This window comes from Schistocerca gregaria, chromosome 3 (assembly GCF_023897955.1).
Source record: "Schistocerca gregaria isolate iqSchGreg1 chromosome 3, iqSchGreg1.2, whole genome shotgun sequence".
In the NCBI taxonomy this organism is placed as follows: Eukaryota; Metazoa; Arthropoda; class Insecta; order Orthoptera; family Acrididae; genus Schistocerca; species Schistocerca gregaria.
In genome coordinates, this window is record NC_064922.1 from 713715779 (window position 1) to 713832167 (window position 116389).

Genomic DNA, 116389 nt, shown 5'->3' on the forward strand with positions numbered 1-116389 from the left:
TTAAAACACAATGCGTTACAGGATTACAATGAGATTTCAACAGAAGAAGAGTTTATTCTCGACTAACTAATAAAATTCTTCTTACATATTAAAATTATCTTCTTTTGCAATAATAGAGCGAGGCTTACACAATTTCATATGAGTAACAGACCAACGCAGTTGCAATTGCAACACTCCCGAAACACTCTATTATTAAAGGAAAAAAATAGAGGAAAATTCAGGTCAATAACATATGAAAAGCTCGTGCTGGGTATAAAAATTAGCCTGTGGTTCCTAAATTTCTGTTATTAGAAATCCATACTAATACTTATTTCGCCAATTGTCGACAGGCCTTAAAATAATTACACTATTTCATTGGATAAATCTGTTGGTACTCGTTTATCACAGCAGATAAAAAGTATTTGCTTGTTAACTATATGGAAAAATACTCTCCACTTTGCTTGGTATTATTTCATAAATAATTATTTTGATATCTTGAACAATATACGAGTTACGAGGAACGTTACGAATATTACATTTAGACTCTACCATTTGCACACGCTACCGAAAGTGTGTGCACTATATTCAATCCATTTTCTCGAGACTGGAGATAGATATAGATCTCGTCTCATGAGTAAGCAGAGATTCAATATGTTATCTACAAAGAAATGTATGACCAGCAAACCATTCGATTTTTGCACAGTAACTTGCTTAAAATTGAAATATCACAATAATAACAACCATTAACGAAATGATGGGTAATTCGCCATGCAGCTGACGAATGAGGCTAAGAGATAAGGAGAATCGAATATTTTTAGCGAGTAGTTCCTTTAAAATCATTTGAGAAAGGTTGTAGTGTAGTCAGTGTGTATGCATCTCCATTCGCTCAGTGTAGTGGCTGCGAGGAGATAATGTTTTCTACACAACAGACGAAGCACACAGCTCAGTAGCCGACAGAAAATCGTGGTGGCCGCCCGTTCGAACACAGTGATAGACTCGCCCAGCTCTGAGAACGAGAAATCTTTTCTACGTGGGGCAAGGTTGCATTGCGTGAGTTCTACAAGTTCCGTGTGGCACATATTGTCATAAAATAAAGTAAGCAAATGTGAGTTTTTGCTAGTGAGGGACCCATTGAATTCATTTCTAGCAACATTTTTATTGGTTTTATGACACAGATATTACAAGAGGTGTGGACACTATACCATGAGAGAATCATGTGATAACATGTTGCTCTGTTGTAGAAATCGGTGGTGGCTTAGGCTTCCAGCTCCAGTAACGACGGCCTCGTCCAAAGACTGCAGCATCCTTCAGGGTCTCCGGCAGCCTTTGCAGAGCTGATTCTGGCAAGAATGACACGGAAACGGCTGCCAGTAAATTGAGTGCCGAGAGGATGGCAAAAGGCAGCCGTTCATCTACAGATCCAGCCTGCAACAAATTAGTTACTACTGCTCATGTTGAATTTGTGATCGGCGGAACCAAAGTATTCTCATAGATTTGAACCAAATTATCATCAGTAAAATTTCAAAGTTCATGAAATGTAGTCAGATATGGGAATGACGACAGTGAAAATTTGTTCCACACCGGCAGTCGAACCCGGATTGCCCTCTTTACATTACGATCGCATTAACCGCTTTGGCTAGCTGTCCCCGACTCACGGCCAGAGCCCAATTTTCAAATGTAGTCGTCTCTCAATCACAGCCTGTACTACACACATTATGTAATTGCCGTATAGGATTGGACATTTTTATACAAAATCGCTGCCTGATTTCGGCGAATAAATACGATGTTGCAATGCCTGTGTTGTTAAGGAGAACGATTTATGCATGTCCGAAGCAACAGACACTGCGGTGACTACAGCCGTTATTAAATGCATGAAATGTATTCGCAGGTGCGAATACGAGCAAGCATAAGCTATATAAGGGAATGCCGACAGTGAAAATTTATGCCGGACCTGGACTCGAACATGGATTTCCCATTGTTAAAAGTTGATTTGCTCATATAGCTGAAGGAATACTATTTTATTACATCTATAATTCTCATCTATGTATGAGTAAAGCACAAGATTACGCAGCCTCTACAGGCGAAGAAAAGATTGTTTATCTAGCACTGCTACAGTGAGTGTATTCCACTGCACAGACAAATTATAAGAACATGTGGAACAAGATGCTGCACAAGAATACTGATGAATGGATGGATAGTTTGGACAAGTACTCAAGAGGTTCTGATTGTAACCGAGTAGTAAACTATTTTAAGGCAACTTGACTAGAAGACACAACATAACGATCCATGGAATAGTTACTGAGGTAGCAGAGGGAAGTCTGTAAGGGATCAAAGTAAAAATTGAAGAAAGAGATCTATCCTCAATTATAGTAAGCAGATTCGAAATTATATAGGTTGCTGCAGCTATGCAGAGATGAAGAGACTTGCACAGCTCGAAGCAAACCCGTCTTGAGAGTGAAGAGTACAACGACAATAACAAACACAACAACAACACATTCCATTTATCATAACGTGAACTGTCCGTCGGTTCGAAACCGGTAACGGCGCTATTTAAATAAATAAATAGCACTGTAAAAAGTGGTTGGTTGCTGTTATCTTCCATGTAACAGTCAACCGACATTCCCAGCCAAAATTATCTTCAAAAATAGAAGATCTATTTCGAAGATGCCGAATTTGTGCAGTTGAATTTGAATGTTCGCAAAATTCGTACATTTTATCTTTCTATTCCTCTCTACTAAAACAACTTATTGGATAGGTGCTTAGCCTGAACAATGAAGAATTTTTTTCTCTGCTCTCCAAAGTATTCTCCAGTTGCATGTCTATTCGCCCACTCACTTCTCTGGAGTAGTCGTCTGCCCTTGTCGTCTGTGGCCTTTGTGTGTTTGAGTTGCCTCGGCGTCGGTTTTGGGTAGCGCAATTTTGCCATGCACATTATACTTTAACCACTGCGGCAGCCGAACTGTTTCCAAACTTAACCGTTTCCCAAATGCTTCCATCCTTGGCTCGAAATCCAATGATCATGCCCTTTTGGATGTCAGATACGTCGCTTCGTTTCCTCTTTACGACGACTACAGCACTGTTTCCCATGTCCCCCGATACTCTTAATGTGATCTCCACTGCTAGTGCTGCCAGAACTTGAAATGCAATGTTATGTGGCTAGGGCCCCCCGTCAGGTAGAACGGCCGCTTGGTGCAAGTTTTTTCACTTGACGCCACTTCGGCGACTTACATGTCGATGAGGGTGAAATGATGATGAAGAGGACACATACACCCAGTCCACGAGTGGAGAAAATCTCCGACCCGGTAGGGAATTGAATCGAACCGGGCCCCTAGCATGGTATCGTGCGGCGCTGACCACTCGCCTATGGAGGCGGAAAGCTATTTCACGAAGACCTCTAACATAGGCGGTGGTCACATTAATGTGACTGGACTTTGTGATTATCATCACTAAGGGGTGCGACTGACCCTGAAATATCTACTGAGAGTGCTGTTCGACAGGACTCCTCCATGTCAACTGCCACTGAGCCACTAGTCAGAGTGATGAATGGGAAACTTAAGAGATTTGATATGTAGTGGAGCATAATAAAATGTACACCATATCCAGTAGACTTGGCTGTCATCATACGATGGGAGCAGGATCTTCAGGAAGTCCATAACTCTATACAAAAATAAGCCAAATCGCAGAAAAACTAGCCTAATACCGATAGAGAGATGATTCAAAACAGACGAAAACACTCCATTCACAGTATATGAGGACATTAAACTGCTAGGAATAACGGTTAGTAACTGCGCTGTAAAATCGATGGCGGGCAACTGGAAGAAACTTTTGTCCATGACGAGAAGCTATCTACAACACAAGAATGAAGGAGAACGGAATTTGATACCGATGGTATGTTTTGTCAACACGAAAATATTTTCAAAAATATGATACGTCGGGCAATTAATCTTTGAGGTAGAAAGCGTAGCTAGGAAAATAACAGCTGCAGTAGCCTGTTATATATGGAAGGATGGATTCTTAAATGCGGGCTTAAATGTCATAGTCCTTCCACCAAAAAACGTGGGTTAACACATGTTCAAACAAGCTTAGGGCATCTTTGATAATGAGAATCATACAGCAGTGCCACAAATACTGGGCAGTGCGTTTAGTGGAGCTACAAAAACAAATTTGGTGGAAAAACACCACAACCGAGTCTTATCAGGATACGTCTGCTAGAACAACAAGAGAGCACATGGCACTAATATTAGTGGTACAACCAGACTAAAACTACTACCCCGCCACCAAGGAAAACACCTAGACTTGGTCAGTTGGCCGTACCAAGAATTATTTGACCAGTAATTCATCGCCAGACGGCTTTCGTGCCTTCATTAGAACATGTGGTGCGTTTTTTACGGATTAGTTGTCCTAAAATATATATAATACATAATTATAAGCACGTCACACACACTTGGTTGCGTTACAAATTTGCATTGGCATGTGGCTCACGTGAAATGTTGGTTTGGAGTACTTGTTTTCATACTTTTCGTCCAGCAGACGACGTTCGTAGTTTTCGCCACATTACCATCATTGCACACATAAACTTGTATAATTGAGCGTTTCAGATTTGTCACTGAATACATTTCAACCACATTTCTACCGTTGTACACGTAAATTTGTATCACTGAGCACTTGATATTTGTCACAGAACATATTTCCAATATGCATCGCATGGTTTGACAGTTACAAAGTGTTTACAAACATATGAGTGTCAAAGATGCTATGATATATTCTAAAGAATTTGTTTTAAATAAAAGGGAACACTAATTATTGGACCTGTGCGCATGGAAACGCTATGGATGGACTGACAAGGAAACTAAAAGGTGGATGGCGTAGGTCATTTGGCCAGATGAACCAGTGTCTCCTAAACGACCGTCCAATGAATGTCGCTGTGTATGGGCCTATGCAACAGGCACCTGGTTCAAGCTCCCACGCAGACTGCAATTCTTCAACGACGAAGACTGGAATATACACCCTAATACCGCAACTGGATGTCCACTAGGTGGCTACAGGTGGCCTTTCCACGTGAATCACGTTTTATGTCCCATTGGCCATACGGCCATTGGCATGCGTGTCGTGAAACGTCTGAAAGCAAACACCCTGCAACAATCCTCGGCTGGGTCCGGGCCACAGGAAGGAGCGTCGTTGTCTGGAGAAAGTCTTCGTGGCTTACCGTTGGAGATCTCGTCATTCTGGAAGCCACAATGGATCAACACAAGTATGAATCAGTCCTGGGGGACAATGTCCACCCCTACATGCATTTTGTTTTTCCTCGGTACGATGGCATCCACCAGATGAACAATACAACATGTCACAGAGCTTGCAGTGTACGTGCGTAGTTCGAAAAGCAAACACAAAACTACCGCGAATGAGCGCTTTGTGAGTCTAAACATGAAATCTAAAGAGAATATCAAAGGAACAAACATGTGTTTTCACGCCAGGTAGCCCGGAAATTCAAATTCTGTTGTGAACAGAAGGCTTTAAAGTCGCTAAATGTAAATAATAAATAGATATTAAAATACGGACAAGTTTCTTAAATAGCTATTTGTATCACCTGTAAGCTGCTCATGTACGGCATAATGATTTCCCACGATATTACAGTAATCTCTAATTTCTCCAGAAATCTAGTTCCTTTCCTTTATCTTATACATGTATGCAAAAAAGCATGATACTCATCAATTCGCAACATACGGTGGAAAGTTTAATGAATAAGCGCATGCCTTTCAGTGAGGACCTTAAATGCTAAGATATAAAGGACTACCGCAGGAAAAAAATGTCGAATTTATTGAACTTTTAGTATTCGTTCTCAAATACAATTGTTTTACGCTGAAGAATAAATTATGTGTACTAAAAGACGGACTGCCTACAGGTTCCAGTACTTTACAAAACCATAGCAAATAGTTTCACTAATCGTCTTGCAAGAGCATTCTCAATAACTAGCAACAGCCTGTGGATAATATATTGTGCTGGCAATGCGCTGATTCTGATTGATGGATTGGAAAAAGAAGTTCCCAAAGTTCTAAGTAAATTTAATGGCTCACACGTAAAAACTGAATCCACTTTAGAATTGGAGAAGGATGGTGAACCATAATTTCTCGATCTTAATATTATGAAACAAGATGGTAGGCATGCCTTCAAAGTATTTAGAAAACCGACAACAACGGGTATGTTGATACACAGTAAATTGTGCCATACGAATAGCCAATAACTTTTTGCCTTTCGCTAATGGACAGAGCTCCTAAAGGGCTAATGAATGAGCAAGAGAGAATGACTGAGGTTAACATCATAAAAGAGCTAGCCATATCTAATGGTTACTATAAAAACATCTTTAATAAATCAATACTCAAGAAATAGCTGATGAATGTAAAGGAGAATGGCAATCGGAATGCTAAGAGAGTCACAATTCCATACTTAGGTAACATTTCTCAAAATTTCAAATGTTTTAAAGTCGATGCCGTATTTAAGAGCAACAATACTGTGCAATTTAAGCTACGAACTAATTTAAGACATGAAATCGACAAACACAAGGTGACGTTAACTACAAAATTCAGCTTAACACCTGAAACGCGAGCTGCTGAGGCCAAAGTGGTAGTAGGTCCTTTAACTTAGAATAAAAGGAACGTAAGGACGCAACTCCAACAAGAAAAAATCATGGCCATCCCATGTCATGAATTGCCGAGGAGCTCACAATTTTCCATATACAGGGTGTTACAAAAAGGTACGGCCAAACCTTCAGGAAACATTCCCCACACACAAAGAAAGAAAATACACTCCTGGAAATGGAAAAAAACAACACATTGACACCGGTGTGTCAGACCCACCATACTTGCTCCGGACACTGCGAGAGGGCTGTACAAGCAATGATCACACGCACGGCACAGCGGACACACCAGGAACCGCGGTGTTGGCCGTCGAATGGCGCTAGCTGCGCAGCATTTGTGCACCGCCGCCGTCAGTGTCAGCCAGTTTGCCGTGGCATACGGAGCTCCATCGCAGTCTTTAACACTGGTAGCATGCTGCGACAGCGTGGACGTGAACCGTATGTGCAGTTGACGGACTTTGAGCGAGGGCGTATAGTGGGCATGCGGGAGGCCAGGTGGACGTACCGCCGAATTGCTCAACACGTGGGGCGTGAGGTCTCCACAGTACATCGATGTTGACGCTAGTGGTCGGCGGAAGGTGCACGTGCCCGTCGACCTGGGACCGGACCGCAGCGACACACGGATGCACGCCAAGACCGTAGGATCCTACGCAGTGCCGTAGGGGACCGCACCGCCACTTCCCAGCAAATTAGGGACACTGCTGCTCCTGGGGTATCGGCGAGGACCATTCGCAACCGTCTCCATGAAGCTGGGCTACGGTCCCGCACACCGTTAGGCCGTCTTCCGCTCACGCCCCAAGATCGTGCAGCCCGCCTCCAGTGGTGTCGCGACAGGCGTGAATGGAGGGACGAATGGAGACGTGTCGTCTTCAGCGATGAGAGTCGCTTCTGCCTTGGTGCCAATGATGGTCGTATGCGTGTTTGGCGCCGTGCAGGTGAGCGCCACAATCAGGACTGCATACGACCGAGGCACACAGGGCCAACACTCGGCATCATATTGTGGGGAGCGATCTCCTACACTGGCCGTACACCTCTGGTGATCGTCGAGGGGACACTGAATAGTGCACGGTACATCCAAACCGTCATCGAACCCATCGTTCTACCATTCCTAGACCGGCAAGGGAACTTGCTGTTCCAACAGGACAATGCACGTCCGTATGTATCCCGTGCCACCCAACGTGCTGTAGAAGGTGTAAGTCAACTACCCTGGCCAGCAAGATCTCCGGATCTGTCCCCCATTGAGCATGTTTGGGACTGGATGAAGCGTCGTCTCACGCGGTCTGCACGTCCAGCACGAACGCTGGTCCAACTGAGGCGCCAGGTGGAAATGGCATGGCAAGCCGTTCAACAGGACTACATCCAGCATCTCTACGATCGTCTCCATGGGAGAATAGCAGCCTGCATTGCTGCGAAAGGTGGATATACACTGTGCTAGTGCCGACATTGTGCATGCTCTGTTGCCTGTGTCTATGTGCCTGTGGTTCTGTCAGTGTGATCATGTGATGTATCTGTCCCCAGGAATGTGTCAATAAAGTTTCCCCTTCCTGGGACAATGAATTCACGGTGTTCTTATTTCAATTTCCAGGAGTGTATGTTATGTGGACATGTGTCCGGGAACGCTTACTTTCCGTGTTAGAACTCATTTTATTACTTCTCTTCAAATCACATTAATCATGGAATGGAAACACACAGCAACAGAACGTACGAGCGTGACTTCAAACACTTTGTTACAGGAAATGTTCAAAATGTCCTCCGTTAGCGAGTATACATGCATCCACCCTCCGTCCCATGGAATCCCTGATGCGCTGATGCAGCCCTCGGGAATGGCGTATTGTATCACAGCCGTCCACAATACGAGCACGAAGATTCTCTACATTTGGTACCGGGGTTGCGCAGACAAGAGCTTTCAAATGCCCCCATAAATGAAAGTCAAGAGGGTTGAGGAGAGCGTGGAGGCCACGGAATTGGTCCGCTCTTACCAATCCATTTGTCACCGAATCAGTTGTTGAGAAGCATACAAACTGTTGTGGTTGCCAGGAGAGCCAACACCGTGTTACTAAAGGAGGCCGAAATGCACGTGTTTTAGCTCACGCAGGCTGGCGTGAGGTCTGGAACATGACAAGGGAATTAGAATTGAGAAAAACGGACGTAGCTGGTAGAATACTTAACTTTAATCCATTAATGATGAACGTCGCTCTTGACGATACATGGTTTACAATATCAATAGTACTGATAATGGCGCCTTGCTAGGTCGTAGCAAATAACGTAGCTGAAGGCTATGCTAACTATCGTCTCGGCAAATGAGAGCGTAGAAGTCTGTGAACCATCGCTAGCAAAGTCGGCTGTACAACTGGGTCGAGTGCTAGGAAGTCTCTCTAGACCTGCCGTGTGGCGGCGCTTGGTATGCAATCACTGACAGTGGCGACACGCGGGTCCGACGTATACTAGCGGACCGCGGCCGATTTAAAGGCTACCACCTAGCAAGTGTGGTGTCTGGCGGTGACACCACCCGAACACTTCGACTGAAATGTGCAGGAGCTCCATCGTGCATGAACCACATGTTGTGTCGTACTTGTAAAGGTACATGTTCTAGCAGCGCAGGTAGAGTATCCATTGATAGTAGGTGAAAGAACATGGAGCCCGATCAAGACATCACCAACAATGCCTGCCCAAACGTTCACAGAAAATCTGTGTTGATGACGTGACTGTACAATTGCGTGCGGTTTCTCGTCAACCCACACATGTTGATTGTGAAAATTTACAATTTGATTACGTTGGAATGAAGCCTCATCCGTAAAGAGAACATTTGCACTGTAATGAGGATTGACACATTGTTGGATGAACCGTTCGCAGAAGTGTACCCGTGGAGGCCAATCAGCTGCTGATAGTGCCTGCACACGCTGTACATGGTACGAAAACAATTGGTTCTCCTGTAGCACTCTCCATACAGTGACGTAGTCAACGTTACCTTGTACAGCAGCAACTTCTCTGACGCTGACATTAGGGTTATCGTCAACTGCACGAAGAATTGCCTCGTCCATTGCAGGTGTCCTCGTCGTTCTAGGTCTTCCCCAGTCGCAAGTCATAGACTGGAATATTCCGTGCTCCCTAAGACGCCGATCAATTGCTTCAAACGTCTTCCTGTCGGGACATCTTCGTTCTGGAAATCTGTCTCGATGCAAACGTACCGCGCCACGGCTATTGCCCCGTGCTAATCCATACATCAAATGAGCATCTGCCAACTCCGCATTTGCAAACAGTGCACTGACTGCAAAACCACGTTCGTGATGAACACTAACCTGTTGATGCTACGTACTGATGTGCTTGATGCTAGTACACAAGCTCCGAAGTCAGCATAACCTTCCTTCAATTGGGCCAACTGGCGGAGAATCGACGAGGTACATGCTGACGAAACTAAAATGAGCTATAACATGGAAATTACGCGTTTCCGGACACATGTCCGCATAACATATTTTCTTTATTTGTGTGTGAGGAATTTTTCTTGAAGGTTTGGCCGTACCTTTTTGTAACACCCTGTATAAGATAACGGCATGAAGCTGGATCTGTTACAACAATTAGAGATTACTATTCATAGAGTGCGAAAACACAATGCCCTAAACGAACAGCTTACAGATGACACAAATAACTTTTTCATAAACTCTTCACATCTTTTTTAATATCTGTTTATTATTCAGAGGCTTCACAGCTTTCTGTTCATGACAGGATTTGAATTTCCGGACTACCTAGCATAGTTACACAACTTTGTTACTTAGGTATTCTCTTTGGATTTCATGTTTACATTTACGAATGCTCACTCGTGGTAATTCCGTGTTTGTCAACGGAATGTGACTTCAAGAAGGTATACGGGACACTTACGTATATAGCTGCTATTGTGGCGGTGCCAGTACCAAGGACAACATTTGGAATTCCATTTTCATCTATCAGTTGACGATTGTATGCAAGTACTTCTTAAAAGGACACGACTACAAAGGAAGTTGCCACGTTATTTTATTATTGTTTTTCTTCCTTTTTATGTATTACATTGGTCAGTTTTAGAAATTCTTGAACGACTATTCTGTGTTTGAGTTTAGGATGCTGTGTTGTTCTCTATGCCACTAACGTACTGCGAAATTTGCTCTAAACTGTAGTACCGTTTCATATGACTCAATTACCAAAGGTGTGTTTGGGTGAAACTGTAGCTATGAAAAATAACCGAAATTAGTAGATTTCCTGACAGGGTTATTCTAGGAATTTATTAATCTATTCGTTCAATGAATAGAGTAATTCGTATCTTCGTATCCTTGTAATCGCACTTTTCAGTTAAAAAAATACCTTCTTGTGTGTCGGGGAGAAATGTTAGGAGCGTTACTCACTATTCATTACGCGATAATTGCTCTGCCTCTCCTTTATTCCCTTGATCTGAGCGACATTCACTTGCTCTGCGAATAACATGTTCAGTACTTCACATCTACCAAGCCATTTACTCTCACCAAGGTGACTCGCCAAGTACTACTTTCACGCCTTGCACAAAGCATATTAACTGACTAGCGCTGTGAAAAATTGACACAATGCCTCATGATCTTCACTTGCCTGGCCGGCTGCCCTCAACCATACATGTATATGGGGAACGGCTAATGCTCGCATGTAACCATCTGCAGGCCACTTTAGTTTTTATAGGAATCCGTACATGTTTACTAAACATATGTTGCACCGTACCAAACCACTGGCGTCTGTAAACGGAGAAGATGGGTGGTGGAGGCGGGTTGATACAAGGACCACTTTCCCCCTCCTGACATCAGGGTACAGACCTTTTATTTATAACAATTTTCACAAATTTCTATTAGCGGATCAACTGAACTGAAGGATAACAACGCTGAGCCTGACGGGAAATACTGTAACTTTAACAATCACTGTAATTATTCCCTTGAATTTACCTGTTTCTCACACCGTTCACGGGAAATTATGCACATTCCTTTCTGTCGAAATAGTGTCCTCAGTCTTTTCTCTGTCACTCCCTCTTACAGCTCTTATCGAACTATACATTGCACAAAGAATCCACAAGAATAGTTTCCTGTAGACGAAGAAAATCCGACATAACTTGCTGTCTTTATATTCAGCACCGACCATTATATTCAACACCTACCATTTCTGTCCTGTACCGTTAATGGTGACGGGAAATGCTGTCTTTATGTTAACAGAAGGAAAAAAGGTGTGGCTAATTCCAAACAAAGCAGTAACTCCCCGTACAAAGGGTTGAGAGCATCCACGAAAGATTGTGTTATGCGTCTGGTGGAACAGCGACTGTGTGGTGTACTACTAACTGCTTCCCCGAGGTTCAGCCATCACTCTTAACATATATCGTCAACAACTGAGACGTCTTTCCGACGCAGTCCAAGAACAACGACCAGGAAGACTGCGTGAAGTGACGCTACTTCACCATAACGCCCTCCCACATTTTGCTAGATTGACAAAAATCACTATACAGGAGTTAGGATGGGAAGTCATTCCGTACCCACCTTATTCACCTGACCTCGCTTCCTCAAATTTCCTGCTTTACCGCTCTCTATGGAACAAAGTTCAATGGATTTCCTTTCCGAATAAAAATGCGCTACGAAGATGGCTCGACGAGTTTCTAGCCTCAAAACCACATTGTGTCTATATTTGCAGAATCGAAAAGTTACCCCAGCGTTGCAGACTTTTGTAAACTGCAAAGGAGAATATTTTTTCGATGACTGAAGTCTCTATTTCTCTTATCTGTTGTGTTTATTAAACTGTGGAAAAAAACACTGTGAACTTATGCACCAACCTAGTAATTTCAGTGTCAGCCTATTATTATTGGAATGTAATAAATTGTTTGTGAATATTTTCTACTTCTCATTCATAACTCATTGATTACCACCCTGTATACAATTATACGACGACACAATTTCAGAACGTTGAATACAAATAGTAGCATCCATATGCATGTTAGGAGGGTGAGTCAAATGAAAACCTTAAATTTGTAATAAGAAAGCCAAATTTCTCGCCGTTATCCTGTGAGTTGGTTAGCGTGCTACAAACAGAGTGCAGAATGGCCTGTAGGTGTCAGCATAGCGCATATGCACACATACCGTAGCAGTATCAGTATAAAGATGGCCACCCGATTTGCGACTTGCACCAGGGAAGAACAGCAATCTGTTATTCGGTTTTTGCGTGTGAAGGTGTGAAACGTATTGAAATTCATCGACGAATGAAGGTTCAGCGAGTCTACGAGTGCAGTAGGAACTTCGCAAATGGTGTGACTTCAGTGGAAGATGCTCCTCGTCCAGGTCAGGCACAACGAGTTGTGACTCCACAGAACAATGCAGCAGTTGAAGCCATAGTGAAGGTAAGCCGCCGAGTGACACTGAATGACACTGCAGCATGTTTACAGATGACTGCGTGTTGTGTGATGTCCTTAGGTTAGTTAGGTTTAAGTAGTTGTAAGTTCTAGGGGACTGATGACCATAGATGTAAAGTCCCATAGTGCTCAGAGCCATTTGAACCATTTGAACCATGTTTACAGATTACTCATGGGTCAGCACACCACATTGTGCATGAGGGGCTCTAGTTTCACAAAGTGTCTCTAAGATGGGTGCCACGGCAGCGGACTACTGAAATGAGACAACAACGCGTTGCTCCTTGTGAAGAACTTCTTCGGCGCTTTGAATGAGAAGGTGATGGCTTCCTTGCAATAATCGTTATGTGGACGAAATCTGGGTTCACTTCCACCAACCGGAAACGAAGAGAGTGAGCAAGGAATGGCGCCATTCTACAACACCAGAACCAAAGAAGTTTCGAACAGAACCATCAGGAGCGAAGGTTATGCCTACTCTCTATTGGGACGAAAAAGGCGCCATTTTGGAGCATTACATGACTAGAGGTACGACTGTTACCAGTGCATCATATACAGATCTCCTAAAAAATCATCTGCGGCGTGCAATCAAATCAAAGCGACGTGGATTGCTGTCAGCATGTGTCCTTTTGCAACATGACAATGCAAGGCCCCACATTGCGCGTACAACAGTTGAAACAATCACAGACCTGCAGTTTGGGTGTCTTCCTCATCCACCATACTCACCAGATCTTGCCCCAAGTGATTTCCATGTGTTTGGGCCACTCGAAGCTGGAATGGGAGGAAAGAAGTTCCGTTGTGATGAAGAGGTAAGCCACGCGGTGCATGAGTGGTTGCGCGGACTACCAAATGAATATTTTTCTAAGGGAATTTATGCACTTTGTAATCGCTGGAGGACTTGCATTGAGCGTGGGGGAGATTATATTGAAAAGTGATACAGCTTTGTACCAATTCTGCACAATAAATAATATATAAAAAGTATTTAACGTTTTCGTTTGACTCACCCTCGTAATAGTATAAAAATCGCACACACTAATTAAATATGCATACCGTTTGGGTATTCAGGTAATCTACCTTAAAAGTGCTAAGCAGACAATTCTCAGTCCAATGAGATATAGCTTCCTTTGTATACCTCTGGCCAAAAATAATCTTCGCAACACGACATAACTGAATCAGCTATATCAAAAATGGTAAATCTACAAATTTTCCCCACCCCATCCTTGCATAAATTTCTGTGGATACCACAGTACCAACGTTTGCAAGCGTCAGGATAACTTTGCTTGTTTCAGCCGCAGCGCAAAAGCTGCACAGCTCATAACGTACCTTGAAGACTATGTACGGAAGGAGGGAGAGAAAGATGGCAGCCATCGACCATTCGAGGCTGGCAGTAATCTGCCGGAGGCACGTGGGGTGCACTTCCGCGCTCTGCAGGTGTGCTAAGCCACCACTCGCAGTTGTGAAGAACTGCATCACAAAGGCCACCGCCGTCAGGGCGATGCCGGAAGTACCCGCTGAAACAGAAAAGTATCCTATGATACATCTTTCCTCTACTATAACGATAACAAAAGGTAGTTGATTACTGTGAAGTATCGGAACGTCATCCTTAGCAGCCTAAACATTCAACAATGAACAGAGATTTTAAATATTTCCTATATGCATTGCAAGAATGTTGTAACACGCAGAACGAAAAGTTTATTATAGTAGGACTTTTGTTTAATTGCTTATCATAGTCCACTTTCTAGATGAAAACAATGGACCGTTAGATACAGAATTATAAGTGCATGAATTTTCACAATAACCTATTTATTTTCGTTCTCTCTATCCATGTCTTTTTTCTTTTTTTTTTGTCTTGAGTCAAGCTCACATTGCCCATAACAATCATGTACTTTTTCTCCTTTATATTTTTTTCTACTACTACCACTCTAGTATTTAGATGGCTACCAGTCGTTTTCCTTTAGTACCTCTGTCCACCTTCAGGTGGGTCCTCCTTTGTTGTGACAGAAAGAGCCATAGACTTTCGTAACTTAAATTATCTTGAGTAATTTATAGTTGTCATTATACCTACTGCTATTTCTACAGCACAAGCTACCACTTCTGCAACAAACAATGTAACTACTTTCGTTACCAAAATAAAACTACCACTACCTACATTTTTATTTATTGTTATTATTTATTCGAATAACCCTTTTAAATCGTAGGATAAGTCAACTTTGATTTTGCTTTGTGTTTAATTTTCGTTGCTTCCAAACTTCTTTCATCCTTCGAGGGGCCGGCCGCTGTGGCCGAACGATTATAGGCGCTTCAACCCGGAACCACCCGGCTGCTACGGTCGCAGGTTCGATTCCTGCCTCTGGCATGGATGTGTGTGTTGTCCTTAGGTTAGTTAGGTTTAAGGAGTTCTAAGTCTAGGGGACTGATGACCTCCGATATTAAGTCCCATAGAGCTTGGAGCCTTTGAGGGAGTTGTTCATTTTCTTCCCAGCCCCTCTTTCTTCTTTTTGCAGACGTCTTTCTTTCCTTGAATCCTTTCTTTTGTGTTGCTTCTCTGAAAATTATCGTGTTATCTCTTATGCTCATTCTAAGTCGTGTGTTTTCATATCTTTGTCAATTTCGGTGAACCATGTAGATTTGGATTTGTAGAGCTTTCATAAGTATAATATTTGCTTGGTTAGTCTGTTATTATCCATTCTGTATATGTAGCCTTAAAACTGTAGTCTTCTTTCCCTCGTTATATCGGTTAGCTTTTACATTTTCAAATAGAGCTCTCTGACTGATCTTAAATTGTATTCAACATTACTAATACTTCTAGATATTTAGCATAGAGGTTCTTTCAACTTTATCTACTTTACAAGATCCCCAAATCTTCTTAGTTTAAATGTGCTGTATGCAATGTTTCAAGCATTACCAACCTTTGATAGTGTCTTAATTTTGTATTCTAGTACATGTTCTTTGTCATCTGGAATGCCGATTCCATTTTAAACGCTCTATTTTCTACGGATATCTTTTCCTCTGTGTTGCTTGTGATCCCCTCTCCTAGACATTGTTTTTTAGAAATAGGGTTGTTATGAATTTGGAGATTTGGAAGGGCTCCTTTGACATTAGTCATGAAATGAATTTTTCCAAATGATATTTGTGGCCCTATTTTGTCCTCTTGTTTCTGTTATTCTGTGAGCTGTTCTTTGACACTACGTAGTGACTCAGTAAATAATGCCATGTCGTCTGCAAAAGCTAGACAAGCTAAGGTAATTTTCTTTGGTTTTTTCCATAGATGAACATACTTAGTATTGATGGATTTTTTCCATTGTCTCATTCCTAGTGCTCATTTAAAAGTGCAAGTTTTACTAAAGATTTTATTTCAAAAGGTTTTGACGATTGCATCATAAATTTTGCTATTGATATTGTGTTTGTTAAAGTTCCTTTAACTCTTTCTGGTGTTTTACTGTCTAATCCTAATTCCTTTAAATGTTGATTACTGCATTTCTACCAGTTGATTCATATGCTTGTTTAAAATCGACAAAATCATCAAGTACTTCAAGTTTTTGAATTTCCTGATTTCTATTATGTTTTTTGAGTTAGTATTTGCTGTGCACAAGACCTTTTCTTTCTAAATCCTGCTTGATACTCTCCTGGTTGTGGTTCTAGCATTCCTTCAGTTCTCTTTAAAAGTGCCATAGGAAAGACCTTACACGTCACTGGTAATAGGGAAGGCCCTCTATAATTGTTAGGATCAGTTTTATTTCCTTTTTTATGTGGTTGATGTATTAATAACCATTCTGATTGTAAGTTATTTGTTGTCCTTATTTCATTAATTATTTCTGATAGACACAGACTAATGATGAGCACACTGGTATCGCATTCGGGAGGACGACGGTTCAATCCCACGTCCGGCCATCCTGATTTAGGTTTTCCGTAAATCGCTTCAGCCAAATGCCGTGATGGTTCCTTTCAAAGTGCATGGCTGACTTCCTTCTCCATCCTTCCCTAACCCGATGGGACCGATGACCTCGCTGTTTGGTCCCTTTCCCCAAAAACCAACCAGCCAGACTAATGATGTGTCTAGAGTGTTTCCACAATTCAGCAACTATATTATCTTCTCCTGATGCTTCGTTATTTTTATGTAGTTTTATGATTTCTGTGATTTCCTGTATTGTTGCTGGCTTTCAGTTCGGTTGCAGTTGAATTGCATTATTAAAATGAAATTATTGGTGGTGCGCAGTTGTACGTTCTTCGAAGGAATCTGCAAGTATTCTGCAGTTCTCTGTGTTATTATACGCAGTCTTTTGTGTTCTTGGATTTATGAAGAGTAAACTTGGTGGTTACTATTTTTAATGCTTTATAAAATTTTCACGTGTAGTTATGCATAAAATATTACGTTCGTTGAACTTTTATGTGTTGTACTCCGATCTTCTTGAAACACTTTGATGCATGTTTCCTTGCTTCTATAAATTTTGTTCTGTTCTTATAATTTTCATTTGTGTTCTTGATATTCCGAGTTCGTTGTCTCTTTATAATTAACTTATCACAGTCACCATTCCACAAAGCATGTTCCCATTTCTCTTTAAAGACATAGTTCCTTTTGTAGTGCCAATAAAATTTTTTTGAACATTTACCCAACATCTAGGTAGTATTTTTTTAAACTGTATTGTGTAATAATTTTCCCTCGCTAACCTCTGCATGTCAAACTCTCTGGGTTCTTATCGATTCCTTTTCCAAATTATGGTCTAGCCTTGGATTTAATGACAGATACTTAGGTAGTGATCTGAATTAACCGGCGCTCTTGGGAACTTTTATTCTGAGTACTTCAATTACAGAACGTCCAGTTACAGCAACTTGATCGAGTTTTTTTCACCACAAATTGGAGTTATTATATCGACGTGGTTTGTTTACTACAAAGTTTTTTGAGAAATGCAGATTTCACTAGTATGTTATGCTGCATGCATAGGTTTAAGTGTTTTTCTCCATTTACGTTTGATCTTTTAGGTGCATAGAATTGTCTCTCTGCAAACGTTCTTTGACAATATGTGCATTAATGTCTCCAAGTACCAATACTGTGTTTTTGGATAGAATGTCATCTAGAGTGTTTGATACATTTTGCCAAAAAATTTATGTTTGCTATTTCTGTGTTCTGTTTTTCTCATTTGTTGGCGTTTGTTTATTTAACATAGTGTAAACTTAGGGGAAGTGGCAACAAAACGACTATTCACGTTGGTGTGTAGAATATATGAGTCTGGTGACATACCATCTGACTTTCGAAAAGCATCATCCACACAATTCCGAAGACGGCAAGAGCTGACAAGTGCGAGAATTATCGCACAATCAGCTAACAGCTCATGCATCGAAGCTGCTTACAAGAATAATATACAGAAGAATGGAAAAGAAAATTGAGAATGCGCTAGGTGACGATAAGTTTGGCTTTAGGAAAAGTAAAGGCACAAGAGAGGCAATTCTGACGTTACGGCTAATAATGGAAGCAAGGCTAAAGAAAAATCAAGACACGTTCATAGGATTTGTCGACCTGGAAAAAGCGTTCGACAATATAAAATGGTGCAAGCTGTTCAAGATTCTGAAAAAAGTTGGGGTAAGCTATAGGGAGAGACGGGTCATATACAATATGTACAACAACCAAGAGGGAATAATAAGAGTGAACGATCAAGAACAAAGTGCTCGTATTAAGAAGGGAGTAAAAAAAGGCTGTAGCCTTTCGCCCCTACTCTTCAATCTGTACATCGAGGAAGCAATGATGGAAATAAAAGAAAGGTTCAGGAGTGGAATTAAAATACAAGGTGAAAGGATATCAATGATTCGATTCTCTGATGACATTGCTATCCTGAGTGAAAGTGAAGAAGAATTAAATGATCTGCTGAACGGAATGAACAGTCTAATGAGTACACAGTATGGTTTGAGAGTAAATCGGAGAAAGACGAAGGTCGTGAGAAGTAGTAGAAATGAGAACAGCGAGAAACTTAACATGAGGATTGATGGTTACGAAGTCAATGAAGTTAAGGAATTCTGCTACCTAGGCAGTAAAATAACCAATGACGGACGGAGCAAGGAGGACATCAAAAGCAGACTCGCTATGGCAAAAAAGGCATTTCTGGCCAAGAGAAGTCTACTAATATCAAATACCGGCCTTAATTTGAGGAAGAAATTTCTGAGGATGTACGTCTGGAGTACAGCATTGTATGGTAGTGAAACATGGACTGTGGGAAAACCGGAACAGAAGAGAATCGAAGCATTTGAGATGTGGTGCTATAGACGATTGTTTAAAATTGGGTGGACTGATAAGGTAAGGAATGAGGAGGTTCTACGCAGAATCGGACAGGAAAGGAATATGTGGAAAACACTGATAAGGAGAAGGGACAGGATGATAGGACATCTGCTAAGACATGAGGGAATGACTTCCATGGTACTAGAGGGAGCTGTAGAGGGTAAAAACTGTAGAGGAAGACAGAGATTGGAATACGTCAAGCAAATAATTGAGGACGTAGGTTGCAAGTGCTACTCTGAGATGAAGATATTAGCACAGGAGAGGAATTCGTGGCGGGCCGCATCAAACCAGTCAGTAGACTGATGACACACACAAAAAAAAACTTAGTTTGATGATCTAAATGTTAGTCTTTCATTGACTAATTTAAACTGTGTTATTGAGTTTAATATGCTTATGTTTACAATGAAACCTGTTACAAATAAGGGTATTTTGTTCATAATTCTTTTCCCTGGTTTTTCCTGAAGTATCTTGAATCCTTGTGAATGGAATGGGTGTTCATCTGTAAGTCTTGTTTCTTGCAATACTGTTATCATTATATTTTTTCGTTTAGAAAGTTTATTGAAGTTTTAAGTTTTCTGTTTTTATCTGTGAATTTACGTTAGAAGAGACTAGGTAATTTATGTTTCTTTGTTTGATTTTGACGGTTTGTTGTCTAAAGCAGATTTCAGAATTCTCTGAATCGGTCTTTGCCCAATGTGGTAGGCCCCCGGGTTGCGAATGCCTATATCTCGTTTACTTGGAAACGGAAGACTGGTTGCTCCCTGGGGTAAAATCTCTTACAAATAGCATCTATATTGTTGTTTGCCTGTTGAGTTAGGATAACAAGTCCCCTAAAGATGTAACTCATGGTAGTTAACTCTGAGGAATATGTTTTCAACAGAAGCTCTGATGAACAGACGCTTACCACTTTTCCGTTTGTTTCAAGTCACACGTATTATGGATTTTTTCCATGTGTTGATTCTTCTAATAGTTTTGTCGTTCCAAGATCCGTTCTTCCCGCCTTCACTCTCATTGAAGTCTTCACTGTAACTCTGGCACGGAGCCCTCAGAGGGTGATACCATCCGGCCCAGGTCAGCCCCGGTATTTTTACGAGGCTGTTATTTCTTCTTATTTATTTATTTTCAGCAAATGCTAACACTAATGAAAATTATGTTACTAATACTAATAGTGGTACTAATACTAATATTTCGGTATTTCTACTCTGATAGCAAACAATCACTATTTCTCTTTGTTGTAGTCTGAGATGGACACGCATACACACATTCAATTTAGGACTATCGAAATGTCTGGTTTCTCTCAACGTTGCGTTCCAGATCGGCCACCCAGTCGGGTCCAGTAATATTTTGCAGGCTCAAGATAGCTTAGCGACGCATCAGACCGTATCACTTATATTTCACTGATTACTCTCAGTCTTCTGGCGTACATTTGTTACCAGCTCCCTCATAGTAGGACTGTAGCTATTGCTACAGTCAGTAGCTATCGTTCTCAGATCAAAAATGGCTCTGAGCACTATGGGGCTTAACTGCTGAGGTCATCAATCCCCTAGAACTTAGAACTACTTAAACCTAACTAACCTAAGGACATCACACACATCCATGCCCGAGGCAGGATTCGAACCTGCGACCGTAGCGGTCGCGCGGTTCCAGATTGTAGCGCCTAGAACCGCTCGGCCACTCGGCCGGCTATCGTCCTCAGTGTCAGTGTCTTTAGTGGCTCCTGTGATATGAATGCGGAGTCTATATCCTCACTTTTAAAATAATTGTAATACAGTACAAAATCACATTTGGAAGCAAGAGTATGAAACCGGTAGAGACTTATAGAAATGAAGTCATTTGTCTCTGAGTCGCAGGTTGAGAATGCCCCCCCCCCCCCCCCCCCGCCCCCACCGTACCCCATCTGCAGCCTGTACCAATAATGAAAGGAAAATATAGCTAAGCTTAAATTTTTTGTAGATATCTATATGATTAGAGATTCAGAACAAGAGGTTCTTTCATGAGGTGAAGGACTTGTTGCTCAGTACCCTTATCCCATTCAGATTAAATTCATTCCTTGAATTGTAGTGGTAAAAAGGACGAACACCACTACTGAGTAACTGATACGTAAATTTTCGTGATGTAAGGGCTCATTACTGCTGTTATGAGGACACTATTTGATTTTCCTAGCCAACATTTGACGCTCAGCATTGCATTGTTTAGTGACACACAGGGTGAAGCGAAATTCGCGCACTCGGCGTTCGCAGCGCGACTCCTCACATGCTAGCGGTAAAAAAATGTCTCTACCAAAATTTCGTCTGGCGAATACATCCAGCAGAAAAAGGACGTTAAAGAGTGGCAATCTGGCAAATCTGTAACCACATGTACGGTAACTACCTCTGTCAGCAAATGTTCATCGTGCTCTACATTTGGGGCTGTGGATTGAGGTTTGGGTTAGCATGCAGGAGGCCGAGGGTTCGATTCTGTGTTGGGGGTGTACGTTTTTTATTTTCTGATTTCATTCTGACGTTTCATACTGTAATATACAGCGTTTCATAGGCCACATATATCATAAATTTACAACTTTTGTAACGCTGCACATAACAAATACGTGGTTAGACAAATAAGAAATCGACAGTTGAAACAAATGGTCTGTTATAGGACAAAATAACTGCAAAAACAACATGAATTTCGGGATGCTTAAGACGATAGCACAGTACAATAACACAAAATCTACTTGTCATTTATACTACATGTAATATGAGCTCTCAAATGTCACAAATTAGCAACCAGTGACAATAGTAATGTCCATATTAATGACCACATGACCTTCAAAACAGATTACGTTGTCCCTAGAACAACAGATGTCAAGAGATTTCCCTCCACTTCCAAACATTGTGCAAACCGCTGGATCATACAGCTCTGGACCCTTCGCAGCATAGCTGCATCCGCAGTAATAAGAGCAGCATGAACACGCGCTACCAATTCTTCCACATTCGTCGGCGGAGTAGAGTACACGTACTCCTTCAGGTGTCCCCACAGGAAGAAATCTAGGAGATTTAGGTCAGGTGAAAACGGTAGCCATGCAACTGGACCTCCACGTCCAAGCCACTTCCCTGTCCCAGTACTGTCGCACATCAATGGAGGTGCACCATCATATGACAACAATATCCTCTGCCGAACATGTAGTGGAACATCTTCCCCTCACGAGTGAATACTGCTTCATCCAACCATGTTACGGTGCTCACGAAGTCATCGTTTGCTTCCTGTTGTTGTTGGAACTATTCACAGAATTGCATCCGCTGATGACGATTTGCAGGATGCAGATGTTGCGTGAAAGCATAACGATAGGGGTGCAGCCCATGCCCGTGCAGCACGTTAGCTACCGTGCGTTGCGAGACACCCAGCTGCCTTGCTACACACCGAGCGAGGTGGCGCAGTGGTTAGCCCACTGGACTCGCATTCGGGAGGACGACGGTTCAATCCCGCGTCCGGCCATCCTGATTTAGGTTTTCCGTGATTTCCGTAAATCGCAACAGGCAAATGCCGGGATGGTTCCTTTGAGTGGGCACGGCCGACTTCCTTTCCCGACCTTCCCTAATCCGATGAGACCGATGACCTCGCTGTTTGATCTCTTCCCCCAAACAACCCAACCCAATCCTTCCTATGCTACGTGTACTCCGTTGGGATTCTTAATGTGTGATCTCCAGAATAGCTTCCTCAGTAGCTGGAGTATGACGAGTCCGTGGACGACCTCTGTCACGCAATGGTGGAAGGAGAGAACCTGACTCCCGAAGGCGCAGCTTCAGACAACGAAACACATTTTTATCTGGATGGCGTCGACGAGGGTAATTATCAGCATATTCACGCGCGGGAACATCAGCCCGGTTATCAGATGCATAGAGGCCCAGAAACATACCCACAAATTCGTCGCTTGTGTATGCCATACGTCTGCCACAATGTTTAGAGGTTTGCAATAAGAAAATTCAATACGTGTACACATGTACACTGGAGTCTGTCAAGGGCGCATTACGCCGCTCGCTTCTACTCCCTGTCCACTGGAAAGCGCATAAAGTGAAAATACGGCGTCAGTTCTGCACGCTGTTCCACTTAACCCGTATTAGACGTCTGACAGGTATTGTGCTGCATGATTCATCCCGACACCGTTAATTGTGAAATGTTCGGTTTCGAATTACACTGTTTCCCTGACGGTAACAGACGTGATATATTCACAATACCATCGATATAACAATAATAATAATAATAATAATAATAATAATAATGCATTGATATACGTACTGAACAGCATGCAGTTACCAGACTCAATGTTGAAATAATTAGTGGGACCATGGTGATAACACATACAATTAGTAACCGAGCCTGACCACTATTAGCAAAGCACATTGCTAGTGGTACTGGTAACGTAAGGCCCTAACGAAGTGTAATGGACCTGAACAAGGCAAGAATAATAGTTGCTACTAATCTATGGGACCATTGGAGGAGGGTACAAAGAAAACAGGTTTCGCATCTAGTAGATGAAGCTGATAAATTCACTCCCATGACGTAGAAAGGGCTTATTTCAAAGCTGACCAGTCTTCCATTTCTACGATTGTAGTGTGTAAGTGCAAATGTTTTCTAGAGGATTCGCTGCCATCGCTGTTGATGATTAAGATGCCTGATACCCTCTCACCTCATGTACATTTACCAAATAAAAAGGAAACGCCTCGAACCCAGGGTCGAATCAAGTACCTCCTGCAGGCTAACTCAGAACTCTACCCACTGACCAACTGTACGACACAGCGAATCTGTCCTGACAGAGGTAGTTACCATACATGTGGTAAGTGTTGCCAGACTGCCACTCTTTAACGTCCTTTTTATTCCGGATGTAACCGCCGGACAAAATTTTGTGAAAGACATTTTTTTGTTGCTGACATGTGAGGAGTCGCGGTGCCAAGCACGAGTGCGTGAATTTGTCTCCACCCTGTATAGTTTCATCAGGGATCACAGACATAGCATACAATAGGATGTCTCATAGAAACAAGATTCTCCTTACATCTGTGAACTGTTGTACTAGCTACCTTGGTACTGATGCACCATGTTACACACCGGGCGACATGTAGCAGAGCTCATAACCTGAGCACGCATTCGGGAGGATAGCGGTCAACTCCCCGTTCGACCATCCAGATTAGGGTTTTCCGTTGGTCCCTAAAATTCCTAAAATCACTCGAGTGGGTGCCGGAATGATTCATTTGAAACGTGCACAGCGGGTACCCTTCCAAGTACCTCCATAGTCCAGAGCTTGTGCCCTACCTATAATGGCCCGGTCGTCAACGGCAAACTAAACATTAAATTTCCTTCCTTCGTCACTCTACAGAACTAAGAAGACTATCCTAAATTGAGAACGTACCGCTGCCGAAATACGAAATAATTTTTAAAATTTCTTTATACCTGCGAAATACGTATTCAAAGAAAGAATAATAACGATTAACTTCCTACTGACGACGACGACTTCTGTCTACAAATTCGGAATATAAATGGATTGGGGAGGGAACTGTCATTCCATTTTCAAAGGAATCCACCGTAAGTGGCAGGGAAATGAAGGGAAATCTAAGCCTTGTTGGTCAGAATTCTCATCAGGGCATTCGGCGTAGCTGTTACATAACCATTGACGTTTTTCTGTAACATTACAGAGAGTTGTGACTTTGGGAGATGAGACAATTATGAGATTAAATTGTAACCATTGCATTTGTCATACAACAAAAGAATGAACTCTTAGAAACAGTATCACTATCCGCCCCATCTCACGTGTCACAAAAGTCCACAGTCCTGTATCATTTGTTCAGAAGGAAGAGTCACTTTCACCCACACTTATTTATAATCAAGTTCATAAAACTCGAAATTCAGCTCATGAAAGACTGACTGACAATTATAAGCCGAGATTAGCTCATTATATCTCATAAATTTGCTATCACCATTGAGTAATAAACATGGTGTATTTTTACAACGTTTTTGCTGCTGATATAATGTAACTTCCTATCACGTAATATTATCGGATTTCAGTCGGCCTAATATGATACCAGGATTTATAAAGTTAATGAATAAAGTGGTGATAGCCATTTCAACATAGTAGACTTTAACCACCAGGTTGTCTCATAAAAGACAGCACTCTTAGATCTCCACTGACTTAAGGCGTCCAATAGAATATTCTGGCTCAAATGGCTCTGAGCTCTATGGGACTTAACTTCTGAGGTCATCAGTCCGGAATATTCTGGAATCCCTGTGTCACGACACTGGGTCAGTATCAATGCGTAATACAAAGGGACATCATTAGCTAAAGGCTTTTAAAAGCCCACCTGAAAATGTCTGAATGGATGTAAGCCGAACAGTTGTGACAATATGTTCAAGTCATCGTTGTGCGAGCCCGAAACCTTATGGAATACTCACTATGCGGGAAACTTCAAGAATAATATATATCGAAATGTTGCATATCAGGATGAAGAGTAACGCTTCCGAATTTATGTGAAAACTCTGAAGGATTTTAAATAAACCAAACTTCACTAACGTTCTACATCTACGTTCTACATATTTATCCTTTACTTATACATACTTGTTTCTTAACATAGCCACCCTGGCGAAGAACTACCCAACGAGGGGATTAATTTTTAACACTGTCAGCGTAGAATGTTTCACTTTGTTGACGGAGACAAAACCTCACCTCTGCTTGCGCGCTTCATCACTATCAAAGTGAAGTCCTCGAATGCGTTTTTTAAGTTTTGGAAATAGGATGGGCCAAGTCGGCACTGTATAGAGGATGATCAATAACTGCACTGCGAACCCAAGGACTCGGATTGTTGCAGCGCTTGTGCGTCGTCAGGCATTCTCATATTGAGGGAGATGGTGCTCAGGGCGAGGACGGATTCTTACTACTGTTAAACACTCGATTACAGCACGCTGTTCCTCATCCATGGAAGTAGTTACGTTACACACCGCAATATTCCACATTACAAACTGAGAACAAATGTAGCTGAACTGAAGGCACGCACTGCGCAACGCATTCTCAACGCCATCTCTGAGAAACTTTGATGTGTTGTGGAACATGGTGTTTCTAGATTTAAATTTATGGCGGAAAACAGTGGACAGTGTACTGAACATATACCATGACAGTTATAAACCGATGTCATTGTAGGTTTTATAGGGTTCTTGGCCATAAGACAATTATAAACCCATGTCATTGTTACTTTTTATGCGGGTTTTGGCCTCAGGAAATTTAAAACAGATTTCATTGTTCCAGTGATTGGTTGAGAAGGGTATCTCAAACCAGTGTATTCCCTCCTGAGGTAAGCCGGACTTAGCAATAGACACTGCATGTAATATTCAAAAATATACCACTGGCCATTAAAATTGCTACACCAAGGAGAAATGCAGATGATTACATTTTCACGCAATTTGTGTGCATAGATCCTGAGAAGTCAGTACCCAGAACAAGCACCTGTGGCCGTAATAATGGCCTTGATACACCTCGGCATAGAGTCAAACAGCGCTTGGATGGCGTGTACAGGTACAGCTGCCCATGCAGCTTCAGCACGATACCACAGTTCATCAAGAGTAGTGACTGGAGTATTGTGACGAGTCAGTTGCTCGCCCACCATTGACCAGACGTTTTCAGTTGGTGGGAGATCTGGAGAATGTGCTGGCCAGGACAACAGTGGAACATTTTCTGTATCCAGAAAGGCCCGTACAGGACCTGCAACAAGCGGTCATGCATTATCCTGCTGAAATGATGGGTTTTGCAGGAATCGAATGAAGGGTAGAGCCACGGGTCGTAACACATCTGAAATGTAACGTCCAGTGTTCAAAGAGCCGTCAATGCGAACAAGAGGTGACCGAGACGTGTAACCAATGGCACCCCATACCATCACGCCAGAAGATGCCAGCATGTCGATGACGAATAAACGCTTCCAATGTGCGTTCACCGCGACGTCGTCAAACACGGATGCGACCATCACGATGCTGTAAACAGAACCTGGATTCATTCGAAAAAATGACGTTTTGCCATTCGTGCACCTAGGTTCGTCTTTCAGTACACCATCGCAGACGCTCCCGTCTGTGATGCAGCGTCAAGGGTAACCGCAGCCATGGTCTCCGAGCTGATAGTCCATGCTGCTGCAAACGTTGTCGAACTGTTCGTGCAGATGGTTGTTGTCTAGCAAACGTCCCCATCTGTTGACTCAGGGATAGAGACGTGGCTGCACGATCCGTTACAGCCATGCGGATAAGTTGCCTGTCATCTCGACTGCTAGTGATAGGAGGCTGTTGGGATCCAGCGCGGCGTTCCGTATTACCCTCCTGAACCTACCGAATCCATATTCTGCTAACCGTCATTGGATCTCGACCCACGCGAGTAGCAATGTCGCGATACGATAAACCGCAATCGCGATAGGCTACAATGCGACCTTTGTCAAAATTGGAAATGTGATGGTACGCATTTCTGCTGCTTACACGAGGCATCACAACAACGTTGCACCAGGCAACACCTGTCAACTGTTGTTTGTGTATGAGAAATCGGTTGGAAATTTTCGTCATGTCAGCACGTTGTAGGTGTCGCAACCGGCGCCAACCTTTGTGTGAATGCTGTGAAAAGATAATCATTTGTATATCACAGCATCTTGTTTCTGTCGGTTAAATTTCACGACTGTAACACGTCATCTTCGTGGTGTAGCAATTTTAATGGCCAGTAGTGTATTAATCTCTTTTTATTAAAACAAAATTAAACCTATTAACAATTTTTCTGGTAACACTCAGTGTACCACAATCTGCTGCCATGGAGATGGGAGTGGGATTTACGACGCCAAGAAAGTATTTATTCCAAAGAAACAGTACCTGGTGAATCGAAAAAAAAGAACAGATTGAAATTGTTATAGACAGAGATAGAAAGGCATTGTTCATGTCACCGCATAGACGGAGTTTCGAAGTTCTAACACAGCTGCTTCGTTGTTTGTGCGCAGAAAAATTGAGATTGCACCACAAGAGAGATCATTTTGGGTGTTGAAATCTGCGCGAAGTTAATCCATTGTTCAAGTAAAACGTGCATCCCGCTGTCGATTCAGCAAGAAGCCACATATGCGCAGGCAGATTTATGATTGGCATACAATATTTATGGAAGTTGGTTGCATATGCAAGAGGAACACAATCGTCGTCCACGCACGTCAGATAATACAGTCGAGCGTATTCGAGATGACTTCACGCAGAGCCCACGGGAGACCGTAGGACGAGCAGCCCACCCACTTCAACTTCATCAAACAACAGCGTGGCATGTCCTGAAACGACGACTGCGTATGAAGCCTTATAAGTCATAGTTACTGTAGCAATTGGGTCCCGGCAACTGTAACTGAGGATACGAATTCTGTATTGTAGTTCTCCAGGATATGGCAGTGCACTCTTTTTTCCGAATGACTCATCTTTTCACACAAATCTGCCACCATAAAATAAGAATTTGTGCGTGTAAAAAATCCTGGCATCGTCGTCGAATGTGAAAGAGACTCGCCGGAACCGAATGTGTTTTGTGCCTCAGATGTTCTCAAAGTTTGTCGACCTTTCTGTATTATGTAGGGAACTGAGCAATGCCTGCAGAATTGGTTGTTTCCTGAACTTCACGAAAATTCCTAATATTTCATTTTTATGCATGATGGCGCCCCGCCTCGCTTTCACCTTGAAGGATGAACACCACCCCAGAACGCTGAATTGGAGGAGGTGTGGACGACGAGATCTTGTTCATTGCTTTTGGCCCCCCATGTCACCGCACCTCACACTTTACGATTTTTTTTTCTGTGGGAGTAGGTAACAGACAGAGTCTTTGTCCCACCTACGTCAACTACTCTCCAAGAGCTGACAAGTCGAATTGTTGAATCTATCGATGCAATAAAAAGGGACCTTGAAAGAAATAGTTATAGCTCCATCAATAGTTGAGAAATATCTTTTTTATGTCTTGATTGTGACTACTTTCAGACTCCTGAGTCCATTTTCAAACCATCCGTACCGCAAGTGTGACAACACAGGTGATAGACTTTGTAGTGCCCTAGCAGTGATGATAAAAGCGACTCAACAACTGTAAGTAGACAAAGTAGGACGGACATTAGATCAGTAATGTCTGTCCTATGTAGTCTTTTTACTGTTGTTGAGCCGGCCATAGTACCACTTTGATCTCCACTGCAGGGGCAGGTTTTGTACATGGGCTATGGCCTCTGTTATCACAATTACGATTCGGTTTGTTTGGAAATGGACAGAGGTGTCCGAAACTAGTCAACATCAAGAAATAAGAAAGGACTTTTTTCAATGCAACATATGCAAGGGCTACAACAATTTATTTCAATTATGAAACGAGTTGCGGACCTATTTTTCATCTGCAGCATGCTGCATGTTTGTAAAGAGGGACCTGTCGATTCGTATGCGGAAAGATATGCACTACCTTTTCGATGTTTCTCGAGAAACACAGGGTGCTCATATTGAGTGTACAACATAATGTCTGTAACAACATAAAATTTTGAACCTCCCTTTATCCAGTGATATGCACGGTGTGTTGTTTCTATCTTCCATAGTTCGTCTGTAACAAAAAAAAAACAAAAAACAAAAAAAAACTGAAAGCTGTTCTTTCTGTTTGAGTCACCATGTAGTACTTTTTTAAAGCCTGTACAGAACCAAAAGAATAAAAACGCCACAATTTATTGTCGTAAGCCTCAACAAGAACTACACGGGCCAGACCGGCACTTAAATAATTTATAAGACCTTCTGTTAACACAGGAGAATGGCAATCGGGAACCGACCTCTCACGCCAGGAGTGGATACATACCCTGCCTGGTAAACTTGACAGTTTCACCCAATAAACTAGTCATAAGCGGTAATTATATTAATTCAAAGCAGTTTCATTAAACATAGACATGAATGAAGAATATACAGTAATAAAAATTTGAAAATGAAGAACTACAGTTACATATAGAACATAGAAAATACAAGAAATTTCAGAGATCTGTATAATTACATGTAAAATATTGACAATAAATAAAAGAAATTCTAACATTTAAGCCTATAATATAGACAATACTGAATTCCAGTACGAAATACGAGAGTTGTCCAAAAAGTAAGTTCCTATCGGTCGCGAAATGGAAACCACAGAGGAAACCAGAAACGTTTTATTTGCAACAGTTAGGTACACCTACCACCTACTTCTCTACATAGTCGCCGCTCCAACTTCGAGTTTTGTCGTAGTGTTGTATCAACTTTCCAATATCCTCGTCACAGAAAGCACGTTCAAAAAGTTCAGATGTGTGTGAAATCTTATGGGACTCAACTGCTGAGGTTGTCAGTCCCTAAGCTTACACATTACTTAACCTAAATTATCCTAAGCACAAACACACACATCCATGCCCGAGGGAGGACTCGAACCTCCGCCGGCACCAGCCGCACAGTCCATGACTGCAGCGCCTTAGACCGCTTGGCGAATCCAGAAAGCAGGTTCCTGTGCTTTCGGCCAGTTATCTGCGCTGGTCTGCAGCTCGTTGTCTGTGGAAAATTTTTGTCTTCATAGCTAACGGTTCTTGTGAACAGAGATGAGACTTGAGGGAGCCAATTGCGGACTGTATTGTGGGTGATCTAACACTTCTCATCGGAAACGCTGCAGGAGCGTTTTCATTGCCCCTGCAGTCTGCGGCTGAGTATTGACATAAAGAAGGAATTACTCGACAGTTGTGTTATGTGGGCTGCATGACACAGGCGACATCTCCAACCAGGCCCTCATACTTGGCGGGAGACGCTATTCCCTATGCATCTTTACCTGCTCACTGTTCACTCAAAACTGAAAAAAAGGCGACGCGACACGATCGACGGGCATACTAGAGACACTTTCCAACACATTTGTGCAAAGCTTTACCGAATTTTGCCAGTTGTTTCCATTTCGTGACCGATCGGCACTTACTTTCAGGAAAACCTTCGTAGTAATTAGGATAACACGTATTATAGGGAGGATTTATGTATATCGTACTCAACGGCAGTGATTTGCAGCCCTACAATTTACAATGGAAACACAGTTAGAGCTAGAACACACTGCCATGACACTGAAGATGCCAAATAAGCTTGCCAACTTAAATATAGTTTCAGTTCGTCTTATTCAAGCACACCTTGCACTAGCTGTGGAACATTGAACAGCCGAAAGCGAGTGTTTTGATCGTCTTGTATCGAAATTAATTGCCTTCGGTGATCCTATGGCGGTACAGAGGACTAGATTCGAACAGGCGAAGTTGTTCTCGGTGTGACACTAGTCTGAGACTTCGGACTACAGCATGTCGTTTCGAATGTAGAACACCGAGTGGCTCTCCTCCAATGGGTTAGTGACAACATTATATCACACCGGAGTGCCTTGGTGAGTGCCCGTCTACACTGGTGGTCTGTGGCATGAAGACTCACAGGTACTCGAGGAGTAACACACTGAGAGTGGACTTGCAGTGGTAGCGCTCTAAAAGCAGGCCGTTGGGACAAGCTGCGCGCTCTATTGCGACGCCGTGGCATTCGTTACTAGGTCACAAAAATAGATAGAGGGAAGACTTATAACGCAATGAACTGATATACGGCACACAAGTGTTTAGCTCTCTCCTTCATCTTTACAATGCGCCTGCTGTAGACCCTCGTGTCCAAGACGACAATAGCTGTATTCACAGAGTGCTCGCCTCGTATCGCACTTTGACTGGCCTGTTAAATCACCAGTCGTAATTCGTCAGAAGTATAGGAAACAGCGGCTTTAACGTAGGAAACAACATTCCCGCAATCTTATAGCTCTACAGCAGGTCCGGTGAGGGCGTGCCAAAACTCACGCGGGGCTGGTGTGCGGCCCAAGACATGCCCTCTGATGGCACTGCTCCTTCCTTCCCTGAAGTACTCGATACAGCACGATATTTCGTTTAGTACTGAGGTGTTGGACTTTCCGGTCAGCGTAAGTCACTTCAGTTCAGCAGAATCGATGTGTCGGCACGGTTTACCCTTCGCTATTTCTTCGTGGTCTCAAGGACATTCGAAGTTCCAGTTGCTGTTTGCACAAAAAGAGCCAGTCTAGCGATCTGTTGTCATAATCCTTTAAAAATGAATGAAAATAACAAAACAGAGCGATGATAATCCTCAACTTACCTTAAGCGATCTTATAAGCGACCAGTATTGCAACATTGCTATAAACGATATTAGAGTAGCATGCGGAAAGAATTTAAAATTTACTTGGCAATGAACAAGCAAAAATTTACAACTAGCGACAGAGGGGATTCATTGTTCTGTACGTTAAGAACCACTTTGTGTTGAATTTTCAAGTATGCAACACTTGAAGAAATTAATGATATAAATAGTAAGTTTTCTGAATGTGCACACATTATTCCACCGTCAGTTGCAGCTGCTCTCGATGGAACTGAACGAAGAGTAGGGAGATTATATATATGAATGCAAGGCACATTGGTTACGTCAAGAGGCATGCCAGGAGCGATTTTTCGATTTAAAACTTGCTATGGTTGAACTTGTACAAAGGATAAATTCTGAGAAAGACAGTCCAGATACATAAATTCACTGTTATTGGAAAATTGCGAGGTTGTATACTTAGCAGTGAAACAGCAAAAATTTACAACTAGCGACAGAGGGTATTCATTGTTCTGTACGTTAAGAACCACTTTGTGTTGAATTTTCAAGTATGCAACACTTGAAGGAATTAATGATATAAATAGTAAGTTTTCTGAATTTGCACACATTATTCCACTGTCAGTTGCAGCTGCTCTCGATGGAACTGAACGAACAGTAGGGAGATTATATATATGAATGCAAGGCAACTTTGGTTACGTCAAGAGGCATCCCAGCAGCGATTTTTCGATTTAAAACTTGCTATGGTTGAACTTGTACAAAGGATAAATTCTGAGAAAGACGGTTCAGATACATAAATTCACTGTTATTGGAAAATTGCGAGGTTGTAGACTTGAAAGAATTACAAGAATAGTTTCCTAAAGGTTTTGAGGACACTGCCAGTTTTACATCCGTTTACGAGCAGTTATCGAGACCGTTTTCCGTTTCAGCTGAAATCGCCCCTGTGCTTGTGCAGATGTAACCGATTGACCCATAATTCACATGTAATGACAAATCTTTTTAAGTTCAAACAGTCCAGGGCTTCTACATTGCATTTCTCAGGCAGAGTTTCTGCGTCTGCGTAATGACGTTGCAAAAGTACATACAAAATTTCGATCGGCATATTTGTGTGAAAAATATGTTTTCGAATATGAAACTAATTAAGTCACGCTTATTTAATAACCTGAGCTTGTAAATCTATGAAATTGTCTGCATCTGTCCATATGTCGACTGTCTGGATCAGATAAAAATTATGCTACGTTTCTAGTGCGCCAAAAATAATTAAATAATACTGAAATTTAGTTTTGTTTGTGTTCCTTGTTGTTGAGATTCAAATGGGTCGAATGGCTCTCAGCACTATGGGACTTAACATCTGTGGTCATCCGTCCCCTAGAACTTAGAACTACTTAAACCTGACTAACCTAAGGACATCACACACATCCATGCCCGAGGCAGGATTCGAACCTGCGACCGTAGCGGTCACGTGGTTCCAGACTGAAGCGCCTAGAACCGCACGGCCACACCGGCCGGCCTGTTGTTGAGGAATGTGAAATACGAAACCAAGCCATAGGTTGTGAGACTGCACTGCCAGCTGAATGTGTCACGTTCGTTGTTTCCCCTCTTTGCTCTCCTTGGGTTCAGACAGCTTGGCGTGGCGGTAGGGGAAGTGTGCAGAGACGCTGAACGCTGTGGGACTGTTCGAGAGCTGATTTCTTGTCGAACCCTGCTCCACAGTACCTAATCACCATGAGGGGCTTCAGTTAGGTATGGAATACTTGATGAAACTTGTGGCCTCTTTTTCTCTCCAAAATTGTGGCCTGTGTAAATGGTAGAGATATACTAGCGTGATGTGTGACTGGAGAGAGGTGAGGGGGTGGGTGAATATCTCTTTATTTTGTATTTTGTTCAAGTGGTTATTAATCACAGCCAGCAGTGTCAGGGCCAGCACTTACTGGTCAACATCAGCACGAGGACAGCCCCTGCGACTGCGGCCAGCAGTGGACAGGCGGCAGCGGACCAGCGCCGGCCGAACCTGGAGGCGCAGTAGTGGACCGCGATGAAGGCCGGCAGCTGCGCCACGCCCTGCGCGGACACCGTCAGGAAAGGGTTGACGCTCAGCAAGCCGACGCTCAGCACCAGCGCCAGAGAAGTCAGCAGGTACACCGCCCTGCTGACACCATACCATCGCTCCTAGAAGAGTGTAGGTCCAGGGGACATGGACGTTTGTGATGGTAGATCGACGTTTCTGTGGGAACGTAAAAGGTTCCAAGAGTGGGAAAATCGTTACACATAAAGATGAAAACTGAAATACCGCAGAAATATAGTTTGATTCTGCCATTACTGAGTTTCGATGTCAGTGGAATATCACTTACAGGGTAAGTGGATTTTCACTTATCGTAGGAAACTGACTATAATGGTTGAGCTACAACAAGTTTTGACTGAGTAACGAGGAAAGTGGGCAGCGCTCACGGGCTACTTGGTATGGCGCACACTTCAGGGACGCTCCAGCGCCTAAGATGGTGCATCTGGGTTAGCTGACTGGGAAGACAAGAGTATATGAATCGTGTAGTAGCTTCATTTTTGGAAGTCTGCAGGCGGAAGATTAAATTTTCTTGATGTTCTAGTTTTCAAGAAAGAGGAATGTAGCTTAGGTCACGCTGTTTATCAAGAACTCACACACATAGACCACAACCAACACTGGGATTTGAGCCACCACCCATAACTAAAGGGAGTCATCTTGAAAACGTTGGCGAATAGAGGATGGAACATCTGGGAACCAGAGCTCCTTGACGCAGAATTAAAACACCTCACATGCTCCTTGAACACTTCTCCAGAATCGTTATTTGTCCGTTGAACTGAAAAGAGCGTTATGACCACCACGCAGAATCCATAGTGATGCACAAACCCGTATGAAATCGAATTCATTCATTAAGAGAGTTTCTGACCGCATACTCAAAATCTTGGGAAAAAAAGAACAGAACATCGCAGTAACTCACTTGGAAGACATAAGATCACCTAAAACTGGTCAAGGATTATTGGCAACCGCTGGAGTAAGTAGGAGTTTATAAGTTCCGTGTAGTTGTGGGGAGGAGGTATAAGTGGAGACTACAGAAAGAAAGGTAAAAAAAAATAATTAAAGAGCATGAGGGCACTTGCAAAATGTGGGACACTAACAGATCAACTGTTGCGGAACATACTTTGCTGTCAGGAGACAACAACCATCCATTTCGATATAATTCAAGTACTGACAGACACAAGGTAATACAGGGAGCTGTAATAGTCCCCAGGTATTTCAAAAGAAAGGAAGATGGCGAGAAATTGAATCACAGCTGGATTTCAGTGCCTAATAAGATGTGTACCAGTCTTCCACAATGGGGTGATAGCAACAGCGGACGACGTCAGTCGACAACAGCCAATAGCGTTCTGGTGTTCAATACATGTGACTTCAATCCACTGCCTGGAAGTAAGCGTAAATGGAATTTTGCTACAGAGAGTAGAGAGCCAAGGTGTGAAGCGGAGACTCAAAGATCTTACGATCCCCCTTGAAAATGTCCTCAGACAGGGACGAAACGTTGAGTTTAAATGTGAAACCCGTTCAACCACAGCATAATAGCCCGCAATATTTTATTAACTGTTACATTCTCGGCAAGCTGTTCTTGGTACTACAGTCTGGAACCGCGCGACCGCTACGGTCGCAGGTTCGAATCCTGCCTCGGGCATGGATGTGTGTGATGTCCTTAGGTTAGTTAGGTTTAAGTAGTTCTAAGTTCTAGGGGAGTGATGACCACAGATGTTAAGTCCCATAGTGCTCAGAGCCATTTGAACCATTCTCGGCAGTGAAAGTTTCCATTTTACAGCGCGAATTCCTGCCAGGAGATCCTCTATACTCTCGACAGGCGTCTCCAACACAAGACATTTCACATGGCCCCACAAGAAGATATGAAGATTAGTGAGTCACGAAAAAGAACTTCCTCTACCTTTCCAGTGTTCAGGGAAAGTCTGATACAGGTTTTCACTAAATCTCAGTCCAAACTGAGGTGTGGCTCCATTATGGTGGAACCACATCCACTGACAAATAACAAGTAAGAAATCTTCCAGGAACCTTAGTAACATGTCTCCGATAAATACTGTGTACACTGGTGCATTTAAGTGGGGAGGATGAAGGGACCGCCCCAGTACATAATTACTGACCACACCTGCCGAAACACAAACTTAAAATCTATGTTGACGCCTCCTCACAACTATAGCATAAGCTAGTACATAATTATAGACTACGCCCAACCGAACGTTGACTAAAAATGTGTTTTGATGGCTCTTCACAACTGTAGCGTTGGGATTCTGACCAGCCCAAACACGAATAGCTCAAGTATTTAGTATTTAGTTTCTGATGAAACAGGCTTCATCCATTCATACGGAGGAAAGTGAAGATCGACTGTAAGGCGGTGCAAGTACCACTGGATTAACACGATACGAGGACTGAAGTCGGCAGGAGTCATAGAATGTACTTTCTGTGGATGGCAGTGGTGTAGGTGCATTCCCCGTAATACTCGCCATAAAATACCCTACGAAACATTTATTTCACAAACAACTTGACGAATATTGATTGGAGGTGCCTCATCCACTCGAGTAAGCACTGCATCTTCTGAGTCTGGAGTCCGCGTAGTTCGTCGTTCTCATCCGTCGTTGTACTGTGATCACAATAGCTGTGTTTCACTTAATCGTTTAAACAGTCATAGAAAAATGGTTTGTGCCGAATATCTTCTGCTCGGAAATATGGTCCTGTACAAACTTTTCCCTTCTCTGCTGCTTTCATTTGCTTGCGCACAGACGAAAATAATGTCTGCAAGTTTCGTTACCGGGTGCAACTACATTTGGTCAGGCTGATCGATGTAAACACAGGTTGCAGTCTACTACAGTACAGACAGTAACCAACCCAACATATATAAGTGCTCGTCGGGATTGTCTACTTTATAGACTTGGGAAGATAGTACTGGTACACGTTTCATTGACAGATTATCAGAACGACTTTAACTTAAACTTCCGACTCGGTCGGTTCCGGACCAGGGTAGTTTACCTGAAATTGATACATTTATCCTTGTCCAATATCCCTGAAAGTTTGAAACATCATAACGTATTCATCCTCTGTATTGATCTAGGGGTGGATCACAGGGGATTAACAGCTTTCTTGGAGTAACTGAAACTACTGGAAAGACAAATCGACTAAACTACTATGGGAAAAGTCAAAGAAGAAATAATTTCACTAAAGCAGGCAGGGTAGAGAGCGATATTGCAGATCTTCGACTTATGGCAATAAGGCCGTGGTCCAAGGCATAATTTTCTACCTAACGTTTCGTTTTCCACCGCTGTATCCTTCGTCAGAATCTTTAACGAATTAGAAAGCTATTGCAAACTCAAAAAGCTCTGCAAGCCAAACTGTTTATATATAACCTCGCAACGGTCAGTTCGTGATCTTAACAGACCACTGCCCGAGGACCATAAGAGAGGTAGGCCGTAGCACGTACGTCACAACGACGTAACACTACACTGTTTGCAGCAGGAAGTGAGTTTCCATTTGAGACCACTTTAATACTTCGTATCTGTATATTTAAATAAATTCAAGCTCCTGGGAACATATGACAGAGTTAAGGACTTTGCTGGTTGCCATATCATTGACGTACTGATTTCCCACATGATCCTGGACATATCAGAGCGTTCGTGATATGTGTCGCAAAGCCGACTAGTGTGACGTCACTAGTTCGCTGCGAGGTCCGTATTTCCCACGAACCCCATCGCTGCCTAAAATCGCGGAGTCGCCCCGAAGTATGCTATGGAGCGTACTACGTGAAACAGTTGGCAACGTTAGTTTTATTTAGCACTAGGGCCCACAACTTGTCTGTTTGCAATCGTTATTCTGTTCTGTTTAAATTGTTTGTGGTTTTAGATTTCTATCTAGTGCTTTTGTGTTTTTGAGTTTCTGTATTATTATTGCTACGACAGGATATACAAAGATGCCATAGAAGTTTAGAAGCACAAAAACAATTTCAACAGAAAAGAAAGAGAGTTAGAATTGTACTGGTTGTGTGTCCCAGCACTGTATAAAACATACACTCCTGGAAATTGAAATAAGAACACCGTGAATTCATTGTCCCAGGAAGGGGAAACTTTATTGACACATTCCTGGGGTCAGATACATCACATGATCACACTGACAGAACCACAGGGACATAGACGCAGGCAACAGAGCATGCACAATGTCGGCACTAGTACAGTGTATATCCACCTTTCGCAGCAATGCAGGCTGCTATTCTGCCATGGAGAGGATCGTAGAGATGCTGGATGTAGTCCTGTGGAACGGCTTGCCATGCCATTTCCACCTGGCGCCTCAGTTGGACCAGCGTTCGTGCTGGACGTGCACACCGCGTGAGACGACGCTTCATCCAGTCCCAAACATGCTCAATGGGGGAGAGATCCGGAAATCTTGCTGGCCAGGGTAGTTGACTTACACCTTCTAGAGCACGTTGGGTGGCACGGGATACATGCGGACGTGCATTGTCCTCTTGCAACAGCAAGTTCCCTTGCCGGTCTAGGAATGGTAGAACGATGGGTTCGATGACGGTTTGGATGTACCGTGCACTATTCAGTGTCCCCTCGACGATCACCAGAGGTGTACGGCCAGTGTAGGAGATCGCTCCCCACACCATGATGCCGGGTGTTGGCCCTGTGTGCCTCGGTCGTATGCAGTCCTGATTGTGGCGCTCACCTGCACGGCGCCAAACACGCATACGACCATCATTGGCACCTAGGCAGAAGCGACTCTCATCGCTGAAGACGACACGTCTCCATTCGTCCCTCCATTCACGCCTGTCGCGACACCACTGGAGGCGGGCTGCCCGATGTTGGGGCGTGAGCGGAAGACGGCCTAACGGTGTGCGGGACCGTAGCCCAGCTTCATGGAGACGGTTGCGAATGGTCCTCCCCGATACCCCAGGAGCAACAGTGTCCCTAATTTGCTGAGATGTGGCGGTGCGGTCCCCTACGGCACTGCGTAGGATCCTACGGTTTTGGCGTGCATCCGTGCGTCGCTGCGGTCCGGTCCCAGGTCGACGGGCACGTGCACCTTCCACCGACCACTGGCGACAACATCGATGTACTGTGGAGACCTCACGCCCCACGTGTTGAGCAATTCGGCGGTACGTCCACCCGGCCTCCCGCATGCCCACTATACGCCCTCGCTCAAAGTCCGTCAACTGCACATACGGTTCACGTCCACGCTGTCGCGGCATGCTACCAGTGTTAAAGACTGCGATGGAGCTCCGTATGCCACGGCAAACTGGCTGACACTGACGGCGGCGGTGCACAAATGCTGTGCAGCTAGCGCCATTCGACGGCCAACACCGCGGTTCCTGGTGTGTCCGCTGTGCTGTGCGTGTGATCATTGCTTGTACAGCCCTCTCGCAGTGTCCGGAGCAAGTATGGTGGGTCTGACACACCGGTGTCAATGTGTTCTTTTTTCCATTGCCAGGAGTGTATATAAAACAGCTCCAACTCTTCCACACTAAAAGCTTCATAGCATACGTCGCGGCAACTCGGCTATCTTAGGCAGCAGTACGATGACTTCACGAACTGAGCATTCAGTGGATACGTATGAAAAACCGCTGGGCTTGCTGAGCTTGCTTGAGGTTGTAACTTATTCCGACTCGTTAAAGCCATTGTCAACGATAGTTCTGGTATGCATGCTGACGTTACGATCTGAAGATGAAGTGATAGAGAAAGTGTTTGAGGATATTAAAATCCAGTACATAAAGGGAGATGAAAATCTAATAGTCATGGAGGACTGGAATGCAGTTGTAGGGGAAGGAGTAGAGGAGATGGTTACAGGTAAATATGGGCCTTTGGACAAGGAATGAGAAACGAGAAAGACTAATTCTGTGTTCTATCAATAGTGCACCTCGAAAAAATTCTGAAGAAGATCCCAGCGGAAGGGTCGAAACGCCGATTATTTTAGATGGAAATAAATGCACCCTAGTAATCCAGAAGAATTTAAGTTTAAGACTAATTGAGTTCTACAATAAATTTCAGCTAGTAAAAGCAAATACTCTCTCTCTCTCTCTCTCTCTCTCTGTCTGTCTGTCTCTCTCTCTCTCTCTCTCTCTCTCTCTCTCTCTCTCTGTCTCTCTCAAGCAGAAGCACAAGAGGAGAAGGTATACTTGGAAAAAGCCGAGTGATAGGTAAAATTTTAGTTAGATTACATCATGAGCAAACAGAGGTTCTGCAATCAGACACTGGATTCTGATTGCAGATATACACCCAGATTGCAGTGATGCAGTGATGAAAACTAGGGGGAAGTTTAAGTGACTAATCACACAGAATCAATATGCACAGAAGTGGAATACGGAATAAATAGGGATGAAGATATACGCTTGAAGTTAACTGAGGCCGTAGGTATTTCGATAATGAATAGCTCAGTAACAGATAAGTTGAAGAGGAATGAAAATCTCTGAAAAGAGAAATCGCAGAAGACGGACAGAAAAATACGGTACATGGACGATAACTACACCGACACCGTGGACAGGAGGAGAAAAACTTTAGTTGATCGATGAAAGAAGAAGTAAGAAAATGTTCATGGAAATTTGGTAATACAGGGACACATACAAAGTGGGAATGACATAAATAATTTTGCAACGAAGCTAAGACAAAATGGCTACATGAAATCGCTACTCTCAGATGAAGAGGTTGGCACAGGAGAGGAATTAGTGATGGGCTGACGCCCGCATGTCAGATATCAGCAATACAGCAAATACCGGCCATGGAAGCCTGCACTGTATGAGCACCGCGTGCACTGAAGCAGTCAGTAGTCTTCGCGGCTGCACGCCGCTTGTAGCTGTTGGGAGCCCAGGATTGGCTGCAGGCCCACTCCATTCTGCGCCGCTCGCGAATGCCTCCGGTTAGGCGGAGGCTAGTGGAGGCGCAGTGTCCATGGTCAATGGGTGGAGAAAGAAAAGACGCTTCAGCCAAGGCCAAGCCAAATGTCGGACAGTTACGACTCCGTGTACGACTGCGGCAGTACGGACAATTCCAAGGCTGCAAGGCCTTTCCCTCACGCATGTTCGTGGCAGACAACTGCACGAGCTGCAACCAGCTCAGCAGCTGCGCCAAGCACACCTACGGAATCTCTGTAAAATATGAATAACAAATAAAGCTAAACATCACACGGACACATAGAACTGGTAACAAGTAATGAAAGAATCCTACCGAAATGATAAGTACAAAAGAAAGATTTAAATGACAATGAGATAAATATATGATGATATGTTTCAAATATTGTTTGAGATAATAAATCATCTACACTACTAGCCATTAAAGTTGCTACAACACGAAGATGACGTGCTACACGCGAAATTTAACCGACAGGGAGAAGAAGCTGTGATATGCAAATGATTAGCTTTTCAGAGTATTCACGCAAGGTTGGCGCCGGTGGCGACACCTACAACGTGCTGACATGAGGAAAGTTTACACCCGATTTCTCATACACAAACAGCAGTTGACCGGCGTTGCCTGGTGAAACGTTGTTGTGATGCCTCGTGTAAGGAGGAGAAATGCGTACCATCACGTTTCCGACTTTGATAAAGGTCGGATTGTAGCCTATCGCGATTGCGGTTCATCGTATCGCGACATTGCTGCTCGCGTTGGTCGAGATCCAATGACTGTTAGCAGAATATGGAATCGGTGGGTTCAGAAGGGTAATACGGAACGCAAAAGCCTCGTATAGCTAGCAGTCGAGATGACAGGCATCTTATCCGCATGGCTGTAACGTATCGTGCGGCCAAGTCTCGATCCCTGAGTCAACAGATGGGGACGTTTGCAAGACAACAACCATCTGCACGAACAGTTCGACGATGTTTGCAGCAGCATGGACTATCAGCTCGGAGACCATGGCTGCGGTTACCCTTGACGATGCATCACAGATAGGAGCGCCTGCGATTCTGTACTCAACGACGAACCTAGGTGCACGAATGGCAAAACGTCATTTTTTCGAATGAATCCAGGTGCTATTTACAGCATCATGATGGTCGCATCCATGTTTGAGGACATCGCAGAGAATGCACATTGGAAGCGTGTATTCGTCATCGCCGTACTGGCATATCACCCGGCGTGATGGTGTGGGGTGCCATTGGTTACACGTCTCAGTCACCTCTTGTTTTCACTGACGGCATTTTGAACAGTGGACGTTATATTTCAGATGTGTTACGATCCGTGGCTCTACCCTTCGTTCGATCCCTGCGAAACCCTACATTTCAGCAGGATAATGCACGACCGCAAGTTGCGGGATTTGTACGGGCCGTTCTGGATACAGAATATGTTTGACTGCTCCCGTGGCCAGCACATTCTCCAGATCTCTCACCAACTGGATACATCTGGTCAATGGTGGCCGAGCAACTGACTCGTCACAACACGCCAGTCAGTACTCTTGATGAACTGTGGTATCGTGTGAAGCTGTACGGGCAGCTGTACCTGTACACTCCATCCAAGCTCTGTTTGACTCAATGTCCAGGCGTATCAAGGCCGTTATTACGGCCAGAGGTGCTTGTTCTGGGTACTGATTTCTCAGGACCTATGCACCCAAATTGCGTGAAAATGTAATCACATGTCAGTTCTAGTATAATATATTTGTCCAATGGATACCCGTTTATCACCTGCAATTCTTCTTGGTGTAGCAATTTTAATGCCCAGTAGTGTAGTAACCCTCTTTTAGCTACCATTTAAACATTATCAGGTTTACATTCTATCTCATAAACACCTATCCGAACACCGTTACAAGCACTCTTAGCAAATTAATAATATGAGCACACGTAGTTGGTAACTTCAGAACATGTCTGCTCACCAAAAAGTGATTACTTTTCTTCTTTTATAAAAGTGTTAAAGTGAAGGTCTCTCTTACCCGGGAGGAGGAGGACGGAGGGGGAGGCGGCCCCCCTAGACTTTAGGGAAAGGAAAAAAATATACTACAGTCTGGTGTTTTTCTTTCAAGAAAATGATTTTCAAGTGGTATTACGCATGGTTTTAACAAGGTCGGAACTGGAACTATTTTCATGGCTACTTACAAGCCGTCATTCGTCTTCTAAAATATTGAAAATGTTGCATGCCCTCCAAGCCTAGGTTACCCCTTCCCTACAAATTAACGCGAGGGCGCCCTTGGTTACTCTGTATACAGTATTGATAAATGTGTGTGCACTCTAGATGTTGTAGCGCGGAAGTACGAAGTACTGCAAGTATGGTGATCGTGCACGTGCACGTTATTTTAAGAACGCAGACTAGAACTACATAAAACATACACACTCTTTCCTGAGAAAATAAAAATGTGACAGTGAAAAGTAACATCTACATCTACGACACTCCACAAGCCGCGTTACGGTACGTGGAGGAGGGTACGCTCTACCACTACTATTCATTCCCTTTCCTGCTTCTCTCGCAAATGGAGTGAGAGAAAAATTGTTGTCTCTATGCGTCATTATGAGCCCTAATTTCTAGTATCTTATCTTCTTGATCCTTACGCGCGATGTATGTTTGCCGTTGTGGAATCGTACGAAGGTCAGCATCACATGCCGGTTCTCTAAATTTCCTCATTACTGTTTCTCGAAGAGAACGTCGTCCACCCGCGAGGTATTCCCATTTGATTTCCCGAGGGATCTCCGTAACACTTACGCGTTGATCGAACCTACCGGTAACAAATCTAGCACCCGGCCTCTGAATTGCTTAAGTTTTTTACTTGAATTTGACCTGGTACTAATCCCAAACACTCGAGCGCTACTCAAGAATAAGTCACACTAGCGTCCTATATGAGATCTCCTTTACAGGTAAGCCACTCTTTCCTAAAATTCTTCCAATAAACCGAAGTCCACCTTGAGGCGTAGCGCCGTATACCGATCCTGCCTTGGAGGCGGTTAAGTGGGAGATGTGTCTCAGAGCTGGACAGTGACAGATGGTGACGCGAGACTGGACGCGCACATAGTTTATGTATCAGCTGACAGAGGACAGTATTGGATAGGGGACTGTGGTTTAGTTTCAATTGTGCCCACTAGTGTGCACTAAAGTAATAAAATGTTTTTCATAAACTGTTCTAGTATTTGCATAAAATGTTGTTACGTCTTTTTGTGTAGGTAAAATGTTATAAATATGCTTTAGCAGTATGAATGATGCGTGAGCGTGGTTTGAGGTTAATATGAAGATAATTGTTTAACGAGTTATGTAGTGGGATTTAGAGAGGGAACATTTCGAAGAAGTATGGATGTGGACAAAAGGGAGTTTTGTAGAATATATTTGTAAAGGAAGTTTATGGTAACGGGAAAGTTAATTCAGGTATAAATAACAATACTAAATAACTTTATGCATAAACAAAACTTCAGCATATTAGATAATTACGTCGGTAAAATGTGCAGTCGTTAGGTTTACTATTTTGCGATTGGTTATGGATGAAAAGCGCGGACTGACGCGGGAGAGAGTTGTTTCGCTATTGCCTGTTGAGTAAACTGACCAATGGTAAAGCAATATTCTTCGCGATCCTTTCTCTGCTGGTAGAGAAGACTTAGAGTATCCTATAGAAGTGTGCGAGCCTAGCCATGAAACAGTTCGGACGTGTGTAATAGTAGTTCCGATGGAAACGATAAGTTGTCGGATCTAGCAGTGTTTCATACATAAAAAGTGTGGTAAAGTGACGCCATAATTATTCCGATGGGCGTGGAGAAATTTCGGAATTTTTAAGTGAATTTTGTGACGAGAAAAGACGTAAATTCCGGGTGGCGTATTGAGCAGGTCGGTGGCTAAAAATTGTGACTGCGTTAGGTATTGACAGACTTAATATTTGGCGAGCATTCTCAACCAAAAACAATACGTATTTTTGTAGTTTTCGGGAAATGCAAAGCCATAAAATTTGCTAACGTGGGTGGAAGGGATTGTGAGTGACTGTGTTGAGACTAACACGGGCTTGGCAGTGATACTTGTTCACCTAAGTTTCAGAATATATTAATTACGGACAAAATTTCTAACCTTTCATTTCGTGTGAAAACTTTCTCCCGAAATATAGATTTAGTGACTTTAATTGCAGCCTGGTTCACGTCGAAGTACAGTAGGTTTCGCTCGGCTTCCGTACTGATAATATGCTGAGACAATGTTCACAGGAAGGTGCAGGTCCGTTGTAAAGGGACGGAAGGAACCGCACCGCCGCAACCGTTCACCTTTCCTACCATAGTTATCACATGCTAGTTCCATTTCATATCGTTTTTCCAACGTTACTCACAGATATTAACAAATTGATTGTGTCAAGCAGGATACTAGTAATACTGTTTCCGAACATTAAAGGTTTGTTCTTCCTACTCATCTTCATTAACTTACATTTTCCCATATTTAAAGCTATCTGCCATTCTTCAAACCAGCAAGAAATTTTGTCTAAGTTGTCTTATATCTTCCTACACTCAACTTCGACACCTCACTGTACACCACAGCATCATCAGCAAACAATCGCAGATTGGTGCCCACCCTGTACACAAAATCATTTATGTATAGAAAGAACAACAGCGGTCCTATCACACTTCCCTGGGGAACTCTTGACGACACCTATGTCTCTCGTGAACACTCGCCGTAGGAGAGACAGCATACTGGGTTTCCTTAAGAAATCTTCGAGCCATTGACATATCTGTTAACTTATTCAATGTGCTCGTAATTTCATTAACAACCTGCAATGGGGCACTGTTGCAAAAGTCTATTGCCTCTGGTTCTTGTAGTTTATCCAGGTCCCATCTCCTTAAATTCCCACCATTTTTGCAGGTTCTACAGTTTTAATCTACAGGTCATAATCAATAGATTGTGGTCAGTGTCCACATCTGCCCCTGGAAATGTCTTACAATTCAAAACCTGTTTCCTAAATCTCTGCCGTACCATTATATAATCTATCTGAAACCTGTCAGTATCTCCAGGCTTCTTCCATGTATACAGCTTTCTTTTACGGTTCTTGAACCAAGTGTTAGCTATGATTAAGTTGTGTTCTGTGCAAAATTCTACCAGGCGGCTTCCTTCTTAATTTCTTTGCCCCAGTCCATATTTACCTACTACATTTCCTTCTCCCCCTTTTCCTACTACCAAGTTCCAGTCACCCATTTGTTCCTTATCCTCCCATTAAAGTCCTTATTTTTCCAAAGCCTTATTGATTATCTTTTCATCAAATGTATTGAAAATTGCTGGTGGCATACAGCAACCCTGCCTCACACCCCCTTCAAAACACACCTCTTCACTTTCATCTTCCTCTACTCAAACTACCACTTTCCATTGCATACAGAGTTCATTTAGCAACCTTCTGTCCTTTCAGTCTACACAGTATCTTCCAGAATCTTCAGTGCCATGTACCACTCAGTTGGGTCAGATACTTTTTCCCAGCTGACAAAATGACAAATGTTTCTCTGTTCACTTCCAAAAATTTTTCTGCCCTCATCCCCAGACATCTAAGTGAATCTCAGGTTCCTCTTCCTTTTCCAAGTCCAAACTGACCTACTCCTGTCTTCTCCTCTTTTTTCCTTTCTATTCTTCTCAGCTTATTGCCCTTCATCCATAGTTCGCAGCATACCATGTGAGAAATGGGCAACCCGAGTTTCGCACGAGTGATGCTTGAGTATGGGCGTCTCCGTTAGCGAGGTCTCCATTTTTGCCAAACATGTACTGCAGATTATTTATTATTTTTTATTTTTGGGAATATGGAATGATTTTGCCAATGAGATCGTCGAGATAATATAGGCAAAAGTTTGTTTCTGCACCATCATAGAAGTTAGGAAATAATGCGTAAAGATACAACCTGAATGCTGAGGCGCTCTCAAAACAGTTATTGACGAACTATTATCAAACTAAAGCTGGTCCTCGTAAGTTTTGTAGCACATACTAAAACCAGACTTCCACAACAACTGTAAACAAGTCTTGGGGACGTGAAAACGATTCAGTTATGCCACATAGTAAATTTTCACAAGTCCATTCGCAACTCGAAGATATTCTAACACCACCAACTGAGGTATGCAGACTTCCCTTAGAGAATAACAGCAGCGATTCTATAATGGAGGCTGTGTTGACCATATGCAGCATTCCTACTATAAGGGTCGATGACTGTGACCCTTGCTAATGCCAGATAATGAAGCATGGAGCACAGTACTGAGGGTCTGTCAGGAGCTGTGGATGCTAATGGGCAGCTTTAGCGAATCATACATTAATTAGCTTTGTTTGTAATTGAACTGTCTTTCAAGAAGTTTCAGCTTATTGATGGAGGATAGGACAAGCAATTTTGGTTATTAAAATTTTTATTTTGCTTCAATATCCGTCAGAGTTGAGACAACAGTTCCTTCTTTGTGGTGAGCAGTTTCAGATAGTGACATCCTTCTTTGAACCATGTCTACAAATGATTTTGTAGTGTTAACAAAGGCAAAATTATAACGTACCTTGTAATGGTACTTGAATTACGTAACCATTATGATACCTCACCCGAACCTCTCGTTACCAGTAATATTCTATTGTATTTCTGTTAACTACTTAACATATTTCTGAGACAACATTCAGATTCGATTTCACTTTTGATACATCGACATGTTTATATGGCAACGATATTATTCTTATGTGTATTCTTTCTTTTTTCACTATGATCTTTGACGTATTTGTAACACTGATTTTTGGGCGCGTAAGCGATAGTTAGTTAGTTGTTATGTTGTTAGAGAGTCGGACGAGGAGTAAGTCAAGTCGTGGACGTTATGTTGGAAAGACGAATATTGTCGTCAGCTTATAAAATGTGAACTTTAACAGTGACTGTGAGGAAGATGTTTTCAAGTATGTTTTGTATTGTGAAGTGATGTTTTGTGTGTTTCGTGATATTGCAATAAAAGCAATTAAAAGGAAGTGTAACTTAAATTCGGAGTGCTGATTATTTTTTTTTTACATCACTATTGCGCCAACTTTGAAAGGTTTAATCTCCAAGAATGGTTTGAGAAGCGCATCTACAAAACTTTTGAATAAAGCAGCGTAAAACCTAGGCCTCTTTTCATCCGAGCTTGGAATCATAACCACCTAGATTTTCAACGATTGAGCCATGATTTTACGACGAGACCAGCGTGGGAAACACAAAAAGATTAGTGCCTAGTTTTTTCATCATTACATGAAATGACTATTAACTGTACTCTAATGACACCTGCCACATAATATGATTGTTGTTGTCCGATAATGCAGTATTTAGCAGCGTGAGCAACACCACAATCGTTATTAAAATTTTGACCTTTGTTGTGGTAGGGTTGTTATAACCTCCATCATTGTACATACAAGATGAACATTACTTAAAGCATTATAATTGAATTGAATTGAATTTTTCTTCTTTTGTTCTCTTACATAATTTAGGTGTAAGTGTAATCATTCAGTTTTCACCAAAGTACATGTCAGTTACTAAATGTGCATTATTCCTCCTCATAGGTACAACATGATAAACCTTGTATGAGCGTATGTGTGTATTCGTTCCATTCAAACGCAGCAAACTGAAGGGCTGCATTACCCTTAATAGTCTCATAAACTCGGTAGAGGTCACTAGCAGTGATACGCTTCAATATCACTCGGAACTGAAACTTCACAAGCACTTTTAACCATCTGTAACGAACGACACTTGACAGCACAAACCTTCATTCCAATTGTTACAATTAATTAAAGTCATTTACCTTTAGTTTACATAGACAGTTGTGATATTACATAAAATTAAGACAACTCCACAATATGATCGACCTGAAACTAAGTACTAATGCTAATGCAGTTTAGGAAAATAAAGATTTGAGTTGTCTGTTCTGTGGCAGCCACAGAGCTAGCTGTGGATGCAGAATGCAGAGTGGAGTGTGTTGACGCATTACAGCTCAGCAGTATCTCGCGCTTTTCAACAGGGCAAACTCGACAAACTTATAGGATGTTTCCCAATCAGCTTCTAGCAGCTTTGCGTGGGACAGCAATGGTGCAGAAATATGGCATGTCGTCTCCAGCAGAGTAAAACCATGGACACGAGTGTCCACTCGGAGATACGAGTTAGGCCCAGCAGCAGCTAGTGCCCCTCCCAAGTACAGCGATAGCACGATGCCTCATCAAGCACCATCAGTTCGGCCCTAGAGAGCCGGTGGTAGGAGACTGCAAGCCTTCGAGTCAGTGGTGTGAGACTGATCGTTCACAGCAGCTAAGTGCAGCATACCAGGCTGGTTGTGGCTTCAAAGATACTACTCATCTGATGATTGGTAGGCAGTACATGACAATTTCTATCTCAATGCCGGTTCACTGCAACTGGAAGACGGAGCAACTCGGGAGCCCAAGTATTCGTAGCTGTCTGTCAGAGGCAATGATGTTATGCCTTACTGAGCAAGGTCAAACACGGCCTCATTTCTAGGTTTGTAAGCAGTCTCCACTGCACATTGGTGTCCCAACTGAGGCTTTCAGCTCTTTAGCTTGGTACTTTTCTGTAATATCAGAAAGCTGAAAGACGTTCATGTGCAAGGTATGTGTTGTTACAGCACGTTGCAATGCTGTCAGAATGCCGTTACATTGTTTCCACAGGGATGCCATTTTCCTGAATTGGCGATTCTTACATCTCACTCAACTGATGTGTGGCAATGGTCTCGGCTGCGCGCCGTGATATTGCCGTATCGGCTCTCCTGTCTGTTTGTCATTCCGCTTTCGGTACTGTGCTCAAGCCTGCCTTGCCATGGATTGGAGCAGACTGGGGAAACTTTTAATAATTTTTTTTATATTTTCCCAGTATTTCTTTATGCAGACACTACAAATGTAGCCGGCCGCGGTGGTCTCGCGGTTCTAGGCGCGCAGTCCGGACCGTGGGACTGCTACGGTCGCAGGTTCCAATCCTGCTTCGGGCATGGATGTGTGTGATGTCCTTAGGTTAGTTAGGTTTAAGTAGTTCTAAGTTCTAGGGGACTAATGACCACAGCAGTTGAGTCCCATAGTGCTCAGAGCCATTTGAACCATTTGAACTACAAATGTACCGACGAGCAGAACACCCATTCCAAGTTACACCCATGACAAGTTCGGCAAGAATGCAGCTAGTGGCTACAAAATGGCTCTACATCTTCATGAAACAGTTTATAATTTTTGCCAACTGAGATTTTGTTAAATCATTATCATCAGCATCGTCGTCGCCGTAGTCGTCTTCCTCTCCCCTATATTGCTCCTTCCTCTTCATTTTGTACAATTTTGACTCTTTATTACTTCTAATTGATTACAAGTACGTTTTCATTTTGGATTTTGTCCAAAATATTTTCTGTCCAAAGTTTTTGCTAAGAGAGAAAATAAAGTCCGATCAGTGGCGAAACGGAAACCACTGTGAAAATCAAGAAGGTTTTACTTTAATAATTACTACATCTTCCAGCTACTTCTCTACGTAGTCGCCGCTCTGACTTAGACACTTGTCGTTGCGTTGTACCAACTTTCCAATACCCTCGTCATAGAACACAGCCACCTGTGCTTTCCGCCTATTCTCTAGACCTGTCTGCAGCTCACTGTCTATTCAAAATGTTGAATAGCGCCAGCGGTTCATGTGAGCAGTGATGAAAATCAGGGGAGCCAATTACGGACTGTATTGTAAGTGATCAGACACTTCCCTTCGAAAACGCTGCAGGAGCATCTTCATTGCCCCTGTATTTGAGAACCGTCATGCAGAAGGAAACGCTTGGCAGTTATGTTATTGTGCCGCTTGACATCAGGCGAAATCCGGAATGAGGCCCTCATACTTGGCGGAAGACACTACCTATTTAGGGATGTTTACGTGTTTACTGTGCCCTAGGAACTCAAAAGAGCGACATGGCGCGATCGATTGGCGTACTACAGACACTGCCCAATGTATGTGTGCAAAGCTTCAACAGATTTTCACTATGATTTCCTTTTCACACTTAACTGGACCTTACTTTCCGAATAGCCCTCGTGTAATTTACATATGTGCAAATCGTTTTCGTTTCTGAGAGGCTACTGATCTCTTTAAGAACATTTTGTTTCTGTCAAGCTGATTCTCTTTACGGGCAGGAGGATTAGAATGGAAATAAATCTACAATTTCCTACGAACCGTATTAATTGCCAAGTACAGTAACCACAGAGAGCACTTACAATAGGGAGGTGTCTCGTTCTTACCAGAGTAAATAGCTCGCAACAATCTAAGAGATTACCTATCAGTGGAACCTTGGACGACGTTTTCTTTGATCACACAGGGTACACAATTTTCATTATAAAGTAATATTACAACGAAAAGTGGAAAAATATTTACTTCATTGCTGAATTACCCACCATGTGTGTTCAAATTATTAATCTGGAAAGCGTGTTTATACTGGTGCTTCATAGGTGTTTGTGGTTGGACACGTTTAACTGATGATGTTTCTGTGTTGGGTAAAACAGAATTACTATTAGCTCAAATAAAGTTTAAAACAAATTGTTGTATAACGGCAGCAGCCCACATACGTCCACTGCCGGTCTCAGGTGTCCGCCATGCGTTGTCCATCTAACGGAACTCACGGAGACCAGCCAGGACGCTCCATTCTGCTTACGACCGTCGTCGTACTAGTACGTTACTGTGTGTGGACTGGTCCCACACGGGCGCCGCGCTATGGCTATATGAGATGACGCTTCCCGTAGACCTGGTATTACGCCAGTGAACTTCGTGTTTGCTGTTTCAAGTGATCACCTTTCAGTTGTTGTTTATGATACTAACGTCATTGTGCACAGGTGCAGTTAATAACGTATTCTGTATTGCAACTGGAGAATCATCTCTTAATACAGCAAGCAACTACCTATAATGTGGAGGACAGAAAACAAAGTGTCACATGTGTAGGACGGTATCATTTAGAAATATTTATAAGGAGTTATTGCTTCAGTGGTTTAGTTTTATTTCTTTCACTAATGTCGCGATTGAGTGTGGTGTGTAGCTTTACTTGTTCTCAGCCAGAGGTTCTGTAGTTGTGCTTGGTATGACCAAGCAGCTGGAATCATAGAAAGAACTGAATCTCTCCGACAAGTGGCAGAGCCCCAGGTGCGGAGTTCCCTTCACCCTGACGGCGTGGCCACTGCAGATCTGTTCCCGTCTGCAGAGCCGGTGGCACCCGCGAGTGGCGTCGCAGGAGCTCGTGTTTGCACCATGCAACCAGAGCAGATGCTGCCTGCTTCAGCGTTGAGTACGCTACCTGCTTCAGTGTAATTTTTTAAGTAAATAGTAATAATAGGGCCTATAGGTGCGAGTTGTTTCTGGCAGAGCAGCAACAGCGCTTGTATCTCGTTTAAAGAACACCTAGACATTCGCATACAATGAAGGAGAAGAGCAGGACAGGAAGGACGTTGCGGAACAAAGAGAAGTGATGGAAAAGGAGGAGGAGGTGACATTTATGGGGTGACCTTGAGGGTGATCTTGAGTGGATGAAAGAATTATTGGCCTAGAAACTCTGGACGAAAAACTGTTCTTGAGACACTAATAAACTTTCCTTCTTCTCTTATATTCTCTAACCAACTTGTCCGGTTACGGAATCTAACATTCCGCACACAAAGAATATCAGTTTTTCTTCCCTTATGACGACGTCATACTGAGTACTTCTCATCTACAGATACAAATGAGAAGCTATTTTACCTCCAAAATACGTCGCCCGAGAGTATGCTATCATTATGAAGCCATACAGCAGAGCTGCATGCCATCGGGAAAAAAATTAGCTGCTGTTGTCTTCCCTTGCTTTCAGACGTTTGCAGTACAAACATAGTAATGGCATGTTGGCTAGTGTTACAAGACCCCCATCAGTCAGTTAACCACCATGGAGACCCTAGGTTATTGGAAAGGCAGCTGCCTCTCTTAAGGAATCACAGACGGTCCAACCTTTCCAAAGATACCTGCCCATTTTGGTTGCAGCTACAGTATGGCCATCTGTATCACTGAGGCCCGCAAGCCACCCCATCTTGGAAAGGTCCGTAATTAATAGGGTGAAGTGTGGTAACTGGTGTATGATACCTAATAATCCATTTTAACATTATTACTCTGTAATGATCAATTTGAGAAAAGGGTTCCTTCTATAAATTACTCAAAAAATTATGCTTATCAAATTCCAACCTCGACCTGTGGAAATCCAGGGTGTACTAGATACTGTAGCAATGCATACGACATGTCTTCGACGAAGAGTGTGCACCATCAAAGATCGATTACGAGAATACCAGCGACACATTCGTATAATATATCATAACAAGTCGGCAGTCACATAGTACTAATCGTCTGAGACTCATGCAACGGAATATGAATGCACCAGAATTTTACCACAAACTCTGAACTACTAGGACAGTGTCGTTAAAAAGACAGTCGAAATATTGACTAGGTACAATTTCACAAACCGGAACTGCGGCTGTAGTCTGCGCAAAGCTTGGGAAACATCTGAGGGTCAAATTGTTCAGACGACACACAGCAAACAAGAGCTGGCGACCAGAGCAAGTGAGTGTCTACATTCACGATGCTCTAGCAGAGTGCCATGCTATGTATCTCGGCCGCCAAAGAGCTCCCTCAGGCGTGGGCGGACATAAGTCGACCGTATCCGCCAGGAGATCAGTTAGTCAGCGCACCTGACGATAGCTATGTGTCTGACTGCTGAAATATTGCGCCCCTAGGCCACTATGAAACTGAAGGATCACAACTTCCAAAATTTTGTCGGGTTCACACTGTACAGCACTGAGTTGCTGAAGTCTTTGACTTCACTAGTTCAGAGCTATCCGGAAACGGATACCATTAAGTGTGAATAAAACAACGGCCGAAACAGTGGTTCCCACACGGCACTCATCACAGGAGATATGAGATTCCATTTCTGCGGCAGACTGCCACCAGTGGCGCATGAAGTCGGACAAGAGGGAAACACTACACTTTCTCAAAAATGCATACATTTGAAACCGTTCACTATAACGAGAAATCTACAACTATACACAAACGATGGTATCCTACGGTTTTCACGCGAAAAACGTGCCTTAAAACACATGTAATGAGGAAACATAAATGAATGGCACTGTCAGCACCTCTACCGAACGCTACCATACTGATACTCCAATTTTTCATACCTGTGAAATGTGTTAATTGTATTTTCACCCTTGTCGATGTTATTTTAAGTTTTTTCAGCACAGAATAAATTGATTCCTACAGATGAACAACGATTTCAACATATGACGGCTGTTGGGTAAGTCTAACGATACTGGTACTTTTCAGAGATCGCAACGCAGCATCCCGTGGAGGTGGGCATGAACAACTTAACGCCACCTTTAATATCTGAGGAAGATCTAGTCATTGACATCTACATCTAGATCGATACTCTGCAAATCACATTTAAGTGCCAGGCAGAGGGTTCATCGAACCACTTTCACAATTCTCTTTTATTCCAATCTCGTATAGCGCGCGGAAAGAATGAACACCTATATCTTTCACTGCGAGATCTGATTTCCTTTATTTTATCGTGGTGATCGTTCCTCCCTATGTACGTCGGTGTCAACAAAATATACTCCTGGAAATGGAAAAAGAACACATTGACACCGGTGTGTCAGACCCACCATACTTGCTCCGGACACTGCGAGAGGGCTGTACAAGCAATGATCACACACACGGCACAGCGGACACACCAGGAACCGCGGTGTTGCCCGTCGAATGGCGCTAGCTGCGCAGCATTTGTGCACCGCCGCCGTCAGTGTCAGAAAGTTTGCCGTGGCATACGGAGCTCCATCGCAGTCTTTAACACTGTTAGCATGCCGCGACAGCGTGGACGTGAACCGTATGTGCAGTTGACGGACTTTGAGCGAGGGCGTATAGAGGGCATGCGGGAGGCCGGGTGGACGTACCGCCGAATTGCTCAACACGTGGGGCGTGAGGTCTCCACAGTGCATCGATGTTGTCGCCAGTGGTCGGCGGGAGGTGCACGTGCCCGTCGACCTGGGACCGGACCGCAGCGACGCACGGATGCACGCCAAGACCGTAGGATCCTACGCAGTGCCATAGGGGACCGCACCGCCACTTCCCAGCAAATGAGGGACACTGTTGCTCCTGGGGTATAGGCGAGGACCATTCGCAACCGTCTCCATGAAGCTGGGCTACGGTCCAGCACACCGTTAGGCCGTCTTCCGCTCACGCCCCAACATCGTGCAGCCCGCCTCCAGTGGTGTCGCGACAGGCGTGAGTGGAGGGACGAATGGAGACGTGTCGTCTTCAGCGATGAGAGTCGCTTCTGCCTTGGTGCCAATGATGGTCGTATGCGTGTTTGGCGCCGTGCAGGTGAGCGCCACAATCAGGACTGCATACGACCGAGGCACACAGGGCCAACACCCGGCATCATGGTGTGGGGAGCGATCTTCTACACTGGCCGTACACCTCTGGTGATCGTCGATGGGACACTGAATAGTGCACGGTACATCCAAACCGTCATCGAATCCATCGTTCTACCATTCCTAGACCGGCAAGGGAACTTGCTGTTCCAACAGGACAATGCACGTCCGCATGTATCCCGTGCCACCCAACGTGCTCTAGAAGGTGTAAGTCAACTACCCTGGCCAGCAAGATCTCCGGATCTGTCCCCCATTGAGCATGTTTGGGACTGGATGAAGCGTCGTCTCACGCGGTCTGCACGTACAGCACGAACGCTGGTCCAATTGAGGCGCCAGGTGGAAATGTCATGGCAAGCCGTACCACAGGATTACATCCAGCATCTCTACGATCGTCTCCATGGGAGACGAAAGGTGGATATACACTGTACTTGCGCCGACATTGTGCATGCTCTGTTGCCTGTGTCTATGTGCCTGTGGTTCTGTCAGTGTGATCATGTGATGTATCTGACCCCAGGAATGTGTCAATAAAGTTTCCCCTTCCTGGGACAATGAATTCACGGTGTTCTTATTTCAATTTCCGGGAGTGTATTTTCGCATTCGGAGAAGAAAGTTGGTGACTGGAATTTCGTGAGAAGATTCAGTCGCAACGAAAAACTCCTTTCTTTTACTGACGTCCAGCCGAAATCCTGTATAATTTCTGTGACACTCTCTCCCATAAGTCGCGATAATACAAAACCTGCCAATAAAACGGAGCCTTTGCTTAGCCTTCCCCACAACATTTTTCATGTGTTCTTTCCATTTCAAGTTGTTGGTAACTGTAATACCTTGGTAATTAGTTGAATTTACGGCTATTAGATTAGACTGATTTATCGTGTAACCGAAGTTTAACAAGTTCCTTTTAGCACTCATGTGGATGACCTCATACTTTTCGTTATTTAGGGTCAACTGCCACTTTTTGCACCATTCAGATATTTTTTTCTAAACCGTTTTGCAAATTTGTTTTGATTTTCAGATGACTTTATTAGTCAATAAACGACTGCATCATCTGCAAAAAACTGAAGACGACTGCTCAGATTGTCTCCCAAATCGTTTATATAGATAAGGAACAGCAAAGGGCCTATAACTCGACCTTGGGGAACGTCAGAGATCACTTCTGTTTTACTCAATATACCTCTCTGACAGGAAATCGCAAATCCAATCACATAACTGAGACGATATTACATACGCACGCAATTTCACTACAAGCCGCTTGTGTGGTGCAGTGTCAAAAAACTTCCGGGTATTCAGGAATACGGAATCGATCTGAAATCCCTTGTCAATAGCACTCAGAACTTTATGTGAATAAAGAGCTGGTTGTGTTTCACATGAACGATGTTTTCTAAACCCATGTTGATTGTGTGTCAATAGACCGTTTCCTTCGAGGAAATTCATAATGTTCGAACACAATATACCTTCTAAAATACTGCTGCATATCGACGTTACCGATATGGACCTGTAAATCAGTGGATTACTCCTACTACCTTTCTTGAATATTGGTGTGACCTGTGCAACTTTCCAGCCTCTGGGTACGGATCTTCCGTCGAGCGAACGGTTGTATATGAGAGTTAAGTATGGAGCTCATGCATCAGCATACTCGAAAGGAACCTAATTGGTATAAAGTCTGGACCAGAAGACTTGCTTTTATTAAGTGATTTAAGTTGTTTCAGTACTCCGAGGATATCTACTTTAACGTTACTCATGTTGACAGTTGCTATCGATTCGAATTCTGGAATATTTAGTTCGTCTTCTTTTGTGAAGGCATTTCGGAAGGCTGTGTTTAGCAAATCTGCTTTTACAGCACTGTCTTCGATAGTATCTCCTTTGTTATCGCGCAGAGAAGGCATTGGTTGTTTCTCTCCGCTAACATACTTCACATACGACCAGAATCTCATAGGTTTAGGTGTGTTTTTTTTTTCCTTAGCGTTTCCGCTCGACAGTCGTATCACCAACAGTATAAGGGCTGAAATATCCCTTGTGGATTTGTTACTCAGTTGACATCGAATGACTAGTCCACGTTTGAGATCACTGTTATCTCCTGGTGGACTCCCTCTGATGTTACTCTGTCTCCAGTGGCAGCACTATACTGCTCACCTCCTGTTATGCTGACGTGTCCTCCCATCGTGACATCTGGTGGTCATTTCCGCATTCCATAGAGATACTTTTGGTCAGATAGTGTATATGGTGCTGCATGGTGTAAGACTTCCTACTAGCCGTCAGTGTATAATACTACATTGCGTAAAGATGGAGAAGACAGGTTTGTCCTAGCGATCTCTCTGAGTACTAGTGAAGGCACAACACGCACGAGGACACCTCTTCTGCACCTGGCAATGATGAGCACCACTGTGTTTCGGAGAAGGTTCCAGCTGGAGAAGATGCTGAGGAAGCCCTTTCGGTCCCGTTTGCTCTTCGCCATGGCGCGGAGCACCCGTGAGGTGAACGGGGCGACCGTGGAGCCGTTGGTGGCGGCGATGCGCCGCAGCAGCGCCAGCGCCTCCTGGTCTCGGCCCCTGCAGGCCAGCCAGCGCGGCGACTCGGGGAACCACCTGCAGGCAGCGGCAGGGGCCATGCATCGCACAGCTCAGGCAGGGGTGGGTGGTACAGAAATCTGTGCGACTTAAAACAAACTGGCAGTCCGGTAGATGAGGAAAACATGTAGTTGTCGAAAATGTTTCAGCCGGCAAATCAAAATACGGCAAGTGCAGTTATTCATAAAATCTTATATACTACACTAAAACGGTAAAATTTGCCATTGTGTGTGTGTGTGTGTGTGTGTGTGTGTGTGTGTGTGTTTACTTCTTAACGCTAAAACGGCTAGAATGATTTGGATGAAATTTGAAACAGAGATAGCTTATACCCTGAATTATCATATAGGCTTCCTTACATATGCCTACATTTCAAAAGGGTAGAGTTGAAAAACAACTGTAACCTATCATGCGCAAATACCCATACTTTATACATCCAGTATTTGAGAATGAGAAAACTTGCAACAAACTTTACAAATTATATTAAACCTTTACAAAACTTTTTCTCGCCTACAACCTACACTAATAATAAAAATTTTACCTCTTACTCCATTTTCGCTGTATGTGCATTAACCCCGCATGAAGCATGGCGTTTTATTACTTCTTTACTATTAACTGTATTCGTGACCTCCGGCCGGTGTGGCCGAGCGGTTCTAGGCGCTACTGTCTGCAACCGCGCGACCGCTACGGTCGCAGGTTCGAATCCTGCATCGGGCGTGGATGTGTGTGATGTCCTTGGGTTAGGTAGGTTTAAGTAGTTCTAAGTTCCAGGCGACTGATGACCTCAGAAGTTAAAACCTATAGTGTTCAGAGCCATTTGAACCATTTTGTATTCGTGACACAATTTGCAGACGGTATTTGCATGTACCACTGAATGTACTGCAAAATTATAGCATTGTATGACACACAATTCAGGAGGTAGGACGTTGTAAAAAGTGAGTTATGTGGAATACTGCCACATCAAGTATTACGTTTAAATTAATTACTTACTTCCCATAAAATCTATTCGCAACACATTTCAAAGACAATGTCCACATATGTCGTTAAATGTGGCTACAAAAATATATCATTGTCTGACACATAGTTCAGAAGAAATTATGACAAATATTGATATGTGTGGCAAACTGCCGCATCATGCATTGCGTTTTAATTTCTTACTTCTTTACTACTAACTCTATTCACAACACATACTGCAGGCAGAGCCCACATATAGACTGGAGGTACCAGCAACATAATATCATTGTAGGATAAATAGCTCATTAGATATTGATATCATAACTATTAAAATAAAACTGCTGGACATAATTCGCTAGAGATGCAGGTGAAATGTGTTTAAAAATACGCTTGCAATACTTTGAAAACATGTCGGATACATTTGACAGGTGTATACGTGATCAAAATCATGGGCAAAGACTACATGCTAAGCTCCTGGTACAATTTCAGCCAAAGAACTATCAGCGCCCTACTGTTGTGGGGAGAGAAGAGGGAGGAGGAGGTGGACAGACAAAGAAGGGGATAAGGACACAGAGGTTGGGGATGAGCAGAGAGACAGGAGGAGGAGGAGGGGGAGGAGGAGGAAATACGCAGGGAAATGGAGGGGAAGGAGAAAATTGACAAACAGAGGAGGAAGAAATGTACAGGGAGAGGAGGAGACAGAGAAAGAGAGGAAGGGATACAGACTGGAGAGACGAAGAGATGAAAAGCGACAGGGAGAGGAGGACACAGGCAGCGAGAGGGAGAGGAGAAAAGTTGTAGGAGGATGTCGACCGAGAGAGCGAGAAGGAGGAGATCGACAGAGAATGTGAGGAAGGAGGAGTTGGAGAGAGAGAAAGAGAAGGATAGGATGGATGAGGGAGTGGAAGGACGAGGGCAGAGAGAGGTGGGGGAGGAGATCGATAGAGGGAGGGTGAGGACGAGATCGGCAATGAGAGGGGAGAGGAGGAGACTGACAGAGAGAAGAAGACACAGAAAATCAACAGTTTGGTAGCAGGGGAGGGAAAAGACGAGATGTGTTAATAGAAGACTCCAATATATACACAGTCAGGCTTTTTTTTAGAAACAGTCTGTCATTTGCAAGCCTCTTCACCTGTACATAATCACTGCAATGCACATCCATTTGAAACTGATTACTGTATTCAATCTTTGGTCTCCTTCCACATTTTTTAACCTGCATATATCCCCGCCTTTACCGAAATGCCGATTTCTTGATGCCTGATATAGGTTTATCAATCAAATCCTTTTCTTAATCAAGTTGTGCCCTTAATTTATTTTTCCGCATTTCGGTTTGGTACCGACTCATTAATTATTAGACCTAGTCATTTAATCTTTAGCATTTTCCTTTAGGGACACATTTTAGAAAACTTTGTTCTCATCTTGTAAGCACTGTGTATCATCCATGTTACACTTCCGCACGCTCCAGATCAGTTACTTCAGAAAAGACAACTGCTAATTTGCATTTTAAATCCTCTCTACTTCGGCCATCATCTGTTATTTTGCTCCCCAACTAGCGAACCTAATTTACTTCTATTAGTGCCTCCATTCTTAATCCAATGCCCTCTGCATCGTCTCATTTAATTCTGCAAGTAATCATTTTGAATAAACATCCGCAACTGAATATTCCATCAAATATGAAGGCTACCTGCTTTGGTTGCTCCAATATCGCGAGCAGTTTCCGACTAAGAGATGCCCATCATCAAGTGTAACGTTACTGGAAACAATCAAGAGGTAACGCTAAGGATTTTTTTCTTTACATTTTCTTGTAAGCATAACGCAGTGGATACTAATAAGAACTACGTTAGTTAGAATTCCACCTGCAGTCGAGCCAGTTGTGCTCAATAACATAATAACATCGCAGAACATTGGCGACTGGGGACAGAAGAAAGGAAACAGAACTCATATGGTTGGAGAGTCGTAATTGTGTGTTAAACCGGGGATCTAGAAACGATAGAGAGGCTTCGTACTGCCGTAACCCTCAGTGGTACACAACAGGCCGCAGCAGTCCACCCGCCCCACCACCACCCCACACCGAACCCAGAGTTATTGTGCGGTCAGCCTCCAATGGATAATGGACATTCGCCGCCTCTATCGCTCCTTTCTGCGCACTCGTGACAAGGATACACTCCAACGCCACCGGCAAATACAGCGAATCGTACGGAACCTTATTGCAGCAACGAAACGCCGAGACTGGCACCAGACCTGCACACGTCTCAACGCCACCCTCCCTATCAACTCCTACAAGTACTGATCTACCTTCCTTCACCTTACTAGTTCCCATTCCGCTCCTCACTACCCCCTTCTCCATAACGACCGCCCCCTTCCTGCCAACCTCAGTAAGGCCTACCACTTCGCTTCCCACCTTTCAGAGGCCTTCTCCTTCCCAGATGATCCTTTGATTATTCTCTTTTTCCCACCGTCATGGGACGTGACGATACCTCGGTCGCTCCACTTGCTCCTAGGCTCCAGTACTTGGGGCAGTTGACCCCCTCTGACATAAACACTCCAATCACAGAAGAAGACATTAAACTTATTCTCCGGTCCAAATGCAACTCGGCCCCTGGCCACAACTGTGTCACCTACCGCCACCTTAGACAAAGCCCCTGTTCCTTCCTGACTGTCCTCGCCCATCTCTATAACGTCATCCTCACTACCGGCTTCTACCCTGACCTGTGGAAGACTTCCCACGTCCTCTTATTCCTCAAACCCAACAAACCCCCTTCTGTCGCCTCTTCCTATCGTCCCATCTGCCTCATCTCCATCTCCAGTAAGGTCTTCGAATCCATCCTCTCCCGCCGTATCCATGAGCACCATCTCCTCCCCTTTACCCAGTTAGGCTTCCGACCCTCCTTCTCCACTGAAGACCAACTCCTTAACCTCGTTCACCTTCTCTCACTCCAGCTCAACTCCCATCGCTCCGCCATTTTTGTTTCCCTCGCCCTCCAAAACGCCCATGACCATGTATGGCATCCTGGTCTCCTCTTTGAACTCCAAACCTACGCCCTGCCTATCAATTTTGTCCATACGCAGAATAGCTAATAGTTTACCTTCTCTCTAGTTGTATGCTGACAGATAATGTGGTTGTGGTAGGTGCCCCTGATGAAGATTTCTTGATCCCTCGCTCGCTCCTTCATTGCAAATGGCGTTTCCTGTTTTCCATTTCCACAGACGGAATTCAGTTAGAACTGTGTGGAGTGATTTTTTTCTTCAGTACGGTACTGCACCTCCTACTATGCAGATGGCGTTCAAAATTCACACTAAACCGTTGTCCTCCGATTTCACCTGATCTCTCGATATGGAATTACTTTTTCTCTTTGAGAGGCTTTCTCAAAACTGCATCTATGTGCCTTCCCTTCCAATAACTTTGGATAAACCGCGGCGCCGTATGTTAACAGCATGCATGCACTGACTCCAGACATGCTCGCAAAAATACACGGGTTTGACTATCGTATGTGTGTTTATTGTGCTTCCATTGGAAGAACAATGAGCATATTACACATATAAAAACATTGATCTTCAATGTAGTTTTAAAAAGTTTCTCAGTGCCGTATTTGCAACCACGTAAGAGATATTCACTTTCAAATCCCAGGGGTTCTTTGGAAATAATTACTTTTTAATCAAATTTACAAGTTAAAATCCTTCCCACATTTCTATCTGTGTTTATGTAAAAGATACAGTATTGGAAAACCCCATGAATCTCTGTGAAACCACCAGTACTATGACTACATCACCAGCGTCGCTTAGCAGTGGCTAGAGGAAAGTGTCAATTATGAAGAGCTGCTCGGACATCGTATCCCATTCGTTTTATCTCCGTACATACAGTTACTGTACAATATGGACTGCTGGTAGCACTTCGGAACTCACGAGTGCTTCTCTCCTCTGATTTCATGCGAGTTTTTACAACCACCCACCACAATGCTCTACGGTCCATGTCCGACAGTACATGAGGGCTACCTTGTCTTTGTTTAGCTGTGGTAAATTTTTCACTCTTCCACTACACAGTCACATCAGTAGCAGCAGACTGTGGCAGTTTCAGAAGGGTTAAAATATCCCTGATGCATTTTTAACTGGGATGACATCCTGTGACTCACTCACCTTTCAAGTCAATGAGCCCCCCCCCCCTCCCTTTACAAACCCATTCTGTTGCTACTACTCCTCTACTGATAACACAATAGTCACCATGGGCCCCACCCACTCTTACACTGGCGTATCAGCCTCTCGTCACATGTAGTGGCCAATTTCACGTTTACTTAGTGCTATCTGGATACTTTAGACTAGGTAGTGTACCAGTACTGTGATTTGGAAGCGTTCTTCATTGTGACTGTCTTGAATCCCAGACATACTAAGATCACACTGATTAAATTACACGCTTGCAACTCTAATTGACGATACGTTCCCACCAGAGCAGATTGAAGTTGAAGAACATCACTAACGCATGGACTAACTGCACATCTGAAAAGTTTCACATTATGAGCGTTCTGTCATATCGCTGGATTAGTTGTGTAGTAGCTTTGCGGGCAGCTCATTTGCAGACTGGAGCACAGGACACGGAACTCTTATGTTGTGTTGTGGGTAGCTCTGCATGTGAGAGGCATTGTTATTATGGAAGTTCAAGTGTTGCTGCAAGTGCTATTACAGCAAAGTGATGAAATATGGAAGTGATTCAGAAGAAGGTGCGTAATGATGTAATTAAAAATGAGCAGTGCCGCCGATAACGTATTTGTGTACCCTCTCGTTGCGTGTCTCACAGAAGCTCTTCTGCGAACCTTGCAGAACTAGCACTCCTGAAAGAAAGGATACTGCGGAGACATGGCTTAGCCACAGCCTGGGGGATGTTTCCAGAATGAGATTTTCACTTCTGTAAAGTTTGGAAGGTAGGAGACGGATACTGGCAGAAGTAAAGCTGTGAGTACCGGGCGTGTGTCGTGCTTCGATAGCTCAGTTGTTAGAGCACTTGCCCGCGAAAGGCAAAGGAAGGAAGTTTCATATCAGCGCACACTCCGCTGCAGAGTGAAAATCTCATTCTGGAGTGTTAAATTTATTACTATAAATACTTATAACTTAGAATGCAAACAGTGCAACCAGCGATTTTCTTTTATCGTCACAGAATATAGATGTTCGTACCAGACATAGGACAGTGTTGTGTTTTAACTTTGAGTGGCTCCCCTAAACCCGCTTGCATATTTCGACAGATAATTTCAGGAAAGCCAGCATCAGTGTGGAACAGAACAGTACGACCGCCGCGGGATTACCAGGTACGTGGTGTAGACAAGGGCACGGTCAAGAGCCAGCAAGCACCGACAACCAGTTTATGGGTCCCCCACCACCATTGGAACCCACGGGCGTGTTACAACATGTGGTCGAAATACATTATCGCTCTAACTCTGTGCATACGTACTATTTACCTATGACTGAATTATCTGAGTCCCTCAAGGCGAAAATGCGACAAAAGTGATTCTGCGAAGTCAGTCGGGATTTTTGTGTGAAACGAACATCCCTCAATTCACTCGTTTGCAACCTACGTGTTTCTGAAGCCGCTAACGTGTGGGTCCTTTCTGTTCTGGTTTGAGTCGAAGACACATTTTCCATATTTTTGGACGTCTGGAATAACAGATGAACTGCTCTAAGCCGTCCATACATTTCAGGACACTGTAACTCGTGAGGTACTTATGAACCCTAGAGACAAGTGACATCGCAGAGGTAGTGTACCACGTCGAACCAGGTATCAGTCCTGTTGTGTAGCACTTAGTGTTGGTTGGCTTTGTACTAGCTTACAACGAACTTTCGCTGCCATCCAAGTGGTATCTTTGCAGTTGAACACCGTAAAACTCCTCTACAATCTGCTCATTACGGATGTACAGACGCAGGTCATACGTTGTGTTTTAACACACTACTGTTAAATACCTTGGAATAAAGCACTTTTCTAAAAGGACGCCTTTACCAAACACACAGCGCAATTCTCGTTTGTGCAGAAATCTTGGCGGCCTTGCACTGATGCTTCGTCTGCCTGTCTTCGTCTTTTACCAATTATTCTTAACTCGTTTGCACTTCCACAGTTATCAGAGCAACCGAAGCGCGCCTCAAGGCAGCGTCGCCGTTCCTTGAGACACAAAACAGGCAGTCATCAGCAGCAAGTCGGCCGATATGTGTTCTTGCGTCAGTCAGTCAGTGAAGCGCTAGTCGCTAAGGTTCAGTTTACAGAAATGAGAAGAGCATCTCTCTGTATCATGCTGCCGCTAATTTACATTGAACTGCTGTTTGTAAACGAAATGTTGAGAAAATACTACATTTGTAATTAAGAGTAGTAGTCACCATACGTTTTTCTACAACTGTGTTGCTTAAGTGTCTTCTTTATACTACAATCTAGTGAAGAGGTCCTACTTACAGATAGGTGAACACATCAAAGATGTGCAACTGTGGTGTCACTATCGACAAGAAGAATGATTTCATGCCAGAATTATTCACTGCTTTAGTGTTATCGCCCACACGGGACACCACGCCTCTAACTCACAGTGCGACTCACCTCCAAAAGAAAAACATTGGAAGACAGCATAGTGCCGGAAAAAGAAGGAAATAGATCCAGCTCCGGAAAACCCAGGCAAGTAGACCACTGATAATCATAGAAACGCCAGTGCTAATGCACGCTATGGTACAGATGGTCGTACGGTGCTTGACATCCGTGAGTTCCAGGCCTGTAACATAACAAACACGTTAACCCAACGTAAGCAAGATGTTTGATCAAGAATATAAATTTAAGGCACCCCAAGTCTGTTATATTGTAGCCCCATTCTTTTGCTTTTTATAGATGTGATGTTGGTGGTAGTAGTAGTAGTAGCAGCAGCAGCAGTAGCAGAAGTAGTAGTAATAGCAGAAGCATTAGTAGTAATAGCTGTTACTATTGTTACAAGAATGGATTGCTAGGATAGCAACCACCATTTTAAAAATTCCTGGCAGATTAAAATTGTGTGCCGGGCCGAGACTCGAACTCGGGATCTTTGCTTTTCGCGGGCAAGTGCTCTGCCGACTGAGCTACCCAAGCACGACTCAGGCCCCGTCCTCACGGATTTACTTCTGCCAGTACCTCGTCTCCTACCTTCCAAACTTTACAGAAGCTCTCCTGCGATCCCGAGTTCGAGTCCCGGCCCAGCACACAGTTTTAATCTGCCAGGAAGTTTCATATCAGCGCACACACCGCTGCAGAGTGAAAATCTCGTTCTGAACCACCATTTTAGTCTGCCACACACCTGGCTATACTACTAAGAAGCTTTCCTTGGGAAACGTCCACTCGGTCTCTTGAGGACAATGGATGTCTAACTTGTAGGAGAAGCAGTCTCTCTTTTGTTGAAAGTCCCCGTTAATCAAAAGGAGACAAATGTGCGGTCAGCCTTTAAGCAAATTAATGTAATTCACGTCGGACGTGTGATATCTGCATCTGATCACAGCGCCCATACTTCGTATTCTTTTGTTAAGACTTCAAGTCGAAAGTCTGTCACTCAGCTAACAATTAATATTTCTTATAATAGATTTATCCACATTTACACAGCCGGCCGTGGTGGCCGAGAGGTTCTAGGCGCTGCAGTCTGGAACTGCGCGACCGCTACGGTCGCAGGTTCGAATCCTGCCACGGGCATGGATGTGTGTGATGTCCTTAGGTTAGTTGGGTTTAAGTAGTTCTCAGTTCAAGGCGACTGGTGACCTCAGATGTTAAGTCCCACAATGCTCAGAACCATTTGAACCACATTTACAAACTTACTCGGCAACTGACCATGTGACGTGTGGCCGACGGTACCTTGTACGATTTGAAGTCAGACCTCTCACTGTATGTCTTCTCAACAGTGTTCCTTGAAAAGAATATCGTCTTCACTCCAGGGATTCCTATTTAAATTCCCAAAGCATATACGTAATACTTGCGTGTTAATCTAACCTACCAGTAGCAAATCTAGCTAACCACCTCTGAATTGCTTCGATTTCGTCCTTCAACAGTCCTTGAAGAGCACTGAAGAATGGGTCGTACTAGTGCTCTATACGCTGTCTCCTATACAGAAGATCTATGCTTCCATAAAATTCTTCCAATGGACCGAAATCGACCATTCGCCTTCCGTACTACAGTCCTTATATATTCGTTCCGCATCATACCGATTTCCGATGTTACTCCCAGATATTTAAACGATTGTGTCAAGCAACACATTACTGATACTGTATTCGAACATTAGGAGACTTTTTGTCATACTCATCTCTATTAACTTTTTCTACGTTTAGAACTAGCTACCATTCACCATCCAACCTAGGAATTTTGTATAAGTCTCCTTGTAGCCTCCTACAGTCGCTCAACGATGACACCATACCGTACACCACAGCATCATCAGCAAACAGCCGCAGATTGCATGTTACCCTTTGTATGTAAATCTTTGTAATAGATGGCAACAACGTTTTCGGCTGTTTAGTATGAAATGAAAATTGTAACACCTGCAGCCCTCTCTTTTCCAAATTAATTACTTACGCGTAAACAAATTAAATGCAAAACAGACGACTGTAGGTAATTTTGCTTTCACCTTGCTGCTTACCCTGTCTGTCAGACCATTTATGTATGTGGACTGTAACAGCAGCCCTATCACATCTCCTGGGGTACTCCTGATGATGCCTATATCTCTGATGAACACTCGCCATCGAGGACAACGTAATGGGTTCTACTACTTAAGAGACATTCGAGCCACTCACATATCTGTTAACGTGCTCTGTATGTTCCAACCTACGTTAAAAGTCGGCAATCGCTCTTCGGAGATATAGGAACACGGAAAATGCCTGTTGCCCTTTATCCATGGCCGGCAGAATATCATTTGAGAAAATGACAAGTTGAGTTTCACACGAGCTGTGCTTCCTAAATCCGTGCTGATTTGTGGACAATAGCTTCTTGTCTCAAGGAAATTAGTTATATTTAAAATGAGAAAATGTTCAAGGATTCTAGAACAAATTGATGTTAACGATATTGGTCTGTGTTTGTAGGTCCGTCTTTTTACTCTTTTTACGTACAGGAATCACCTGCATTTCTCTCCAGTCACTTGGGGCTTTGCTCAAGTCGTCAGAAGGGCGATAGAGGCAGCCTAATTAAGGGGAGAACTCATGGTTCAGGGGTAGCATGTTCCATTAGTAATGAAAACCACACCAACAGTTAAATTTTGAATAAAAAACATCAGCAGCAGTGGTTGTAGACTTCCGGCATCGGAAGTTATCTTTCATTGAGTAAACGGCCTTGCCAAAGAGGGTTAAGGAGAGGACAGAGGTTCCCATCGCTGGGGCGGGAAACTGCCCCAAAAGGCGGAAGAATCAGCAATGATCAACGGCATGAGGATTCAGAAGGGAATGAAAACCACTGTAGCAAAGACACATAACGTGTATTCACAGAGCAAGGGGCCTGTAATTCAAAAGTGACGTCTCCTTTGGCAAAAGATTCTGGATTAGTCCCCATTCGGATCTCAGGAAAAGACTGTCAAGGGGAAGGTAACTATGGAGGGGGGGGGGGGGGAGACCATGAGAAAAAGACTGAATAACCAACAAATGGATAACGTTCTATGCGTCGGGCGTGGAATGTCAGAAGTTTGAACTAGTAGGGAATCTAGAAAATTTGAAATACAAAGACTCAGTCTTGATATAGTGGAGGTCAGTGTTGTGAAATGGAAAGACAAGGATGCCTGGTCAGATGAGTGTATGATAACATTAACACCGGCAGAAAAGGGTGTAACGGGAGCAGGATTCGTTATGAATAGAGAGGTAGGGCAGAGAATTAGTTACTTGAACAGTTCAGTGATAGGGTTGTTCTCATCAAAATCGACAGGAAACCAACACCGACAACAATAGTTCAGATATACATGCTGACGTCACAAGGAGAGGACGAAGAGATAGAGAAAGCATATGAGGATATCGAACGGGGAATTCATTACGTAAAGGGAGATGAACATCTAATTTAATAATCATGGGGAATGGAATGCGGTTGTAGGGGAAGGAAAAAGTGAACTCAGTACTAGAAATGAGAGATTAACTGAGTTCTACAGTAAATTTCAGCTAATATTAGGAAATACTCTGTTCAAGAATCACAAGAGGAGGAGATATACTTGGGAAAGGCAGGGAGCTACGGTAGGATTTCAGTTGGATTATATCGTGTTCAGGCAGAGATTCCAATATCAGATTTTGGATTGTAAGGCTTACCCATAGGCAGATACAGACTTATATCACAATCTTGTAGTGATGACGAGTAGGCTGAAGTTCAAGAGACTAGCCAGAAAAAATCAATGCGCAAAGACGTGGGATATCGAACCACCAAGGAATGAAGATGTGCGCTTGAAGTTCTCTGCGACTATAGATCCTACGACAAGGAACAGCTCAATAGACATCTCAGTTGAAGAGGAATGGGCAGCTCTAAATAGAGCAGTCACAGAAGTTGGAAAGAAAACCATCGGAAGAAACAATGGGTAACAGAATAGACACTTCAGTTGATCGATGAAAGAAGTAAATACAAAAATGTTCAAGGGAATTCAGAATTTACAAGCCACTTCTGAAAGAAATCGAAAGGAGATATAGGGAAGCTAAGGTGAAATGGCTGCAATCAAAATGCGAAGAAATCGAAAAAGAAATGGTTGTCGGCAGGACTGACTCACCATATGGGAAAGTCAAAATGACCTTCGCTGAAACTAATAGCAAGTGTGGTAACATTAAGAGTGCTATTGGGATACCACTGAGGACAGAGCGGAAAGGTGGAATAAATACATTGAAGGCCTCTATGAGAAGGAGGACATGTCTGATGACATGAGAGAAGAATAAGCAGGAGTCGATAGAGAACAGATCGGGGATCCAGAAATTGTGTCAGTATTTGGAAGAGCTGTGAAAGATTTAAAATCAAATAAAGTAGAAGGGATAGATAACCTTCCATTACAATTTCTGAAATCATTTGGGGAAGTGACAACGACACGACTACTCACGTTGGTGTGTACGATATCTGAGTTCGGCGATTTATCACCTGACTTTCGGAAAAAATATTATCCACACAATTCCGAACATTGCAACAGTCTACAAGTGAGAGAATTATCGCACAATCAGCTTAACAGCTCATGCATCCAAGTTGCTGACAACAATTGCATACACAAGAATTGGGCCGAGAACTCAGAATGTGTTAGATGATTGGTTTAGCTTTAGGAAAGGTAAAGACACCAGAGACGTAATTTCGTCGTTGCCATTGATAATGGAAGCAAGACACGTACATAGGATTTGTAGAACTGATGAAAACGTTCGACACTGTAAAGCGCTACACGATGTTCGAAATTCTGAGAAAAATAGGGGAAAGCTATGGGCTAACAGATTACAAAGGGTGTGAGACAGGGATGTAGTCTTTCACTATTACTGTTCAATCCGTACATCGAAGACGCAGTGACGGAAATAAAAGAAAAGTTCAAGAGTGGAATTAAAATTCAAAGTGAAGTCATATCAGTGATGGGATTCGCTGACGACACCGTGAAGAATTACAGAATCTGGAGGAATTGTATGAACAGTCTAATGAGTAAAAAATATTTGAGGAAGAAATTTCTGAGAACGTGCGTTTGGAGTACAGCATTGTATGGTTGTAAACATGAACTGTCGGAAAAACAGAAAAGAAAAGACTTGAATCAATTTAGGGGTAATGCTACAAAAAATGTTGACAATTAGGTGGTCTCATAAAGTAAGGAATGAGGAAGTTCTTCCCAAAATCGGTGAGAAAAGCAATATATGGAATAAGGGACATGGTGGTAGGACATAGGTTAAAACATCAGGGAATAATTTCCGTGGTACTAGAGAGAGCTGTAGAGGGTGAAAATTGTAGAGGGATATAGAGAATGGGGTACATTAATCAGATCGTAGGTTGCAAGTGCTACTCCGAGATGAAGAGGTTGACACAGGAGAGGAATTTGTGCCTAAAAAAGAAAAAAAAGAAGAAAGCGGCCAATGGCGCAGAGTACTCTTTGTAGAACCGAACCTAGATTCCATCGGGACCGGCCACCTATATGTGATCAAGTCTTCGAGTTTCTTCTATAAGCCAGGGACGAATGCGAAATTTGAAACTTCAGTTTTCGTTTTTCTATCTTCTACTGCCACACCAGAAGGCCCAACGGGTGACTAGATAGAAGCCTTGGATCTACTTTGCGATTTAACATTGTTGTTGTTCTTGTTGTTGTGGTCCTCAGTCCTGAGACTGGTTTGATGCAGCTCTCCATGCTACTCTATCCTGTGCAAGCTTCTTATTCTCCCAGTACTTACTGCAACCTACATCCTTCTGAATCTGCTTAGTGTAGTTATCTCTAGGTCTCCCTCTACGATTTTTACGATTTTTACCCTCCACGCAGCCCTCCAATACGAAATTGGCGATCCCTTGATGCCTCAGAACATGTCCTACCAACCGATCCCTACTTCTGGTCAAGTTGTGCCACAAACTTCTCTTCTCCCCAATCCGATTCAATACTCCCTCATTAGTTATGTGATCTACCCATCTAATCTTCAGCATTCTTGTGTAGCACCACATTTCGAAAGCTTCTATTCTCTTCTTGACCAAACTATTTATCGTCCATGATTCACTTCCATACATGGCTACACTCGATACAAATACTTTCAGAAATGACTTCCTGACACTTAAATCTATACTCGATGTTAACAAATTTCTCTTCTTCAGAAACGCTTTCCTTCCCATTGCCAGTCTACATTTTATATCCTCTCTACTTCGACCATCATCAGTTATTTTGCTCCCCAAACAGCAAAACTCCCTTACTACTTTAAATGTCTCACTTCCTAATCTAATTTCCTCAGCATCACCCAACTTAATTCGACTACATTCCATTATCCTCGTTTTGCTTTTGTTGATGATCATCTTATATCTTCCTTTCAAGACACTATCCATTCCGTTCAACTGATCTTCCAAGTCCTTTGCTGTCTCTGACAGAATTACGATGTCATCGGCGAACCTCAATGTTTTTATTTCTTCTCCATGGACTTTAATACCTACTCCGAATTTTTCTTTTGTTTCCTTCGCGGCTTGCTCAATATACAGATTGAATAACATCGGGGAGAGACTACAGCTCTGTCTAACTCCCTTCCCAACCACTGCTGCCCTTTCATGTCCCTCGACTCTTGTAACTGCCATCTGGTTTCTGTACAAATTGTAAATAGCCTTTCGCTCCCTGTATTTTACCCCTGCCACCTTCAGAATTTGAAAGAGAGTATTCCAGTCAACATTGTCAAAAGCTTTCTCTAAGTCTACCAATGCTAGAAACGTAGATTTGTCCTTCCTTAATCTAGCTTCTAAGACAAGTCGTAGGGACAGTATTGCCTCACGTCTTCCAACATTTCTACGGAATCCAAATTGATCTTCCCCGAGCTCGGCTTCTACTAGTTTTTCCATTCGTCTGTAAAGAATTCGCGATAGTATTTTGCAGCTGTGACTTATTAAACTGATAGTTCGGTGATTTTCACATCTGTCAGCACCTGCTTTCTTTGGGATTGGAATTATTATATTCTTCTTGACGTCTGAGGGTATTTCGCCTGTCTCATACATCCTGCTCACCAGGTGGTAGAGTTTTGTCAGGACTGGCTCTCCCAAGGCTGTCAGTAGTTCCAATGGAATGTTGTCTACTCCGGGGGCCTTATTTCGACTCAGGTCTTTCAGTGCTCTGTCAATCTCTTCACGCACTATCGTATCTCCCATTTCATCTTCATCTACATCCTCTTCCATTTCCATAATATTGTCCTCAAGTACATCGCCGTTGTATAGACCCTCTATATACTTCTTCCACCTTTCTGCTTTCCCTTCTTTGCTTAGCACTGGGTTTCCATCTGAGCACTTGATATTCATACAAGTGGTGCTCTTTTCTCCAAAGGTCTCTTTAATTTTCCTGTAGGCAGTATCCATCTTACTCCTAGTGAGATAAGCCTCTACATCCTTACATTTGTCCTCTAGCCATCCCTGCTTAGCCATTTTGCACTTCCTGTCGATCTCATTTTTGAGACGTTTGTATTCCTTTTTGCCTGCTTCATTTACTGCATTTTTATATTTTCTCCTTTCATCAATTAAATTCAATATTTCTTCTGTTACCCAAGGATTGCTACTAGCCCTCGTCTTTTTACCTACTTGATCCTCTGCTGCCTTCACTACTTCATCCCTCAAAGCTACCCATTCTTCTTCTATTGTATTTCTTTCCCCCAATCCTGTCAATGGCTCCCTTATGCTCTCCTTGAAACTCCGTACAACCTCTGCTTGTTTTAGTTTAGCCAGGTCCCATCTCCTTAAATTCCCACCTTTTTGCAGTTTCTTCAGTTTTAATCTACAGTTCATAACTAATAGATTGTGGTCAGAGTCCTCATCTGCCCCTGGAAATGTCTTACAATTTAAAAACTGGTTCCTAAATCTCTGTCGAACCATTATATAATCTATCTGAAACCTGTCAGTATCTCCAGGCTTCTTCCATGTATACAGCCTTCTTTTATGATTCTTGAACCAAGTGTTAGCTAAGATTAAGTTGTGCTCTTACATAGGACCAGAAATTTCTCTGGTGCTTGGCTAGATGTTTTGTTAAGGTATGACGATGATAGTTCTATGCTTCGCTCATCGAGCTTTTTACAGACGCACGAATCTCCAAAAACTTTCGTGTATTGTCATTTGCACGTTCTCTTTTGAACCAACAGTGCAAGTCTTTGCTTCCTTAATGTTTTCCTAATTTCGTTGTTAAACCACGGTCGGTTCTTTCCGTCCTTAATTCACTTACTCGGCACGTACTTCTCCAAAGAGCGATTTTCAAACTATTTAAACTTTTCCTGTAATTCCTCTACGTCCGTCACAATGGAACTAAATGAAGTCCATTCATTGTCTAGGCGGGATGCTAACAACTGCTTATCCTCTCATTCTAGCAAAAATACTCTCCTACTCGTCTTGATTGACGCTGACGCCTAGTCAACAGCGCCTCAAGCGAACAAATGTACAACTAAATGAAACTTTATAGCTCCCTTAATTCGCCGACAGATAGTGCTTAGCTCTGCCTTTTGTCGTTGCAGAGTTTTAAATTCCTAAAGTTGTGGTATTCTTTTTGAATCACCCTGTATTACCTTTAGTAGCCATCGTCAGTATGATGACACTAATCGCTGTCTGTATACTGACTCCGCCGATAAGATCAAACCTGTTTCTAGCTAGAAGGTCTGAAACAATTCCACTGCTTGTGAAGTTTCAATCTTTCCAAGATAGTTATCGGAAAATATGGTTCAAGTGTACTTTACAAGACTGCCTATCCGTAACCCCTGCAAATAATCCGTGAACGACCCAGTCTATAGTCGCTAGATTAAAGTCGCCTCCAACTAATATTGCGCGATCTGGGTAATTCCGCGCTACGCAGCGTAGAATTTCTTTGAATGATTCTAAAACTTTCACAGTGATCACGGCTGGCCTGTAAAAATGTCCAACAATCAGCTCGATATTACCTAGACCTGTTATTCCAGTCCAGTCGCACTGACGTCCTTGAATAAAGATAATATTTGTGTCAAATGCAGTGAACATTCCTCCTCCTATGGCGTCTAATTTATTTTTCCGACATTCGTTCCATGACTCGCTAAATGTATGCATCCTGTTTTTCTTTAAGAGCTTTCCTTACACCTTCATTCTAAAGTTTTAGTCCCTTTCTTTTGTGATAACTATGTGTATTGGCCGACAGTAGTTGTCCAACGACTGTGTACCTATTGTAAACGTGAACGTAAGTTACTCCATGAATGTTGAATTGGATTGTGCATAAGTATGGAATGTGGCCGATAGTGAACTTCGAAGAGAAGGAGCACTAAAATTCAAAGTCGTCATCCCGAGATCGCTGGTGAGACCCCAATTCAATCACATCATCTACTCATTTCATTAATCGCAAAGGAAAATTTGAAGTGGTACGTATTCTGTAGGAAGTTGCATGCTACGGACGAGTCGGAAGCATGGTGAACGCTGTTTTACACCCCCACGACAGGAGCTGTCCAGCTTCACTGTTTCGTCCCACACTCCACATTGCAGAGACCCTCCGACCATAGGTTAGTCTCTGTTTACAGCCTCTGCTGACGCACATTGAGATTCTGTGGAGCACTTTAGACTGGATTACAAACTATATTTAATATAATAACAGCCAACATACTAACAGATAATTCATCAGACTAGCCTGCGCTTTGAGTTAGCCGTCCATAGGCAATAAACACCAAGAGTAACAAAGCAGATAGTACCTCCCAAGGTGCTGGGAAACGGCGGAATCTGTTTAACGACCCGCATTTCGAAGCATTTTTGGAAAGACGTGGGAAAACGCTTTGGGGAACAGAACCGTGGAAAGTAAGGCTTCTTCAAACTACTCTGAACGCTACAGATATCATTTGAAAGTGGATCGAGGACCAGAGGAGATAGGACACCTTTGAGGATTTGGAATGCCGCTGAGCTCAGGCACTGTAAGACAAAAATGTTTAATAGAATGTAAGTGTCACAAAGACTGGGTAACATAAATAATTTAAAATTAAGAGAGAGTAAGACAGCTGTGCTACAGTGGCTATAAACAGAGAGAGAGAAACACACAGCTTTTAGCAACAAGTCTTATGGAGCATGGTAATGGTTAATGGCCTGGAGGAAGAGTCAGGGAAATATATCAGCTTCCTTATAAACATCTTTTCACTGGTTAGTGCTTAGAATATCCACATTTCAGCCAATAAAAATGATGAGACGGATGAAAAACGCTGAGACACGAGTCCTCCTTTAAGGAAGCAGTCGGTGCAAGAACACTGCTCTGCCATCCTGCTTCTCCAGCAGGCTCTCTGCAGCCAGGAGCCGTGGTGGGACAGCCCCTTTGGCCGCGCCTCTCGGCAGCTACTCGCCTCTCTGAGCAGACGTGATGAGATGGCTCTTAGAACTTTTTCCTATTGATTTTCAAATGGTTCAAATGGCTCTGAGCACCATGGGACTTAACTTCTGAGGTCATCAGTCCCCTAGAACTTAGAAATACTTAAACCAAACCAAACTAAGGACATCACACACATCCATGCCCAAGGCAGGATTCGAACCTGCGACCGTAACGGTCACGCGGTTTCAGACTCTCCTGTTTATTTCAACGGAGCCGTAGATGCAAACTGTTGGTACAAAACGAGTCACTGATTTTGCATCCACTTTCGCCTCTATCTACAGATTAGCTTGATGATACCTAGCCGCGACAGTGAGACGAATCGTGTTTATTGTAATCAGACCTGAGATTCCTTGACTAGGTTTATCAAGGTATTAATTTAACGTTGTCAGTGGTCAGATCATTTATCAAGCACTATAATGTAATAAACAGAGTTAATTGTGTGACTTGTTTAATTTCGTAGATAACGAATTTCTTTCTCATTATTTTGGAGGGCAACAGTTTAATTATGCCAAATCAAAAGGGGCACTTTAGATATCTCTTGTTAATATCCTGCCACTGTGCACTTACACCTTAGGAAACTAGTGTGTTTTGTGGTCATTATGACGAGACTCTGTATTTCTGTTACTTTCTCCCTTCAACAGCAGTGTATGTTGTCTGCATTTGTTCCTGAATTTCCACTACTCTCATGTTTGTGATGCAATTACGTAAGTGAGCATAACCTTCTCAAAACATAGAGTTCCATTTGTTCAGGGTATGATGAAAATTTAACCAAGCTTTTCTCTTGTTATTACACAAACCACTTCACTGGGTGTCATACCTTCTTCAGTTCCTTAAGAGAACTTGTGAGCCTTGACATAAAAACATAATCAATAAAATAACTTAATTTTTTGTGAACTGTTAACGAATATCCTTTAGCAGTGACTATTCAGGAACACTATAACTGATGTCCCCGGCTAGTAGCTGAGTTAGTTGCTATTCGTATGTTGCTGGAAACTGCCCTGACTGCTACAAGAAGTGCCCAAGTACTATCTTGTTCCTTTGGTACCGTCATTTCTCAAAAAACAGAAGTCGCAGCAGTTCTCGTAAACTCCATCGTTAATGGATTGTCAATGACGTTTAGGTGTCTTGTGCAGGATGGCGACAAAACATCTCCCTTGGGAGTGACTGGTGGCGGTGAGAACGTAGCAAGTGATTTACTGAGCAGATAATTTTCTGAAATACTTGGCACAAATTTCACGGATTACTCTTTGGGCGAAAAATTTCACTGGGTGCTGTTCTCATTTATCCATTAACGACAGCCAACACATGGTACAGTTATTCAGTATTAAGGCTGAGGCTAGCCACCAGCTAATGAAACTGGATGACACAGAATGCTGCAAGGAATGCATCACTCGTTTTCGGGTGGCAGGTGCAGATGTGATGGTGTTATACGAGTAATATGCTGCGGCGATACTCATTGTGGGGGTCAGATGTGGTCGACCAAAACTTTGACGTAGCGTCATGTTCCCATGCAGTCCAACATTGGGCCCTAGATCAACCGCTTGCCCGACAAATCTGGATCATACGTTATTCAAACAACCTGGCAAATGGAGATATAAAATGAGGCCCCTTTCAAACTTTGTCATTTGCTGATATCGGTTTCTGAAGTGAGTACACTGCATCTCCACGTCCTTCATAGTGATCACTCAACTTCTGATACTGTTCAAACTGGTAACAGCACTAAACACAAATAACACTAATGGACACTTGTGGCTGTTCTACTTTGTCAGGGAGTTGCAATTCTGATCATTCATACCATTTGATGGTGTGTTCGTGTGCGAAGCTCCATTGACTGGAGGCTTCACTTTTCTTGTTATACATGACAATGAATGACATACGTCTTGCTTCGTTGGTTCGCCGGCGATGAGTCGGATAATGTTGTGGAAGCAACAAAACATTTCAACTCGACGGCTACTCGTTATATTCAGATGCTTATTGACATATTGCTGCAATGTCTCGTCAATATGTACACTGACTCGCTGTTGACCTCTTGACTGAGGCACACCCCAAAGCATGGTTAGATCGTTACAAAATAGCATAAATTCCTTCCGAGTATCTGGAAAAATCAAAACTGGACTTAGAGAACTTTTTCATTTCTTCGAATGTGCCCCGACACTCTTCCATCAACACAAACTTTGTACCGTTTCTCAACAGCTGCATGAGAGGTCGCAACCTTCTCGCTTCTGACACCAAATTTAGCTGACCCATGGGAATGGAGGTGTGGGTACGATGTCAGGAAGGCAGGTGGCCGAGGGTTGAGGTGGGGTACCAGGTCTGTGGAGGCCCAGAAAGATTCAGGTAACAAAATTAATGTGTTATCTTTCCTTGATGCATTGGTGCTGGGTCAGTGTGTGGTCGCAACGACACCTCCTCTTTACGGGACGTTGACCCGGTGGCCAGTAAGATGTATGTGCCAAACTTTGCTGTCATCTGTACTCATTATGTTATACGCAACCTCACTATGTGAACTGCACCACAAGTACGGGTATCAGTGGCGCACGAAGAGAGCAGAGACTCCTGTCTTGGTAGCCGGCTCTGCACTGGATGGCTGATTCCTGGCAGCTGTTAGTTAGCAGCGCAAGGTGCTCCCACAACAGTGATGGATGTTGGCTGCCATCTAAGTGAAGCGACCCGTTGCCCATTTGGACAGTAATCCAACTCACTGCTGGAGTGAACCCAGGAGGCACACTGGTACTGCAGCAAAGACACGAACTCGTGACTGCTGCTGGTGACTCCATGTGGTTCCGTCGCCTTCCTGGTGAACTGCTGTGCTGTCAATGAAAATTTTACGAAAATAACAGCTATTTGCACCAAGTAACAGGGCACCTGCCATACCAGTAAATCACCTTACAGTCACGCTCTCGGCGATTGAAACTCGCTGTATGAGAAATCCCCTTGCCTATATTGTGTATTACCGCTGCTCCTGGAGGTTTAAATGGCAGTGGGTCTGTCATGCAAAGTGAGAACAATGTTTGAATATAGTTTTGAACTTAACTGTTTGTAAAATTTTTGTTGTATATCATCAGTGTTAATACCCTTATGCACAGACGATCCGTTTCTGGTGATACTGAAAGGTGTAGTTGAGCAGACCGGTTTCCAATTGTCTTATGTATAAGTTCTTGTAGACAATAACTACAGGGAGAGGACACACAGTACATGTCTGTCAAGACATCGACATCATTGTCTGAACTATTCAAACACAAAATACACTACACACATTTATTTTTGTTTGGTACACCAAAATTTTTGGGCGAGTTCCCATTGTTGTAAGGCAAATGCCACAACGGAAATTTTCGACCCAAACATTCACGTATTTCTTCCATTTCACTCCCTGCCCACTGGGATTTGGTATTCAACTACAGTTTGCTGGTGCAGTGAAGAAAAGAAATAACTTCACGAATTAAGACACAAAAAAATTTTAAATTTGTCATGTAGAGTTCACCTTCTATGTTAACAACTTTATATATCTGCCTTTTTATATGGATGTTTTTTAAACCTTAAAAATAGTGGAACCGAGAATGGGATCTTGGGATTAACAGATATCCTGGACTTTTACGATAGCAGGCTGTTTTCTACAAAGACCTACTTAAATTCTCAGACAGATGGAAGACCACTCACTGACAATGGTAGGTGATGATAATGCACCAAGCAGATGCTTTTCTACATCTACATCTATACTCCACAAGTCATCTTATTCTGTATGCTGGATGATACTTCAGGTATCATTATAAATACCATAGCCTGCTCCTCCCGTCTCCTTTCCCCGTTCCATTCGCGAACGGTACGTGAGAAGAACGATTTTTGAAAAAAATTCAAATCATATATAGTTTCTCTAACTTTCTTGTCGTCGCCATATTAAGTTGCATAATTTTGTACTGCTGCTACAATAAATACATCTATAAAAATACGTTGTACTTGCACAGTTATGAAAGCCAAATGTCATTAAAAAGTATGTATTTTAAATACGACGAGGTACTGGCGGAATTAAAGCTGTGAGGATGGGGCGTTAGTCGTGCTTGGGTAGCTTAGTCGATAGAGCGCTTGCCCGTGAAAGGCAAAGGTCCCCAGTTCGAGTCTCGGTCCGGCACACAGTTTTAATCTGCCACGAAGTTTAATATATGTACAGTTTATAAAATATGTTGTACTTTCACAGTTACAGAAGTCACAGGTCACTGAAAATAGCGTACTTTAAATAATATTGATGTATCTTCATAAAATTTATAAAAAAATTGTACTCAGGATTTACTGCTCAAGAGTAGGAATGTATAAATGATACAAAACGTTCTGTACGGCACCTACTTCCTGCGAGCGTCTTTTAATTACGTGACTGAGATGTGTATACGTATGTTTAACTAATTGATGCTCAACATAATTACTTTGTGGATTTCGAGAAGCTACTGTAATTCTCTGCTAATATTATTAAAACGTGGACAGGTACACAGTGGTTCTAGTCATGGGACTACAGTTTAAGAGGCGAAAATTCTGGAGCATTCGCTTGGAGACTACGTTGTGCAGATCAGCGCTCCTGGTGCGACAGCCGATATAGCCGTTGTACAAGTCGTAGAACGCGCAGTTCTCCTAAGGTAGCAGCTTGTAGTACATTCGGGCCGTCAATATGTGGGTTCTAAAACAGCAATCCCATAGTGAAAATTATTAAATATGGCTTCATGGACCCATCAGAGTATTTCACATGCTGCATGTTTCTTGAGATGTTGTCCGTGTCCATCCTTCTGTATAGATTTTCTGACATCGGCATCTGCGGTAGCAGCCATCAAGTGGATCAGAATGCACGTTTCGTTCCTCTTCTTCGCCGCCATTTATTGTAATATAGTCCATTAGCAGGCATCTCCTACGTAACTTGGCCATTTTTCAATGTACAATACCTTCTAAGGTATAGTACATTGCTTGCCTGTTTTCGTCTAAAGTTCCAATCTTTTCTTACTGTCGACGTTGCTTAGTAATGGCCTATGATCATCCACACTTTTCAAAAGCTCGTATTCCTTTCTTTCTCTTTACATTTCACAAGTTCTACCTTCCCCCATAATCTTCTTGGGAAATTTCTAAACATTTTCCCCTGGCCTACGTAGTGTTCATCTCTTAGCTCGCTTTACAGTCACACGGAATGCTAGATAGTTCTTAGCTAATTGCTCAAGATCAGCGAGTGACTTCATCTTTTCTCAAACAAGTTATTATCAATGCTATTTCCCAACTCGTACCAATTTTTGTTCCGCATCCCGAAAGTCAAAACTTTCCATTTTACAAATAACCACGTGTTTTCTATGAATCTTTAATTCCATAGTAACCACAATTTCTTGGTTTGTCAATCATTTATCGTTATGCTGTTTGAAATTACTTCATTTCCTTCAAACTGCTACTGATGTGTCCTCATACACAGCCAATTATGACAAAGCATCTTAAAAGCCTTAGCACCTAGTTTTTCTTCCAAGTGCAGCTACTCTGCCTTCTCTCTGAAGACATTTGCTCTCTAGGACTCCTAGGTCAACATCAAGCAAAATCATTGATGTTTGTCCCACGTTCATATCGACTTTTATGCCAAACGCTATTTATTTCCGCTTCAAAGAAATATTTGAAGTGTTATAAGTAAATAAGTTTTATTATAGGCGGCTGTAAAAATACCATTGATAAAGGTGGATGTACTAATCATTGACGCTTTTGAACACTTTGTGCTGGAAAACTCACCGACGGACAGCGCTGACTCGAACATAGGCCCAGCTGCTGAGGTAGCCAAAGACTCCGCCAGGGTGAAGAGTACAAGCACAGACGGGGACACGATCAGTGTGACTCTGCTGGCGAAGTGGAATGCCAGGCACAGGAACTGCTGCGGTCGTCTGCCAAGCCTGAGAACGTGACACAAACATGCAGGAGCACTTCCTTTAAGGACGCCGCACCCAATCCCTGTCACCAAACACCGAATAAGAAACACATTAATTCTTAAATAAAAATGCAGTGAGTAATTGGTGCAGCTGGCGTAAAGTACACAGTCGTTAATGAGTTTCTTTTTCAGTTGGTCCAAGTAATATCACTCACGTGGAATATCAGGCGAACGTAATAGTGTGAGATTGAAAAGATGTTATAAGATGTGAAGGAATTAAATTTGGAAGTGAGAGTTTAAGGGTGGAAAATGAGTCTAAACGCATCTATTGGATATTGATTAGCAATGTAGCTGAGAGTAGACAAAGCGGAGAGGATATAAAGTACTGGCTGGCAATAGGAAGATGAGCGTTTCTGGATTTTAGACTAATGTGGAAAGGAAACGTAGATGAGAAACAATGCAGACAAGTAGAGAAGAGAAGCTTTTGAAACGTGATGCTAAAGAATAAAGATGCAGTTCAGCAGGATATATCGGCTACGCATTAAACATTTACTGACTACAATCCGAGAGAATAATTTACGGCAAAACGCAGCTAAAAGATAGGATCGGTAGACAGGACACATCCTGAGATATCAAGGTATCGCCAATATGATAATGGAGGGAAATGTGAAGTGTAAAATGTGTAAAGAGAGACCAAGGTTTGTCTACAGTGACCAGGTTAATGTGGTTGTCGGTTGCAGAAGCTACGCTGAGATAACGAAGCTACCGCAAGATAGACCAGTGTGGAGAGCTGCATCAAACAAAACTAAAGCCCACAACAACAAAACACGTTCAAAACTTCCTTTTTGTACATCTATACTTATAAGCTGTATTCAAGATCATTTATCTGTTACGTTACTTCTCAGAATAATCTGTTAACAGGAAAACCTAATAACCATTCTTCTAGTCAAACAGGCATAACTATAGGATTTTTCCTTTTCAAATTAGGTTTATTTCGACATGCCTGATAAATCCCTGCCGCTTTCTCTATCTATTACCAACATCTTCAATGTCACGTAACAATGTTACCGTCAACACCCATGAAAATTTGTTTTCCATATTCCAAACCTACACTGCTTTTTCTTCCAGTGCCTGTCCACAAAAATCTTAGCACATATAGCGCTTACTGTTATTTGTCCACTAAAGATGGTTATCTTTACTTCTGTCCTAGCCTCTTCTTTCTGTCGCTCTCCCTTTAGTCCTTTACTTTATCCATGACTGTACGCATAACGTTCATAAATAAAAGCAGTGGTTCACGTAGTAGAATGTGCACGAATTAACTCAGCCCGTACATGCACAGCCTGTGGGCGACGGGACAGGAAAATGGAAGTGATGAGGGTACCGTTGTGAACGAGTCGTGGTGGAAGCGGTTCAGTTCGACAGCTCAAACTATCACACAAACGTGTATCTCGCATTATTTGTAAGCTACAGCTAGCGAATCTGCAAACCATCGTGTTATCGGGTTATGTCAATACGACCAGTAATTCGATTCCCGTCGACATTCTATGTCGATATCTTCTTGCTAGAGAAAACTAAAAAACTACTTAAGGGATCAACCAATGTTAAACGAGATGGGCTTTGCGCTACCACAAGGAAATCTCATAAAATAAAAACTGTATAGATGTGTATCACAGTGGTCAACGTCGCTTACTGTGATAGTAAAATAAGAGAACGTTGTTCTCAATCTTCCTTCCTTCTAAGAAGAATAAAGAACAAGTGTCACATGGAAATAATGTCTCAGTACCGTGAGAACGTTTTCGGCAATTTTACCAAAAAATTAGTCTTGGGAAGCCCTTGTAACAATGCTTTGTCCTCTTGGTCATTTTCGTGTTCCTTAGTCCCGCATCGATGCACGGTCGTCATGGTTATTAAACCCAACTGTCTGTGTCAATGTTATCCATGTGAAAATGAACGAAAGCTTTTTGGGAATCGAGTACCTGTGTCGGGACTTTGGTACCAGCCAGATATTCAGCTAGTGGAATGTTGAAAGCCACCTAGAGATCTCATCCAGATTTGACTGCACACCGACCCTCTCCGTTAGTCAGCCGGACGTAGTTTTTTCTTCAATTTTTTGGCTTTTGGGACGCGCCCACTCAGCCATCTCAGTAGTGAAATGCCAGTTATGACGATATGAACGTAAAGACAGCACTTCACCCAATCCCCCAGCGGAGAAAAATCTCCGACGTGGCGTGGAATCTAACCCGGTCCACTTTACTTTTGCAATCCACCACAGTGATCGCGCAGGTACTGAGGCGGATACACTGGTTGTATTGGATCTGGCGCTTGCTCACCTCTCCTTCTCACGAGTGGAGCTTTAACGTGCACAACTATCACCCTAGGTAACTATGCTTTGTTCTCTTAATGACTCGAATACCTAGAGATTTCTGCAGACTCACAAGCTGAGTTTTAATGTGATCTTTGTTTCCTCGTCTGACTTTTCCAACAAAAAGCTGATGGGGCTGCACGCAGTCTCACCTTCCTCATTATGAAGAATATTCCCTCTACATTTCATGCTAGGTATCGTAGTAACGATACATTCGCAGTGTACAGGTCGGCAGGCGACAAACAGTAGAGGAAGCCGTCCTCCTCTTTGGGACAGTGGGATGGGACAATTATATTCTGCGTCAGTGCCCTAATATGTTTCGTGGCTTGTATCCACTCTTGGCGAATATTTAAAATGGTTATCTCTCAACTATTTCGAGCAAACAGCGTGACTGACGGCAAGATATGTAAACTTGTTGTGAAGAGAATTTTCAGAGTCAGGAAAAAAAATATTCTGCTAAGGGCAAATAATAGCCCACTCCAGTAGTAGTACTTCTAGATACTGTATAGATATTTTCAAAGGTTTTTTGTTTGTTTGTTTATCCAATGGTACACGAGCTGTGACCAGGAAGTACATTACTCACAATAAGAGACAGTTTTCTGCCAGCCGTCGCCCGCTGTTAAGCTCCATACACCGCCTCAGAAACTACCCTAGAGAATTTGTACTGTCGTAAAGTTTATACGAACTGTGCCACCTGTATCCACCGATCAGCAGTTATAACCACAAGCCAGCAAGCACAGTGAACTATCAGGAAGCAGTTATATGGAAGCATCCCTACCATAAGCATGTATTAAAAGTCAATGTTGGAGAGACCTAGAACAGCGCTGCACAGGTTTGGCAGCTTTTCCGACAACTTCCATGAAACTCACGGTGCTTGCACTAGAGAAACCGATGAGATTATTCTCGTCCACATTTGATGTTTTGCCTCAAGAGCAACTATGCAGAACACTTACGCAGTCACCGTGTATCTGTTGGCCTCATACGACGATAGGCGGCCATACAACGGCCAGAGGTCTGCTCAGGGGCTTAGTCGAAGTCTGGAAGGGCTGATAGTCGCTCAAGAGAAATGAGATGACAGATATGAAATGGCTCCTCAAGTTTCTAAAACTTACAGATCACCTTAATTGTAGGGAAGGTGCCAAACTGATAGTGCTAGAAAAGACCCTTACAAAACATAAAATGAATGATATTCCAACACATTTTAAAACGAAATGTGAAAGGAGATGTACATAGCAGTAGCAGCGGTAGAGAAAGTGGTATAGGCATGCATATTCAAATACGGAGATATGTAAACAGGAAGAATACGGCGCTGCGATCAGCAACGCCTATATAAGATAACAAGAGTCTGGCGCACTTGTTAGATCAGTTACTGTCACTACGATGGTAGGTTATCAACATTTAAGTGAGTTTGAACGTGGTGTTATAATCCGCACACGAGCGATGGGACACATCTCCGACGTAGCGATGAAGTGGTGATTTTCCTGTACGATCTTTTCACGAGTGTACCGTTAACATCAGGAGTAAAACATCAAACCTCCGACATCGCTGCGGCCGGAAAAAGACCCTACAAGAACGGGACCAACGACGACTGAAGAGAATCGTTCGTGACAGAAGTGCATCCCCTTCTTCAAATTGCTGCCGATTTCAGTGCTGGGCCATCAACAAGTGTCAGCGTGCTAACCATCCAACGAAACATCATCGAAATGGGCTTTCGGAGCTGAAGGCCCACTCGTGTACCCTTGATGACTGCACGACACAAAGCTTCGCGCATAGACTGGGCCTTTCAGTACCGACATTTGACTGTTGATGGATGGAAACTTGTTGCGTGGTCGGACGAGTCTCGCTCATAATTGTATCGAGTGGATGGACGTGCACGGGTATGGAGACAACCTCATGAATCCATGGACCCTGCATATCAGCAGAGGTCTGTTCAAGCTGGTGGAGGCTCTGTAATGATGTGGGGTTTGTTCACCTGGAGTGATATGGGACTTCTGATATATATAGATACAAATCTGACAGGTGAAACGTACTTAAGCATCCTGTCTGAACATCTGCATCGATTCATATCCATTGTGCGTTCCGAAGGTCGTAGTGTACAGATGTCAGAGCGCTCTTGGATGGTCTGCCATTGTCAAGCTGGAGGAGAGAGTGCTCATGTGTAGAGTAAGTGTTCGAATTCTTGTTTTTAGTCTTCTGAGGATCTCTCACGCACCGACAATGTTAGGTTACACGTCGCTATGTTACAAGGAGCCCTCTAGCGGCAGAGGGTTGCAAATTGCTTCAGCAAAGCGGGAAGTCGACCGAGTAATATGCGTGACTTGTAAAACCTAAACCGAAATTCGTAAATAAATGGATAGAGTAGAGTATATTTTCTTCAGCCGACGTTGCATGCACCAACAGTGGAGATAAGTTTAAAAATACGTCGTACCTGCTCACTAACAAACAGAAAAGAAAATAGAAAAGAAAGATTAAGATTTAATTTCCTGTCGACGACGGCGTCGTTAGAGGCAGAACACAAGACTGAATGGGGAAAAGATGAGGACGAGATCGGTCATATTGTCAATGAAACCATCCAGGCACTTGCATTAAGTTATTTAGGGAAACCACGGGAAACCTGAATATGGATGACCAGATCATAATTTGAGCTTCCGTACAATTCCAGTGCATTTCCATTGAACAACCTTACTCATTGTAACTAAAAAAGAAGTAATTATGTCGACTATGACAGTATTTCTGCCAAAGTATTGAAATTTTGCACTTAACTGACAGCACTACGCTTGCACTAAGTTAGTACATCTACATCTACATCTACATGACTACTCTGCAATTCACATTTAAGTGCTTGGCAGAGGGTTCATCGAACCACAATCATACTATCTCTCTACTATTCCACTCCCGAACAGCGAGCGGGAAAAACGAACACCTAAACCTTTCTGTTCGAGCTCTGATTTCTCTTATTTTATTTTAATGATCATTCCTACCTATGTAGGTTGGGCTCAACAAAATATTTTCGCATTCGGAAGAGAAAGTTGGTGACTGAAATTTCGTAAAAAGGTCTCGCCGCGACGAAAAACGTGTATGCTGTAATGACTTCCATCCCAACTCGTGTATCATATCTGCCACACTCTCTCCCCTATAACGCGATAATACAAAACGAGCTGCCCTTCTTTGCACCCTCTCGATGTCCTCCGTCAATCCCACCTGGTAAGGATCCCACACCGCGCAGCAATATTCTAACAGAGGACGAACGAGTGTAGTGTAAGCTGTCTCTTTAGTGGACTTGTTGCATCTTCTAAGTGTCCTGCCAATGAAACGCAACCTTTGGCTCGCCTTCCCGACAATATTATCTATGTGGTCCTTCCAACTGAAGTTGTTTGTAATTTTAACACCCAGGTACTTAGTTGAATTGACAGCCTTGAGAATTGTACTATTTATCGAGTAATCGAATTCCAACGGATTTCTTTTGGAACTCATGTGGATCATCTCACACTTTTCGTTATTTAGCGTCAACTGCCACCTGACACACCATACAGCAATCTTTTCTAAATCGCTTTGCAGCTGATACTGGTCTTCGGATGACCTTACTAGACGGTAAATTACAGCATCATCTGCGAACAACCTAAGAGAACTGCTCAGATTGTCACCCAGGTCATTTATATAGATCAGGAACAGTAGAGGTCCCAGGACGCTTCCCTGGGGAACACCTGATATCACTTCAGTTTTACTCGATGATTTGCCGTCTATTACTACGAACTGCGACCTTCCTGACAGGAAATCACGAATCCAGTCGCACAACTGAGACGATACCCCATAGCTCCGCAGCTTGATTAGAAGTCGCTTGTGAGGAACGGTGTCAAAAGCTTTCCGGAAATCTAGAAATACGGAATCAACTTGAGATCCCCTGTCGATAGCGGCCATTACTTCGTGCGAATAAAGAGCTAGCTGCGTTGCACAAGAGCGATGTTTTCTGAAGCCATGCTGATTACGTGTCAATAGATCGTTCCCTTCGAGGTGATTCATAATGTTTGAATACAGTATATGCTCCAAAACCCTACTGCAAACCGACGTCAATGATATAGGTCTGTAGTTAAATGGATTACTCCTACTACCCTTCTTGAACACTGGTGCGACCTGCGCAATTTTCCAATCTGTAGGTACAGATCTATCGGTGAGCGAGCGGTTGTATATGAGTGCTAAGTAGGGAGCTATAGTATCAGCGTAATCTGAAAGGAACCTAATCGGTATACAATCTGGACCTGAAGACTTGCCCGTATCAAGCGATTTGAGTTGCTTCGCAACCCCTAAGGTATCTACTTCTAAGAAACTCATGCTAGCAGATGTTCGTGTTTCAAATTCTGGAATATTCCATTCGTCTTCCCTGGTGAAGGAATTTCGGAAAACTGCGTTCAATAACTCCGCTTTAGCGGCGCAGTCGTCGATAACAGTACCATCGGCACTGCGCAGCGAAGGTATTGACTGCGTCTTGCCGCTTGTGTACTTTACATACGACCAGAATTTCTTCGGATTTTCTACCAAATTTCGAGACAATGTTTCGTTGTGGAACCTATTAAAGGCATCTCGCATTGAAGTACGTGCCAAATTTCGCGCGTCTGTAAATTTTAGCCCATCTTCAGGATTTCGCGTTCTTCTGAACTTCGCATGCTTTTTCCGTTGCCTCTGCAACAGCGTTCGGACCTTTTTTGTGTACCACGGGGGATCCGTTCCATCTCTTACCAATTTATGAGGTATGAATATCTCAATTGCTGTTGCTACTATATCTTTGAATTTGAGCCACTTCTCGTCTACATTCGCATAGTCAGTTCGGAAGGAATGGAAATTGTCTTTTAGGAAGGCTTCTAGTGGTACATTATCCGCTTTTTTAAATAAAATTATTTTGCGTTTGTTTCTGATGGATTTGGAAGAAATGGTATTGAGCCTAGCTACAATGACCTTGTGATCACTAATCCCTGTATCAGTCATGATGCTCTCTATCAGCTCTGGATTGTTTGTGGCCAAGAGGTCAAGTGTGTTTTCGCAACCATTTACAATTCGCGTGGGTTCGTGGACTAACTGCTCTAAATAATTTTCGGAGAATGCATTTAGGACAATCTCGGAAGACGTTTTGTGCCTACCACCGGTTTTGAACAAGTATTTTTGCCAACATACCGAGGGTAGGTTGAAGTCCCCACCAACTATAACCGTATGAGTGGGGTATTTATTTGTTACGAGACTCAAACTTTCTCTGAACTGTTCCGCAACTGTATCATCGGAGTCTGGGGGTCGGTAGAAGGAGCCAATTATTAACTTAATTCGGCTGTTAAGTATAACCTCCACCCACACCAATTCGCACAGAGTATCTACTTCGACTTCACTACAAGATAAACCACTACTGACAGACACCAACACTCCACCACCAATTCTGCCTAATCTATCTTTCCTGAACACCGTCTGAGACTTCGTAAAAATTTCTGCAGAACTTATTTCAGGCTTTAGCCAGCTTTCTGTACCTATAACGATATCCGCTTCTGTGCTTTCTATTAGCGCTTGAAGCTCAGGGACTTTTCCAGCGCAACTACAACAGTTTACAACTATAATTCCGACTGTTCCTTGATCCAAGCACGTCCTGTAATTGCCAAGCACCCTTTGACATTGCAGCCCATCCCGCACTTTCCCGAGGCCTTCTAACCTAAAAAACCGCCCAGTCCACGCCACACAGCCTCCGCTACCCGTGTAGCCGCCAGCTGAGTGTAGTGAACTCCTGACCTATTCAGCGGAACCCGAAACCCCACCACCCTATGGCGCAAGTCAAGGAATCTGCAGCCAATACGGTCGCAAAACCGTCTGAGCCTCTGATTCAGACCCTCCACCCGGCTCTGCACCAAAGGTCCGCAGTCGGTTCTGTCAACGATGCTGCAGATGGTGAGCTCTACCTTCATCTCATAAGCAAGACCGGCAGCCTTCACCAAATCAGATAGCCGCTGGAATCCAGAGAGAATTTCCTCAGATCCAAAGCGACACACGTCATTAGTGCCGACATGTGCCACCACCTGCAGCTGGCTGCACCCTGTGCTCTTCATGGCATCCGGAAGGACCCTTTCCACATCAGGAATGACTCCTCCCGGAATGCACACGGAGTGCACACTGGATTTCTTCCCCTCCTTAGCCGCCATATCCCTAAGGGGCCCCATTACGCGCCTAACATTGGAGCTCCCCATTAAGTCAGAGCATGTCTCCTGCCAAATAGTCTGTAGCAACATTTATCTATAAAACTTTAGGTAAGCGAAACATCTATAATTAAAGACCGAGATCACTTCTCGAAGCCTTTGGAAACGTTTTCGAGAAAATGTCTCGCCCCTTTCTGAACAAAAGTTGCTGAGTGCCTTTCAAATTGTCTTTGATAAAAGATTCTCCAAAGAGTAAGCCAAACAAAATGTCGAAAATGAAGTTCTGTCTGACCTGATGGTGGTTCGCGCTCAATATCGAGGCCATCAGCGCCTGTAATTTTATGGGAGATGGATGTGGTTCTGTTTTGTTAAAAGCATGCAATAGATGGGGAAATATATAATGTAATCCGCAGCCACCATGCGACACTATCTCAATGTCAGTCTCACTCACTTCATCACAGAACACCAAAATGCGTATGAATACCTCAAGGCAGTTAGTGGTTAAACTACACAGACTGTAACGACACAACATCTAACATAGTGTAACATGGAACTGTGCCTGGTTGAGAAATTCGAAAACAAAAGGTGATGCCACCACTTTGGAAACACACTAAAATCATGTACGTAAGATACAGATGGGAAGGCCAGACGTCACACAGCATTTAGAAACAATGACCACATTCGATTCATTGTTTCCCAAAATAGTGGGCAGGTGAGCTGGTAAGTTGGTTTCCGCGCTCATAATTTGGTATAAAACACATTCGGCCAATAAGTGGTGCACAGATACCCGTACACGAAAATTCTGCTTACTGGCGGATCCACCAGAGGCACGTTAGGAGTGTAGTTTGTCGGTAAGCTCGTAAACGAGCGATTGAGTCCCCACTACGCTTTCAGAGTTACGACACGATATGCTTCTACAGGCTGTTTCACAAAATTGTACCACTCCTTCTGCAGCACGCCGTTAAAATCTATGGAGAGGGCGTGAGTAGATGTGTCCGGTTATTGTTAATTCTTATGTACAGCATATACCTTAATATCATACGCAATACAGAAGATGACTGTCTGTTGTCTCCTTGCGAGACACAGTATTATAAATTAAATTAACGTACTAATGGAAGACATAAATCAGGATTCATATATCTACTATAAAAACACTCTAAGACAAAAGAACCGACCCGTCACGAAGGGACTACCCGAATGGCACGTAAATTGGTAGATGTGACGTACATGTACTGACAAACAGAACAGACAGTTGATTGCAATTAAAGAAATGCATAATTATTCAAGAGGACGTCCTTCACCAAATGAACAAGTCAGTAAAGCGTTGTTCCGCCTCTGGCCCTTACGCTAGCATTTATACGTCTTGGCACTGAGACAGTTGTTGGATGTCATCCTGAGGGATATGCAGTCCAATTGGCATGTTAGAAAGTCAAGAACCCAAGATGGTTGGACGGTCCTTCCCATAACGCTCCAAACATTCTCAACTGGGGAGAAATCTGGCGATTTTCTGACCAAGGCAGGGTTTGGCAAGCACGATGACCAGCTGTAAGAACTCTCGCGGTCGGGCATTGTCTTGTTGAAATGTAAGCCCAGGATGGCTTGCCATGAAAGGCAACAAAACGAGGTGCAGAACCTCTCGACATACCGCTGTGCTGAGGGGGTACCACGGATGACAACCAAAGGAGTCTTGCTATGAAAATGAAGGACACCCCAAAACATCATTTGTGGTTGTCAGGCCATTTGGCGGGCGACAGTCAGGTTGCTATCCCATCAACGTCCGAGACGTGTTCAGACACGCTGCACATCAGGACTTAATTCGAATCGAGACTCATCACTGAAGACAATTCTACTCGAGCCAATGCGATTCTAGACCTAAGACGTGCCTGGAGAAGCCTCAGACAGCGGCGGGACACCAACCTCAACAACTAGGAGTGATAGTCTGGAGTGCCATTTCTCTTCACAGCACAACCTCTTTGGATGCCATCTTTCGCATCTTTACAGTGTGGTTGGTGGCTCGTTGATACTTTAAGCCCAGTTTTATCGCGCTTCATGGCAAGCTATCCAGGGCTTACATTCAGGCAAGATAATGCCACACAGGATGAGTATTTCTGCTGCTTTTCTTCGTGCTTGCCAAACCCTACCTTGGGCAGCAAGATCACTGGATCTCTCTGCAACTGAGAACATTAGGAGGATTATGGCAGGGCCCTTCAGCCAGCTGAGGATTTTGTCGAGCTAACTTGCCAGTCGGACAGGACATGGCACGATATCAGTTGGAGGACATCCAAAAACACTGTTAATCAATGATAAGCCGAATAACTGCTTGCGTTATGGCGAGAGGTGGACCAATGCGTTGTTGACTTGACCAATTTGTGAAGCTCTTTCTCTTAAAAAAATCTTCCAGTTCTTTTGAAATTGTAACCATTTATTTGCCAGTAAATGTAGTCACAGCTACCACTGGGAAAATTCCTTAATGGTAGGCCGCTTTTTTCGTCCTAGAGTGTATGTAAACGAATACTTGTTCATCTGAATACAAGTTGGTCTATTATCTCCTACTGAAACTTTGAAGATATTCCTATAGGATTTAGAACACAATATAGCGGAGTTATTTTGTAGAATTTAAGGCTTGTTCTTACATTTTATTTTTGATAAAATGTAGAAGTTTTATTTGATGAACTCTGTTGAAATGGAATAATGCTTTCTACATACGGATAATTCAGAAAGTTTTTGGGAAATTGTAATTTAACTGGATCACAGAATTTGTATTAAATTATTCACAAGAACAGAATAAAGTGCATCAAAGTTTTAGAATGTTAAATACTGATTTTGGTGAGTCTGTGGTAAATAAAACAAGGGTTTACCATGGTACAACAAGTCGAAGAAGGTCGAAGACGTCGAAGATGACGAGTGCACGTCAACTGTGCAGAAAGTGAAAGAAATGGACTGTGAATGGTCGCCGAATCACAGTGAGAAACGTCATTGATGATGCTGGCATATAAACTAGCACATTTCATAAAACTGTTCCGGATACTTCAAGTAATTGTGTTCCAAAATATCTTAAGTTTCAAAAAAATGCTCAGATATCACTCACTGAAGTCAACGATGATATAAAACTACTGGTATGGGTCATAATACTGTGCCAAAACATGAGCTCACATATATGACATTGAAACTAAGGTTCAGAGGTCCTAGTGGAAATACCCTGGATACTCAAGATCGATAAATGGTCCACAGATTGACACAAATGTGAAGGTTATGTTCTCAGTGTTCTTTGAGTTTAATAGTTTAGTGCACCTTGAGCTTTGGCATCGCGGCGAATCGAACAATAAGGTTCAAAGAAAAAGTCCTGATTTGTCACAGAGCATCGTGGTTCTTGCACCATGATGAGGCACCCTCTCAGTTTTCATCGCACATTCGTGACTTTTTGACCAAAAGAGTGTCCTAGCCTCTATATTCGCTACAAGTAATCTTATTTTCCCAAAATAAATAAATAAAAACCAGTAGGGCAGAGAGGAGATGAAAATAAAAACGCACCGCTGATATTGCTAAAACTATCCCAAAGATAGAACTTGCTTTGGGAACTGGAAAACTGGTTGACATAGTATTGTAAAATGTGATTAGGTAATGTTTTGAAGATGATAACAGTGATCAATTAAATAGTAATAAATAGACGCACCATTTGTTCGAGTACTTGTCACATAATCCTGTTGTTTCCATTAACATTGTCCCTGATGTAGCCAAAGTCATGATCCTGAGGATAATTTCTAAAATTAATGCTGTTGTTCATCCAAATTTGCCAATATAATGGAACTTCTCACCTTGGTCTGTTAATTAGCAGCGCTGGTCAACTGCTTCATTCCTCTGTCACAGAATCATTCTTTTACTTCCACATCTCTTATACATAAGACCCATTTCATGTATTTTCTTGTGCAAAACATATTTCTGCCGAGGAAATTGGATGTTTTCGTTTACAGAAGATAGTAATTTTCGTAACATCGCCATTATTTTTAGCATATATAAAAACCCTCCACTCTTTGTCAAATTACGTATTTTGCAAAGCTGGCTATGAAGATACGTTTCCTCCCAAAAGTCTTAGCACTTTTTCTTGGCGATTCGAATAAACCATGCAGTTTATTTTCATATTATTTTCTAATGCATTCGATTGTGAAAATGCTGACATTCGCTTATACAGTAACGAAATATATCACAGAAAATAAACTGAACTGTTTCTATTCTGATAACCAAAATGACATGAACAGAATCGATGTTAATACTGCACTATATTGCTGGGCAAGAAAAGGTGAACAGTTCTTGCTGCTCCTGCAGGGCACTTCCAGGGAAAGGCAGCTTCCCCCACGAATTGTACAGCCCAATCATGAGTCTGTAGATGCACTAACTTCCCCTCGCTTCAGTGACCAGATGGTGCAACACCAAGCCCTTGTCACCGGTTTCACCAGTTGCAGATTGTTGTTCCAGTAGTATATTTATGAGGTTTCTAGAGCAAAGAGCGCTCTTAAAAAAAAATTTCTATAGAAGAAGATTTTAGTATTGTTGTTTCCTCCATTTAAAAATTTACATTTATCCATGAATGAATTTTAATTTATTTTTTAAAAAATATATCTAATAAACTATTTACTTCGTAAATAACTTGTCTGAGATGGTGTTTATCTATGACCTTGATCGAAAATTTCATTTACTTAAAAAATAAAAATCTAATAAATTTTTGTCTTCATACAAAAGCTCTCCAACATCATGTTTACCTATTTTTACAAGCCAAATTTTGATTTATTTAAGAAATAAGATAACTAATACATTTTCCACTTTATAAGTGAGCTCTTTTCAACCTCATCTATCTATACCATCCATTGAAATTTTGATTAAAAGCTCAAAATACATTTCAATCACACTGCCTTAATTTGTTTAAAACCTTGATTTATTTACTATTAAAACAGTCTTGATCACAATTTATTTATTATGGTGACTGGTTTGGATCACTACTGTGGTCATCTTCAGACCAATGGGTAGGAACCTCCTACTGCTGGAGAAACACTACTAGAGAATAGTGATTCTCCATCAGAATTGTTATTAATTAAAAGAATGAAGTTAAGTTTAAAATCAAAGATAGAGCTGAAACTTTAGAATACAAAGATACAAAACAAGCAACAAGAAAAAATATTGACAAAGATTATTCTAGGGTAAAAAATTTTTAAAGGTGTTTTTGTGCTGCATATGAAAACAAATAAAAAAATAACATAATTTGTTAACGCATCTGTATAATATTGTTTGTGTTAAAATTCAAAATAGAAGAAGCAAAACAATTTAAAAAACTCGATGAGGGTCAAATAAATCATTTAAAACATCACAGTAAAATGAAGGATAGTTACATAAAAAATCAGGTGGAATATGAGATACAACTATAACAATTTCATATGAAAAAATGAACAAATAAGAAGTTTAATACCACATGTTGTTCCTCAAACAACCTATTCCTTTAAATTCTGCAGACTTTAAATTTCCACTAACAAATTCAGGATAAATATTACTTAAATTTTTATCGTCTTGTATCAATATTTTGTGTTTACATTTTAGACTTACTAATTGTTTTGGTAGTTTTAAATAACTTCCAGATATGTAAAAACGATTTATTCCTTTATGTCTGCCTCTAGTAAAATAGCCTTTAACTACGTCCTGTTTTTCAAAACCAGAATCGTCAAAAACTTCAACTTAAATATTTTTATACTCAACTAAGGGAATAATTTCATCATTATTTTCAAAAAAAAAAAAAAAGAAAATATTTATTACTTTTTGTCTCCAACTTTTTCACACCTTTTTACAAGTTATGAACACTCTGGTTAACGTAAAACAATTAAATAAATGATTAATTTTTTCATCTTATCCATCCTTGAGTTACAATATAAGTATCAATCATTAATGTTGTTTTTCCACAACCACTTGATCCTATTACTGAACATCGAATAGAGCTTGATAGAAATTTAGAGAGTTTGTATTTAGTTTTTTCAGGAATTCTTAATTTTGGTTTCCAATCTGGTATTTATGTGCATAATTTGTGTTAGTATAAATGATTAGAGTATTTAAATTCGGTGTAATTAAGTTACTCTTAAAAAGATAAAATTTTCCAACATAAGAAACATATAGTGTTTCAGTATTTGGTTATTACTTCACTTCTTTTACTCCAATTATTACATATGAAATAATAAGCCATAGACTATTGAAGAAACGATAGAAATTTCTGTTAGCTGATATTGTAGGAAAAATTGGAACATTTTATTCCATATATACACAGTAAAGAAGATAAAATTTTTAATAGACTCGACATTGAAAGTCACATTAAATGATTTATGGATAAAAAGATTGTATTAGTCAAATTTTAGCTTTTCATAATAAAATTATTGAATCTTATGAAAAACAGTTGCTAATAATTTTACTAAATTTATTCCCTTTAAATTAATATATATAAATTTTTATCTAGCTGATATTACATTCATTAAATATAATGATCATTTTTCTAAACATATTACTATTTCTTCACTTTAACAAAATACTGAATTTAGAGGATCTATAATTTATGAACAAAATTATCCTACAAGTATTGCAATTTTTATGCTATACAAAAATTAATTATTACTATTACTGATGAAAATGATAATTTGTTTGGCTTCAATGGTCCTTGTTTATTTTTTAAAACTGAATTAATAAATTTTATTGTTAATAAATTCCAAACAAAAGGGAGAGTTATGAATTTTAATCATTACTGTTAGTAAGAAAACAAAAATTAACAAAATCTTACTAACAATGGAACAGAAATTGACATTAATAATGGCAATGGATGAAATAATCCAAAAACACACAAAACGTTATGTGATTTTTATATACTGGAATTGTGGGAAGAGATTAGCCAACTTATGATGGCATAACCAAAAAAGTTTGTCAATAATTATTTGGCAAAATTATTCAATGTTGTTACAATTAAAAAACGAAACAGTATTTTGTATAGGATAGAACTTCTATTTGTGTGTTCATTTGTTCTTATATGGTAAACTTCATCTACTTCGAACGAATTATGTATGGAGGGTTATGTTCATAATATTGGAAATATTGAAAACAGACAATATGAATATTTTAAAATTATTTGGTGATTGTTTATATGTTAAAGAAATATCTTTTGAAGGATATTTAATGGTATTTTCCACTTTTGAGTTGAAGTTCAAATGAGTCAGTTCTTAGATGGTATGATAAAAATGATTCTGGAAATGAAATAAAAGATACACTTCCAGAAGAAAGAAAAATTATTGTAGAATCATTTGAAATTCGTGTTTCTCTTGTTAAGAATGAACCAGAATATTCATTTGCACTAGAACAAGAAAGATTTAAAAAATCCAAAAACTCCAATACCTTTCTTTGGAATACAATAGTGTCATCTATATAGGATTTTACTGATGTAGCCAATGTAACTATTGTACTTTAAGCCTGTAACATGACACCTAATTGTTATTAACAAGTATGAAATTTAAGCCATTTTAACATTTCATCTGATTGTATAAACGAGTATGAATGTTAAACTGTTTTAACTTGTCAAAATCGGATTTATATGCCACCTGAAGTACACACACATATATTTGACACCTCAAAACAAACACCTCTAAATGGTTTAAGCAATTATTCTGCAATTATATTGTTACGATGTATATTCTTTGCACTTTGCGATTATGTCTTCTCTCCTGCTATACAAACCTTGCACCCAGCAGATTCCAGACGCCATATTTGTTTACAAATGTGACAGTATACCTGTGATGTGTTACGACAGCGAAAGGACCACTGGAGGTACTCTAGTTTACTTATTTATGTTTACCATTAGAGATCAGTTTAATTTTTGTCAGAAGATATCCAAAACCATGTTATGAAATAGTGTCTTGTTTCTCCAATAGGCAGGGCCACAAGTTCCTCCAAAAAATCGTAACACACCAGGCACACAAATGTCATAATAACTAATGTAAATCCACCCAATAATGGAGGTTTAAACCTTTGAAACAGTGACTGGTAACGGTAAACTTGTTGTTTCATTTAATGTCAATAACAGTCATGGTAAAGCCTCACCTAAAATGTCCGCATTTAAATTTATCAGGCTGAAATTGTTGATTGGTGGCTCCATGGACAGCTGTATGCACAACGATCATATATGTTAAATTAAAAAGGTCAGCATTGGTCATAATATTGATGTTTTATTGATGTTGTTGTTGTTGTTGTCTTCAGTCCTGAGACTGATTTGATGCAGCTCTCCATGCTATTCTATCCTGTGCAAGCGTCTTCATCTCCCAGTACTTACTGCAACCTACATCCTTTCTGAATCTGCTTAGTGTATTCATCTATACGATTTTTACCCTCCACGCTGCCCTCCAATGCTAAATTTGTGATCCCTTGATGCCTCAGAACATGTACCAACCGGAACCTTCCTCTTGTCAAGTTGTGCCACTAACTCATCTTCTCCCCAATTCTATTCAATACCTCCTCATTAGTTATGTGATCTACCCATCTAATCTTCAGCATTCTTCTGTAGCACCCCATTTCGAAAGCTTCTATTCTCTTCTTGTCCAAACTATTTATCGTCCATGTTTCACTTCCATACACGGCTACACTCCATACAAATCCTTTCAGAAACGACTTCCTGACACTTAAGTCTATACCTGATGTTAACAAATTCCTCTTCTTCAGAAGCGCTTTTTTGCCATTGCCAGTCTACATTTTATATTCTCTTTACTTCGACCATCATCAGTTATTTTGTTCCTCAAATAGCAATACTCCTTTACTACTTTAAGTGTCTCATTTCCTAATCTAATACCCCCAGCATCACTCGACTTAATTCGACTACATTCCATTATCCTCGTTTTGCTTTGGTTGATGTTCATCTTATATCCTTCTTCCAAGACACTATCTATTCCATTCAACTGCTCTCCCAAGTCCTTTACTGTCTGTGACATAATTACAGTGTCATCGGCGAACCTCAAAGTTTTTATTTCTTCTCCATGGACTTTAATACCTATTCCGAATTTATCTTTCGTTTCCTTTAGTGCTTGCTCAATATAAAGATTGAATAACATTGGGGACAGGCTACAACCCAGTCTCACTCCCTTCCTAATCACTGCTTCGCTTTCGTGCCCTTCAACTCTTATAACTGCCATCTGGTTGTTATGCAAATTGCATATAACCTTTCGCTTCCTGTATTTTACCCCTGCCACCTTCAGAATTTGAAAGAGAGTATTCCAGTCAGCATTGTCAAAAGCTTTCTCTAAGACCACAAATGCTAGAAATGTAGATTTGCCTTTCCTTAATCTATTTTCTAAGATAAGTCGTAGGGTCAGTATTGCCTCACTTGTTCCAACATTCCTGCAGAATCCAAACTGATCTTCGCCAAGGTCGGCTTCTACCAGTTTTTCCATTCTTCTGGAAGGAATTTGCATCAGTATTTTGCAACTGTGACTCATTAAACTGATAGTTCGGTAATTTTCACATCTATCAACACCTGCTTTCTTTGGGATTGGAATTATTATATTCTTCTTGAAGTCTGAGGGTATTTCGCCTGTCTCATACATCTTGCTCACCAGGTGGTAGAGTTTTGTCAGGACTGGCTATCCCAAGGCCGTCAGTAGTTCCAGTGGAACGTTGTCTACTCCCAGGGCCTTGTTTCGACTCAAGTCTTTCAGTGCTCTGTCAAACTCTTCACGCACTATCGTATCTCCCATTTCATCTTCATCTACATCCTCTTCCATTTCCATAATATTGTCCTCAAGTACATCGCCCTTGTATAGACCCTCTATATACTCTTTCCATATTCCTGCTTTCCCTTCTTTGGTTAGAACTGGGTTTCCATCTGAGCTCTTGATATTCATACAAGTGGCTCTCTTTTCTCCAAAGGTCTCTTTAATTTTCCTGTAGGCAGTATCTATCTTACCCCTAGTGAGATAAGCCTTTACATCCTTACATTTGTCCTCTAGCCATCCCTGCTTAGCCATTTTGCACTTCCTGTCGATCTCATTTATGAAATGTTTGTATTTCGTTTTGCCTGCTTCATTTACTGCATTTTTATATTTTCTCCTTTCATCAATTAAATTCAATATTTCTTCTGTTACCCAAGGATTTCTACTAACCCTCGTCTTTTTCCCTACTTGATCCTCTGCTGCCTTTACTACTTCATCCCTCAAAGCTGCCCATTCTTCTTCTACTGTATTTGTTCCACCCATTCCTGTCAATTGTTCCCTTATGCTCTCTCTGAACATCTGTATAGCCTCTGGTTCAGTCAGTTTATCCAGGCCCCATCTCCTTAAATTCACACCTTTTTGCAGTTTCTTCAGTTTTAATCTACAGTTCATAACCAATAGATTGTGGTCAGAGTCCACATCTGCCTCTGGAAATGTCTTACAATTTAAAACCTGGTTCCTAAACCTCTGTCATACCATTATATAATATATCTGATACCTTCTAGTATCTCCAGGAATCTTCCATGTATACAACCTTCTTTTATGATTCTTGAAGCACGTGTTAGCTATGATTAAGTTATGGTCTGTGCAAAATTCTACCAGACGGCTTCCTCTTTCATTTCTTAGCCCCAATCCATATTCATCCACTGTTTCCTTCTCTCCCATTTCCTACTCTCGAATTCCAGTCACCCATGACTATTAAATTTTCGTCTCCCTTCACTACCTTTATAATTTCTTTTATCTCATCATACATTTCATCAATTTCTTCATCATCTGCAGAGCTAGTTGGCATATAAACTTGTACTACTGTAGTAGGCATGGGCTTTGTGTCTATCGTGCCTTCAATAATGGGTTCACTATGCTGTTGGTAGCGGCTTACCCGCACTCCTATTTTTTTAAATTTTTATTAACCCTACTCCTGAATGACCCATATTTGATTTTGTATTTATAACCCTGTATTCACATGACCAAAAGTTTTGTTCCTCCTGCCACCGAACTTCACTAATTCCCGCTATATCTAACTTCAACCAATCCATTTTCCTTTTTAAATTTTCTAACCTACCTGCCCATTTAAAGGATCTGTCATTCCACGCTCTGATCTGTAGAACGCCAGTTTTCTTTCTCCTGATAACGACGTCCTCCTGAGTAGTCCCTGCCCGGAGATCTGAATGGGGGACTATTTTACCTCCGGAATATTTTACCCAGAGGACGCCATCATCATTTAACCATACAGTAAAGCTGCATGCTCTCAGGAAAAATTACGGCTGTAGTTTCCCCTTGCTTTCAGCCATTCGCAGTACCAGCACAGCAAGGCCGTTTTGGTTAGTGTTGCAAGGCCAGATCAGTCAATTATCCAGACTCTTGCCCCTGCAACTACTGAAAAGTTTGCTGCCCCTCTTCAGGAACCACACGTTTGTCTGGCCTCTAAACAGATACCCCTTCGTTGTGGTTGCACCTACGGTACGGCCATCTGTATCGCTGAGGCACACAAGCCTCCCCACCAATGGCAAGGTCCGTGGTTCATGGGGGTAGGGTTTAATTGGTAGCTAAATCGATTTTCAATCACTTAGAGAACATCTTCAGTATTGTGGTGTACAAATTAAACTAATCGACACTGGTATCTACTTATCAGTAATCAAAACTGAGAAGCGATTGTGTTAGTATTTTGCAGCAGTGCCTTATTAAACTGATAGTTCGGTGATTTTCACATCTGTCAACACCTGATTTCTTTGGGATTACTGTGATAGCTTCTCAACTTTGATTATTAATAACTAGATGCCAGTGTCTATGAATTTCATTTGCACACCACAGCACTGAAGATGATCACTATGTGATTGAAAATCGATTTTGCTGTCAACAAAACATCAATATTATGGCCAACGCTGACGTTCCTTTTAAGGCTGAAATTAGTCAATTTTACAGTATTTTAAAAGCTGAAATTTTAAAAACTGAATGTTAGCAAAAGTTTTAGTACATTTAGATGATAAATATAAAATTCTCTCATTATCGCTATACCAAAATCTTTTCAGAAGACTATGATAAGTTAAAGAAAATGGTTCTATTAAATTTTCTGTATTGAGGTAGAAAATAAAACAAAAATCGTTCTTTTCATGTTATAGAATTTGTATAAATTTTACAATTTTTGTTTCTTTAATTTAGTTTTTTGAATATTATATCTTTAGCATTGAATAACTATATATTTTAATGAAGTGAAAATTTTGTTCACAAATACATATATATATATATAAAATGAGGAAAATGAGAAAACTAAAATTTTGTTTTACATTAGAGAATTTTAAAAGTATTCTTTGTATCAGAAACCTGATATATACACTACTTGTTCTCCAACTCGAGCTACTGCCCCTTCCACAGATGCATGACCATCTCCTTCATCAGTGAGAAAACTGCATTGTGTAGTTCACCACATTCAGAAATCATATTTTCCTAGTAGGCATTCTTAGGTATGTAATCTGCTGCTTCATTACCTGGCATGACCATGTAGTCTACCTGGTACCCAGCAAAATGACATCTCCTGGCCCTTCCTCAATACATGGGAAATAGTATTGTAGATCAGCTGAAGATACTTTCCTGCTGGGTACATGTTAACTAGTCTCATCTCTGATTAACACTCAAAACATAATGGGTATCAGGTTCAAACCCAGGCCCCTGATTCGTTTCTGAATGAAAACGGCCTTCTCAAAGAGGGTGGTGGAGCAGACAGAGGTTCAGGGCACTCTCTTTCCCTTTACCTGGGTAACTGCCACCCCCCCCCCCAAAAAAAAAAGAATAAACAGCAGTGATCAATGCCACAAGGATACATAACACAAAGAAACCATTTGCATTAAAGACACATAATGGTGTCCACTGCATACGTATAGTTGAAAAAGTATCATGACAATCGTCAATGTAAAGGTTCTGGATTAATCTCACATGCCGGTTTGTGGGAGGGGACTGCCAAGAGGAAGGTGACTATGAGAAAAAAATATGGAGTAACAAACAAAGGGATAACATCCTCTGAATCTAGGCAAACTAATAAACCTGGAAGAGATAGAGAAAATGCTCAATCTATAAGTATTGGGATCACTGAAATGAAATGGAAAGAAGATAAGGATTTCTGGTCACATGTATATAGGGTAATACCAACATCAGCAGAAAATGGTACATCATGTGTAGGCTTCGTTATGAGGAGGAAGATAGAGTAGAGAATGAGCTACTGTGAACAGTTCATTGATTAAGTTTGTCTGATCGGATTCTACAGCAAGCCAATGCCAACAACGATAATTCAGGTGTATGTGGTAAATCCGCAAGCAATAGATGAAAACATAAGAAAGTATAGGAGGACATTGAACTGGTAATTCAGTATGTTAAGGGAGATGAAAATCTAATAAGTCATGGGGGACTGCAACACGTTTGTGGAGGAAGAAAAAGAATAATGGGATGTGTGCAGTAGTTATGATAGAGGAGAAAGACTAATTAAGTTCTACAATAGATTGGAGATGGTAATAACGAGTTCTCTGTTGAAGAATCACAAGAGAAGGAGACATACTTTGGAAATACGGGGAGACACTGAAAGGTTCTCGATGGATTATATCATGGTCAGCGAGAAATTCTGAAACCTGATATTGGACTGTAAGACAAACCCTCAGCAGATGTAAACTCGTACACAATTATGATATGACTGGACTGAAACAGTCAATGTGGAAGGAAGAGGGTATTGAAGTACTGAGAAATTATGAGAGGCGCTGGAAGTTCACTAAGGACTTGGGTACTGTGATATGGAACACATGAGTAGACTGCTCAATTGAAGAAGAGTTGACGTCTCTAAAAAGGGCAGTCGCAGAAGGTGGACAAACATAGGTTCAATGAAGGTAGCTGCAAAAAAACCTTGTATAACTAACAAAATACGTCAATTGATAGACGAAAGAAAAAAGTACAGAAATGTTCAACGAAAGTCAGGAATAGAGTATGAATGTAATAAAAAGCAAATGCAGTGTAGCCAAGGCCAAGTGGCTACAGGAAAGACGTTAAGAAATCGAAAAAGAAATGATTGTCAGGAAGACTGATTCAGCATTTAGCAAAGTCAAAATAGTCTTAAATGAAATTAAAACAAAGGGTGGTGACATTAAGAGTGCAATGTGAATTCCGCTGCTAAACGCAGAAAAGAGAGCAAGTAGGTGGGAAGAGTATACTGAAGGCCTTTATGACGGCGAGGGCTTGTCCGATGACCTGTTATGAGAAGAAATTGGAGTCGATAGGGATGACTTGGGGGCGTTCAGTATAAGAGTCAGAACAGAAAAACTCTCGGAAAGACTTGAGATCAAATAAGGCAGAAGATATCTTACAAGGAGCGTTAACTGAAAAGCTACTAGACGTCTTAACTATAAAAACGGTTGATATTTCCTTTTGCCGCTTTGGGGTAACGTAATGAGTCATCTACGAACGCAAATGCACACTTCGTCACACCCTCCTAAGAAGATCCAAAGCTGTACTCTCACCAGACAAGGTGATAGTTTTCGAGTTGCTCGAGTGCGGAAAAGCTATTAACAGTAACATGTACTGTGACACACGCCGTAGCCGAGTCACGTCCGTGAAGAACAGACGGTCTGTGCTGCTCAGGGATGGAATGATTCGGTTCGAAGATAACGCGCGTCCACGCATCTCCAAGTTCAAGTGGGAACGCTTAAGCATCCACTCTACAGCCCCAATATGTCTCCCAACGACTTCGATGTGTTTAGTCCGCTAAAAAGACATCTCAAAGGTAAGCGCTTCAACTCGGATGACTAACTGTAAGAAACTATGGAGGACTGGCTCCTGTCACAGACAAAATAATTTTAGTAACAGAGAATCCTTCGGCTCGTTAAACAGTGGGCTAGATATAACCTTTTTTGAGTGAATAAATCAATTATACCCACAGTGTTATTTAGTACATTTTCTTTTAAACACCGCTCGTAGATACCTTCATTCGTACTTCCTAATAACACTGGAGGAAATGACAACCAAACGACAGTTAGAGCTGGTATGTAGAAACTATAATGGTGACGTACCGTCAGACTTTCGGGAAAATATCATCCACAGAATTCCGAAGAAAGCCGGGGTAGGTAAAGTGCAAACACTATCGCACAATCAGCTTATCAGCTCGTGCACCCAAACTTATGACAAGAATAATTTGCAAAAGAATGTAAAAGAAAACTGAGAATCTGTTAGATGACGATCAACTTGGCTTTAGAAAAGGTAAACCACCAGCCAGTCTATTCTCAAGTTACCCTTGCTGACGGAAACAATGTTTAAGGAAAACTCGTTCGATAACGGAAAATGGTGCAATATGTTCGAAACTCTAAGAAAAATAGGAGTAAGCTATAGGGAAAGACAGATAATATACAAAATGTACAAGAGCCAAGAGGGAACAATAAGACTGGAGGACCAAAAACAAACTGCTCTGATTAAAGAGAATGTAAGACAGTTATGTACTCGTAGTATTTCTCCCCTACAGTTCAATCTGTAAATCCAGGAAGTAATGATCGAAACAAAAGGAAGGATCTGGAGTGTAAATAAAATTACAGTGATACGATTCGCTGAAGAAAATGCTATCCTGGGTGAAATAGAAAGAAAAATCACAGGCTGTGCTAAATGGAATGAACATTTTACTGAGGACACAATATGGATCGAGAGTAAACCGGAAAAAATAGAAGTAATGAAAAGTAGCAGAATTGAGAACAGCGAGAACCTAAATATCAAATTGGGTGATCTCAAAGTCGACGAAATTAAGGAATTCTGCTAAATTGGTAGCAAAATAACCCATGACAGACCATTCAAGGACGACATAAAAAGTGGATTAGCACTAATGAAGTGGGTATTCCTGGCCATAAGAAGTCTACTGGTATCAAACACAGACCCTCATTTTAGGAAGAACTTTATGAGAACGTACTTTTGGAGCACATCGTTGTATGGTAGTGAGTCATGGACAGTGCGTAAATCGGAACAGAGGAATATCAAAGGGTCTGTCCCCTTCTGCAGTGTTGCTGCACGGAATCGGATTCTTACCAGAGAAGACAGACAGAAGACATCAAGAAAGTTCAAAGAACGGCACTTCGCTTTTTATTAGATCGAAAACGGGGAGAGAGTGTCACGGATATGAAACGCGAGTTTAGGTGGAAATCATTAAAACAAACAAATGCGGTGAGATCTTTTCGTAAAATATCAATCACCAACTTTCTTCTCCAAATGTGGAAGTATTTTGTTGATTCCCATCTACATAGGGAGAAATGACAATCAGTAAAATAAGGGAAATCATATCCTGCCAGCCACTTTGCAGAGAGGTGGCTAATTATTCCGGCTAGCCACACCTCATACATGTATGAGATGATGGGTCGAATTAGCATGTTAACGACAATTACATTCGATAATCGCACATGAAATTCAAAAAATAAAAATGGTGATTTTGATGACACTACTAACTCTCGGTGACTTTTATATTCTGATTTGATTTCTTGGGTGCTGTAGTGAGTTTGTACTGAGACAGAGAAGAGACAATTGGTGGCGAGTGAGCCCTCGAGGGAGGATGACAACTGCACCGCGGAGTAGCCCCAGATGACGCAGGAGGCGGCTTCATTCTAAACTGAACAGGGCACTCATCAGAGAATGACCGAAAGGATAGTGCGGGAGGCTGGGGGAGCGGCAGGATAAACAATATAACCTACATAGCCACGGGACGATATACTGAGAGTCCACCGCTGCATTAAAATGCAGCGCCCCCCGCCCCCTCAATGTCTCCCCTCCCCCATTCCTGATCATAATCATAGCAGCGTGACGTGAGAAGACTTGAAACCTTCGTGGCGGGGTGAGGGACTTCGTAGAAACGCCGTCGTCGTCTCTGAATTTGCTCAAGCAGAGCCTCCGACCGCTGATAATATCTTTAGAAAATGTACCAAAATACCATCAAGCTGAATTATTATCAACTGACTGGTGGCCCGCAAAGCCAACAACAACAGAACTTAATCATCATTTTCTTTTTGCTTTTCCACGTTGGAGAGAAGGCCCTTCGCGAAAAACATTAACATTTATTGGCGGATGTCCTGTCATGGAGCTTCTGAGTCCCGCTTGCTAGACTGAGGGGTGGAGGAGGGGGGGATGATAAGTCAGTGAATGGCACAATTAGCCGCAGAATGGAGGATTTCAGTAGTTACAAAATAGACCACAGACCAGTAAATATAGCGACTGATCGAAAAACTTTAGAGTTGTGGAAAACAGCTGCAAAAGTGAGTCAGGTTGTGTTTTTGGACCCTTTGCTTAGGACAACGTAGAGATCAGAGTACTTCAACTTGGGACGCAGAAAGACAGATGAGCTTTCGGCTGCGGACTCTGGAGGGAGAGAAACACTTACACTGCTTGCACAAGAATTGGGCTGCATACTTCGGAGAGGCCATCCCACCTGGGACCATAGGTTCTCGGGCTAGACGCAGGGTGCCTTCTAACTATGATAACAATGTGACGCAGCAGCATCATACCAGAGCGTTATGACCGTTAATGCAGTGAATTTCTGAGCTTGCTGTTCCCATCCCCCTCAGAAGCTTGCATTCATTAGTTCTCATCATCAATTTCGATTACCTACGCACTTGTCGTTTTCGGTAAACTGTTAGAAACAATGCCGTTTTCCTATCATTTAGCTGTACCGTTTTTGAAATACATATTGAAAATATTGTAAACATTGATTTTCCTTTCATATTTAATGATTCCCTTCCCTCTCTTATGCAGGCTTAATAGAACGTTGATTGAGACCCTCTCAGGATACAGTGGTTTAGACCACAATAGCTTATCGCACTGTTTGGACTCCGTTGTGCAATTTTATTACTCAACACTGGCTTCTGATGAGCGATCTGACACAGCGCTGCAGCCAAAGTTTGTTTAAAAAAATACAAGTTTGCAGTTCCTCACCGATTTAAGCTTTCGTGTTTCCCGTGTGGTATTCGAGAATGGAACATTAGAGCAATACAAAATAGTTAAAACTTTCGTGGCCATTTATTGACAAACTGCCTGTTGGGTTCTGTCTCGAGTTCTTTGCCCGACCTTCATCTGATGATTTTTCTGACGTTTCACCAGCTCGAATGGCTGGCATTGTCAAAGTATCGCCCTCCATTGCTGGTGGTGGACTGCAGCCTAGGTCGCTGCCGCAGACTATAAGTGCTTGGTGCACCAACATCCAAGGGCTTCTCCACGGTCATTTCCACCATCAGCAATAGAAAGTGAAAACTTTCACAATGCCAACCACTGCTGCTAGCGAAACGCCGGAAAAGTTATCAGACGAACGTCGGCAGCAGAACCCTTGGCAGAAGCCAACAAGCAGTTTGTCACTAGGGCAATAGTCTTTAAAAGCTTCGATGAACCTTCTGGCCAACATTTGTGTCTGAATTGCCGAGTACTCTTGTCGATGTAGGTGTAGATCGACTAATTTGTTTCAATATTTTAAGTCTCTGAGATGTTCTGAATACTTCGTTTCAAATTTTCTTCATGACTGTCGAATATAAATAAATCGAAAAGACAAACATTACTTGATAAATGTCTTATTTGTTGAATTTATTTGACCTAGAGGGGTGGGGGTGGGGGATATGTTCTGCATTCTGTCGAGTTGTCTGTTCCACATCTTATCTGAAGAGATCCCTGACTACGCTTTGTATATTTGTAGACAAATGAGGGAACATCTCTCTACGTCGTAGGTGAACTGCTTTACTGCTGTGTCCTACGTCTTGGGTACCGAAGTGTTGCTGTCAGAGGCTTGTGCGTTTTGTGTGTTTGTTCTTTATCTGTTTGCATACTGTCAGAGAATGTAACATTATCCAATCTCTAAAACTATCTCTGTTTTTATTTTTAGTTCATGTGTCTATTCTTCTTTACTCTATAGTGCAAATATCTGTAATGTCTTGCTTGTATGTCACTGAGTGGTTTTATTATTCGTGGGTACTGGTGCCTCTGATTGTGGGTTTTCTTTATATTGTATAGAAACTAAGGACGGTTGACAGCTCTTCATCTTCTTTATTCTCGGCGATGGTGCATACCGACTTGGTACAGTTCTAGAAGAAATATAGGTATAGGGAAACAACTTCATAGCGATTTTTAGTTTTTAGTCATTAGCCTCCTGACAATTATGGCCTTATCGTTCGTCGGCTTGTGTTTTGTGCATCTCTGTTGATTTTTGCCGGCCGATACACCTGAAGTTTTCAGTAATCGTTAAAAATATTGAAATGTTTGCCATGGTCAACAAAATTATGCTTGTGAATACATTTTCGCTACAATTTACCTAATGCAGTATGCTATTCGCATACACGCTCTAGCTTCTAGCGTGCTTTCTCTGTACACTTTTGTTGAATGGTAAGGTAAATGCTAATTGTTGGCAGCGACTTTCAGGTCCACATCAGTCTACCGTGAATCATACTGAACGCGCTTTCCGCGAACCATTTCACACGGATTACACTGTAGTTTTACTCGAAAGATCTAAGAACCACTTGTTGCATCACCATCGCCCAATGCTACATCTTTAGTGATGATATCATTAACGAAAAGCCGGAATGAATTTCGGCATTCTTCAGAGATCCCCTGACCGCATCGTGCTATTTCTAATTTTTTTAACGACCTGCGACTAAGACCTCTGTAATTTTGACTGCCACCTGACTCATTTTAAACACTGGATCATAGTTGTTAGGCATCTATTTCAAATATATAAGATTCCGATACTGACATACAAAAAAAAAAAATTCTCTTACATGTCTCCAACGTAGCCGAGCACCAGTCCTAGAATTAGGCCTGCGTTTTGTGCGTAGAACATGACGTCACTAACGATGTGCGCATCGTCACAGACCCAGTTCATTTGCGATGGCGCCGTCAGGGAGAACCAAGTATCGTCGTACAGCCAGCCATGTTGGCAAGGGATCGTTGTTACGTTGATGACGTCATCGATATCACTTACGTTGTGCATCATACACCTGCTGAATCTGTTTCCTATCCTGTGTCGAAGTATGAAATCCATTAGCAATCATTAGTATAAATGTACGTAACATTGGCATCATTTATTAAGATATGTTTTGAAAATTGAACATAGCATGTATAAGAATAAGGAAGAGAACAAAATGGTTCAAATGGCTCTGAGCACTATGGGACTCAACTGCTGTGGTCATCAGTCCCCTAGAACTTAGAACTACTTAAACCTAACTAACCTAAGGACATCACACACATCCATGCCCGAGGCAGGATTCGAACCTGCGACCGTATCAGTCGCACGGTTCCGGACTGCGCGCCTAGAACCGCGAGACCACCGCGGCCGGCTGGAAGAGAACAGCAGATAATCTTCAGTAACTGGTATAAATTACCTTTAACAGTAGAAACTTACTTGGGAATTGTAATATTCTTCCATTCATCAACCGTGAAGTTAGTGTTTTCTTTCCCGGGTACGTAACACCAGTGATCAGGAGTTTGCATGGCAAGATGGAAGGCGTACACGCTCAGCAGGTTGACAAATGGACCAAAGCAATTAAATATGATATTCAGTCTAGTCTGGAATTTTCCTCTAGAACCTAAGAACTCAAGGATGTCTTCAAACGCTGGCGTTACCTCTCTGTCACTGTTGTCTGTAGTACTCTCAATCCCCACCTGCAACACAAAGTCGGTTTTATAATTTATTCTCTAATGGCTCCAAAAGAATATTCTGTGAGTAAAACTTTATTTCCATTGTTAGAAAGACAAATAGCCACAAATTATAAACACTAACTACGTACTTGAGAAAGGCAGTACCACAGCAGTACCCGTCACCCACCAAGTTAGTGGGTGCATACGAATCGTTGGGCTTCAGCAGATACTAATTACAAGCAGCAGCGTCACGGATAAAACAACGGTATATCTAATTTTCTAGGAAGTGAATCTAAGAGTTACGTCGTTTCGTAGGAGAAAAATGTTTAAGTAATTCTTTCATTTCGTACAAAGGCCCACGGGATTAGTTTTGAGATCCGTCACTGAACCAGTATCGCTTTTCTGAATCAGTGAATGGAGCTACAGAAGAATGTCGAAAATTAGGTGGACCGATAAAGTAAGGAATGAGGACGTTCTCCGCAGAACTGGTGAGGAGGAGTATATATAGTAAAGGAAAACACTGACAGGAAGGAGTGGCACGATGATACGACATTTGTTAAGACATCAGGGAATGTCTTCCAGGGTACTAGAAGAAGTCGTAGAGGGTAAAAGTGTAAAGGAAGACAGAGACTGGAATACATTCGACAAATAATTGACGACGTACGTTGCAAGTGCTGCCCTGAGATGAAGAGGATAGCACAGGAGAGAGATTCGTGGCGGGATGAATCAAGCCAGTCAGAGATCGATAAAAAAGCTTTCATGGGGGAATATAATGAGAGCAGAAAGTAAATCAAAGCCTTCAGTTATGACTGAATACCTGTTTTGATGTAGGAACGAACATAGCAATCATTACTTCAGTACGAATGTCAAGCGTTGTGCGGAGAAGTATGTTACTCATGTGTTTACAAATGTTTTGTTTCATCTCGTCAACCTGATGGCTTAAAAATGTTATTTTTTTAACTTAACATACCAGAGTCTCTAGGCCGGCAGCGGTGACCGATGGGTTCTAGGCGCTTCAGTCCGAAACCCCGCGACTGCTTACGGTCGAAGGTTCGAATCATGCTTCGGGCGTGGATGTAAGTGATGTCCTTAGGTTAGTTAGGCTTAAGTAGTTCTAAGTTCTAGGGGACTGATGACCTCAAATGTTAAGTCCCATAGTGTTCAGAGTCATTTGAACCATTTGAAACAGAGTCTCTGTGTATCTTAAAGACCCATAGAGAGAAAAAATGTCGGATTGGTCCTCTATCCGAAGACTGGTTTAATGCAGCTCTCCTAGCTACCCTATTGTGTTCGAGCTTCTTCATCTCTGAATACCTATTCCAACTTACATCATTCTGAATCTGCTAGCTGTATTCATCTCTTGGTCTCCCTGTACGATTCTTACAACCCACGCTTTCCTCCAATATTAAATTGGTGATCCCTGGATAGCTCAGAGCATGTCTTACCAACCGATCCCTTCTTCTAGTCAGGTTGTGGCACAAATTTCTCTTCTCCCTAATGCTATTCAGCACCTGCTCATTAGTTACATGGTCTGCCCATCCGATCTTCAGCATTCTTCTGTAGCATCACATTTCAAGAGCTTCTATTGTCTTCTTCTCTAAGCTGTTTATCGTACATGTTTCACTCCCATACATAGTTACACTCCATAGAAATATCTTCAGAAAAGACTTCCTAACACTTAAATCTGTATTCAATGCTAACAAATTTCTCTTCTTCAGAAACACTTTCCTTAACATTGACAGTCTACATTTTATATCCTCTCTACATGGAGCATCATTAGTTATTTTTCTCCCCAAATTGCAAAACTCATTTGCTAATTTAAGCATCTCATTTCCTAATCCAATTCCCTCAGTATCACCCTCTTTAATTCGACTTCATTCCATTATCCTCGTTTTGCTTCTATTGATGTTTATCTTATGTCCTCCTTTCAAGACACTGCCAATTCCGTTCAGCCGCTCTTCCAAGTCCTTTCCTGTCTCTGACACAATTGCAATGTCATCGGCAGAACTCGAAGACTTTATTTCTTCTCCCTGGATTTTAAGTCCAAATCCAAAATTGTCTTTGGATTTCTTTACTGCTTTCTCAGCGTACAGATTGAATAGCATCGGTGACACGCTACAACCCCTGTCTCGCTTTGTTAACGACTGCTTCCCTTTCATGGCCCTTGACTCTTATAATTGCCGTCTGCTTTCTGAACAAGTTGTAAATATCTTCTCACTTCCTGTATTTAACCCTTGCTACCTTCAGAATTTCAAAGAAAAAAATTATCAGTTTTTATACAACATGATAACTGATATGGTAGAGTCTCGATAGTTCGAGGGGAACGGGATCAGGACCACCTCGAACTAATGAAAACTTGGAGTATCGAAATTTATGTTCGAGAAAGAATGAGAACGACATTGAAAAAAAAACGTGCGTTAAAAAAAGAATTTTATTAAAACGAAATGCTTACAAAGGCATTTACATTGGCAGAATAAAGGTTTCTACTTATGTCTGGTAAGAACTTACTTCGTGAAATAATGGTGGCGTGTGTTTCCGCTCGAGTATATAGCGCCACCGTCTGAAGAACAGGGTGTCTGTTGGTGGCGCCAGAGGCTGTTGTTCCACGTAGCGCATGGTAGCCTGAAGAGACGCACTGCCATCCTCGGTATGCTCTCAGCCTCACCAACCTCAACACTCACACAGTACGTTAGTGTATTAACCCTCTCACTTGAAGGCGAGTCTGTAACTTCCAGCTGTTCTTCTGAACTTAACCACTCAGTTACTTGCACATTTTCTGTCTCTTCACAGCCTGGCAACCTTCTGATTAAATCGCACGACGGATGATCCTTCTCATCGTCAAAATCTGCATTATACCTACTTTCCTGTAGTATTTTTCTCCGTGATATAAAAATTGTATCTGACTATGTCGCTCTAAGATGCATTGATTGAGTGCACAACGTCCTCTACAGTCGTTTTCTTTAAACCTTCCAGAACGCTAACTGTGTTCCGAACGCACAATTGATTGTAACAATCGCAGACGGTACTTTTTCTTGCAGCATTCCTGATCCATCAGCTGAATCAAACTGGTTACATTTGATGGGCGAATAAAGGCGCGAATTCCGCCGCACTGCGGTTCTTCTACACTTGCATGTGAGAACGCAACATCCACTGTCATTAGCTTCGCACAGCAGTCCCATTCCTTTTAAAAACATTTGGTACTCCTTTAAAAAGCAGTATAAAAACAAATTCTTAAAGATTTTCTCATCCATCCGGGCATTATTTGGGCGCATGTATATAACTGGGATAGCTGACACGGTTTTATTCTTGAATGCTCTTGGCTTGGCAGAATTCCCAGTGACAACCAGTTTGTAGTTCCCAATTCCATTTGAAGTTGCCATGACTGTGTGCCCCTGTTTACTTTTTCTTGTGCGCAGGAGCGCTTTCTTCTTCACCAGAAGCAAGCGTTTTTAGACGCAAGATTTTGCAGTTAGAACCAGTTTCGTGGCAGTTATAAATTCATTAACTGTATAAATATTCTTCAGCTCAGCTTAGCAATAAATTACGAAATGGCCGCAGAGTCACCAGAAAGTTTTCCTCTGTACACATCTAGTTGATGCATTCCATACCTCTTCTTCCACTTTTCGAGCCAGCCAACACTGGCGATGAAACTGTCATCTGCCTCCTCCAGCTTGTTTCTAAAGAACAAGACTTTTTCCAGCAAACGTCGGCTGGAAGTCGGAGATCCGTCCTGCCTTTCTTGCGTAAACCACGTGAACAAGGCCGCACAGTTTTTTCGAACTCGGACTTCTTTATAGGTTTTTGTTTAAGAAATTTTTCAGAGAATGTCTTTGAAGGAAAGTGTTGCAGTTAAAGTCGGTTTTTTCGCCATTCGCGAACAGTAACTTCGCCGACCCCGTAGGCGACAAGAAGGGTTTTTTCTTCCATAGTCAATGCGTTTAAAAGCATCTAATTTAACATTGAGAGTCACAAATTGCCTTTTCTTTGTTGCAGCACTCATTTTTAGAAAGTGTACAAACCAAAACAACACTGTACTGTGCCGAGAGTGGCAAACATGAAACACCACTTCCCACACAAGTATTGCTTGTGTAAACAAAAACCGGAAGACGGTTATGATTCTACAAGTGATTTTTTTAAAGGCTCGGATTTATGGGAAGCACCGAATATCGAGACTCTACTGTATGTTTAATTTCATGTCATGTTGTGTGCGTGGATTTCTTACTCTTTTTAATTTGATTACCATTCGAGTAATGACGTCCTACTTGATTTACAGTTCTAAGATTCTAAACCACGTCAGGTAATCAACTGGTAACTATTCAAGATCCAGTTTAATGAAACCCAGTACTTCCGATGTACCTAGCAGCATTTATATGTGTAACAAAATTCCTTGTATACAAAGGACATTTGATGTATCTCAATCATACAACTTCGGATTGTGTATCCTTATAGCACCATTTTTTGCACAACCTGTGCACATAACACCTACAGAACGTACCGAAGTAATATATGAGAAGTGTGAACTGCGTGTCATAGTGACTAAATCGATGTGCTAAGGAATTTCAAAATAATTTTCCCCACGTTTCTGAAAAATTTGTACTGAGGGGATGTTTGTAGGAGAAAAATGTTTAAGCATTTCACTCATTCCGCGAAAAGTCGTGCGGGATTAGTTTTGGTATTTTTGGTTGAAGCAGTATTGTGTTTGTGAATCAGTAATTTTCGTGGAGCAACATCCTGAAACTAGAACGTAAATGAAAAGGTGTCCGTGATAAGTGACTATCTGTTTAATTCATATGGAAACATACTTCAGTACGAATGTGAAATAAGCTTAATTTTTAATGTTAACACAGAACTGGATGATTTTAGTCGTTGTTGGCGAAGTGTGTTACGTGCTAAAAGAACATTAAAACAAAGTAATTTGACTTGCACTGTCATTCTGTTTAAAACTGATATTTTCATTTTTTCAGCTCGATGGATTTAATATCAGAAAATTTCAAGAATTAGTGTTGTTTTCAGGCACGTGGCGTGGATTAATTTCATAATGACGATTGTTCTCTGTCTAAAGCTCCCACACCCGGGTCAGATAGTCCGATGACAGAGGAAATAAACCTAAATACTCAACGTAGAATCTTTACGAGATGCCACAGTCTTTAATCATATTTGTTACAATAAATAATATTTCAAGAAATA

At 42.1% G+C, this 116389-nt stretch overlaps 1 protein-coding gene across 1 annotated transcript; it reads right to left on the bottom strand.

The window, feature by feature from the left end:
* Window positions 1-1191: 1191 nt before the first annotated feature.
* On the bottom strand, window positions 1192-113818 carry LOC126355568 (solute carrier family 22 member 7-like). The gene is made up of 10 exons (XM_050005930.1): window positions 113711-113818; window positions 110967-111226; window positions 110344-110583; window positions 81941-82098; window positions 78904-79011; window positions 65809-65977; window positions 58092-58313; window positions 34320-34534; window positions 14310-14497; window positions 1192-1404 (listed from the first exon to the last, which is right to left on the bottom strand). The coding sequence occupies exons 1-10, from the start codon at window positions 113816-113818 to the stop codon at window positions 1192-1194; spliced, it is 1881 nt and encodes a 626-aa protein (XP_049861887.1).
* Window positions 113819-116389: the final 2571 nt, after the last annotated feature.

What these genes read in the sequence shown, in the direction of transcription:
- LOC126355568 (XM_050005930.1), bottom strand. Translation starts at nt 113,818, where the DNA reads ATGCGCTACGTGGAACAACAGCCTCTGGCGCCACCAACAGACACCCTG. An exon ending in CTCCTGGGTTCACTCCAGCA is followed by an intron (nt 65,978 to 78,903) that starts GTGAGTTGGATT and finishes GTTATGTTACAG; the next exon opens with GCCTGGAACTCACGGATGTC. An exon ending in CCAATGTTTTTCTTTTGGAG is followed by an intron (nt 58,314 to 65,808) that starts GTGAGTCGCACT and finishes CGCTGCCTGCAG; the next exon opens with GTGGTTCCCCGAGTCGCCGC.